Genomic DNA, 120,000 nt, shown 5'->3' with positions numbered 1-120,000 from the left:
TGCCAGGGAGCGTGCCAGCGTTACCTGCGGCCTTGGGCGTTGAGTCTGAGGAGCAGTAGCCATCGTCGCGGGGCAGCAGCGGCGAGGCGGTGGGAGTGTTGTGTGGCGCCAGGCGGGTGGCGACGCGGCCGCCGCCCACCAGCCGCACCTCCGTGAGAGCTCCTGCTGGGGGGGTCACGCCCTCACCGGCTGGCTGCCCCGCGGGGCTGGGCGGGGCTTGGGGCGGCGGGCCTGGGGAGGACGCTGCCTCTGGGGCCGCCGGCGGGGGGCTGCTGGTGCCGCTCGAGGACATGGTGGTGGTGGCGGCGGAGGCGGCGCGGGGGGCGGCCACATACAGGGCGCGGCGGAGGGCACGCCCGCCACCTGCTGCGGCGGCGGCCTCACTCTGCGGGGCGCGGCGCGGTGGGCGAGGGGCGTGGGGCGGAGCGGCGGGCGGCGCGGCACCAAGGCTGCCGCGGGCGGGCGCGCTGATGGCGACCGTCGGTCATGGACGTGGGCGAAGGAGTGTGGCGGGTAGCGGCGGCGCCTCAGCCTAGTGACGGCACGCCCCGCCCCGCCCCGCCCCGCCCCGCCCACCGCCGCCTGCCACCCCGTCACGCCTTACCCTACATTCCCGCCCCTCCCAAGGCGACAAGACACACACGAGCGGTGCGCCGCGCCGCGCCGCCTGGCCCGCCCTGTCCTGCCTGTCTTGTCCTTTAACTCCTGTCGCAGGGAACAGCGCCTCGGCGGCCAGTCCCACGCCCTGCCCGGCCGCGCCGCCCAGCACACGGCCGCCCCGCGGCGCGCCACACCACGGCCGCTGAGCAAGGCGGTGACGGCGGCGGCGTGACGCACATGGCAGCTCGGCGGCACCGCGTGGCGCCCACGGGAGGCCCAGGCAAGCCAGGCCGCCGCCGCCGCCGCCGCCGCCGCTATCCGAGTATCGTGTTCGTGCAGTCATCGTGCGGTGGGTCACTTGGCGGCGGTGGCCGTGACGGCCGTGACGCAGCCGCGGCCGGGGCATCCCGCCGAGGCCTGCCCTGCCGCGGGGGGAGGCGGTGCTGAATTTCACGCCACACCCTCTCCCCCTCCCCCTCCCCCCCCCTGCCCTGTCGCGGCGCAACACGCCTCCCGCAGACCAACTGACCCAAAACTGAACCAGGTCACCGGATTATAATGAAAAAAGTCAGGGGTTGCACCACTGACTCAGGAAGTGTGGGGATAAGGCGGGGCGCTGGGCGGGGCAGGCGGGGCGGGGCGGGGCCCTTCACACACACATGAGGGAAGGAGAAGGGAATCTGGCGCGCCTTATGAAGGATGGAGGAACGTTTATCACAAAATTCCAAAACTTCTGGACCTTGGGCCGGGTGTTCGTGGCGGAGGAATTCCAATAAGACTCTGATTCCCGCTGTATTCCAGACGAGCCATTCCAACATGCCCGACCACCCCCCCTTCATCACGCCACCCCTTAATGCCCTAGGTCAGCACCCTCGCCCCCCCCCCTCCTCCACCCAACACTAGCAGCGCGGCTCAAATATTCCCTCGTCGCTGACTCAAGAATAAGCCGCTTTTAATCTGAGCATCTTTTTATCTCCGTGGCGGAGGGAGGAGTAGCTGGTTCCCGCGCGCTGAATGGCGGGCCTGTGCTCACGGTGCCTTCTTTGCCTCGGCCCGCGCCTGCTGGCTCTCTCTCGCGCCACGGAACTCGCGGCCTCACAGCTTGGCACTCCAAGGTTCAGTTCCTCATCTCGCCGCGTTTTTGCCCGGCCCGCATGGCTTTCCCTGCACGTAGAGGCGGGAATGTGAGGGAAGGTTGGTTCGACGGCGGCAGGCACCCGTCCAGCCATTTTACACGAGCTAACCTAAGCACCAGCGCCACTTCCTACACTTCCTGCACCTTCGTTTTTCTCACCCCTGCATTGAGAAGCGGGGATGCGAAGGGCTAGTTGGTTCGTCGACAGTCAGCCAGTTTGCCACCACCACCATCACCGTTTTTGTCGCCCCTGCATCGCCTTCCTTGCATGACGAAACGGGGATGCGAAGCGAAGGTTGGCTCGTCGATAGTCAGTCAGTTTGCCACCACCATCACCACCACCACCACCTCCACCATAACCAACACCATCACCAACATCACAATACTTCTAGCACCTTTGTTTTGTCACCCCTGCATGAAGAAATTGGGATGCAATGAGAAGGGTGGCTATTCGACAGGCAGCCAGTTTGCCACAACAACTACCACCACCATCACCACCACCGTTACCAACACCCCTACACTTCCTGCATCTTAGTTTTAGCCTCCCCTACATCGCCTTCCTTGCACGTATAGAAGCAGGAATGACGGAAATCGATCGAGGCTGGTTCATCGACAGCCATGCGTGCAGCCATTCAGCCAGTTCGCCATCTTACAAGAACCACCACCACCACCACCGACATCGCCATTCCAACATTCGTTCTTTCTTCTCTTTTCCCTTTTTCCGGGACACGTGAGATCGCCCCGATGCCGCGGCCGGAGATATTTTGATTGTGGAAGTTTTGTTCTAATCAGTCCCCACCGGAATGCTAAGGACTCCGCGACTCTTGAGTTAATAGAAGTGATATCGTTGGGTCATGCCGGTATATAGGACGAGGCGCCACCACGGACACTAGTTCTTAAACGTATCAACGCCTCAGCTCGCCTGGTTGAAAAGCCTCTCTTAGAAGTTGCTGGGATTTTCATGGCCTGCTTTGCAATCCTATTGTGATAGCTTTACACAACTTCCGTACACTGAACGGAAAAATCAATAATTAAAACCCGGTTAATCTTCTCTGTAAGGTAAAGTTGAGGGCAGACGCTACAGCTGCGTTTGGCCGCGGTGCTCATCTCCGTCGAACTGACCCATGAGCCTGTGATGGGAAGAATTCATTACCCCGGGACACAGGGTTTACATTCCCCAGGAAGTGGTAGCATACTGGGCCCACATTCACCGCGTGAACGGACGACGCGGGTTCGAATCCCCACGCTACCACTCGGATTTTTCAGTCACCGCCGAGTGGCTTAAAACTACCCACATGCTGTCCTGAAGACCACCCATCAACCCGGACTCTAGAGGAAGCCGTCCAAGCGAATCAAGAACGAGTTCCGGGGGGCAGCATGAGCCAATGCAAGATGGCGCCACTATAAACACTCGCCTGCGCCAGAACGGGCTGGGCCGACCATCAGGCCCCACCTGGAAGAAGCCTTGGGCCGACCATCAGGCCCCACCAGGAAGATGCCTACCGGCGCAACAGGCAGCGACGTAAAAAAAAAAAAAAGAAAAAAAAATCCAGAAAGGGAGGATGAACAGCTGGGTGAGCCGCACGCCGACTGCCCGGGCCGGGTTTAGAACCCTGACCCGCGGATTCACAGCTAGGCACGCTAACCACTAGGCCACGGAGGCGTCTTCTCTGTGGTCTTGGAAAAACAGTCGTAATGGGAGCCAGATATGTTTTAAAATATGAACCCAAGTATTCAAGATGTGGGTTCAGAAGGAAGTGACAATATGAAAATATGATGCCACATGAGAGAGAGAGAGAGAGAGAGAGAGAGAGAGAGAGAGAGAGAGAGAGAGAGAGAGAGAGAGAGAGAGGAAAAGAGAACATGAGCTATATAATCTCCACGGCCGTGACACCATTTGACCGTTCTGCGCATGCCGTCAGCCACATTCAATGAGTCCCTGGCCATAATTCACGGCTGACGACTCCTTTGAATTTGGAAATGCCACCAACAGTCTTCCCTGAGCCGTGCAGCAGGTCATATCACAGGAGCTCTGAATGTGTTAAATGCTTTCGGTTTCTTCAGAGAGCGGTTGTAAAAATAAACCACTCACACCACCCACACAGCTCTTCTGGACCGAGTGGAGGTAAGGCTCTTCGTCTCATCAGCTCTCCTCCTCATACTGATAGTCTTCTACCTCTTAAATTCCGCCGCGATGTTGCCTCTCTTTCTATCTTCTATCGATATTTCCACGCTGACTGCTCTTCTGAACTTGCTAACTGCATGCCTCCCCCCCTCCCGCGGCCCCGCTGCACACGACTTTCTACTCATGCTCATCCCTATACTGTCCAAACCCCTTATACAAGAGTTAACCAGCATCTTCACTCTTTCATCCCTCACGCTGGTAAACTCTGGAACAATCTTCCTTCATCTGTATTTCCTCCTGCCTACGACTTGAACTCTTTCAAGAGGAGGGTATCAGGACACCTCTCCTCCCGAATCTGACCTTGCTTTTGGCCACCTCTTCTGATTCTTTTATGGGAGCAGCGATTAGCGGGCTTTTTTTATTATTGTTTTTTTTGTGCCCCTGAGCTGCCTCCTTTGTTGTAAAAAAAAAAAAAAAATGAGGGGACCCTGAGTTAGAAATATCGATTTTATATATATTTTTTTTAAATCCGTTTCCTCGTTCTTGCCTGTATACAGAGCAGGGTTGGGTCCAAGTACTATAATTATGTACTTGTACTTGACCTTTTTTTTTTTTTTTTTTTTTTTTTACGTTGTTGCCTATTGCGCCGGTAGGCATCTTCCCGGTGGGGCCTGATGGTCGGCCCAAGGCTTCTTCCAGGTGGGGCCTGATGGTCGGCCCAGCCCGTTCTGGCGCAGGCGAGTGTTTATAGTGGCGCCATCTTGCGTTGGCTCATGCTGCCCCCCGGAACTCGTTCTTGATTCGCTTGGACGGCTTCCTCTAGAGTCCGGGTTGATGGGTGGTCTTCAGGACAGCATGTGGGTAGTTTTAAGCCACTCGGCGGTGACTGAAAAATCCGAGTGGTAGCGTGAGGATTCGAACCCGCACCCTTGGTCTTAAGTACAGATTTTCATGTACTTGTACTTGAAGTTTAAAAATTCAATTGTACTCGTACTTGTACTTAGACCCAAAGTACTTGAAAAATACCAAGTAGCTACATTCAAGTACAAACAGGTACATTGTATTTTAATCAAAAGTTATATACTGTATATAGATTCTAGTGAACTTTGTGATGATACTATTGGGTAAATACGCACATTGAGTGTTATGATATTGTATTGTAATATTATTATGTCTCATTAATGTGTAAATACGAAAACTACTAATTTTCGTGCTTTACGAACCTGTGACAGGAACTTTTTATCACATAAAGTACTTGTACTTAATAATAATAATAATAATAATAATAATAATAATAATAATAATAATAATAATAATAATAATAATAATAATAATAATAATAATAATAATAATAATAGTAATAATAATAATAATGATAATAATAATAATCGGTTTATTTCGGAGATGGCACATATTAAGATTACAAAGTGTACAAATATGAAAGGGGTGTGGGGGTAGGTAATTTGCAGTAACGGAGGGAAAGTTGTGATGATGTTTGAAGGGTGAGGAGGTGATGGAGTGCGGTGTGGTAGAGTGGATGAGCGATGGAAGGTAATCCTCTTCTGGAAGGCGAGTAGGTGTTAATCCGAGGTCATCCCCAGGTCAAAATGTTGGGTCAGGTAGCAGCAGGTGGCCTGAGAGCAGGTAGAGGCGGTATCGGTGGTCACTCAGAAAGGGGCTTATAGGTGGAGCGCTAATCCAATACAGGTGGCGAGACAGATGTGAAGACTCGCTTCTGCTCCTGGGAACAGACTGCACAACCTCGGTGGTGAGCAGCCTGCACATTACCCCCACCTGAGTGACGAAGCCTCCACTGCACTACACCTAACCAGACTTCAACAGCAGGATGTGGGGGTGGTGAGCCTGGGGAGACCTTGGGGCGTCAGCAGGGACTTGATGGAAGCCCGCGGCGGCGACACACTCGGCGATCTGTGTCCTCCCGGTATACCACACACGCACTCCACTCACTCTGTCAGACTGTCACCATGATTTCACTTAATGTCACAAAAATAACTTGCTAGGTAGTGTTTCTTAAAGTAGGTTTCTTGATGAAAGGGGAGACGGGGATGAAGGGGAAGGGGAGAGGCCAACAGGCTGGCCCCGGGCTACTCCTTTCGGAGCGCCATGACCCACGTCCGACCTAGGTCAGGACTGGGTCACAAGAGAGACTTGGACTTTTAAGTACGCAGCAAAGTGATTGTACTTGTACTTGAAAAATATCCAGGTACTTGGACTTGGACTGAAGTACAGTCGCCTGTATTTGGACCCAACCCTGATACAGAGGACTGGGCTAAGGGAAAACCTGTAAACTGTTTGTGGTGAAAACTGTTTCCTCACAGGTCAAACTTCCCTTTCCAACTCACCCGCGTGCGCAACGACCACCATTATTGATGATTTCTCGAAACGCAAATTATCTAATAACACAGTACTACCTCTTCATGACCTGTCAACTTACTTCAAAATGGATTGTTCTATTCAAAAGAGTAATGGAAAAAGGAATTCCTATTGATTGAAAATAACTTACAAACATTTTTTTTCTATAATGAAAAAAATGAAGAAATTTTGTACCTAAAAAAAATCAGAAAACAAATATATTGGAATAAATATCATAAAGGAATCAACAAATCCCGCGGGTAAAATTTAGCAGAGTGGTTACTTTATTTCTGCAATTGATGGGAAAGGTGTCTAAAGAACTATAGTCTATGGAACCTAACTTGAGCCTTTAGGCACGGCTCCCCTGAGCCGCGCTCCTGCCACATCACCCCATCACTCTCCTCAGAGGAGCTCGCTACCCCCCCCCCCCCCCTCTCTCTCTCTCTCTCTCTCTCTCTCTCTCTCTCTCTCTCTCTCTCTCTCTCTATATATATATATATATATATATATATATATATATATATATATATATATATATATATATATATATATATATATATATATATATATATATATATATATATATATATATATATTTACAGTAGAGGAAGCAGTTCAAGGGCAAAAAAAGAAAAGAAAAGAAAAGTGATGAAAAAAAAGCCCGCTACTCACTACTCCTACAGTCAAGAGGAGTGGCCGAAAGAAAGGTCAATTTCGGGAGGAGAGGTGTCCTGATACCCTCCTCTTGAAAGAGTTCAAGTCGTAGGCAGGAAGAAATACAGATGAAGGAAGATTGTTCCAGAGTTTACCAGCGTGAGGGATGAAAGAGTGAAAATGCTGGTTAACTCGTGCGTAAGGGATTTGAACAGTAAAGGGATGAGCTTGAGTAGAAAGTCGTGTATGGCGAGGCCGCGGAAGGGGGGAGGCATGTCAGTCAGCGTGAAAATATCGATAGAAGATAGAAAGAGAGGCAACATGGCGGCGGAATTTAAGAGGTAGAAGACTATCAGTAAGAGAAGGAGAGCTGATGAGACGAAGAGCCTTAGACTCCACTCTGTCCAGGAGAGCTGTGTGAGTGGAGCCCCCCCACACGTGAGATGCATACTCTATACGAGGGCGGACAAGGCCCCTGTATATGGATAGCAACTGTGCGGGGGAGAAGAACTGGCGGAGACGATACAGAACGCCCAACCTCGAGGAAGCTGATTTAGTGAGAGAGGAGATGTGAAGTTTCCAGTTAAGATTTTGAGTTAAGGATAGACCGAGGATGTTTAGTGTTGAAGAAGGTGACAGTTGAGTGTTGTCAAAGAATAAGGGATAGGTGTTTGGAAGATTGTGTCGAGTTGATAGGTGGAGAAATTGAGTTTTTGAGGCATTGAAGGACACGAGGTTCCTTTTACCCTAATCGGAAATGACAGCAAGATCTGAGGTTAAGCGCTCTGCAGCCTCCAGTCTGGAGTCATGTAATTCCTGTTGAGAGGGTCTTCTGTTGAAAGAAGTTGAATAATGCAGAGTGGAGTCGTCAGCGTATGAATGGATAGGACAGTTTGTTATGGAAAGATCATTGATGAATAACAGGAAGAGTGTATGTGATAGGACAGAGCCCTGTGGAACACCACTGTTTATAGGTTTAGGGGAAGAGCCAAAGAGCAGTGACCGTCTATCACAGCGGAGATAGAACGGCCGAAAAGGAAACTGGAGATAAAGGATAGAAACCGTAGGAGGGCAGTTTAAAAAGCAAAGACTTGTGCCAGACTTTATCGAAAGCTTTCGATATGTCTAGCGCAACTGAGAGAGTTTCACCGAAACGGCTAAGAGAGGATGACAAAGAATCAGTTAAGAGAGCAAGAAGATCGCCAGTAGAACGCCCCTTGCGCAACCCATACTGGCGATCAAATAGAAAGATAGAAGTGGAAAGATGCTTTTGAGTCTTCCGGTTAAGGATTGATTTAAAAGATTTAGATAGACATGAAAGTAAAGCTATAGGGCGGTAGTTTGAGGGATTGGAACGGTCACCCTTCTTAGGCACAGGCTGTATGAAGGCGTACTTCCAGCAGGAAGGAAAAGTAGATGTTGATAGGCAGAGACGAAAGAGTTTGACCAGGCAGGGTGTCAGCACGGATGCACAGTTTTTAAAAACAATAGGAGGCACTCCATCAGGTCCATAAGCCTTCTGAGAGTTGAGGCCAGAGAGCGCATAGAAAACATCATTCTTAAGAATCTTAATAACAGGCATAAAGGAGTCAGAGGGGGGATGAGTAGGAGGAATATGCCCAGAATCGTCCAGAGTGGAGTTGTTACAGAAAGTTTGAGCGAAGAGTTCAGCCTTAGAGATAGATGAGACGGCGGTGCTGCCGTCAGGGTTAAGAAGAGGAGGAAAAGATGAAGAAGTGAAGTTAGAGGAGATATTTTTGGCTAGATGCCAGAAGTCACGGGAAGAATTAGAAAAAGCAAGGTTTTGACATTTGCTATGAATGAAAGAGGTTTTGGTAAGTCGAAGAATAGATTTGGCACGATTCCGGGCGGAAATGTAAAGATCATGGTTAGCGGGAGTTCGAAGGCTCTGGTACCTTTTGTGAACTGCCTCTGTATCTTTGACAGCACCAGAACAAGCGTGATTAAACCAAGGCTTTTTACCATGAGGAGTAGAGAAAGTACGTGGAATGTATGCCTCCATTCCAGAGACAATCACCTTTGTGATGCGCTGGGCACACACAGAGGGATTTCTATCCTGGAAGCAATAATCATACAACGAGAAATCGGAAAAGTATATCCTCAGGTGGTTTCACCCTAAGTCTATATATACCAAGTCAAGTCACTCTGCTTCAAAACTGCGACCGGTACGCGCAGGAGGCGGTTTTGGGGCGGAGCAGCGGGATGACGTCATTTGGAGCCAAAATATAAAAATACCCGCCAGTTCAGGGGTGACTAAAGTTGGGGCCGTATGTGCACTCTGGATGTGCATTCTCGCCTTCTTCCACAGCGCGTTCAGGCAAGCCACTGACGAAAAAATGTCTTTTTATTGTGCTATTGCGTGACTGTAATTTCAATGACTACAAACGGCGGTGTGGGGTGTGAAGGAGGGCATGTTGAAGTTTGATTTAAATTAGTACGCCTTTCCTCATTTTCTCTAAATCCCTGTTTCTACATTCTCTAGTTTGGCTCCAAGCAGTGTCACGCATAAACCACGCCTCGGCCGTGTCTCCTCTCACAAACCTGCGTATGACTTGACTTGGTGTATATAGACTTAGGTCCCACCGAGCTGAAGCAAAATGCCAGAAGCATCGCCTCTTCGGTGGGTCCAGAGGATGTACAGGAGCGATAGGACAGGATACAGAAATAAAGTTGTGATCGGAAGAGCCCAACGGAGAGAAGTTGTAGGCTTGTTCACCAGGCTGGTCAGTGAAAGAGGATGAAAGCTAAAGCTGGTGGTGAACATTGAAATCTCCTAGGATAGAGATTTCAGCGAAGGGAGAGTGGGTCAAGATGTGCTCCACTTTAGAGTTCAAATAGTCAAAGAATTTTACATAGTTAGTAGAGCTAGGTGAGAGATAAACAGCACAGATGTATTTACTATTTAGTAATGGAATGACAATGAAGTCTTAGCCAGATGGTGGAAATTCAGAAGATTCAAGGTCGTGGGCACGAGAGCAAGTGATGTCGTTGCGTACGTAGGCGCAACATCCAGCTTTGGATTGAAACTTAGGATAGATAGTAGGAGGGAACAGAGTAGAGATTGCTGTCAGTAGCCTCAGAAATCTGTGTTTCGGTGAGGAAGAGAAGGTGAGGTTTAGAGGAGGAGAGATGGTGCTCCACAGAATGAAAATTAGAACGAAGACCGCGAATGTTGCAGAAATTGATAAGAAAGAGGTTCGAGGAGTTATCAAGACACCTCTCAAGTCGGCAGCCGGAAAGGGAGTCCTCCCTGGGGGAATTTGTGGTCCGCCCCCTCCCCCAAGGCGGGGACTCCGAGGCGGTGTTATGGTATGCCATTTTGGATTTCAAATATTGGAAAAGGGTGTGTATGTTGTGTGAATGTAGTGTGGTGTGGAAAGAGGGAGGCTCTGTCTCTAGAGAGCATGCTGAACTACTCTCTGGTGTTGATGAGACAATAGGGAATATATATACATATATATATATATATATATATATATATATATATATATATATATATATATATATATATATATATATATATATATATATATATATATATATATATATATATATATATATATATATATATATATATATATATATATATATATATATATATATATATATATATATATATATATATATATATATATATATATATATATATATATATATATATATATATATATATATATATATATATATATATATATATATATATATATATATATATATATATATATATATATATATATATATATATATATATATATATATATATATATATATATATGTGTGTGTGTGTGTGTGTGTGTGTGTGTGTGTGTGTGTGTGTGTGTGTGTGTGTGCACTCTCCACAAAAAATTCTCGAACGCTTTAAGCACCATGCATTCTGAGATACACGGACGAAAAGTTTGAGACACCTCTCCTTGTGTAGAACGGCCTGAACGCGTGGGTGGTAGCCCTGTGTACACATGCTCTGTGTGAAGGAGCGATTTGCCAATGCCTCAGTATTACATGCGCACTGGTAAGCCTTGTTGCTTGATCTCGATGAAATTAATGTCTAATTTAACCGTAGTATAATTATATATAATCATTGGTTGCGGCGATAATTTCTCGTCACAAGGGTGTTTTTTCGTCTGTAGATTTACTTAATTCAAATTTAGTACCACCGAGTGAATAATTTTGTAACCCATTCCGCTTCAGAACTATCAGTCAGTTTAAATGCTGCGGGTGACGTCACAGTCCTATTCAAGTGAGGGAATGATAATTTCAGGTGGTAGTTTGAGTATATTTGGCAGTAAATGTATAAAAATAAAATGTCTACCAAAATTAATAGTAAACCACATACTGGGAGAGCTTGGTTAAGCATACGATATATGGGAGGGAGGTATTTATTTAATAATTTGTGTATGCACCCCATGCGAACATTACACTGTTAAGTCTGCTTCGAGGCTTCGAGGCGTGTCACTAGTGGTGCCTGTTTCTACATATCTGCTGGCCCATAGTGATACGGTAGAGATGGACACATCAATCCGCCGTGCTGTTTGGCGATAACTGAGGCCTTCAGTGTGAAGGATAATAATGACTTTGCGCCGGTCTTGTGGGGTCTCCGCGGAGACTAACGTGAGCATGACTTTCTGCGACCATCAGATCAACACAGGATCGAAACGTATCATATACAGTAATGGATTCAGATGCGTCATCATAATCAGGGGTAGGCTACCAACCATTCCGGGGCGACTAGCCACGATCGATTCATTTTCACATCCATCGTGCCCAGGTGTTCGAGAACTTTTTGTGGAGAGTGTACAGCCATGGCTGATAGTCCATGAGCAGGTGGTGGGGCAAGCCACAGCCAATACTAGGCAGAGCGTTCGAACAAGTTGACGTTCTACACGAGTTGTTAGTAGTTTTGTATGTAGGTCTTGGAATCGCAAGTAATGCATCACCAAATGTTTTGGCTCGTTGTATTTGATGTTATAATTACAAGAGATAGCTGTGTGTATGGAATACCTATGATATGTAATGAGTAAGATTAATAATAACCGATATTACGGCATGTGACGGCTCCAGTATAAATGGTGAGGTGCAAATATGTGTGTATGTGTGTGTGTGTATGTGTGAGTGTGTGTGTGTGTGTGTTACAACTATGCTCATGTTTTTTTTTCTGATTTCTTATTAATGTTATCCAGGTTTCATGAAAAGTGGATATGTAATGTTGACCGATAAACTTTGCCATTCTAGATTTACAAACTTTTGGATGCCAATAATTACGGTGAAGTGAGTAACATGTCACGCATACGGTATTGTAATCTTTATTAAGGTCATAAAGCATTACATAGTAGAGTTTCCTATGTAAACTTCAACAGATTATTGATATATAAGTGCAGGATAAGGGAATAGGGCAGCACCCCAGCCTCATGGGGTATAGCATAAATCTGGATATACAGACAGGTAACGACTTGCCTCGTGATCGTATAGTCACATGTTCAATCCCGGCCAACAGCGCTATTTCGTGGGGGAAGGTAACACTCTCCTTTTACCCTAGTGGTGCGTTATGTCCTTTCCTAATATTTAATCTATCCCCCCTCAGCGTCAATCACCTGCTGGAGACTTGAGGGAAGAGTCTACTAGCTTTGAACACATGTCGGGTGTTCGTCTGATATTCTCCCAGACATCATAGGAATGCCTGGTTATCTCTGCTTTGGTCTTCTCTGCTACCTCCCACTCACGCTTCATAATGCCCCATATATTTTCTATTGGATTGATATCACAGCCCTTAGAGGGCCAGTCAAGGAGGTGAATTTCTGTCAAACGTCATTACCTCGGCAACTACTTTGTTAAAGATAAAATTCACCAAAGGACACTCAAAACGACTGTTAGGTGATTTGGAGGTTTTAATGGTAAGTAATGGTTTCGCTAGATCATGCTAAGTTGGTTCAAACTTTGTTTTACACCTTTTGTGTTGGTAATGATAATGGCTGTAATACAGGATATACGATAAGGTCATGCATGTTCAGTCAATCGTGTGCTCTTACATTATTATCCAACACATGAGCGTTGACCTTTTTTATACCTCCGCCAGAGCCTGTAACAAAACAGTATTTTAACTCCATCTTCACAATACAGCATAAATGGTTCCCACACCTAACATATTATATATAACTACAAACAACAAGGAGCAGCCACGTTGAGAGGGGTGAGGATAATCAACTTCTTCGAATGCTCTGCACAGTATTGGTTGTGGCTTGCCCCACCACCTGCTCATGGACTATCAGACATGGCTGTACATATATATATATATATATATATATATATATATATATATATATATAAATATATATATATATATACATATATATATATATATATATATATATATATACTAGTGATGTATCGGATATCCGCCTCCGCGGAGCCTCCGCAGTGAAAATAATATCCGCATTACAACCCGCCCCGCGTTTTCAGACAACAAAAGTTACTCTGGCTGGAGTAGGTAGGAAGACACCTACCGAAGGGGCGCAAGCCACTCCCGGTGAGGTATATATGGGAAGTGAGGAGGGTGCTGAAGCCTTTCAAAGACCATTCCCATTACCTCACTAACCGTTTCCCTATTGTCTCATCTACACCAGAGAGTAGTTCAGCATGCTCTCTAAAGACAGATCCTCTCTCTTGCTACACCACACTACATTCACACAACACTCACACCTTTTCCCAAAATTTAAAATTAAAAATGGCGTTCAACAACTGTGACTCGGAGTTCCCGCCTGGGGGGGGGGGGACCATAAATTCCCCCAGGGAGGACTCCCCTTGTGGCTGCCGACTTGAGAGGTGCCTTGATAACTCCTCGAGCCTTACTCTTCTCAATTTCTGCAACATTCGCGGTCTTCGTTCTAATTTTCTTTCTGTGGAACACCATCTCTCCTCCTCTAAACCTCACCTTCTCTTCCTCACCGAAACACAGATTTCTGAGGCTACTGACAACAATCTCTATTCTGTTCCCTCCTACTATCTCTATCCTAAATTTCAATCCAAAGCTGGATGTTGCGTCTACGTGCGCAACGACATCACTTGTTCTCGTGCCCACGACCTTGACTCTTCTGAATTGCCCACCATCTGGCAAAGACTTCATTGTCATTCTATCACTAAATACATCTGTGCTGTTTATCTCTCACCTAACACTACTGACTATGTAAAATTCTTTAATTATATGAACTCTAAAGCGGAGCATTTCTTGACCCACTCTCCCTTCGCTGAAATCTCCATCTTGGGAGATTTTAATGTTCACTACCAGCTTTGGCTTTTATCCTCTTTCACTGACCAGCCTGGTGAACAAGCCTACAGCTTTGCTCTCCTCAGTGACCTAGAGCAGTTGGTTCAGCTCCCTACACGTATCCCCGACCGTCTTGGAGACAGGCCCAACATACTAGACCTCTTCCTTACCTCTAACCCTTCTGCTTACTCTGTCAAACTGTTCTCTCCGTTGGGCTCCTCTGATCACAACCTTATTTCTGTATCCTGTCCTATCACTCCTGTATATCCTCTGGACCCACCGAGGAGGCGATGCTTCTGGCATTTTGCTTCAGCTCGGTGGGACGACCTGAGGATGTACTTTTCCGATTTCCCGTGGAATGATTACTGCTTCCAGGAGAGAGACCCTTCTGTGTGTGCCCAGCGCATCACAGAGGTGATTGTCTCTGGAATGGAGGCACACATTCCACGTACTTTCTCTACTCCTCATGCTAAAAAGCCTTGGTTTAATCATGCTTGTTCTCGTGCTATTAAAGATAGAGAGGCAGCTCACAAAAGGTACCAGAGCCTTCGCGCTCCTGCTAACCATCATCTTTACAGGCCTAAACGTAACATGTTAACTGGGTGGGCGACTACCCACCTACAAAAATAAATTGCCCAGCCACTAAATTAATTTCGCCCAAAAGGTAAAAAATATAGGAAAATCTGGGGGAAATGACTAACTTTTTTTTTTGGAGGGGGGATTGCATCATTTTACTACATATAGCTACCTTGGCATTACGCTGCCTTATGCACGAATCTCACTCGCTACACCCGCACCCACCCACCCACCCACACACACACACACACACACACACACAGTCACACACACACACACACACACACACACACACACACACACACACACACACACACAGTCACACACACACACACACACACACACACACACACACACACACACACACACACACACACACACACACACACACACACACACACACACACACACACACACACACACACACACACACACACACGTATACGTATGCATATATACATACATACATAGTATAATTATAATGTGTGTGCATGTTTCACAAGAAAAGTGATTATTTTTTACTATGTCCAGATTATGAATTTCTGACTTCTGAGTGTTCAGACGGTGTTTACAATTGGACAAGTAAAGACGTACGTGTGACTTGCTAGCTAGTGCCCTTGATTTTCGTCAGTCAGCTCGCTATATAGCCTACAGTCTACTACAAATTATTACAAGCCTTGTCACTTGTGTAATAACCCTGCTAATTCATAGGTGTTGATTGTGGGGGGGACGGGGGAACATGTCCCTCTCACTTTTCAATCATGAAGCTGAAATAAATGTATATTATACACGTATGATCTTTAATATGCGATGACTAACTCCGTAATTTAAAAAAATGTCCAGTGCCCACCCACTAAAAAATTCTTAGGTTTAGCCCTGCATCTTTATATTTCTGCCCGGAATCATGCCAAATCTATTCTCCGACTTACCAAAAACTCCTTCATTAATTGAAAATGACAAAACCTTGCTTTCTCTAATTCTTCCCGTGACTTCTGGCATCTAGCCAAAAATATCTTCTCAACTTTCATTTCTTCTTCTTTCCCTCCTCTCCTTAACCCTGACGGCAGCACCGCCGTCTCATCTATCTCTGAGGCTGAACTCTTCACTCAAACTTTCTGTAACTCCACTCTGGATGATTCTAGGCATATTCCTCCTACTCATCCCCCCTCTGACTCCTTCATGCCTGTTATTAAGATTCTTAAAAATGATGTTTTCTATGCCCTCTCTGGTCTCAACTCTCAGAAGGCTTATGGACCTGATAGAGTGCCTCCTATTGTCCTTAAAAACTGTGCTTCCGCCTGGTCAGACTCTTTCGTCTCTGCCTATCAACATCTATCTTTCCTTTCTGCTGGAAGTACGCCTTCGTACAGCCTGTGCCTAAGAAGGGTGACCGTTCCAATCCCTCAAACTACCGCCCTATAGCTTTACTTTCCTGTCTATCTAAAGCTTTTGAGTCAATCCTTAACCGGAAGATTCAAAAGCACCTTTCCACTTCTAACCTTCTATCTGATCGCCAGTATGGGTTCCGTAAGGGGCGTTCTACTGGCGATCTTCTTGCTCTCTTAACTGACTCTTGGTCATCCTCTCTTAGCCGTTTCGGTGTAACTTTCTCTGTTGCGCTAGACATATCGAAAGCCTTCGATAGAGCCTGGCACAAGTCTTTGCTTTCTAAACTGCCCTCTTTCGGATTCTATCCCTCTCTCTGTTCCTTTATCTCCAGTTTCCTTTCCGGCCGTTCTATCTCGGCGGTGGTAGATGATAGATGGTCACTGTTCTTCCCCTAAACCTATCAACAGTGATGTTCCACAGGGCTCTGTCCTATCACCCACTCTCTTCCTGTTATTCATCAATGATCTTCTTTCCATAACAAACTGTCCTGTTCACTCATACGCCGACGACTCCACTCTGCATTATTCAACTTCTTTCAGTAGAAGATCATCACAGCAGGTAGTACATGACTCCAGACAGGAGGCTTCAGAACGCTTAACCTCAGACCTTGCTATCATTTCCGATTGGGGTAGAAGGAACCTCGTGTCCTTCAATGCCTCAAAAACCCAATTTCTCCACCTATCAACTCGACACAATCTTCCAAACACCTATCCCCTATTCTTCGACAACACTCAGCTGTCACCTTCTTCAACACTAAACATCCTCGGTCTATCCTTAACTCAAAATCTTAACTGGAAACTTCACATCTCCTCTCTCACTAAATCAGCTTCCTCGAGGTTGGGCGTTCTGTACCGTCTCTGCCAGTTCTTCTCCCCCGCACAGTTGCTATCCATATACAGGGGCCTTGTCCGCCCTCGTATGGAGTATGCATCTCACGTGTGGGGGGGCTCCACTCACACAGATCTTCTGGACAGAGTGGAGTCTAAGGCTCTTCGTTTCATCAGCTCTCCTCCTCTTACTGATAGTCTTCTACCTCTTAAATTCCGTCGCGATGTTGCCTCTCTTTCTATCTTCTATCGATATTTTCACGCTGACTGCTCTTCTTGACTTGCTAACTGCATGCCTCCCCCCTTCCCGCGGCCTCGCCACACTCGACTTTCTGATTAAGCTCATCCCTATACTGTCCAAACCCCTTTTGCAAGAGTTAACCAGCATCTTCACTCTTTCATCCCTCACGCTGGTAAACTCCGGAACGATCTTCCCTCATCTGTATTTCCTCCTGCCTACGACTTGAACTCTTTCAAGAGGAGGGTATCAGGACACCTCTCCTCCCGAAATTGATTTCTCTTTTTGGCCACTCTACTCTATTCAGGAGCAGTAAGTAGCGGGCTTTTTTTTTTTTTTCATTATTGCATTCTCTTTTTTTTACGCCCTTGCACTGTCTCCTCTGCTGTGATGAAAAAAAAAAAATAACAGTAATAAAAATCATCCTCCGCCTCCGCGTTTTCAGACAACAAAAGTTCCGCATCATTATTCGCTCTGCGTTTTCAGACAACAAAAGTTCCGCATCATCATCCCCTCCGCGTTTTCAGACAACAAAAGTTCCGCATCATCATCCCCTCCGCGTTTTCAGACAACAAAAGTTCCGCATCATCATCCCCTCCGCGTTTTCAGACAACAAAAGTTCCGCATCATCATCCCCTCCGCGTTTTCAGACAACAAAAGTTCCGCATCATCATCCCCTCCGCGTTTTCAGACAACAAAAGTTCCGCATCATTATTCGCTCTGCGTTTTCAGACAACAAAAGTTCCGCATCATCATCCCCTCCGCGTTTTCAGACAACAAAAGTTCCGCATCATCATCCCCTCCGCGTTTTCAGACAACAAAAGTTCCGCATCATCATCCCCTCTGCGTTTTCAGACAACAAAAGTTCCGCATCATCATCCCCTCCGCGTTTTCAGACAACAAAAGTTCCGCATCATCATCCCCTCTGCGTTTTCAGACAACAAAAGTTCCGCATCATCATCCCCTCCGCGTTTTCAGACAACAAAAGTTCCGCATCATCATCCCCTCCGCGTTTTCAGACAACAAAAGTTCCGCATCATCATCCCCTCCGCGTTTTCAGACAACAAAAGTTCCGCATCATCATCCGCTCCGCGTTTTCAGACAACAAAAGTTCCGCATCATCATCCCCTCTGCGTTTTCAGACAACAAAAGTTCCGCATCATCATCCGCTCCGCGTTTTCAGACAACAAAAGTTCCGCATCATTATTCGCTCTGCGTTTTCAGACAACAAAAGTTCCGCATCATCATCCGCTCCGCATTTTCAGACAACAAAAGTTCCGCATCATCATCCCCTCCGCGTTTTCAGACAACAAAAGTTCCGCATCATCATCCCCTCCGCGTTTTCAGACAACAAAAGTTCCGCATCATCATCCCCTCCGCGTTTTCTGATAATAAAAGCTCCGCATAACTGTCCGCCTCTGCATCTGAGAACCGCGGAGGCTGCGGTTGCTCTACACATCCAATAATTCCCCTTTCTCTTTTTGTCATGATGCCTTTTCTCTGGATTTCTTTTCATCCATGTCTCTCCTCTCCGTTCCTCTCACCTACCAGTCCCTATCCCCCCCCTCCTCTCTCTCTCTCTCTCTCTCTCTCTCTCTCTCTCTCTCTCTCTCTCTCTCTCTCTCTCTCTCGCTACATGTGCTTTGTTATATATATAACAAATATTATGGGCTTATCTGGAGTTCTTAATTAAAGCCAATATTTGTATGACTAATGTAGTACTTTGTACTATGTGTTAAAAAATACAAATCCACGTCCGCATCCGCAACCGCGGAGATAGAGGTAATAATAATCCGCATTTGTGTCCGCATCCGCAAAAAAATAATATGTTAACCTCCGCAGATTTATCCATAACCGCATTTTATGAAAAATAGATAACCGGCTCCGCCTCCGCCACCGCGGAGCTCCAAAACTTGGCATCCGATTCATCGTCAACACATACATACGTATATATATATATATATATATATATATATATATATATATATATATATATATATATATATATATATATATATACAGTACCCTCTCGAGTTTCGCGTTATCCGAGTTTCGCGATCCTCGAGTTCCCCTGTTAGTCCTAAATTCTTACCATCCCGACTTTCGCGCATTATCACCCCGAGTTTCGCGCTGTTTTGACATGTACGGGTCACGTCTACTTACCATCGGTGTCACGCACGCTACCTTAAAAGGTAGTATCACACTGGACGTTTTCCTCCAAACATTGTGGCAATGGCAAGAGAGAGAGAGAGAGAGAGAGAGAGAGAGAGAGAGAGAGAGAGAGAGAGAGAGAGAGAGAGAGAGAGAGAGAGAGAGAGAGAGAGAGAGAGACTTATTAAACGATGAAGCCAGAGTTGGGGAGTTGGAGGGGGGATGTGAGGAACTCCTGTCCATGTAGAGTCTCAATATACGTAACTTGGAAAAAGGAAGAAAACCGGAAGAGAAAAACGGGTCGCCCCGAAGCCTCAGTTGAATGCGGCTGCCTTACGACTGGCTGACAGTTTCGAAAACACGCTTGTGATTCGCTGAGAGTCCGATGACGCCATCGCCGACGCTCACCCCATCAGCGGCCTCACTGCCCCAAGGCGGCGTCACACTAGCCGCTTTCGTCCAACGGTCCAACCGCTGGGGCCACGGGCAACGCCCGCACGCCCAAATGGGAGCGAGTCCACGGCTATCCACAAGCTGGTTTCACACTGGGCCCCCCTCTTCCCAGCTAGGGCAACCGGCAACTCCAAGCCTTCCGGGGGTGCGTCACACACGGCCAAGGTTGGCTACCCGCATCCACATCCACAACGCAAACAAAGCACCCGTCCTGCATGAACATGGCGTCATCTGCCAAAGCAAGGGCTGACGCGGCCCGTGCTTCCACCACCCAAGTTATGGACTTGTTGCTGCAGCCGAATGGAAGGAAGAAGCAGCTGTAAGTGTGGCACGCCTGCAGCTCCCCCATGCCAGTTCCCATCGTCACCACTGCGCGCGCGCGGCCAACCCACCTATCTTGACTCAACCACACAAACACATGGATCGAATAACAACAAACACACACACACACACACACACACACCAGACTCACCAGAAACCACTGCAGATGTTTCTGACAAACAGAAACGATTTCACCATTTCCTGAGTGTGCCAGAACGTATTTGGTGAGTGGCTCACATGAACCAAACCCAACTGTTGGCAAGAAGAGAGCAGTCGTCTTTAACACTGCTCTCTTCTTGCCATTGGGTATGTTTGGTTTGTATGAACCACACACCAAATAAGTTCCAACACACTCTAGGAAACGGCGAAGCCACTTCTGTTTGTGAGAAACCCCCACCATGGTTCATGATGAGTTTGGTGCGCGCGCACGCGCGTGTGTGTGTCTTTGCTGTTACTCGATCCACGTGTTTATGTGGTCGGAGTCTAAATGGGTAGGCCGGCCTCGCATGCGCAATATGGTGACAATGAGAACTGGCACGGAGGAACCACAGGCACGCCACACCTACAACAGCTTCCTCCTTCCACCCAACCGCAGCAACATGTCCACAACCTGGGCAATGGCAGCACAAGTCGCAACAGCCCCACTCTAACAGACGACGCCATGTACGTCGATACAGAGCAAGTGCCCTGCCCACGTTGTGGATGTGGACACGGCCAACCGACCCCGGCCGCGTGCGACGCACACTCGAAAAAGTTGGAATAGCCGGTTGCCCAAGCTGCCGCCAACGCGGTAGGAAGAAAAAGGCCCGGTGTGACACCAGGCCACGGATAACCGACAACTCGCTCCCGGATGGGCGCACGGGCGCCGCCAGCAGCCACAACGGTTAGAGGAAAACGGCCAGTGTGACACCGCCCCAAGGCAGCGAGGCCGCTGACCGGGTGAGCGCCGGCGACGACGTCACCGGACCCCCAGCGAATCACAAGCGTGCCCTTAGAGCAGGGGCGTAGCCAGGGGGGAGCCACACGGGCCATTGCCCCCCCCAGTTGACTTACAAACTTACTGAAGGACTGCATCAATAAGTCTGAATACACACAATCTCTTTAAGAAACAGCTCACCACTTTATGTGAAACACGATTCGTTGAGAGGCACACAGCTATAATCACCTTGAAAAGCTTACTCCCATATGTGATGCAAGCTCTAAACAAAATGAAAAGCTGGCACTCAAGTGATGCCAGGAAGACAGCTAATCTTCTGGAAAATTCCATTTTTAAATCTGAATTTATTGTCTCTGCTAATTCTTGAGAAAGTGTCAGCTCTTATATTACCTGCAACTCGTTCTCTTCAGAAAGTAGAGTGTGACCTCGTGGAAGCAATGTCTAATATTACTGATCTCTTAAACTGCCTGAAAAGTATTAGGAATGACGAAGAATTTTCAAGCTTGTTTGCTGATGCCAAAGAAGTTACTGAAAGTATCGGTGAAGAGTTGATCAAACCCAGTACAGCTTCACGATCAATGTACCGTCCAACAGCTGGTACCTGTAATTCAACGCCTGAAGAGTATTACAGAGTCAATAATTACTATCCGACTCTTGACTCTGTAATTGCGGATATTGAACATCGGTTTGGTGAACGCCAACAACGAGCAGTCAAGATTGGTTGGCTAATCCCAAGTATCTTATGTTCATCATCGCTGAGCTTGGAAGAACAGTGGGAGCAACTCCAGTCAGCATTGGATTTGTACACTGCCTTATTCCCAGACCCCAGAGTTATTATCAAAAGTGAATTCAAGCTGTGGAGAGATTAAATGGGAGAAAGTGCAAAGTAATGAATGACCAACTACTGCTTTATCTGCTCTAAACAAGTGTAGTACTTTCTTCCCAAATATACATTTGCTTCTTCAGCTTTTAGCCACATTGCCAATCACCTCTGCAGAGGCTGAGCGTATGTTTTCAAAACTTGAGCGAACTCTAACGGCAATACGCTCAACACTCTAACGGCAATACGCTCAACGATGGAGGAGAATCGCTTGGAGGCTTCTTCTTCTAGTGCACAGAACAGACACTCCTACAGTAGAAGATGTGATCCAACGATTTGCCCAATCTTCAGCTTGCCGTCTATGTTAAAATATAATGTGCTTCTTATTCTAATTTTATGTTCACCTTTTTAGGTTCTTATTTTTCTGTTTTGAGGAAAGGAAGACTGATTAAAAAATAATGTGATTATTTTATGGTATTATTTCCATGAAGCATTTCATCCCATTTGATAAAACATGCATTTTTTAGGATATTATATTAAAAATGATACTCTCTTTAATGCCTCAGAATATACTCACAAAAAATTTTCAGTTGATTTTTTTTTAATTCCTTACCTATAAGGGGTCACTGACCTTTACATTAAAATATGGCCCCCCAAAAACTAAAATCCTGGCTATGCCACTGCCTCAGAGCTCCCCTAATCGTAAGGCTTCATCTGCAGCTCCAAAACGACCCGCTCCCCCCTCCCACCCTCCAAGGTACGTATTTTGAGATAACAACAGAGTAAAGGAGGAAAAAAAAAAAGTTAGTTTCCCCACGGGTCGGAACAAATAAGCTCTTTTTCAGTGTTTTCAATACCTCGAGTTTCGTTATCCATGAGTTTAGCGCTATACCTTCGGAAAGAAGCAAGCGCGAAGCTCGGGAGGGTAATGTATACATTATATATATATATATATATATATATATATATATATATATATATATATATATATATATATATATATATATATATATACACACACTACATACTGTTATGCCGCCCCCCACAACACACCAACACTGGGCAGGCAGGCAGCGTGCTGAAAACACAGGGTCGTGAATCCAGAACAGCTAGGAGGGCGCCAGACACTGATAGCCCCACACCTGTCATATGCCTTTTCAATGTCTATAAATATCAGGTACAGCTCTTTTCCTTGCTTCTTATTTCTGTTTATTATTTCCTTAAGAACCAACACATTTTCCAGCCCTCCTCTTCCTTCTCTGAATCCACTGTTCTTCTCCCCACGCTTTGGATTCCTCTGCCCACATTTTCAGCTTTTCATTCAAGATTTTTCCAAATATCTTTGCCATGATGTTCATGACTGAAATGGGCCTATAGTTTTCTATTTCCTCCTTAGGTTTCCCTCCTCCTTTGTGAATCAGTGTTACTCTGCTTCTTTTCCAGTCTTGTGGGATCTCACCCTCCTCCAGTAATTGGAACATTTCATGCTCTTGCTCTTGCTGTACAGGTGACCCGTTGGAGAGTCAGGCCTTCGTATCGGCACAACCTGTAAAAATAAAAGCAAAACAAACAGTATCCATTACAAATCTTCCAATTCCCTATTTCTTGCACACCACATCTTTTCCAGAAAACTCTTCATGGCTTCTATAATTCTATCATTTGCTTCAGCACTCAGTCCCAGCAGCAGCAGCATCCATTCCCTCTCTGTCCTTGCAATCCTCCCATTCACATCCCAGCCCATCTCACTCAGTGCCACCCTCATCATCTCCGTCCTTTCTCTCCGGTACCTCCCACACACCAGTATCACATGCACGACAGTTTCATCCACATCCCTGTCACACATCTGACACACTTTGCTGCGGGACTCAGACCACCTGTAATTTCTTGCATTCACATTCATACACTGCGCTCGAGCTTGGAAGAGATCACCACCCAGGCTTCCATCATACCAGCTGATCGACACACTGCGGGGCTTCCTTTTCCCTGTACCACTCCAAAGTAGTCTTTCGCTCCATCACATGCTTCCACCTCCACAGACCGTCACCTTTCACTGTACGTACTGTCTATCTCTTTCTTCCACTTTCTCACATTCCATTCTAGACCCTCACTATTTCTGTCAATCACCTTCCATTCAAAGAAACGCCTCCCTTCCTCTCTGCTCATCCACCTGACTCGCATACCACTGTCACCAACCATTCTCATGCAGTTTTTAATCCATTTGCTCTCATGCACACTCCACAAGTAAACCTTCCGTGCCAGTCTCGCGTTATCCATTCGTTCCAATCTGACTTTGTATCTAAGGGTAGCCTTCCTAAATCTTTCCCTAAAGGTACTCCACCCCATATCACCCCTCAATGCTTCCACCGCTGCATACCTTGGTGCATTCAAAGCTAACCTACCGATCCTATTTTTCATAGTATTTTGCCCTACTTCCAATTTTTCCATTGCCATTGTGTGTGTCTTGCTGTCATAACCGCCCTCCCTTAGTACTGTCTATGGAAATCATTGTGAAAGAGACACAGCTACAAGGATTGAAACAATCGTTCACCTCAGGTCCAGACATCGAAGCTGATGAGGGAAGCTGTGGCCCTTATGGCCAAAATTATTGAATGTGATCTCTCCCACAGGGCTCTAGCTGTTATTACAGATTCGCAATGAATATTTCACAGTCTCATCAAGGCCACAGTCTAATAGACTGGACGTGTTACAAGAGTTTAGATGATCAGAAGTTAGCTTTTGGTGAGCCATACCTGTATTTGTAAAACTCTATAATCACACCCAACTCACTAAAAGTTAACATATTATTATTTTTATATTGCATTGGTAATGACCACTCTGGTAACCGTTTCCATTATTATTACTCGTATCTGAGATTTTAAAATGCGGGGATATGTTATTATTTCAGCAGTGCATGATAGCTTAGGTTACTATTTGTTCATGTGAAGGCTGGGTTATTAGTCCATCTTTATTTTATTTAATAACCTAAACCTATTTTGACCCTCAAGTAAAATGAAACACGTTTACATGGCCTTAGTATTTTACTGTATTATTTTTCAATCAACAATAAGTAGTCCTATTTAAATTAAATTAAATTAAATGTTATTGAACTCATTGATAACTGTGTGTGTGTGTGTGTGCGTGCGTTAACACAATAAAGAGAGCAGCACGGCGAGTAATGGAATCAGTGCCCCTTCCACTCCCACATAAGTACTTTACACTAATTTTCTCGCCATATGCTAAAGTTAACTGCTAGCAGGTAACGGAAAGGAAGCAAAGTGCCTTTGCATTAATGGAGCTTGGGTAGTGTGTCAGCCACGTGGCCCATGACAAGTATATCAAGGCTCATGACGTTCAGGAGGCAGCGTCCCTCCCTGCAGGGAAGGGTCAGGCGATGAAGGGATACGTAGGTAAGAGAAAGATTTCTCCAACTCTTGCTAATAATGTTTTACAGCGATAAGTATTGTTAAATCCATCCATCACAGCAGCAACACTCAAAGAGAAGCACCCAGACTTGTGTGAAGTCTCTCAGTACCCTCTGAGCGCTGCCGCCCCTCAAGGTCGTCAGCAGCCCGCCGTGACGCGCATATATCACAGGCTATGTGGGTTACTGAGTGCCTATACTGAGACAGTGGCTGATCGTAAGGCTAATAATAATCTCCTGTCACCTTACGGCACATTCCAACGGCTAGTGACTAAATTATGGTAAAGTATAAGGGCGTAATGGTGGGTTGGCGACACCTGTTGGTGCAGACACAAACTGTCTCTTATTTACTTTCCCACAGCTTGCTGGCTGCTGGCTCCCAGCTGGCTGTTAGGGGAAGGTGTGCAGGTCTGACACAAGTGTGCTCAGTTTCATTGGACGACCCGTATGGCTGTGAAACAGAAATACAAAAGAGAGCGTGTGCAAGTGTTTGAAAAGCGCGGCGAAAACAGGGCCAATAATGGCGTCCAAGTCTTAGGTTGTCGGGACTCTCTCTATCAAGGGACTCTAGCTATGAGAGCTGTAGTTGCCGTAGCAGTGGCCTCGGGATTTGTAGTTTAAAGTTCCGTTTATTTCTGGCTGAAGCAAGTCTTAAACCAGGGCCCAAAAAAAGGGGCCACGTGTCACGCCTGCGGAAACTTTTATTGCCAGGAATAGTACTGAGAATCAGGGAGGTATAATTTATATCAAAACCCAAATAATACACCCGATATGTTGTGGAACTGCATCCACACTTGATACCCAATACTCACATCCACATCGATCACCATATATATATATATATATATATATATATATATATATATATATATATATATATATATATATATATATATATATATATATATATATTCCTGACAGCCAGTTTTTAATGCACACGTACAAACGTTCTCCCACGATCCGCAGTACCAACTACTTAATTCACTCTTAAATGAAACGTACCCAGGGAAATTCACAGGAAGAAGTTTTCATCTCAATAAGAAAATTAAATGACATCATACTTAAATAACAAATAACTTAATTTATTAATATTCCATGATATCCTTACGTTACTTGCTTAATTTTCTGTGGTCTACCTAGAGAAAAAGCTGTGGATTCCAACCATCAAAGACAAAATCACCTCTGTACAGCTTACGTTCCTTAATGGACCGTATTGGCTATACAGGCAGCGCCTCACGTGGCCACTCAGTGAACTGTCAAATCAGTACTTTCCATAGAACTCAAGTTATGTACTACCTAGTCTCCTACTCGATTTCCTGACTCTACTATTTGACATGGAGAAAAATTGAAATCGGGTAGGAGTGAAGTGTGTGCAATCATCAGGTTGGGGCGACAGCGGCATCGTGGCCGTGTACCCGAGACAACCTCAGACGCACTCTAGTCTATAACTTGAACTCTATGGAAAATTCAGCTTGGAGTTGAGTGACCACATGTGGCGCTGCCTGTATAGTCAATACGGTCCATTGGTGTCCAGCCTGATGAAGCTGCGAGCATTTTCTGGGCGGGACTTAGCAGCTTCTAAATCCGTCAAACGCCGCCATTCCTTCCTCACGCTAGGATCGATGAACGTCCTTCTTAATATAGATGCGCTCGAAGCCCGCACTTGTGTTTTTCAGTCGCCTAGCGCTCTCCAGGATGCTCGAGCGGTCCTTCTCCCGGAGTGTGAGCAGGACGGAGCGGCTCCCGCGCGTTGGTACGCAGCATGCAGCGACTTTGGCCCATATCATGATCTAAGTAAGTAAGGTCGACCGACGGGCGGCCCAAAATTCGTTCCATTCCGCGCATCCTCCCCTCCATCCTAGTGACGTAACACAGGGTATAAAAACAGTAGAGCGAGGCAGCAAGCTGGCAACTCCATCAGTCACACTCACACCGCCATGTTCTCCGCTCGCTGTCTTTTAACTGCTCTCGCTCCCGCCACATTCTCTCTCTCTCTCTCTCTCTCTCTCTCTCTGTATATGTGTTTGTGTGTATACAGTGTACACACACACACACATACACACACTGAGAGAGAGAGAGAGAGAGAGAGAGAGAGAGAGAGAGAGAGAGAGAGAGAGATATACACTTCCTCCTTTGAAAATAACTTAGTTACCGCTGAAATGTGAAAGAGAACGGGAGAAGTACCGCGCCTGAGAGACTCCCTTCTCGTGACGTCGTCGACGAGGTGCGCATCGGTCGACCTTACCTTCTTAGACCATGGCCCATATCTTGTTGAGTTTCTCCTGGTCTGTGGTCGCACCTTCCATTGCCTCGATCGTTTTCATCAGGCACACCCATGATGACGATATTAGCCTCTCGCTCTCTGCGATCCAAGTACTCAAAGAACTTTTGCTGCTTGGCCAATATTTTTTCTTGTTTACCGATGCGATCCTTCAGTTCAGCGTAATTTTTGTTGACGAGGCTGTCGGGAAACAATTGCTGCCTTGAGTGCTAGCATTTCTTCCATTACTTCTTCCAGTCTTCGGCTTATTTTCTGTAATTCATTGTCGCCGTTCTTCGATGCCAGTATGTTGTCGATCAACTCTTCCTTATTAATCTTGGCCAAGTGGTCACGCTGTAGTTTACGTAGGTCAGATAACTGCTATGGGGACGGCTCAGTGCGCATGCGCAGAAAACGGCGGCGAGGTCGAGGGTCTGGTTTAAGACAGGGCCCAAGGAATACGTATTCCTTGGGCCGTGCTCCGAGGTAAATAAAATCGTCATCATTGCTAAGAGCTCGTCTCTCTTTCATATCCAGTGTAGGTTTACCTACACAGTGAAACTCTTAGCATTAACGAGTTTACTGCACTTTGACAATTAAGGTCCTTTAACAGACACAGGTGACAGAGAAATGGGTGGCAGGTCTTGACTTTTCCTTCTTTATTTCTACACAGCCGAACACTCACAAACAATGGTCAACAAGAACTGACTTATCCACGCGACTTGTAAACAGAACACTCGGTACAAACATCACTAACAGGGGTAACAAGCAAAGAATGGCTCTGTTTACAAGTCGCGTGGATAAGCCAGTCCTTGTCGACCATTTTTTGTGAGCGTTGTTAGGCTGTGTAGAAATACAAACATCACTAACAGGGGTAACAAGCGATTCATTCACTCCTCCAGTCCTCTCACAGAAGAGGGCGGATCAGGCCAACACACTGCACATACTTCAGTGTTTGTATGTATTACAGAAGCGGTTCCCAAACTTTTCAGGCCACGTACCACCTTCCAGGATATGACCGAGTCGACGCACTCCCCTCCTACTGCCACCACCATTTTTGCTACCGTTTACTATATAATTATAGTCTATCGAATCAAACTTGAGCCTTTAGGCACGGCTCCCCTGAGCCGCGCTCTGCCATATCATAGGGATGGGCAAGTACCGTTAATTTGAGTACCGGTAGTACCGGTACCGAAAACTCAGGTACCGATAGTACCGGTACCGGTACCCGAAGGAGTATTTTTTTTATCTTAATGACTTCTGATGAAATTCCCAAATAAATTTCCTGTAAAGAAAACTCTCTCTCTCTCTCTCTCTCTCTCTCTCTGAATGAAGTGAATATTTATTTTTTCGATAAAAAAAAATAGCATGTATAGTTATTATGGATGTACTCGATCATAGTCTAATAACAATAACAATATTTATTAGCAACCTAAAAAAGAAAAAGAATCGGACATCAAGAATTATCCAGTAACTCCAATAAATAAATCAAATAATAAAATAATGGAAACGGGAGCTGTGATGGAAACGGAAAGCAGGACAAAATGGTGGGAACTTGGGGAGACGGTCAGCGAGGCAGTGACTCAGCGTCTCCACACAGGGCCCATACCACATGGAGGCGGGCGAGCGCCAAGCGTCACTAAGATCCAAACGGTACCGGTACTAGCGGCAATACTCAATGCCGAGTGATCATGAGGCTTCGCAGCACCAGGTACCGGTACCGGGTGCCGCAAAGAATCGATTCTTCGCGGCACCCGGTTCCGGTACCTGGTGCCGCGAAGCCTCATGATCACTCGGGTCAAGGCAAGTATACTATACTTACCTTGACTCGGGTGCCGGGAAGCGTCATGATCACGCGGCACTGAGCATTGCCGCTAGTACCGGTACCGTTTGGATCTTAGTGACGCTCGGCGCTCGCCCGCCTCCATGTGGTATCACGCGGTATGGGCCCTGTTTGGAGACGCTGAGTCACTGCCCCGCTGATCGTCTCCCCAAGTTCCCACCATTTTGTCCTGCTTTCCGTTTCCATTATTTTATTATTTTATTTATTTATTGGAGTTACTGGATAATTCTTGATGTCCGATTCTTTTTCTTTTTAAGGTTGCTAATAAATATTGTTATTGTTATTAGACTATGATCGAGTACCCATATCACCGAGATATCCACTCACTGAGTGGTGATCTCTCTCTCTCTCTCTCTCTCTGAATGAAGTGAATATTTATTTTTTCGATAAAAAAATAGCATGTATAGTTATTATGTATGTACTCGATCATAGTCTAATAAAAATAACAATATTTATTAGCAACCTAAAAAAAAAATTAAAAAAATCGGACATGAAGAATTATCAATAAATCAAATAAATAAATCCGAGCAATCTGGTACCGTTACCGAGCAATCTGGTGCCGGTACCGTACCGTTTAGCTGGTACCGTTAGCACCGGTACTGGTACCGGTACCTGCCCACCCCTACCACATCACCCCATCACTCTCCTCCAGAGGAGCTCGCTACCCCCCCATCCCTCTTTCTCTCTCTTATTTATACGTTATATTTAACATCTTTTGCTAGGCTGTGCAGGACGTGAGAGTGAGACCTACGTGAGTCTTCCGTGGTGGCGGGAAGGTGAATGGTGCGGCACCATTGCATGAGCCACGTTGCCAAGTGAAATGGAAGGTTTACACAGTCGTTGTCTTTCCCTCAAATCCCAAGCCCTTCATAACACCATGCAGTCATAGTATGAATATATATATTCCATAAATAGATAACGTACAGACTAAAGGCCTGGTCAAACGAGCGTTTATTTCGGCAATTTTATCATCGATCTCGAGAATTTTGCCATCGGCGGACTGGCAGGTCCAAAACACGGTTTGTGTTTTCGATATGGAGGAAAAACGAACATGTGCGTCTTGTATTCCCGATATACTGAGAACGCTTCACCTTTTCCTCCTCCCCCTCTAATCCCCCTAATCCTTTTCCTATTCCACCTCTCTCTCTCTCTCTCTCTCTCTCTCTCTCTCTCTCTCTCTCTCTTCTTTTCAATGGACTTTATACACCTTTACGGCCGAATCCCACACAACACGAATGACGATGACTTGCACTTTTATTCCGAATCGAGGCGAATCCCTAGATAATCGCCCGTAACAGATAGCCGCACTATCGATGCACGACCATTGGTTGATAGCTGCTCAATAGTTGCCCAAATCACACGAATGTCGCCCGATGAAACGTGCAATTTTCCGGCTGATTCTGGGAATTTATTCGAATGTTACACGAATTTCACATGACTGTCACACGAGCAATGCCCGTTAAGTATGATAAAAGTCCGATTGAGGTCAAATGTCGGACGATAACAGGACGAAATACAACGATAATAGGAGGAATCCAACCGATCGTTGCACGAATTAGACGAATGTTCCTCAACGTACTTGACCATAGCCCGACTAGCACGACCTAGAAATCCACCCTATAAAATAGTGGTGACGCCCCTGGACGCTTCACAAAACATCTGAGAGACCCACCTATGGCCACTACCACCAACTCCTCCAGAAGCTGCAGGCAACAGATGTGCAAACCTACAAATACCACCTGCGCATGGACAAACCACTCTTCAATGAGATTCTTGAACGTATCGCCCCCGTACTCATCAAGCAGGACACAAACTGGCTTCGTTTTTATATGCGGGACCGTGCGGCGTTGCCACATCGCACGATACATTGGGCAGCATTCGAGTGGATTGTATTGCATTTGACTAATTCTGGCGACAATCTGGGTGCGCACGGCGGGCATTCGAGTAGACCGGGGGATGTTCGTCTATTATTCGTTCTATTTTGGAAATGGGTCTCCATCCCAAAATCGTGTGACTTGGACAATTGTCTGACAATGTTCGAGTAACTGGGGCAATCATCAGCAAACTATCGCCCAAAGGAGGCAGGTAGTTCGTCTCGGCGGACGATAGTTCGGGCGTTTGTTGGGGAGCATTCGACCAACTATCGAGTGTTTGTCGAGTGATTCTGGCTGTTATTGGGCTATAGCCATGCAGGGATTGAGTAGCATACCGAAATATCGACCTACTATTGGGCAATGATCGGCGGTGGCCGAAGTGATAGCGTACTGGACCCACATTCGCCGCGTGATGGACGACACGCGTTCCTCACGCCTCACTACCCCTGATTTTTCAGTTCACCGCGACCGCCGAACTAACCCCTACCCACATGCTGTCCCACCCACACCCATCGACTCTAGAGGAAGCCGAGCGCGAAATCAGAACGAGTTCTGGGGACAGCATGACATGCCAAAGCCAATGCAAGATGGCACCACTCCTGCGCGCTAGAACGCTGGCTGAACCATCATCACCCCTGAAGAAAGCCGGAAGCCCCAGGCCCCGACCATCAGGAAGATGCCTAGTACCGGGCGCAATAAAAAAAAATAAAAAAAAATAAAAAAAAATAAAAAATAAAAAAACACGTAATTCTGGCTACATTCGAGTGAGCCCAAAATGGCCGATCATTCCGAATCACACAATCATTGCCCGATAATAACCCAAACGTTGGTCGAATGTTGCACAAATAAAATTTAACTTTTTTTTTCCCCAAATGGCCCCGACATTCAGGAAAAAATTAGTGCATGCAATAAATTTTGCCGATACATGGGCCAACTCAGCCCAATGCCCCAGTAGCCGCCCGAGCGTCCCAGAATACCCAGAATGCGCCAGGAATGTTAACTCGAATGCTGCGGAATGCCTCAAAATTTGAATTTTTTTGCAAGTCATGCTCGATTGGGGGACCATCGGGGCCATTCGTGTTGTGTGGGATTTGGGCTTTACTTTGGAACTTTTTTTTTTTTGTGTGTGTGAGAGAGAGAGAGAGAGAGAGAGAGAGAGAGAGAGAGAGAGAGAGAGAGAGAGAGAGAGAGAGAGAGAGAGAGAGAGACCCCCACCACACATACATACACAGTTGCTGTCCATATACAGGGGCCTTGTCCGCCCTCGTATGGAGTATGCATCTCATGTGTGGGGGGGGCTCCATTCACACAGCTCTTCTGGACAGAGTGGAGGCGAAGGCTCTTCGTCTCATCAACTCTCCTCCTCATACTGATAGTCTTCTACCTCTTGAATTCCGCCGCAATGTTGCCTCTCTTTCTATCTTCTATCGATATTTCCACGCTGACTGCTCTTCTGAACTTGCTAACTGTATGCCTCCCCCCCTCCCGCGGCCCCGCTGCACTCGACTTTCTACTCATGCTCATCCCTATACTGTCCAAACCCCTTATGCAAGAGTTAACCAGCATCTTCACTCTTTCATCCCTCACGCTGGTAAACTCTGGAACAATCTTCCTTCATCTGTATTTCCTCCTGCCTACGACTTGAACTCTTTCAAGAGGAGGGTATCAGGACATCTCTCCTCTCGTATTTGACCTTGCTTTTGGCCACCTCTTTTGTTTCCTTTTTAGGAGCAGCGAGTAGCGGGCTTTTTTTATTATTGTTTTCTTTTTTTGTGTGCCCTTGAGCTGCCTCCTTTGTTGTAAAAAAAAATATAAAAAAAATAAATAAAAAAATAAAGAAACAGACAAACACACATACAACTACACCCCTTCAAAGAATCCCAGATCAACAAAAGTGCAGCTGGTGGCAAGACATCAAAGAACATTTAACTGCCTTGCTAATCTCTTAATTGCCTTTACCTGCTACCGCTCTACATATATGCCTAAACGCGCCCTGTTTCGATAAGCATCATGTGACCACACTGGAGGTAAAATCACCAGCGTGAAAAAGTGCCAGCGTCAAAAATTGCCAATATTAATACTCATGTGACCCGGCCTTAACAGTGAAACAGATCGCCATGCGCAGGTCATCACTAGATGTGTAAACAATGGGAGGTTCCCCGGGCCAAGCCACAGGGCTCAAGTTAGAGTCGATGGACTATAGTAATTGAATGGATCACGTTATCATTACGTTTATACAGCTTACATGTTTACTGATTTTAATAATTAACACAATGATATCACTCATATCAGTTGTTTATAACATATGATTCTCATATCTTAGGAATATAAGTAAGAAATGATGGCAATTATAAAGAGGAGTTTTGTTAAAAAAGAGATTATGTTACTGATAATATGCCAGCGCTTACCTGTTAGTAATTACTGGGATGAATGAGCCTGCATTTCAGCACACATGTCATCAAAGTTGGAAACAATTGAAGAAAGTTTGATTCTCAGATCTTTCTCAGCATCCATCCTTTGGCGATACTTTGTCTTCACAGCTGTGAGTGAAGAAAAGCCAGCCTCTCACAGGTATGTTGTGGCAAAGGGCATCAATACTCTCAATGCTCGCTTGGATAAGTCAGCATAATCTTCCATCATTTGTGCCCAAAAATCCACAAGTGGTTTTTGTTTGAATTGTATTTGCAGTTCTCCATCACATGACAGCTCCAGTAGCTGTTCCTGTTCCTTTAGTGACAGATGTGTGATAGGGAAAAAAGCTTCGAATGGGTTGCATATCCAGGTACATGATGGGTCCCTGGAAGGAAATCTACTGGCTTGTCTTTCAAGTTGTTATGTTTAGTTTGCAGATGGCGATGTAAATAAGAGGCCTTGAGACAGCTGTTAGCTAGAACTTCACTACAAAGAACACATTGTGGACTTATTTTTTCAGCATCACTATTCCATGTAAACCCCAAAGCATATGATATAGCTTTCATCATATTTGAGTTTTTTACTTTTCTTTTCACACTCGTCAGCTGTCTTTCTGACTCAGTAGGTCTTGCTGTTCATTCTGCCCCTTCACTCCACCCTGTCCCTCTGCATCAATCTGCTGTTTCATATCATATTGTTCCACCCTGTGTCTTTTTCCCTGTGCTTCTCTCCAGCCCTCTTCATCAGTAACATCAGTGGCACTCGCCCCACCTTCACCAGACAATATGGTCAAGGCTTGCTTTTCAGGATTTTTCTTTCCCAATATTTTCCTGTTTTCAACCAGATATCCATATCCGGTATTTGAACGAACTTGTAATCTTAACACCTTCCCTCTATGAATGCAACTGACAGACTACTAGGCCCGTTAAGACAGTTCCGAGGCTAGGGCAACTGATTAGGTATTGGACGCGTCAAGTCCGGGTACAGTAGTAGGTACACACACACACACACACACATATATAAGAAACAGTAAAGACTCTGAAATTCTGCAAGAAGACCTAAACAAGATTTGGAAATGGAGTATGAAATGGGAGATGAAATTCAATGTGAAGAAATGTCATGTTATGGAAATGGGAAAAGGTGAAGCACGACCAAAATGGACATATAAAATGGGGGATGGTGAAATATTAAAGAAAGTACATGAAGAGAGAGATCTGGGAGTAATAATGCAAGATAATAATCAGACAGAAAGTCAAATAAATCGGATATTCAGTGATACGTATAACATGGTGAGAAATATAAGAACAACATTCCACTACATGGATAAGGATATGATGAAAAAATTAATTACCACTATGATCAGACCAAAATTGGAATATGCGGAGGCAGTGTGGTCTCCCCATAAGAAGAAACACATAAACTAGAAAGAATACGAAGGAGCCCAACAAACATGGTTCCAGAGCTGGAGGGATTAACATATGAGGAAAGACTTAAGGAAATGGACTTACTAACACTAGAACAAAGAAGAGAAAGGGGAGACCTAATACAAATCTATAAATTATTGAACAAAATAGATGAAGTAGACAATGAGGAGCTACTACTAACAATGAATTACCACCAGGAACACAAAAGGACATAGTAAAAAACTGAGGAAGGGAAGATGCTTGAGACATAAAGAAATATAGCTTCCCGCAAAGAAATATAGAGGTTTGGAACAGACTAAGTGAGGATGTAGTATCAGCGAGGAGTGTGCAAAGTTTTAAAGAAAAGTTGGATAAATGCAGATACAGAGACGGGACCACACGAGCGTAAAGCCCAGGCCCTGTAAAACTATAACTAGGTAAATACACACAAACATACACACACAACCAGATGACAACACTGACTGCATGATAGTATCTTATAACGAGACAAATGGTAGCAATAGACATGTCATTTAGCAATAAGCATTACATGAGGACACTATGGTTGTAAATAGCAATATTATAAAAAGCTACGTGGCATCATGTCTGAGTGGGTGATGGAGAGGAGTGGGAGGTGGGAAGCAGCAAGCAACTGACTATGTCTTCTCTCTCGCCCAGGCAGGATGCCACATAGCATATTACACTTTTTTTTTTATGTGCCAGTCTATAGCACCAGTAACTATTTACAACCATAGTGTCCTCATGTAATGCTTATCAATAAATGACACATCTATTACTACCATTTCTCTCATTATAAGACTTAGGGAATAATGTCACATTTTCACTTGTATCATCCAAGATTTGAGGAGTACGGTACGGTATTAAAATTTGATCAGTTCTTTTAAATTTCGTCCATTAGTTATGAGTTTTGAGGACAAAGTATATAGGCTCCGAGTGATAACTATCAGAATTGAACGAAAATCCACCATTAAAGATTTTTCTTACATACCCCCAGGGGTGCGCGCACCAAAGTTTGGGAACCGTTGTATTAGAGATCTAGAGGTGCATGTGTGTGTGTGTGTGTGTGTGTGTGTTAACCAACCATTCAATCATATATTGTTAAATTGTTTGTGAAATTAGGTAAGCGTATGTGTGTGTTTGGAAATTCCTAACCATAAACACTAACTCCACGTGCATTTATCATCATCATCCTACCAACACCACAATTCTGGCATAACACAATGGGAATGACGATAATGATGATGACAGTCAGAGACAACCACCTGAGCTCCAAGTTAGTGACACTTCTCAGCCATCAGATTCTGTTTGATCAAAAGGTTCAAGTCACTCTTCCATCAGTGTAAGAGGGGTGTGATGCTACACACAGCAATAACAAGACCAGATAGAAAGGTTTAAGTTCACAACAAGATAGAAAGGTTTAATTTAAGGGCAAGATCATAAGGCTCAAGTCAGCGCAAGAGGACGCACTACACCACACTACACTGCACCACCTCCATACAGACTTACATGTCACTGCAATACTTGAGAGTCTTTGGCATGGCACTGTGTCTATGATAACCCAGCCAGCCCAATAGACAGTATGTACACTGGTGGCTGGCGGCTGTAACTCTACTCCCCAATGGCTGCAGGGTTACTGATGCCGGTGGGGGCACTCTGCAGCATCGCCCGGTGTGCCTTCATCTCTTTCAGCTTCTCGCGCCTGAAGAACCTTTTCTGTGAGGAGGGGAGACTGTGTTAGTATGTGTGTTTGTTACGACTGATGCAGTTAGACCTAAAAATTCTGCATGGCCAGGGGAGACTCTGTTTATATATTAGTTACGATGCAGCAGACCCTGAAAAATTTGGCTTGGAGAGGGGAGATTTTGTTAATGTATCTTTGGAAAACTAAAGACACTAACCCAATCTTTGTATAATTAAAGACACTATCCCAATCTTTGCAAAACTAGACACTATCCCAATCTTTCCATAATATAGAGGCTGTCCCAATCTTTACATAATATAGAGGCTGTCCCAATCTTTATATAATATAGACTGCCCCAATCTTTACATAATATAGAGTCTGTCCCAATCTTTACAATATATAGGCCCTATCATAACCTTGTTCATCCCTAGCTGCGTAAGAAAAAATGCTGCTGATTGGCTCATGGTGGGCGGAGTGTCTGAGGTCTCCTCCACTCAACAACTCACGTAGGTTCATAAACTATTCATATTTCTTTGCATGGGTTACCTGTTACACGAGAAGCAAATTTTGTTGACATTGAATCAAGCAGTGATTGTATAACTGCAATACAATTTCCAAAACTAGATGGGACAATAAATAAGAAATTACGGTGAGTAAAACTGAGAAAATATAATTTAATGTTTATACCACTTATTACAAAGCCTTCACTGCCTCCTCGTATATTGCACTCTTTTCAAGAGAAGAAAGCACCATCTAATGCAAGAGGATTTTTTGCAAGAAAAAAAGTTTTCTTTTAAAGTTATTCCATAATTAATACAAATAACAATGACAAGTAATGAAGTGGTATAAACATAAAATGTTACATACTGAACTTGTCACCCTAATTTTTTTTTTTTCCCTATCTAGTTTTGGAAACCGTGTGACAGTTGTACAATCACTGCATAATCCAATGATGTCTACAATACTTGCAGTGGTGGGTACTACTAGCCAAAAAGCAAGCTTTGCTAACTGGTAATTCACTAACTAAAAAGTTAGCTTCGCTTACGCTAAACCGCTAAACTGATAAAGAAATTAGTAGAAGCTAACGCTAGGCTAGCTGCTAATCGCTAACTTTTTATATGGATTTAGCCTTGGTTTATTATTATGGCCTTAAAACCCTTAAAAACAGACCTAGTGACATAGAGCTTTCCAGAAAGGGATAGCATACCAAAATAAGATGATGATAAAGATGTACACAAATAAATAATAAAGATGTACACAAATAAAAATTTACCCAAAAGTGGAAGCCCTGAAATTATTGTGCCATGTGGCTCAACTGGTGCTGTCTGCCCACAACAGACAAGAACAAACCTGTAAAAAAATTTTAGTGGACTTAAAAGTTAGTGATGGATTAACTACATTTTGCGGAAGCTAATTGGTCCATTGTTTCATGTTAGCAAAAATGCTAATCAGCTAACGAAAAAGCCCTGAATACTTGTCTCTCATGCAACAGGTGACACATGCAAAGAAATATGAACAGTTTCTGAACCTACGTGAGTTGTGGGTGGAGGAGACCTCAGACACTCCACCCGCCAACAACTGGAACCTGTGAGTTAACTGCTCTCAAACTTACGTGAAGAATGTTGGGAAACTGTACTGCCCTGGCAACTCAGAGCCAGTCCTGGTGGGAACAGAGGGCCCCTGACCATCGCAGCCCCTCCACAATGGCCGACCTTCCAAAACACAAGACATGTTTTGAAGCTCGTTTTAACACTTCTGAGGCAGGGCAGTACAATGGCCACAGATGTGCTGGAAGCCCATGCATCTGTGGTACTCTTGAGTGAAGCACACCACTGCGAGGTATTGATTCTTCTGCCACAGCAATTGTTTATAAATACACATTCCAGCTATTTTAGTGTTATGTGACATTCTCCTGCCCCACATCTCGCAGAGGAGCAAGTAATTCACTGTATATGTGAGACTCAACCAGGCTCTAGGCCAGTGGTTCTTAACCTGGGTTCGACCGAACCCCAGGGGTTTGGCAAGCCAGTCTCAAGGGTTCGGCGAAGACCCTCTCGAAAGACATTGCAACTGAATTTCAAGCAAATTTTCTTAATTATTCTTTATGGATTAAAATGGAATCAATTTTTTTTGTATTATTCAAAATTAATATACTCTTGAATTTTTAAGCAGTTTTTCTTCCACTTGTATGTTTGTTTGTTTGTTTTGTTATATATATATACTTGAGAGGTTCGGCAACTGTGTGAAGGTTTCCGTTAGGGTTCGGCGCCTCTGAAAAGGTTAAGAACCACTGCTCTAGGTCAAAGTGCAGCTGCCAGAGCTGTGGAAAGTCACCCATTAGTTTTTCCTTCTTCTTCTTATTGTGCCTCCTCTCCTTTAATTAATCACTTCACAGGCAAACCTTTCTTCTTTATCTTACATGATCACTTTTACCTCTCCTTCACTTGCCTTTCCCTCAGCTGCTGCTAACAACCTGGTCAATATAACTACTGTAGGCAGACACACTTCTGAAGTGGATCTTCATGTGCCTGGCAATGTCACTTTTTGTCTTAAAGAGCTTTCCACAAACATCACACTTGAACTCTCTAAGGCCATAGTGCCTGAAGACGTGTTCATTGAGCTTCTGCTTCACGCTGAATCTCTTCCCGCACTCTTCACACTCATGATCTTTTACACCGGTGTGTGTAAGGGTGTGTGTATCAAGCTGTCCCTTCTGAATGAATTTTTTCCCGCATTCCTCACACTCATAGTTCTTTACACCAGTGTGTGTAAGGGTGTGTGTATCAAGGGTACTCTTGTGGCTGAATTTTTTCAAACATTCCTTACACTCATAGTTCTTTACACCAGTGTGTGTAAGGGTGTGTGTATCAAGGGTACTCTTATGGCTGAATTTTTTCAAACATTCCTTACATTCATAGTTCTTCACACCAGTGTGTGTAAGGGTGTGTGAATCAAGGTGACCTTTCCGGCTGAATTGTTTGCCACATTCCTTACATTCATAGTTCTTTACACCAGTGTGTGTAAGGGTGTGTGTAACAAGGGTACTCTTATGGCTGAATTTTTTCCCACATTCCTTACACTCGTACTTCTTTACACCAGTGTGTGTAAGGAGGTGTGTATCAAGGTGACTCTTCAAGCTGAATTTTTTCAAACATTCCTCACATTCATAGTTCTTTACACCAGTGTGTGTAAGGGTGTGTCTATCAAGGTAACTTTTCCGAATAAATTTTTTTCCACATTCCTGACATTCATAATCCTTTACACCAGTGTGTGTAAGAGTGTGTCTATCAAGGGTAATCTTCCGGTTGAATTTTTTTCCACATTCCTTACATTCATAGATCTTTACACCAGTGTGCGTAAGGGTGTGTGTATCAAGGGTACTCTTCCGGTTGAATTTTTTCCCACATTCCTTACACATAAAGTTCTTTACACCAGTGTGTGTAAAGGTGTGTGTATCAAGGTGACTCTTCAGGCTGAATTTTTTCCCACATTCCTTACATTCATAGTTCTTTACACCAGTGTGTGTAAGGGTATGCGTATCAAGGGTACTCTTCTGGGTGAATTTTTTCCCACATTCCTCACATTCATAGTTCTTTACACCAGTGTGTGTAAGGGTGTGATATCTGAGGCCCGGCCTTGAGGTGAATCCTTTTCCACACTCCAGACATACAAACTTCCTCTCTCCTTTGTTGCTGGAGTTGCCAGCAGCAAGTTGCTTCACCTGATGACCAGTGAGCCCACTGCCTCCCGCAGCAGTCTGCTCCTGCTTGACCTGGCCACTCATGCTGCTGTCCAAGGAAGGCACAGGTGAGGCGGCCCCAACCTTTGTGGCGGATGAATGTGTTGCTGTTGTCCTTGTTTTTTCCTTGTTCTCTTTTCCTTCACACAAAGAGGCGTAGTGGGCGGCCTGTCTTGCTGCGGAAGGCACAGGTGAGGCAGCCCCAACCTTTGTGGCAGCCTTGGAGTGTGCTGGTGTTGTCCTTGTTCTTTTTTCCTCCACACACAACGTAGTCGCAGTCGTCGCGGCAGTAATGGGGACAGTTTGGGGATATATATTTTTCTTGTTTTAGGGGGCTGGTTAGGACATGGGACCACGACCTCTTCTTCGGGAATGTTTTATGGGCTGGCTGACTCTACTGATATATTCTTCACAGCAGCAGCCTCGGCGTGTGTTGTTGTTGTTGTCCTGGCAGTGTTTTGGGGGCTGGCTGCCTCTATAATTGTAAATTTCACAGCAGCAGCCTCGGCGTGTGTTGTTGTTGTTGTCCTGGCAGTGTTTTGGGGGCTGGCTGCCTCTATAATTGTAAATTTCACAGCAGCAGCCTCGGCGTGTGTTGTTGTTGTTGTCCTGGCAGTGTTTTGGGGGCTGGCTGCCTCTATAGTTGTAAACTTCGCAGCAGCAGCCTCGGCGTGTGTTGTTGTTGTTGTCCTGGCAGTGTTTTGGGGGCTGGCTGCCTCTATAGTTGTAAACTTCGCAGCGGCAGCCTCGGCGTGTGTTGTTGTTGTTGTCCTGGCAGTGTTTTGGGGGCTGGCTGCCTCTATAGTTGTAAACTTCGCAGCAGCAGCCTCGGCGTGTGTTGTTGTTGTTGTCCTGGCAGTGTTTTGGGGGCTGGCTGCCTCTATAGTTGTAAACTTCGCAGCGGCAGCCTCGGCGTGTGTTGTTGTTGTTGTCCTGGCAGTGTTTTGGGGGCTGGCTGCCTCTATAATTGTAAATTTCACAGCAGCAGCCTCGGCGTGTGTTGTTGTTGTTGTCCTGGCATTGTTTTGGGGGCTTGCTGCCTCTATAGTTGTAAACTTCGCATCAGCAGCCTCGGCGTGTGCAGTTGTTGTTGTCCTGGCAGTGTTTTGGGGGCTGGCTGCCTCTATAGTTGTAAACTTCGCAGCGGCAGCCTCGGCGTGTGTTGTTGTTGTTGTCCTGGCAGTGTTTTGGGGGCTGGCTGTCTCAACTGATAAATCCTTCGCGACGGCGGCCTCTATGCGTGTTGTTGTCTTCTTCTTCTTCTTCGTGGGTGTTTTATGGGGCTAGTTAGGCGCCTCTAGAGCCCCGTCAGTGGTAGTTGTTATCAGGTTTATTATGTTGGCCGTCCTGTCACCAGGGTCTTGTCTCTTGCTCTTGCTGTACAGGTGACCCGTTGGAGAGTCAGGCCTTCGTATCGGCACAACCTGTAAAAATAAAACAACACAAACAGTATCCATTACAAATCTTCCAATTCCCTATTTCTTGCACACCACATCTTTTCCAGAAAACTCTTCATGGCTTCTATAATTCTATCATTTGCTTCAGCACTCAGTCCCAGCAGCAGCAGCATCCATTCCCTCTCTGTCCTTGCAATCCTCCCATTCACATCCCAGCCCATCTCACTCAGTGCCACCCTCATCATCTCCGTCCTCTCCCTCCGGTACCTCCCACACACCAGTATCACATGCACGACAGTTTCATCCACATCCCTGTCACACATCTGACACACTTTGCTGTACCACTCCAAAGTAGTCTTTCGCTCCATCACATATGCTTCCACCTCCACAGACCGTCACCTTTCACTGTACTGTCTATCTCTTTCTTCCACTTTCTCACATTCCATTCTAGACCCTCACTATTTCTGTCAATCACCTTCCATTCAAAGAAACGCCTCCCTTCCTCTCTGCTCATCCACCTGACTCGCATACCACTGTCACCAACCATTCTCATGCAGTTTTTAATCCATTTGCTCTCATGCACACTCCACAAGAGATTTTCTATTCTCTTTTTTTCTATTACTCTCTCGGTCCCACACGTCCTCTGCGTGTATCGAAACACACGAGAAATTAATCACAACAAGGAGAGGGTATTCCCCGGCTGCCTGGGATTGAACACGCGACCAGCGTGGCGGGAGAGCCTCCTTACCGAGTCGGCCAAGAGGAGGTACCCCCGGGCGATGGGTTATGGGAGGAGGTTTTTCAGGCCGTCGCCGCACTACACGGCATTCCCCCCTATGTAGATTAATTTCTGTGTGTTGAGACCTTTAGACAGTGACCCATTTTGGTGCACAATTTCACAATGTCCCCGTAGATACATACCTCCAACTCTCCCATTTTCTATTATCCTCGGATACCTACCTGTTACCCCTTCGGGGAAACTCAACAGAACCGCAGGATAGGATGCCCACCGCTATGACACCAGTTTAATGACGAAATTTTCTATTCTCTTTTTTCTATTACTCTCTCGGTCCCACACGTCCTCTGCGTGTATCGAAACACACGAGAAATTAATCACAACAAGGAGAGGGTATTCCCCGGCTGCCTGGGCTTGAACCCGCGACCAGCGTGACGGGAGAGCCACTCCTTACCGAGTCGGCCAAAGAGGTACCCCACTGGCTAACTGGGTTATGGGAGGCTCGTTCATCAGGCCGTCGCCGCACTACATCGCGTCATCCATTCGTTCCAATCTGACTTTGTATCTAAGGGTAGCTTTCCTAAATCTTTCCCTAAAGGTACTCCACCCCATATCACCCCTCAATGCTTCCACCGCTGCCATACCTTGGTGCATTCAAAGCTAACCTACCGATCGATCCTTTTGCCCTACTTCCAATTTATCCATTTCCAATTCACTCCATGTAATCACCTCCATCCCATACATCACACTCGGCACTGCTACACTCTTCCACACCTCTCTTAGCACATCATACTTACATGCTCTCATTCTTGCCGCACTTCCCAGACGGCCCACCCATTGATTTACTATGCTAATCTCATTCTTTGTCCTTTCACATCCGCTCGAACTCATCCATACACCCAGGTACTTGTATGCATCTGTTTGCCCTAGCTCTGTGTCTCCTAGCCTCCAGGTCCTATTTCTCTCATCTTCTGCCCCATTCACAACCATTATATCTGAGCTTTCTCACTACTATATTTTACTCCAAAATCACTCCCATACTCATTCACCACATCTAATAGTTCCTGCAGTTCCTCCGCTGACTCACTCATGACTACCACATCATCTGCATACAGAAGCACACTTACCCTGTCTTCTCCCACTTTTACTCCTGCATTCTTTCTCCTCATCCTGGCTGCCAACTCCTCAGTATACAGACTGAAGAGAGTTGGAGACAAGATGCAGCCCTGCCTAACACCTCTTTCACTCCTCACCCACTCGCTCTAATGCTCCTAACCTATACCTGGCTCTCGTATCCACATACATACTCCTAATGATGCGCACTATCTTATCACTCAAACCTACTTTCTCCAGTACCTTGCACATTACCTCCCTGTTTACTCTATCATACGCTTTCTCAATATCAAGAAACCCAAGATACAACGGACTTCCATTCTTCCTTTTCCTCTCTATCATCTCATTTACCACATATTGTCCTCTGCCCTCCTGTCTGTGCGAAAACCATTCTGCTCCTCACCCAGCACTCTCTCTCTTTTTCAATCCACTTACACAGCCTTTCATTCAACACAGAACAGAAAATCTTTCCCACCGTATTTGCCAGGGCTATCGGCCTATAATTCTTCAGCTCTTTCTTATTCTTATGTCCTCCCTTGTGTATCAGAGTCACTCTGCATTCGTTCCATTCCCGAGGCACTCTCTCATTCTCCCATACACAGTTGAACAGCTAAGTCATCCTGTCTATCACCACCTCACCTCCATTCTTATACAATTCATACGGGATCTCATCCAGCCCTGCTGCCTTGCAATTCTTCTGCTTCTTCAAACATACCTCGACTTCCTCTCTGCTAATTACCAACTGTAGTTTTACCATTCCGCTACACCAGCCTCAAAAACGCTACATTGGACCCCAAACCTCTAGATATTTTGAACACATTTCCACATCAACGGATCTTATCTGCTGGTTGACTATAGAGCCATGTACACAAAGTAACACGAATTTTAACGGATAATATTACCGAGAGGGTAGCTCCAAAATAGGGCCTTAATTGAGGCGTTCTGGCCCTTGAAAAAGAATGCCAGATTATCTGGAAAGCATAATTTGGTACAGAAAAGTGGGTCTAATATAAAAAAAAATTGCTTATCCCAGTGTAATTCAAAACAAAGTTATGAATATTGAGAACATTAATCTTAAATAATCTTTGACACAGATCGATGCGGTATTATGATAAATGAAATTATGAAACTTCGGTTGCACAGTAGCCTGAATCTACGACGTGTTGTTTATTATCAGTTTATAGGCACTTAATTGATACACTAAAGCAATTAATAAATCACGAACACAGGCTTTACTTGTTCATTATGTATTTACAGGTACCTTGGAGGAAGATTTATAAGACTTGACATTCCAAACCAAAACAAACCTTTTTCTTCTTTTGACCTGTATCGCTTAATTTTCATCGGCTCATCACCATCACTTCTTCTGCCCTCTCTGCCTCTCGTAGTTGCTACATTCTACCATTAGGTGTTCCACTGTTTCTTTCTCCCCAGTGTCCTAGATAGCTACAGCCCTTTGTGTTGGTAAGTCTTCGTGAGAGTGAGTTCGGCCCCTCAGCGCGGCTCCTTTCGGTACTGTGCGGGTTTCGGCTTTTTAAATATCTTTTTACCACGAGTTCTACTGACTATATTCTGTTCAACACTTTCCAGATTAAACATTAGTCTTCGTGGAATCTATTAGAAAAATGGTTCAAGCTATACATGCGGCAGGAGATTTAAAAAAATGAGAGAATGGTGTAAGCTTAGGTGTGAGTATTTAGCTTGTAATAACTGAATGGTAGAGTGTTTCTCACCACTTCACCTGAAAAATGTTAGCATAAACACTTGGGATCAATGTCTTGTAGACTATATAGTCACAGTGCATCATGATTTATCACGTGAGAGATTTTAAAGTGTGCGAGTACTCATAGTTTCAACAGGAGTTGAAACACAGGAGGTGGTTTGGGCCTGGGCCGCACGGGGTTGGTGAAGCACAGCATTAACACGGAAAATAGTGCGCCCATCCAGACCCCGCCCCAACGTGTCGCGCCGGCCAGGCGAGAGGAAGTGCAGCGCGCCGTAGGCGAGCGGGCGGCGCAGGGGGTGATTGAGCTGACAGACAGTCCCTGGTCCTCAACTGCTGTAGTCCGGGATGAGAAGGACGGCACGCAGCGCTTCTGTGTGGACTGCCGGGCGCTGAGGGACGAGACTGCCGGGCGCTGAGGGACGAGACTGTCGAGGACTCTCACCCCCTGCCGTGGACTGACGACGAGGGCCTTGGAGTTCGGGGCCTTCTTGACGACGACCAGAGGCCGCCCCGCCCTGCCATGACCTCCGGGGCCGGATGGCGAAGGTGAAGATGAAGGCAGCGTCGAGGAAGGCGAGCCCGGAGGGTCTCCATGGCTCGCGCGGGGGCCGTGGCGAGAAGGGGCATAGTCGGTTCCCGGGGGAGCGAAGGACGCGTTCCCTTGACCGGTTGAGCCCCGACGCGTCTCCCGCCCCCGAACCCCGCCTTGTGTAAGCTGCCACCGCCAGACCAGCACGTTGCCAGTGGGAGGATTAGCGGATGTAGCCACGTCGCGCGTGACAGTGGACACCGGGGATGAGGAGTCCTCGGCGCGGCCTGACACGGGATAGTGTGTTCTGCTCGAGGGGCCAGTGGAGGCTCGTATCGGCGTGGGCAGCGCTGTGAAGCGCCGGCCGGTGGACGTCGCCGATCGAGACGAACCGTGCTTGCTGGGCCTCGACTATCTGACGTCTCTCTCTCTCTCTCTCTCTCTCTCTCTCTCAATGTGTGTGTGTGTGTGTGTGTGTGTGTGTATACCTATGTGTGTGTGTGTGTGTGTGTGTGTGTGTGTGTGTGTGTGTATACCTATGTATGTGTGTGTGTGTGTGTGTGTGTGTGTGTGTATACGTGTGTATACCTATGTGTGTGTGTGTGTGTGTGTATACCTGTGTGTGTGTGTATATATACCTATGTGTGTGTGTGTGTGTGTTTGAGTGTGTGTGTGTGTGTGTGTGTATATATATATATATATATATATATATATATATATATATATATATATATATATATATATATATATATATATATATATATATATATATATATATATATATATGTGTGTGTGTGTGCATACCTATGTGTGTGTGTGTGTGTGTGTGTGTGTGTGTGTGTGTGTGTGTGTGTGTGTGTGTGTGTGTGTGTGTATGTGTGTATTTACCTAGTTGTATTTACCTAGTTGTAGTTTTACAGGGCCTGGGCATTATGCTCGTGTGGTCCCGTCTCCGTGTCTGCATTTATCCAACTTATCTTTAAAGCTTTGCACACTCCTCGCTGATACTGTATCCTCGCTCAGACTGTTCCAAACCTCTACATTTCTTTGCGGGAAGCTATACTTCTTTGTGTCTCTCAAGCATCTCCCCTTTCTCAATTTTTTACTGTGTCCTCTTGTATTTCTGCTTATGTTTCCTTCTGTTAGTAGCAGTTCTTCATTATCTACTTCATCTATTTTGTTTAATAATTTATAAATTTGGATTAGGTCTCCCCTTTCTCTTCTTTGTTCCAGTGTTGTTAAGTTCATTTCCTTTAATCTTTCCTCGTATATTAATCCCTCCAACTCTGGGACCATTTTTGATGCCATCCTCTGTATTCTTTCTAGTTTCTTTATATGCTTCTTCTTATGGGGGGACCACACTACCTCTGCATATTCTAATTTTGGTCTAATCATGGTAGTGATTAGCCTTCTCATCATGTCCTTGTCCATGTAGCTAAATGCTACTCCAATATTTCTCACCAAGTTATATGTGTCTCTAAAGATGTGTGTGTGTGTGTGTGTGTGTGTGTGTGTATGTATACCTATGTGTGTGTGTGTGTGTGTCGGGTTATGATGAAAATCGACCTCTCGTTTACCTGCGGATTAGCGCGGTCAGTGTACCCTTGACCCAGCCTTAAAAATGGCAACATAGGAGAACAGAGCTGCCACATTTTGTGGTATTTATACAAAGTCATTGTTATCATTCCACTAGAGCAATATTCAAAGTTCTCTATACATCCTTATTAGAATTTTATATAAATGCACTTTTATGAAGTTTCATTTAGAAGTAATCTAATAATAAGACAATAATTGTTGCTAGTACATCTGACAACGCATCATCAGGGAAATTCCCTTTCGGCGCCCCACCAGAACGGACTCGACATTTTGGGAAGACTGTAGCTGCTTCTCTAAGGGGGGGATAGTGTTACACCAGGGGGTATATATTTTCATGTGTATTTGTGTTATTTGTGTGGGGGGTGCTAGTTTGGGGCGCGGAGGGCTGGTGATGGCCGGCGGCGTGGGGTGAATCGCGGCGGCCCTGCCGGGGAGCGGCCGGCCGCCAGTGTTGCCACCTTAGCGCCTTTGGCGCTAAATATAGTACTTTTTCAAGTGATATAGAGCCGAAATTTTTTATTTAGCTCCATAGCGCTTTTTTAGCGCTTTATTTTTGTAGTTAGCGCCATTTTTAGCGCCATATATGACTCATATGAGTACGAGCGTTGCTCTCTGAAGTGTACTATTTTTTGGTGTGTACCATGTCATGTTGTCAGTATCCCAAACACTTAATGTATGCATTTCCTATAAACAATGGTGATTTAATTACCAAATATTAATAATTTTATAGGTATGTAATGCTTTATTCTATCAATATAAGAGCAATCAAAGAAATCATGACAGGTACGGGACCTGTCAGCCGCTCGTCAGATTCGTGTCCAAGTGATACAGTTGCCTGTGTCACTGGTATTCCAGTCTGAAATATGCTAGTTAAATTAAATAATATGTAGATACCTTTTTCATTGATACTTTTATCCTTTGTAATTTCGCAGACGAAGCTTCACATTTCTGGATATTTATTTTGTAATAAGCTTGAAATAATGACACACTTTTTCATGACATGGCAAATGGTGCGACGGACTGACGGTGGTGTCTGGACCAGCTGCGCATAAAATATTAGATGAAAGGACAAGCAGTCTGTGCTGGCAAAGAGATACAGAGAGAGAGAGAGAGAGAGAGAGAGAGAGAGAGAGAGAGAGAGAGAGAGAGAGAGAGAGAGAGAGAGAGAGTTCCGCGCGTGACCCCGGAGAGAGAGGTCGCACTGCTCCTGCTGCCCCCCGGGCAAGTGCAAGTCAGGATAAGCCCGGCGGCGTTCCGAGGCGCCTTGGGTGTAGTGGACCACGACCCCCTCCCCGCTTATCTCCTCGATCTCCAGCTGCATGTCGGACCCGTCACCCTTGTGCAGTGGCGTAGCGAGGGGAGGGGGGGGCTGGGGGGATATATTGTTACGCCAGGGGGTATATTTTCATGTGTATTTGTGTTATTAGTGTGGGGGGTGCTAATTTGGGGCGCGGAGGGCTGGTGATGGCCGGCGGCGTGGGGTGCATCGCGGCGGCCCGCCCGGGGAGCGGCCGGCAGCGCCGGAAACAGAGAGCCGTGCTGCGATAGACGAGAGACGTGCGCGCTGCTTGTGTGTGCCCTGCCCGCTCCTGTGTGTGCCTTGTGCTGTGTCTGTGCCCCTCTGAGTACTGGGAGTTACTGTACCTTGTAAACCAGCGTTCTGTACGTGTTGGAGCTGTTCAGTAAAATAGAAAACCCGCTCTGTGAGACTCTTTGCCCTGCCTTGCTTTCCTCGTGTGTTGGCGGCCCTGGGGAGTGTACGTGGGCTCGTGGTGTGTCTTGCTGTTCTGAGGTGTTCACGGCCCATGTATGGTGGTGCTTGGAGTGTGATGTGACAATATGTTCCAGACGCAATACTTCTGGGGCGCCAAATTAAAGAAGATCAACCATGGTTTTTGTTCCACATCCTGGTAACACAATTATATAAACCATGTGTGGCTGAAACTCGTCAAAAAACTTTAAAATTACAAAAATACAGTATTGTGTAGCAAAAGCAGCTAACATCTTAATAGGTAGGCGGTGGCTGAGTGGTTAGCGTGCGGACCCCGCATTCACCTCACCATGGACAACGTCGGTTCGAATCCCTACGTTACCACCTGAAATTTTTCAGTCACCGCCGAATGGCCAAAGACTACCCACATGCTGTCCTGAAATCCACCCATCAACCCGGACTCTAGAAGATACCGTCCATGGAAGTGAATGAAGAATGAGTTCCGGGGAGCAGCATGAGCCAAGCATAACTGGCGCCATTATAAAAAAAAATGCCTGCGCCATGAGGGGCTTGGGCCGACCACCAGGCCGAAGAAAATAGCCTACCGGCGCTATAGAGGCCGAGATGTTAAAAAGAAGGCGTTATATATTGAATGATCAAAATCATGAACACATCCGCATCTGTGAGGATGTCATAATTTGATATCCGTATCCTCATTTAAGTAGAAACTGATATCCGCATCCGCACCCGCAAAATATGTAAATATGACATCCGCATACACATCCGCATCCGTGGATCTCAAAAATCTGACAGCCGATACATGCATGACTAGTCTAGATATCTATAGATATCGGTCTAGATAAACTATCTAGACAGATATCGGTCAACGTAGATAGTTTATCTTTCTAGACCGTGGCCCCAACCCTTGGAGGAAAACGCGGATTATAAAATCACTCATGGGAAAACCCAAAAAGGAGAAGTAATAAAAGAGCGTAAACCTAATAAGGAGAAGTGATAAACAAACAACTCCACTTAAATCTCAATTATATTGAAAATAAAGAAACTAGTATGATTATATTAGCAATTTTATAGATGATTAGGAGAGGTTAAAATCACCCGGGGAAGGAGCGTAAACCCAATAAAAAGGAGTGATATAGACCAGACCCCACTGGAACCCAAATCAATATCCACATGCTTCAATCGATATAACTGCTAAAAAATCATATACGAGAGGAGACAGAGTTAGATTCACCGTTGGAGTTGTTTAGGTACGCGAAGGGCAGCAGCGTCAGGCAGGTAAGAGTCACTACGTCTTTATTTATTTTCCTTGATTTCCCTTAATTTAGAGCGTGTTTAGACTTGATATTATGTCGGTGGCGTCTTCCCTACCCTGAGAACCTTATGCATTACTAAAGAAGCCGGGGGATGCTGTGGATGCGGGAAAAGAAGGGAAATAAAAAAAAGGCGGGAGGGAAGAACAATGAAGAAGGGTCTTGTTGGAGGGTACCGGTCACTCCGGCACTCCACCCTAGTTACTCCGGCCCTCCACCCTAGTTACTCCGGCCCTCCACCCTAGTCGGTTTTTATGATGGTCATTATAGCTGGTATAGTAGTACCACCTCTGGAAGTCATCTGAGGTGCTGGCTGGAAGGGGGAATTCATTTTCCTGCGTGCTGCCATGTCACCCACAAAACAAACTGTTTCGTATTTACCACTCCTGAATGAACGTAAAATACTCTGTAAAGATAGAATTATTTAACAAGGCTACGTTATGTTTTTAATTTTTTTTTTTTTTTTAAATATGAATCTGGATCTGGATCTGGGTCTTAATGCGCAGGGCACCTGTATAGGTGCATAACATGCACATTTGTGTTGGCTGTTGGGGGGACGGGGGAGCCGAGTGTGCAGGGGAGGGAAGTAAATCAAGTGTAATTATTAGTGTTGGTGTGTTGTGAACGATGATACTATATAAACACCACTACACTTGACAACGTTGCTTTACGACGGTGCTTTTTTAACAGCGAGGTCGGAAGTCAGGGTACAGTCGGAGCACTTATTCGTGAAACCTCCCGTTGGATGTCACAAGACAATTAGTCTTCTCAGATGCAGCTAAAAACGTCATGCCAGTCGTCACACCAATAGCGTGCTGCCTTCTCATGACCTGACCTGAGTGGGTGGTTGACATTACTGCTCTGCCCACCCATCCACACACACACACACATACACACACACACTCAAAAGAGTCTTGTTAGTTGGTGATTTTAACTGTAAGGAGGTAAATTGGGAGATATTTAAAAGTGGAGGTAGTGAAACAGCATGGGGGGAAAGATTTTTAAGATTGTCGATGGAAAACTTGATGATGCAATGGGTGAAGGAAAACACGAGATACAGAAGTGATGACAAACCGGCGAGACTGGACCTGATGATAACAAAAGGAATGCACTTGATGAGAATGAATTAAGGTATGGGTACCCCCTGGGAAAGAGTGATCATGTGATAATAAGAGATGGAAACAGAGGAGGAAGGAAGTGAGGGGGATGAATCATATAAAAAAAACAGGTTAAACTATAGAAAGGCAGACATGGAAAACCTCAGGAAATACTATGGAGAGCTAGACTGGGATGAGTTAAAGAGAACAAGAGAGGTGCAAGAAAAGTATGATATTTTCATGGAGGCGTATAAATCAGGAATTATGAAAATTCAATATGTACCAGAATAGAAACCTAAAGAAAAAGGAAAGAAGGATTGGTTTAATGCAAGATGTGCTAAGGCAAAAGAAAAAAAAGAGACAAAGCGTGGAAGAGATTGAAAAGAAATAAAAACCAAAGGAATAAAGAAGATTTTAAGATAGCGAGAAATGAATATGTGAAAATAAGGAGAGAAGAAGAGAAAGGATATGAAAAGGATATTGTCGAAAAGTGAAAGGAACAACCAAAACTGTTTTATAGATTCATAAATGGAAAAATCAAACCAGGGGAAATACTAGAAAGATTGAGCGATGGATCTGGATCTGGACGAATAATGCGCAGGGCACCCATACAGGTGCATAACACGCATATTTGTGTTTGCTGCTGGGGGGACGGGGGAGTATGATAATCGAAGATCCTAAAGACATGACAAAGCTACTAAACAAAAAGTTTCAGCAAGTTTTTACAAAAGAATCAAAGTTCAACGAACCACAAGAAAACAAAATAAATGTTCATATGGAAGAAGTCATAGTAATTAAAGAGGAGATACTTAAAATGATGGGGGAGCTGGAAGAGAGGAAAGCAGTAGGACTGGATGGAGTCTCAGGTTATATATTGAAAGAATGCAGAAATCAGCTGGTTGGACCAGTAGTTTATGATATCATAAAATGCTCAATAACAAATGGTAAAGTAACAAAGGAGTGGCGGAGGGCTGAAGTGGTCCCTATATACAAAAGTGGTAAAAAGGAAGAACCCCTGAACTACAGACCTGTATCATTGACCAGTGTTGTATGTAAAATATGTGAGACAGTGATAAAGAAATAATGGACATGATTTCTATAAGAGCATAATATAATCACAAGTAAACAATATGGCTTTAGAAAAGGGCACTCATGTGTAACAAACTTACTGAGCATTTACTCAAGAGTGACAGACAAAATACAGGAGAGGGACAGATGGGTTGATTGCGTTTACTTGGACCTGAAGAAGGCGTTTGACAAAGTTTCACATACAAGATTACTATGGAAGGTGGAGAATAAAGGAGGATTGAAAGGGAAAATGAAGAACTGGATGGAAAGCTACCTAAGGGAAAGAGAGATGAGAACAGTGGTAAAGGACATGAAATCTGAATGGAGAATTGTAGATAGTGGAGTGCCCCAAGGATCGGTATTGGCACCAATACTACTACAAAACAGACAGAGAATCTTTACAAAAATTTAAAGAGGAATTGGAGAGGAGGTGATAAATTATAAAAGATTTCGAAGGAAGAAGAAAAAAGCTGCTAACTGTGTTCTTAAAGGTAAATACAGGAGAAAGAATATAGGAGTCCAAGAAAGGGAAGAAGAACCAGTGTGGTTCACTGAAGAGATGGGTGAGTGAGTGGTCGTGGTTGTGATCGGATATGTTGCATCCTGCACCACACGGAAAGTGCTTTGTCGACATGGCTGTCAGGGCCAAGGGTGTGAGGGATTTGTGTTACGTTTGTGAGGATTTCACAGGCGAGAAGTGGAATGGATGCTGTTTGTGCCCTAAATGGTGTTATGTGAACTTGTGAAGTGTGCTCATTTGTCTGGAATTAAGCAGGATAATATACCTAAAATTAATTGGATTTGCACCCCATGCCTCCATAAAGCTTCTCTGGCTACCTAAATTGTGGAGAAATTGGATGAATTCAAGCAAGAATTATCTAAAGAAATATCTGTGGTTAAAGATGAGGTTGAATCAAGGGCTGAGAAGGTGCAAGAGGAGCTGGGATCAGTTGCTGATGCAGTTCACGCAGACAAAGCAAATCTTAGTTGGGCTGAGGTGGTGAAGAGAGGCAGGAAAGTGAAGAAGAATCTCCTAGTTGTAAAAGCTTCTACCAAGGAAAAGAAGGCATGAAGGGTGAAGGCTCCCAGGCATTGAATGACATTCAAATAACTGATTCAAGATTTACAAATGGAGGTAATATTTTCATGAACTTTGATAATGAGAACACAAGGGCTAAGGCTGCTCAAAAATTGGACTCAATGACTTTGTTATTTGTTGTAGTTTTTTATGAATCAATAAAAAAAAAATTCATAGGACCGTTTATGGACATGGAATAAAGTGCGCATAAACAATTTATTACTTAGCTCATATTCCCACCTCCGTAACTAAAAACTTTGTGAGTCAACTTTTCAAGGTAGATGCATTCATAATAGCAGAATTTTATCAGGATTCTTATGCTTCCTTCAAATTTTCAATGCGACAATTAGCACCATGAAGTTTTTGCGGGAAATTGAAAAAAGTGCCTTTTTCATTTGTTTTTGCCTTTTTTTCATTAGAAACTTACCGACGTCTTGTTCAGTGGCATCACTTTTCCCACAAAGTGGGAAATGGTTTCTTCTTCACTCATTGCTGCTTCCATTGTCTGAGAACAGGCGTGAGTAATGTTCCTCATGTTTCAAGGGTCTCCGTGCCACTATGTAGTTTAAAAAATCTGCTACTGCCTGTGAAGAGAATAAAATAAAAATTATTCTCAATCAAATCACTGTATTGCACTATATAACTCTATTTTCACTATTATGTGGTCGGCTGTACTTCCACGACCTAGACCACAAAAGGTTTAAAGCCCACAGCAGCGAGACGTCTGATCTGAGTGATGAGTGAGGGAGACAAAAACTGCCCTTGTTTATGCCTCGCACTCAAAGCCACGCCAGTGGAGAGGGTTGCTAATTAGTTAATTTGGAAGAGAGTGAGGAAACATGCTCAACCAAAAAAAGACGCCAGTGGCGTGAATATAACTATTTAAAAATAATATTTTTGTTCAAATGGACGCCAATGATGTGAAAGTGCACTTTGGCCCTGGAAATGTATACACGCCATTGGCATCCAAGTGTGCGAGAGGGTTAATACTAAGATTTGGAAAATTCACTTGTCGCCACCGTTCCTGCTGCTCGTTGATTGGTTGCTGCATTATGACATCATGTCTGGGGTAGGGCCAAGGCTGCACCACTCGCATTTGTACCTACCACAATTTTTTTTCCTTCCTCAAGAATATATTTTCACGTTGCATGATCTGATTTATTGATTTCATATGTTTTTATACATATATCAATAGTATGGGTACCATGATTTTATTTTAGAAAATTACGAAGTTGAATATAATGATAGTTATATATAGTTATACCACCAGCAATATCATTGCACTGTACATTAAATAATGGCATTATAATTTCATGAATAGACGATACATATCTGTATTTTTAAACTCTTGCCCTGTTGTTTCTCACCTAACAATTAGGCTACACTGCAATGTCATAAAAATGCCAGAACATAGCCTGTTATATAAGCTTATGAAGTTAATGTAGCAGTGCACTCAGACTTCTTAAGCTACTTAACAATATTGTGCAATGTCAAGCAATCTGCAGATGATCAGTGTAGCCTCCCGCAACATTGAGTTTGGAGTGAAGAACATTAACCCTCGAGCTCACCATAAGTTTCAATAAGTTTTCTTTTCCGCGCTCTTTTCAAGCATCGGGTCTCTTGGTGGTCAAGGCAGTTTTTTTTTTTGCGATCCGAAAATTTTTGTTTCAGCTACTCTCTTCCCCCAAACCTGCATTTATCATTATACATAATACATCAATGGCTTCCTTATTTATTGTAGTTTTTCATGAATCAATAAAGAAACAATAATAGTAATTCATAGGACCATTTATGGACATGGAATAAAGTGCGCATGAACAATTTTTCTACTTAGGTCATGTTCCCACCTCCATAACTAAAAACTTTGTGTGTCAACTTTCAAGGTGGGTAGATGTATTATAATAGCAGAATTTTATCAGGATTCTTATGGTTCCTTCAAATCTCCAATTGGACAATTAGCACCATGAAATATTTGCAGAAAAGTAAAAATATTGACGGAAGTACGACTCCTGTCCTGTCCTGTCCTCCACGCTGTCCTATTCCGTGCCTTCATTTCCTTCTGAATCCAAGTCTTTTTCACTCTCATCACTTTCTCTCGCAAAGTGGGGAATGCTTTCCGTTTCACTCTCACCACTACTTTTACTGTCTGAGTACAAGAGTGGGTAACATTCCTCAGGCTTCAGGGGCCTCCGTGCCATTACGTATTTACCTCCTTTCATAATTCACAAAATATAATATTCTACTGCCTGTAAAGAGGATAGAATATAAATTACACCCAAACAAATCACTATTGCACTATATAACACTATTATCACTGTTATGTGGTGGGCCGCATGGGCGCGCAGAAGCCCACAAGTTTAAAGCCCACAGCAGCGAGACGTGCAGATTGACTGATGAGAGAGTGACCGGAAACTGTCTTTGTTTTCTCAACCGCGCTCAAATCTGTGCACACGGAGAGTGTTGCCAATTAGTCATTTCAGAGAGGGTGAGGAAACTTACCCTCAAACAAAAAATGACGCGATTGGAGTGAATATAATTATTTAAAAGTAATTTTTTGTTCAAACTGACGCCAATGGCACTTTGGCCCTAAAAAAATTTTACACTCCATTGGCGTCATGGTGTATGAGAGGGTTAATACAGTAGGCTCGCCTAGTATGCAACTATATGGGTGACACATGAGCTCGCATAGTAGGAATTTGCGCAGTAGCAATACATCTTATCGGAAAAAATGGTATATGGGTCGCACTCCCCTGACTGACTGGCCTTTTTTGTAACACTGCCTCCCTCGCCAAGCGCTGCATAGCCACACCCTCACCACAAGACACCAAGAAGGCGCTCGTACTTATATACTCATGTACTATATGTGGCATAAACCGGACATAATGCCGTACAAAATCTTGGAATGACTGACTGGCAACGAGTTGCAGAGGATTAGGTTGTGGTGGTGAGGCATGGAGGGCAGCGGGGCAGGCAAAAGGAAGTGTGAGGTGCGCCATGTGCTGTCCACAGTGCCTTTACACCATAGCTGGGCACGATAACAGAAAACCTTATTCCCGATAACCGATAACTGATAATGAAAAACCTTAACGGCGATAACCGATATTCGTTAACTAGAGACACAAATATAGGCGATAACCGATAACCGATACCCGATATAAATCCACAATTCCGATACTAGCTAGCGATAAGTCCAATTGGCGAAAACAATACTATATTGATATTTCAGATAGAACAACATTGATGAATTCAAATTTTCATTATCTGTATTTTAGGAAACTTACAAAACCTTAAAACCACACGTTGACACGTACATATGGACGGTAATACTAGAAATGCCTGAACCGGTGTTGTGTTATTTGGTGTCTCCGCCGTCAAAAATTGTTTACAAACACTGGTCTCTCGTGAACGGTGCATGCTCAGACCAGCAAGCGTATAGCTGTACAGTCTCACAAAGCTTTTAAACCGTAATTAAGGGTTGCTGGAAGACTGAATCAGACATATAGTACCACTACCACCATCCTCACTGTTTCTAGAACGACACTGTACGAGTTGTATTTATATGTACAGAGTGTACGTCGTTCTAGAAACAGCGAGGATGGTTGTACAGTATGTTTGATTCAGCTTTCCAGCAACTTTTAATGTGTTAAGACACATGCGCAGTTCACGAGAGACCAGTGTTTGTAAACAAAAGCGCCAGCATTTGACGATGGGACACCAACTAACACAACACCGGGTGCCTTCAGTATCATGGCATGGTCACAAACGAATATGGAATATCAAATTTGAGGCAGTGAATAATCATTTTTGGGGCAAAGTTGAATGATTTTTCTATGATTTATTGATTTTTGAGTAGCATAAAAAAATAACCAAGTGTTTTAATTTTCATGATCTAAGTATGAAATCTCATCACCGAAGATATTTCATACCCCGAAGTTTTTTCATACAACACCGGGCCACGCATGCGCAGTAAGGAGACAACGTTTTTTTTCTGAGGCGGAAAAAAAGTAGCGATTATCGCTAGTTTGGTTACAAAAGTAACGAAGATACCGATATATATTTAAATAAGTAGCGGATGGGCGATAATCCGATTTTGTTATCAGCGATAAAGTATCGCGATAACTTATCGCGATAACGCCCAGCTATGCTTTACACATGCTATTGTGCTTACTCTACATTTTCACCACTTGTTTTTTTATTTTTCTGTTTTGTTTTGTCTGACTGGAGTGTTGGTGTAGCGTGGTGATGGCGGCGAGTCGGCACCACTTGTAAACAAAAAAAAGTATGAGTTGCGCCATGCACATTTCACAGTGCCCTTCCACATGTTGTTGTGTTTATTCTACATTTTCATTGCTTGATTCTCTTTCTTTCTGTTTTGTTTTGTCTGACTGATAAGAGTGTCAGCGGGGTGTGGTTGTGGGGGTTAGGCAGCATGGGTGTGGTAAAGCTTGTAAACTTCCACAGTGCCCTTCCACGTGTTAATGTGTTTGTTCTACAGTTTCTTCACTTGTTTCTATTTCCTTCTGTTTTGTTTTGACTGAGTGACTGGAGTACTGGCGTGTTGTGGTGGTGGCGATGAGGCAGCACGGGCGGCAAAGATTGTAAACAGACAAATTAAGAGGTGTGCCATGCGCATTCCATAGTTCCCTTACACATGTTGCTCTGTTTATACTACATTTTCATCGCTTATTTCTGTTTTTGTGTCGTGTTTTGTTTGACTGACTGGAGTGTTGGCGTGGGTGTGGAATTTGGTAGATCCTTCACTCCTTGCCTCCACCTCGTGTGCTATGGGTTCAATTCAAGCACTTTGAGTTTGTGGGTTTATACTTTCAGGTGCTTGCGTAGTAGGAGTTTCATGTAGTGTGAAGACGCGTTGTAACCGTGCCTGATGTGAATCGTGTGTACTACAGTGTAAATATACCCACACTGTGTTGTTTACTTAGTAATATTCAATCTGAATTAAATTACTTATGCATAAGGAAATAACAAAAAAATATAACAAATATATTTTTAAATATATTGAGTTGGTTTTATGCAATACAAATGTATATTCTTGAGGAAGGCACTCCCAGACGTGACGTCATAACGCAGCAACCAATCAACGAGCAGCGGAAGCGGCGGCGACAAGTGAATTATATTAAAACAGCTTGTAATCCACCATCAGAGCTTTTTGGGTGTTTGCTGCTATTGTATATTTCCCTCACACCAATGTAGATTTATACATGCTATTTGATATTTTTTATTATTAACCCTCTTGTGCACGATGAAGCGTTTCGCGTCATCGAGGGTAAAAGGTCCTGGCGCACGATGACGCAAAACGTGTCATAAAAGTTAAAAAAATTGATTACAAATTAAGTTTTTGGTGAAAGTGCGTCAAATTTGGGAGCGTCATTTGTTGGGATAAGTTTCTTAATGGCAACATATGGCAACCTTTTTAAGGAGCGTAGATGAGGAGCGTCAATCTGTAGATTATTTTTTAAAAATACAGTTTTCTTGGTGTAACTCGGGAACTAATAGGCATATTATGATTTTGAGGATACCATAAGAATCCCCACTAAATTTCGCTTCGAAACATATATTCGGGTAAAAAAAGTTGGCCCACAAAATTTCGAGCTAGTGAGTGGGGAAGAGTTGTTACTTAGGATTTATTGTCTACAATACTCTATACGGAGATTTGAAACGAGTTTGTATTGTTTATTTTCCTCTATTTTTTATTTGTGCATGTTCTAGTACAAGTCTTTATGAAGCCATTGATACCAAATTTATTGGGGTACGATATATCTGTGAGGGTAAAATATGTCCGGGAATATAGAGTATCACGGCGGCAAAAAAAGGCCAGTCGGGCCTGAGAAATGTATGGTGAGTGGAACAGAAACTTATTGGAAACTTACAGTGCACGAGAGGGTTAAACAGGAAAGAAAAAAATTGAGGAAGAAGAGAACTTTCTCCCAGGCATAGAGCATTCACATACATTTTGTAGACAGGCTATAGTTTACTGGTTGGCACAATGACTGGCTGAATGGATGATGGCTTATTGACTGACTGACTGTGACGGATTGGCTGACTAACAGACTGGCTGGCTGACGGCCTTGTTGATAGACTGAGCATTGAGTCAGTACCTTTCACCCTAAGAGGTCCTCAAGCCTTGTGATGGTGAGAGTTGAGAAGTCAACACCAGAAGGAAGGACAACTTTGTACAATCAACATGTGTGAAATTTTTCTAAGCACTGAAAGCATAGAACAGAAAGACACTTGGACAGACACCCTCTGACGACACCAAGCGAGACAGGTAAGAGCACCTTCACAGGCTGGTGTTGTTTCTTCTGATTCTTCATATCTTGGATTTTGCTCGGTGTGTGAAAGTTTACTTCTTGGTGGATGACAGTTTCTTATCCTACAAGAGGTGTACTGGTAACCACCTGCCCACCACAGCTCACCTTCCTAAAGCACTTAGCAACTAGCCTGCAGGGGAGGGCTGACAGGTGGGCAAGCAGTGTGTCAGTGACCTGGGGCAGCATCAGGGGCCAGGCTCACAGCCCCAGCCACATCCCCCCCAGCCACGTGTTGTCCATTTGACCGGTGTGGCCAGGGGGGTTGGTTCTACTGTCAAGAGTTGGCTGGCCCGCTGCACTTACCTGCTGTGTTTTCTCCAACAGAGGGAAGTGCTGCTGGTGGCTTTGTTTCTGTTTGCAAAGGATGCAGACTCTTCCCAGAACCCAAGGCTTCCCACCAAGATTTTGTTGACATTCTGTCTGCCATCTCTGACATTAATCCAAGTTTATGTGGGAATGAGGTGCAAGTCATCTGTGGCACGACACATCATGAGTGAGACACAAGTGTCTCCTGTTAGTTGCTGTTTGCAGCCACACTGAGGGCTGCCACCTCAGCATTATTGCAGGCAGGGGCCATGCTCATCTTTGGTATAAACTGCCACTGTCGTGGGTGCCTGTAAGCTGACGTGGGGCAATAGGAGAGGTGTGTTTGGTGTTACGTGTTTGTGTGTTTGTACATCCTTGACTACCCTGAGTTGGTGAGGGCAACATTGTGTGGCTGGGTGTGGGTGCGGGGAGGCAGCCTTCACATGCCTGTTGGCAGCAGCAATGTGGAGCAGTCTGGGGAGGTGTGTGTGGGGAGTGTGGTCACAGCTGTGGGAGGATGAGAAGGTGTAAGAAGGGGTGAAGGAGGAGAAGAAGTGGGGATGTGTCCAAAATTTTCCTGTGAGTGTATGGGGGGTGAGGCTGAGGGCATCACACACACCTCAGTGTTGTATGGAGGTGCAGAGCTGCCGAAAGTGTGATGTGATGCTGCTTCCACACCAAACCCTTGGTAGGTATGCCTTGCACCAAGAGGGAGTCAACCTTTAGCTTGTGAATAATAAGTTGCCTTTGAAATGTACTTGTTTTGTCAGGCTACCTTTCTGCCTCACGATTGCTGTCCCAGCAGGAGACAAGACTGCTGCACTGAAAGCAGCTGCCTTCACTGCTGCTGTTCTGCTACTACCTCCCGCAGCTCAGCACCTCAGAGGCTGCACGTTGGGCTCAGCTGCTGCGCCGCGCCCCAGCAGCATGGAGTGTTTGGGGGGAGAGGGATGGGGGTGCGTTGCCGTTCTTTATAAGATGTGCAGATGAGAGATGACCAGCAGGATACAAGAGCTGCAGCAGCATCCCATACTGTGGAGAGTTCTTAGGACCACTCAGGGAGACAGGACATGGCAGCTGTGGCAGCTGAAGAATGTGATGGTGCCACAGCACAACACCTTTGGCTGCACACATGGCACTGCTGTTGTGCACCAAAGCCTACCCTTTAAAAGTAGAGATCAGCTGATATTGACAGTGACTGGAATTGGTACAACTTTCTAATTGGTTTGTGGGCTGGTGACATTCTGTGGCTGCTGCAGCAGCTGTGGCTGTGGGGGACAGTCTGTGGGCCTGTACGTGTAGGGTCTGATGGGGACAGCAGAGGTAAGGGAGGGAGCCCTTTAAGAATGGCTGCTGTTCAGAAGCAGACACAAAGTTCTGAGAGTTAGTTGATGCTTTATCCTCATGCTCCTTGGTAAGTATTTGCAGCAGGTATCAGTAGTGCATGAGGCAGAGACTGGGACGCGTGAGGGTGCGCCGGGCCTCACAACACAGCCAGGCCAAGGGAGGCACAGCTCTACCTGTTGGGGGCTGCCTGCACCTGTGGCATGATGTAAGCACTTGTAGCCTGTGTCCTGGCTCACTGGCTCACTTGTTGGGTGAGGGACCAGCTGGCTCCCAAGGCTGTGAGGGAAACCACAACTTAGAAAACACCAGCTGCTGTGGCCCCAATGGACCCGCTGGTCATGGAAGTGTGTGTGTGTGTGTGTGTGTGTGTGTGTGTGTGTGTGTGTGTAAGGAGTATTGGTTAAGTTCACCCAGAGTTCCTTCCCCCAAGCTAAGGTGTCAGCCTGCAGTGGAGGGCTCACTGCAGTTGTGGCCAAGACAGCTGCAACGGCCTTCTACTCTGCGTGTGGTGGTGTGGCCTGCCACTGCTGCTACTGCCTGCTGCTGTTATACCTGCTGCCACATCTGCTCACTGCCTGCTGCAGTGTGTTGGTTGTTGCTGCTGATCTTAACCTGCTGGACTCACGCTTTCCACATTCTTCAGAGTGTCACATGAGGCAGTGGTCTGGCTGGCCTGTCATGCGAGGAATCACTGCACTTCACCTCTTTTCAATACTTCCTCAAGGAAAGTTGTTGCTGCTGCTGCTACTGTCAAAGGAGGCCGTCCCTACGGCACTGCTGTTGCCACACCCGCTGCTGCTACTACTGCTGCTGCCACTGGTGCTGCTAATGCTCCTGCTGCTGGCCACTGGCTGTCTGGGGTGATGAGTGTGCCTGCCGCCGGTGCTGTGGCTGGTGATGCACCAGGCCAGGCTTGCTTGGTCCTCTCCCTGCCTCATGTCCTAAGCTTCACCCCTCACCCAAGTGTCCTGTGAGCTTCCCTTCCCCCAACACCCCACACACTGCTCCCCCTAGACAGCCCCAGACACACACAGCTTGGCCGCTGCACTGGACGCCTCATTACGTGCTGGCATCCGTCCCAGACCCTCCACATTGTGCACCTGTAGGTCAGTGTTTAGCTGCTGACTGCGTCCAGCGAGCCGGCAGCTGTAGAGTAGTGGTGGTGCTGCCAGGCCATCCCCTGAGTGTTAGCGGACCAGCAGGAAATGAGAGGACTCATCCACAGCTCCCCTGCAACCCTCTCCCCTCCATCCTCCCTACCCCTCCTCCCCCACAGCCTTCCCTCCTCTCCCTAATCAGTGGTGGCGGGGCGGGGCTGTGACATTTCAGGTTGCGGCTGCAGCGGCGGCAGGCCAGGCCAACAGGGAGGGCTGGTGTGCGTATGTGGCAACAGGCCCAGGGTGGCAGGGCAGGGCGTGGCGGTGATGGTGGCTAAGTGGTGCTCTCTGCTTGCAGCGCCATGGCCACTAAGCAGGCGGCCAAGGCAGGCGGCAGCGGGGAGCAGAAGAAGGCTGCTGGCGGCCCCCAGCAGGAGGCCAAAGAGAAGGAGGCAGCCAAGGTATCCATTAAGGAGGGAAAGACCAGCCCCAAGCCGGGCAGCAAGGACCCCCCTAAAGACAGCAAGGACTCCATCAAGAAGCCCGCTCGTGATGACAAGAAGGATGGGGGGCAGGGTGGTGGCAGCGGGCAGGAGCGTGGCCGCAGCGGCCGCCCCGACGACCAGCGGGGCCGAGACCGTGGCCGGCGCAACAGCAGGGACCGCCGCGACAAAGAGGAGCGGGAGGTCTGCCGGAACTTCCTCCACAACCGCTGCGACCGCGGCTCCCTCTGCAAGTACTACCACCCCAGGTCGTCCAGCCGGCCCCGCCCCGGCCTGGACGACTCCGATCACCGCCGCGGCTCGCCCACACGCGGCCCCGGCAGCGGCAGCGGCCAGATCGTCTGCAGGGACTTTATCCGCAACATGTGCACGCGGGGGACGGAGTGTCGCTTTTACCACCCGCCCTCAGACAGCAGCGGCAAAAAACGCCAAGGCAGCTGGCTCACCTTCTGCCACGACTTCCGCAACGGACACTGTTTGCGCAATGACTGCAGGTTAGTAGCCGGTGACACACACACACACACACTTCATCTCTGTGACTGCCATTCGTGCCTTCTTCCTGTTCTTCACAGTGTCACAAACAATACAGTCTGTTTGCATTTTACACTTACTTGATCTACCCCTTGAACCCTGCCACCTGAACAAGTGACAACACTAACAGTACTCAGGCACACTAAGTACTGTGGTTCTGCCTCATGACACCTCATGGCACTCTTATTACGAGACATTTTACAAGCAGGGCAAAACACAAAGCAGTCAGCCATAACACTTTCCTTAGAGGTGTCAGCATCATCACGGGCAGCCTGCTCTTAGCTCTGCCTAACATGTTGTATGCCGGCTGTCTCGGCACCTTGTTGAAGTGTCCCAACTGTTGAGGCTGTTATCCAATTGACTGCTTGTGTTTCTAGAAGTACTGTCCCTTGCTGGGTGTTGACATGCTTCATACAAGGATGCTGAGCTCAGTTCACGTGGGATTATATTTACATAACCTTTCCACAAACTGAAACTTTAGTTAAATAGTAAAATGTGAACAGACAACCTTTCCCCTTTCACTGAGTCCACCTTTCCATGAACTCAAGCTTTGGCTAAATGTGAACAACCTTCCATCACTCAGAGACTACCATTCCACGAACACAAACGTTGGTAAAATGTGAACAGACAACTTTCCTCCACTCACTGACTCCATCTTTCCACAAACTCAAACCTTGGTAAAGTGTGAACAGACTGAACCTTCCATGACACCGTGACTCACCAACACCATGACACCTGTTCTGTGTGCCCTGCTGTGCTGCTGTGAGGTGCTGTGACTGCCCAACACACCTGCTTCCCTCTCTCCCCAGCACTTCCCTCAAACACATTATTTGGAGGTGCTTCTGTTCATTCATTTGCAGTGTTTTGACCATGATCCTGAGGGTGCTGTTGTTTGTGTTCTCAAGAGCAGACTAGTGAGGAAGCTCTCTTTACACATTTTGGCTATTGATGTATACGGCTGATGTTGTGTTTCAGAAGATCTATTTTAGTCTATGTAGTTTTAAAAGACTGATGTGATTGGGTCTTATGCTGAGCCATGTACTCTCTGCAGTCTCTTTATGTTGACCAGCTGCTAAAGTTCAGTCAAGGGGAGTGCAATGAAGGTTCTTGATAGGCTTGTTTGCTGCCACTTCTACTACTGTGGTGAAGGCTTTTAGATGAACTGGTGGTGATGTGTTTAGGTCTTATGCTGAGCCTTGTCTTCTGTGCAATCTCACCCTGTTGACCAGCTGCTGAAGTCCTTGTTTGTTGTCATGTTTCCTTGCCTTTTAGCTACTGTGGTGAAGGCTTCTAGATGAACTGGTGGTGATATCTAGATGAACTGGTGGTGATGTGATAGGGTCTTATATGCCTTGTCTTGCCTTTCAACTATTTTGGTGAAGGCTTCTAGATGAACTGGTGGTGGTGCAAATAGGTCTTGTGCTGGGGGAGGTCTTTTCTGCAGTTTTATCATGCTTACTGGCTGCTGAAGTTCTGTCGAAGGGAGTGGAAGGAGGGTTCTATGTAAGCTATTGTTCGTTGTTATGCTTCCTGGCCTTTCATCTACTGTGGTGAAGGCTTCCAGATGAACTGGTGGTGGTGGTGGAGTGTTGGGTCTTGCACGAGGGTAGTGTAAGTCTGTATTGCCCTCTGTTGTCATATTTCCTGGCCTAAGTACTGTGGTAAAGCCTTATAGATAAACTGATGGTGGTGGTGGTGGAGTAGTGGAGTCTTGTGGAAGGGGAGTGGAAGTCTGCAGCGCCCACTGTTGGCACCTCTCCTGGCATCTTAAAGGTAAAGTAAAGTACTGTGGTAAAGGCTTTTAGATGGACTGCTTGTGGTGGTGGAGTGGTGGGGTTGGAAGGACAAGGAAAGGAAGGTGGTTTCATTTAGTTCTCTATAGGAGTTGGTGTCACGCAGGTTTCCACAAGGACAAGAAAAAGATGCTGGTGCCCATTAGGACTCCAGGAAGACAAGGAAAAGAAGTTGGTTTTCTTTAGCTCTACAAAAGATGACACCAATCAGGTTTCTAGAACAAGGAAAGGACGCTATATTCATTTTGGTCTCTTCAGAAGCTGGTGTCATTCAGGTCTCTCGGGCAAAGAAAATAAAGCTCTTTTTCTTTAGGTCATCAGAAGCTGGTGTCATTCAGGTCTCTGGCAAAGAAAATGAAGCTGTTTTTCTTTAGGTCATCAGAAGCTGGTGTCATTCAGGTCTCTGGCAAAGAAAATAAAGCTGTTTTTCTTTAGGTCTTCAGAAGATGGTGTCATTCAGGTCTCTGGCAAAGAAAATGAAGCTGTTTTTCTTTAGGTCTTCAGAAGCTGGTGTCATTCAGGTCTCTGGCAAAGAAAATGAAGCTGTTTTTCTTTAGGTCTTCAGAAGATGGTGTCATTCAGGTCTCTGGCAAAGAAAATGAAGCTGTTTTTCTTTAGGTCTTCAGAAGCTGGTGTCATTCAGGTCTCTCGGGCAAAGAAAAGGAAGCTGTTTTTCTTTAGGTCTTCAGAAGCTGGTGTCATTCAGGTCTCTCGGGCAAAGAAAATGAAGCTGTTTTTCTTTAGGTCTTCAGAAGCTGGTGTCATTCAGGTCTCTAGGGCAAAGAAAATGAAGCTGTTCTTCTTTAGGTCTTCAGAAGATGGTGTCATTCAGGTCTCTGGCAAAGAAAATGAAGCTGTTTTTCTTTAGGTCTTCAGAAGATGGTGTCATTCAGGTCTCTGGCAAAGAAAATGAAGCTGTTTTTCTTTAGGTCTTCAGAAGCTGGTGTCATTCAGGTCTCTCGGGCAAAGAAAATAAAGCTGTTTTTCTTTAGGTCTGTACAGAAGATGGTTTCATTTGGGTCAAGGGCAAGGAAGGGCGTGGTCTTGTCTTGAGGTTTAATGTGTGTGGGGTTTAATTCAGGCCTCAGCAAACACAGAGAGGCGGTGTATACAGTGCCTTGTTGTTCTTGGTGGGGAGACAAAAGTGTTCAGCCTTGCATCCTGTGGCATTGTGTTTTGTTTGTTAATCGGCAAGAACAGTCGGTGTGATTGCTGTCAATTTCTCGGCCAAGACGTGGAGGCAGTGTAGTAGTTTTGGTTCCTTGTTATTTTAGGAAGACAAAAGTGTTCGTCCTTGCATTATGTGGGGTTGTGTTTCTTTCATTTCTCGGCAAAGACAGAGACAGTGTGAGTTTTGTTGTGTTCATTTCTCGGCCAAGACATGGAGGCAGTGTAGTAGTTTTGGTTCCTTGTTATTTTAGGAAGACAAAAGTGTTCGTCCTTGCATTCTGTGGTGTTGTGTTTCTTTCATTTCTCGGCAAAGACAGAGACAGTGTGAGTTTTGTTGTGTTCATTTCTCGGCCAAGGCATGGAGGCACTGTAGTAGTTTTGGTTCCTTGTTATTTTAGGAAGGCAAAAGTGTTCGTCCTTGCATTCTGTGGTGTTGTGTTTCTTTCATTTCTCGGCAAAGACAGAGACAGTGTGAGTTTTGTTGTGTTCATTTCTCGGCAAGGACATGGAGGCAGTGTAATTTTGTTTGGCGTCATGTTCTTCGAGGCAACGCTGTGATTTTTGTTCTTAAAGGCACTTTTTTATGTTCTCTCGCAAGGGCTGACACACAAGGAGGTTCTCTTCTGCTCTACATCTTAACTATTGACATGAACAGCTTTAACTTAATTTCTGACTGTCATAGCTACCCATTCACCCATTCATCCACTCCACAATCCACTCTCTCTACAGTTACACCCACACAGCCATTACTTTCTCCATCAAACTTGCAGCATCTCTTTGCAAGCATTGGGTACATTTTTGAAGGTGTGTGAAAAGATGGTGATGACTCCTAGATATTTGATGCTGCATTGCTGTCTTTGTTGGTGGTTGTCTTTATTGTTTTGCCTGTTCCTTGGAAAGATAAATTTGTACCTGTGTGTGTGTGTGTGTGTGTGTGTGTGTGTGTGTGTGTGTGTGTGTGTGTGTGTGTGTGTGTGTGTGTGTGTGTTTACCTAGTTGTAGTTTTACAGGGCCTGGGCTTACACTCGTGTGGTCCCGTCTCTGTATCTGTATTTGTCCAACTTTTCCTTAAAGTTTTGCACACTCTTCGCCGATACTACATCCTCACTTAGTCTGTTTCAAACCTCTATATTTCTTTGTGTGTGTGTGTGTGTGTGTGTGTATCTGTGTGTGGAACAGCACTAATTACTGCCAGACACGTGATGCTGTATTGCTGATCTTATTGAGGGGCATCTATGCTGTGGTGGCTGTTCCTTTGGTTAAAGAAATGGACTTGGGGAGGTCATAATTATACACAGAACTGATAACAGACGAATAACCAAGTGGTGGCACAGGAATTGAAGGAGTTGTGAGGAACAGAGAACTAAGTGGAGAGGTGGAGTTGGAGCTTTTGCTGGGGCTAGACGGAGTACACTAACAACACCAGACGGAGCGGTGGAGGACAGGCTGCTAGCGGGTGAGGATTATGATGATGGTGATGATTTAGATGATTTGTGAGACAGCTTTGTCTATTTGTCTGGCTGTAGATCATTTAATCATTGTGGTGGTAAAGTAATGCAGTCCTAATGGTTATCTTCCTTAGCATGAGGCCCCACGGCTAGAGTTTTAATAGTAGTGAAGTGGGCAGCATGATGAGAGAGGTTTGTTTACTCCCTTGGTTTTGCAGGAGCAGCAGTATGTTGTGGCCTTGTTGTGTCTACTCTTACCACAACAAAACTTTGTAGCCGTGTAGAGTAAGTTGGAGGAAGGCAGTGCTTGTGCAGTCTTGTGTTTCAGCTGGTTTGTTAGTGCTCAGTTTTTTGGTCCAAGTCAATCATGGTCTATTCCGGTGTTTTTGTTGTGGTGGTGCTCTGTGGGTGCCTCATCACCTGTTTGGTCATCCCTTTGGTGCTTGCTGGCAGAGGAATGGCAGGCAGCAGGTGGAGAGAGGAAAAAGTTGTAGTCGTGTGTGGTTTATTAGCAGTTGTACATGCCGGCTCCTCCTAGCTGGCAGCTTCCAGCTGCTGGATTGCAGGTGGTGGATGCTGATCCACCCATCAACAAAACCCCACACTCTCTTGATGAGGTCAGAGAGGCTATTGTAAGGTTGAGGGAATGAGAATTATGGGATATTGCTGGAACAGCTTTGTGTCAAACCAATGATTTACTCAGTGAAACTGATTCAAGGCCTGTTACCTGCATGGTCCGTGAGTGGTAACTCTGGGCATGTGGCGCACTCCCCAGAAGCCAACCCTGCCCACTGGGTTGTTTCTGTAAGAGACAACCCTGAGTGGAGAAGGCTGAGGGGGATGCCCACAGAGTTCGTGGCTTGAGCAAGTTGATGGATCCCCCCACAAGGTACTTAGGATGAGAAGGCGGCCGGCATGGAGACTTGCCTGGAAGAACCCAGTGTTTGGCATCGTAGGGGAGGGGGTGAGGTGATGCACCCCCTGGTGTGTGCCCCCATTGACTGATTGGTTGTGGGTACCAGAGGAGGAGGAGGAGGTGGAGGCAGTGTTGTAGAGGCTGATATCAATACGTCACTTTATATTCATTGCTGTGGTTGCTGCTTGGTAGCGTGCGCAAAGGCTGGTGAGTGCTTGCAAACTTACCCACCTACTGCTGTGGCCAAGGAAGGCAAGACCTGCCTCTCCCAGCCATTTCCCAGGACCATGTGTCATGGGGGAGACTGCAACCTTTCCCTTGCCTTCTCTAGGAGTCCTGTAGGAGCCTCTGTAAGTGTAGCATCCTCCTGAAGGGTGTTAGTGACCTTTACTGTGTGTCTGTACATTTAAGGAGTTGTGTGAAATGTGTGATAATTTAAGGAACATTACAAGCCTGACTTCATCCTGTTTAAACACAAATACAAGTAGGTGTGAACACACACACACACACCCCACACACACACACCACAATGCACTCCTTCTGCCTTGATCTCCTCCTTCCCTTCCTCCTCCTCCTCCTCCTCCTCCTCCTCCTCCTCCTCCTTCTCTCCCAGGCTTCAGTAAATACACAAATTGGTGAACAGAATGGGTAAGAACACACAAGACATTCCTCCTACCCACTCCTGTTCCTCCTCCTCCTCCTCCTCCTCCTCCTCCTCCTCCCTAACCTCAGTGTCCTCCTTGCAGGTTCTTCCACATTACGAGGGACGATGAGGAGTCATACCGGGCCACGGGTGAGATCCCGCTGCATATTGTGGACCAGGCAGTGCGGAAGGCCATGGTGCTGGACGCGGCACTCACCGGCACGCGGCCCACTTGCAAGGTTGGCACTCTCTTGTGGCTCACCTGCTTGGCTCTCCTCAGCAGGTTACCAGAGGGGGATAATCCATAGCAGGGTGCCAGTGTTTCATGACATCTATAGTAACATCTTCATCTGTAACAAGACATCCCTAATAATGTGACATAACACATCCATAACAAAATCCATAGCAATCTAAGAACAACAAACATAACACATCCATAGCAACATGACAGTAATATCCATAATATCCATAACATTGCAATAGAATCTGATATCCATAACAGCAACATGATGTCTTTAACAATCTATCATGACATCCATAGCAACATAAGCTAACAACACATCCATGACAGTTCAACATAGCAACATGGATAACAACATTTACAGCAAGTACTTAATGTCAAAAGTTTACTACCTGTAAGAATGACACTCTGAATTTAGTGTTAACATGGCTGGACAGTGACAGGCAGCCAGAATGAGTTAATGGGGAGCCAGCGGATAACATATTGAGTGTGGGTGTACCATCTGTCACTCACTCCCTTAGGAATGGCACAGTAGCAGGGTCACAGCTTAGGAATTTATGTAATGCTTTCTTTCATGTTTATGAAAGCACAAGGCAGTCTGAGTTGAACAAAATACTAATAGATCAGTCATAAGAGGAGAGTAAAGCAGTGTGTGTATGTGTGTGTGTGTGTGTGTGTGTGTGTGTGTAGGCTGATCCATCCCCGGCCTTGCAGGAGTTCTTGCGAGGGCTCTGCAACATGCAGAACTGTCGCTTCCGCCACCTGAACCAGCGGGAGTATGAAGATGAAGTGTTCCACGCCCTACAGGAGGAGTTTGAGAACCTCCTGGGCCCCCCTGACCGCCAGCCATCCTCACCCCAGAGAGGCAACCCCTACCCTGCCCCTCCCATGGGGGGCTTCCATGACCCCCCGCACAAGTACGGCACCTCCCCGGCAGAGTTCAGGGAGGATATGATACCCCCGGAGGAACTGCGTGGGCCGCTGCTGCCCCCACTCTCAGAGTACGAGTCGGACCCCAAACGGCCGAGGTACTTCTCTGGCGACGGCATCTTCCCTCCGGAGGAATACAGGGATGGGGGGGAGCCCCCCAGGAAGTGGGAGGAGCGGATGGACTATGAGCCAGCGGAGCGTGGCGAGGCCAACCCCCGGGACGCCTACCGCCTCATGCAGGAGGTCTACGCCCTCAGGAATGAGAACACTGAGATCCGCCGCAACGCAGAGCGGGAGATCACAGAGCTGAAGGAGGAGGTACGGCGGGTGGCCGAGGAGAACGTCGGGCTGCGGCACGAGGCAGCCAAGGTGCGGGCCCAGGCCACGGAGGAAACCATGGCGCAGAAGGCGGCGCTGGACAAGCTGACAATGGCCAACAACACTCTGCTGGAGGACCTGCGCAAGGCCGAGGAGACGGCGCGGCACATGGAGCTGGAGGGCCGGGAGAAGCTGAAGGCGCTGGACACCAAGCAGAAGACGGCCTCCGTGGAGCTGGACCGCAAGATGGACATGATGCAGAAGGACGCCGCACAGATGCGAGACGCCCTGGCCAAGGCCGCCAACGCCCAGAAGAAGGCCGAGGACGAGAAGGCCAAGCTGCTGGCTGAATTGGACGATCTGAGGGCGAAGATGCGTGGCGGTGGCCCCCCCCAGCCGTCCTCCCTCAGGAAGGATCACCACCACCATCACCACCACTCCCAGCAGCAGCACAACAGCAGTGGCGGCTACGCCACCAAGGGCGCCTTCCCCAGGGACATGGTGAGCACAGGGACTCACCCCACCCTTGTCATCACCCCCCAGCACCATACACCCCCTCAACCTGCCACTTCACCATCACCACCACCACCACCACCACAGCCTGTCACTTCACTACCATATCACAGCTTGTCACCACCACCACCACCACCACCATCACATCCTCTCACTTTATCTCATCACAGCCTGTCACTTCATCTCATCACCACCCTCTCACTCCTGCTCCTCTTCTCTCCCACAGCCTTGCACTTTGAAGTTACACTGATAATGATAATAATGATGAGGTAATAGTGTGTGTGTTCCTGTTAGTGCATGACAACCTAAGTTCCTCTGTTGTCCTGTCAGATGAAGGAGCGTGGCGGTGATGTCAGTGGCGGCGGCTTCCCTGAGCTGCTGCACGGTGAGCGCCGCGGCCTGGACAGCCGTGACCAGGACATGCGCAGCCTGGGCATGCGTGGCTCAGACAGGTACTCCCCAGACGCCTGGAGCGCCGCCGACAAGAACGGCCGCACACAGTATGGCAGCGGTGGCGGTGCCAGCCCCGGCTATGGCATGCGGGGCGGCACGTCCGACGGGGACCATTCCCGAGGCTGGCATGGGTCTGCCCCACCCCAGGACACCTGGTCTAAGGGCTCTGGGGGGTCCCTGATGGGGGAGTACCAGGGGGAAGAGCGCGTCAGGGGGCCGACACAGAGCGCCTCGATGATGCGCGGGGCAGCCTACACCTCCCCTGGCACCAACAGCGGGGTCGGCCTGCTCAACCTGCCCATGGATGGCGGTGACTACGCCAAGCCTCCGCCCCGCACACCCCAGGCCGGCCAGGTGGGGCTGGAGGGCCAGTATGCCGGCGGCCAGTCCATGATGCACTTTGAGGAGCGGGATTACAGTCTGTCCGGCTACGACACTGACAGCCGGGCGGCCCAGTATGGCGGTGGTGGTGGCGGCCATCAGCAGCGGACCACGGGAAATTGGCAGCAGGGGGGTGGTGAGGGGGGGCGGGGGAGAGGGGGCATGGGGCAGGGGTGGAGGAGGGGCAAGCCTTTCTGAGGGGTGGGGTGTTTCAGGACAGGACTGAGGGGGGGGGGGGTTGTTAGGGGGTAGGGTCACTGTAGTCACTGCCAGGCACCTTGTCCTCAGAGTCTCACCCTTCCCCTGGCAGTGTTCCTTAGCAGGGATTGGCTTTGTCTTGGCAGGGTAGCACTGGACAAGCCTTGGAGGTGAAGAGGCAGGGGACGGCTTTTTGAACCCCAGAGCCACAGCGGGGTGTCGGTAAGGGCGGTCATTTGTAAACCCCAAGCCAAAACCCAAAATGTCTCGCCTTGTCAACCAAATCCGACGCCCTGTTTGGTCATTCCTACACAAGAGGACAGGAGAGTGAGTGGGAGAGGACAGACAGACAAAGAGAAAGAAAAAGAAACAAGAATAATTGACAGGGACAGACACACAGCAAAAGGAGAGAAATAACTAAGTGAGAGAGACAAAGACAAAGGGGAAGATAGACAGAGAGAGACTTTATACAAATAGACAGGAAATACAGATGGAGAGAAAAAGAACAATCTCAGACAGACACAGAAAAGGGAGACAGAGGGAAAGAAAGGCACAGACAAGACATTATATAGATGGACAGACACCCAGAGAAAGAATAAGGCTCACAAAGAAAAAAAGAGACAGATGGAGAATATGGAGACGAAGCAAATGAGAGACAGACAAAGAAGAGAGGAAACAGATATGGACAGACACTAAACAGATGGCCACAGAAGATAGACAGACACAGAAAAGGGAGACAGAGGAAAAGAATAAGGCACATGAAGAAAAGAGACAGATGGAGAATATGGAGATGAAACAAATGAGAGATAGACAAAGAAGAGAGGAAACAGATATGGACAGACACTAAACAGATGGCCACGGAAGATAGACAGACACAGAAAAGGGAGACAGAGGAAAAGAATAAGGCACACGAAGGAAAAACAGACAGATGGAGAATATGGAAACGAAACAAATGAGAGACAGACAAAGAAGAGAGGAAACAGAGATAAGGACAGACACAGAAAGACCGACAGACATGGAGGAAATGGCTCTTATTACTTATCTTTGGTCCTGAGCTGCCTCCTACTGTCGAAAAAAATTGATTATGGCGATTAATAAAATATAATTCGATGACATTTGTAAATAAGAGGTTGGAGTTGATGCGTCAGTGCTGCCTCAGAGGAAGGGGGGGAAGGGGGCAGGGGAGGCTTAAGGGAAAGGGTTCAAGTTCTGTTTACCATTAAGTTCTGAGGCCATGGGTTAAGGGGGAAGGGGGGGAGGTGACCATTTTGACCTTGTGTGATGTTCTGGCTGTCAAGTTTTTTTTTTTTTTTTTTTTTTTTTCCATATTTAAGGTTTTGATTTACGATTCTTGGTCAGGGCAGGATGTAAAGAGGGTAGGGTATAGTGGTGACCTTCTTTGACCCTTTGTGACCTTAACCTGATTAGCATACGGAGGGTGTTTTATTAATGTGAAGGTAGAGGGAGTGTGAGGTGACCTTGCTTGACCCCTTGTGACCTTGCTCTGGGTAACAAAAGGATTTTTTTTATTATGAAGGTGCAGGGAGTGAGGTGACCTTGTTTGACCTTATGTGATCTCACCCTGCCTGTTTATTTTTATTCTTTTTTTTACAAAACTAGGCAGGGTGTAAGGGATGAGAGGTAACTTTGTTTGACCTTATATGACCTCACCCTACCTGTCAGAACTTTTTTTAAGGTATATGGCTGGGCAAGGTATAGGGGTGAGTGACCTTATGTGACCTCACACTGTCTTATAATGAACTTTCATTATTAAAATATAAAAATAGACAGGCTGTAGGAGTTGAGAGGTGACCTGGTTTGACCTAATGTGACCTTACCTGTTTTTTTTTTAAGGTATAAAGCTAGGTAGGTTGTAGGGGCTGAGAGGTGACTTTGTTTGACCTAATGTTACCTTACCCTGTCAACTTTTTATCATGAAGGCTAGGGAGAGTAAAAGGTGACCTAATGTGACCTCACCATGTCAACTTTTTATCATGAAGGTATAAGGCTAGGGAGGGTGAGAGGTGACCCTGTTTGACCTTAGATAACCCTTTCCTGGATGCCATACGATTTTTATTATTACTGTTTAGGTTATACGAGGCTTGAATCGGGTTAGATCAAAGTACATGTAATGACTCCTGAGGCTGAGATGAGGTCTGGGAGGTAAAACTGAGGCTAAATCATTATTGTCATCATTTTTACCATTATTATTATTAGGAGGGGTCCCGGTGGCATTGTGGGTAGGATAGTCGGTTCGCAGCCAAAATAGTCGCGAATTCCATCCCTTCTCACCGCAGTTTTTTTTTTTTTATTATTATTATTATTATTATTATTATTATTATTTTTGCTTTTTTTACAGATAAAGAAACAGCTCAAGGGCAACAAAAAAAGGCGTAAAAAAAAAAAAATGCCCACCAATCGCTGTTCCCACAAAGACAAAAGTAATGAGCGGCCAAAAGCGAGGTCAATTTCGGGAGGAGAGGAGGTGTCTTGATACACTCCTCATTCTCTTGTAACTCTGGCCAAGGTGTGTGTTCTTGTCTACCCAGTGCAGGGGGGAGCTGTATTGTAGGAGGAAAACTGGAATGAGAGGAAATAGGGATGGATGACGAGGTAGAAAAGACAGTGGGAGAAGTGGATGAAGGGGTGAGGTTAGTAAATAAGAGTGGAGGACTGTATGAAAGAAAGAGAGAGGAGGGAAGGAGGAAAATAAGTGTGAGCAGGAAGAGTTGGATGAAAGGGTAGAAGAGAAAAGGTGGTTGGAGAAGTGGATGAAGGGGGTGAGGTTAGTAAATAAGAGTGGAGGCAGGAGGGAGGACTGTATGAAAGAGAGGAGGGAAGGAGGAAAATGAGTGTGAGGAGGAAGAGTCGGATGAAAGGGTAGAAGAGAAAAGGTGGTTGGAGAAGTGGATGAAGGGGGTGAGGTTAGTAAATAAGAGTGGAGGAAAGGGGTGGGGGCTGTATTAAGAGGAAAATGAGCAGGTAGGGATGGATGAAGGGGTAGAAAATGTGGTTGGAGAAGTGGATGAAGGGGGTGAGGTTAGTAAATAAGAGTGGAGGAAAGGTGGAGGGGCTGTATTAAGAGGAAAATAAGCAGGTAGGGATGGATGAAGGGGTAGAAAATGTTGGAGAAGTGGATGAAGGGAGTGAGGTTAGTAAATAAGAGTGGAGGAGAGAGGTATTGTTTGACCACCTATTATTTATTATCTATTATTATTATTAGGGTGGAAATATGTGACTTATGAGCAGGGGAAGGGAAGTGGAATGATAATCGATCCTGTTGACCCTGTGTAACCTTGCTCTGGCAGTCACAAGAAGTATGATTATTGTTATTTTGTATTTTTATTTTTGTATTTATTTGTGGGTCCTGTGTGGGAGGTGGGCAGGCCTGTGATAGGGAAATATAAGTGTAACAAATATTAGACTTTGTTGGAGGATGTGTGTTATTTTTATTTTATTTGAGATGTCTTTCTCTTTTTATTTTGTGTTGAAAGCTGGCCTGTGATCATTTTGTACCCATTTCAATCTGCATTCTTTTCTTTTTGTATCTGTTTGTATGTACCACGTCCAAGTAAAGTACATAAGGAAGTAAGCTGGATTGTCATTACTATCATTATTAACCCTTTCATTGCTAAACGCTCACAGCGAGCGTTAGGCATATTTGCTGGTGGTGCTAAATGCTCGCTGCAAGCTCCACCCGCACTCAAATCTCCCGCGTATGAAAGTGTTCCAACACTAATTCTCACAACACAGGATTGCCAATTGAGTGGGTTCTTCACTAAATTTGGTGGAAAATCATATCAGCCCAGCACGGCAAATCTACGGACGAGTAACTGGTGGATGTTCTTGCCCAATATAGCGACATTTTTGCATAGCTTCGCCTATCACCTGACTGATTTTTTGACCAAATAGTTGTAAATATTGCAGATGGCAATACTCCCTTGCCAGAATCTGAAGGAGAAATGTCCGCAGTTCTCTCAATATGGCTGATCATCCCGCACGCACTGACGTAAGTGTTATTCAACACTCCCTGAACGTGCATGTACGTTCACAAGAGGCATACATAACCGACTCCTATAGATCTGGACCTTCTCTTTCCAATGGTGTTTTTGGTTTTTAGCTGTGATGAATAGTTTTTGAGATACAGAGGTTAAAAGAGACCCCCCCTTGGGCTGCCTGACTGCGCCTGAGGGGATAGTCGCGTCCCGTCCCGCGCACAAGAAAATGGTTATTAAGGGGCTATTGCACTGGGCAAATTTTCCGTGGATCTTCTGTCAAACCATGATTTCCACTAGCATGGTTTTCATTTGTTTCTTGTTATTGCTGTTGCTGATGATGGTGAGCAATACCGTCGTCCTTCGGTGAAATCTACCATAGCTTTGGAAGATCGTAGACACGTCAGAAAACCATGGAAAATATGAGAACCATGCCAGCGGAAATCGTGGTTTGACTGAAGATCCACGAAAAATTTGCCCAGTGTAATAACCCCTTTATTGTTGATGACTAAGACCTTGCCAACAGCTGTATTTTCTTACCTTATTACAAAGAATAAGGAACTGACATTGGCAGGTCTTATGGGTAGATGCCACTGATGACAGATGGACAACTAAAGTAACAGAGTAACAGTAAAGTTTGAGGCATATGCTACATTTGTGCATGGCGTGGCCTTGGTCCTCATCTTTGTCGCATTGGCCTTTTTATCTGTGGTAGGAGCGAGTCCATTACCCCGGGACATGGTCAATGTGACATCCGGGTTTCCACAGTTTACCTTCACCAGATTTCCCCAGGTACCCATTAATCAACCACCCTGAAATGGAGGATGAACACCTGGGTAAGTTGCACGCCGACTGCCCGGGGCGGGATTCGAACCGGGGCCCATTAATTCATAGCTATGCATGCTTGCCACTGCACCACGGACATGCTGAAATAAGCAGTGGCAACCTGGATATTATGGAAGTCATGGCAGACAGAGGACATCGTGTGGAGAGGTGAAGTTAGAGCATTTGGGGGAGCAAGATGCAACACACTGATATCAAAGGTGGAGGACATGGGACACTTCTAAGCTGCAGTGGAATCCGTTCATTCCATTCCGGATAACGGTAGTAGAGAAAAATGTTGACGTTAATACTATCGCTACCATTATTTTTATCACCATGTTTTTCGTTCGTCTGTATCTCCTTATCTTGCTTCCTTAATTTTCTCCCCCTCCTCCCTAACTTTTCATGCAGCCCTGCTTCTCTCTACCTCTGCACGTCTCCCCTTCATTTAGCTGCTAGCTGCTCTTTTCTTCCTTTTTCTTCCTTCCTCCCATCCTTTACTTTTTCTTACTTTTAAAAGATGTTGGTTCGTTTATATTCAACCCTGCCTCTCTCTGCCTCTGCACGTCTCCCCTTCATTTAGCTGCCTTTTCCCCTTCCTTTTCCATCCTTCCTCCTTCCCTTTACTCTTTCTTGCTCTCATAAGATGTTGGTTCGTCTATATTTCCTTATCTTGCTTCCCTAATGTTCTCCCCCTCCTCCCTAACCTTTCATACAACCCTGCTTTTCTCTGCCCCTGCACGTCTCCCCCTCATTCAGCTGCCCTTTTCCCCTTCCTTTTCCATCCTTCCTCCTACCCTCTTTTCTTTCTTGCTCTTAAAAGATGTTGGTTCGTTTATATATCCTTATCTTGCTTCCCTAATGTTCCAACCCTGACTCTCTCTACCTAAGCACGTCTCCCCTTTATTTAGCTGCCCTTTTCTTCCTTTTCCTCTTCCTTTTCCATTCTTCCTCCTACCCTTTACTCTTTCTTGCCTTTAAAAGATGTTGGTTCGTTTATATTTCCTTATCTTGCTTCCCTAATCTTCCTCCCTCCTCCTTAACCTTTCATGCAACCCTGCCTCTCTCTGCCTCTGCACGTCTCCCCTTCCGCACGTCTTCCCTTCATTTAGCTGCCCTTTTCTTCCTTTTCCATCCTTCTTTCTACCCTTTTCTCTTTATTGTTTTAATAATAATATGTTGGTATGAACTGTTTAGCGCCCCGTTGAAAAGTGTGCAGTGTTTACATCGTGATGGCGGGGGGCGGGGCGGACGCGCTCGCTTGCATTCCTCCTGCAGCACTAAATAAAGTAAGTGCCTGACCTAACAACCTCCCTAAAACACTGGAGAAGAAGAAATAAAGTAAGTCTGTGCCACGGCCTTCACATGAGGTGACACGAGAGCGGACTGATATTATTAACGCTCTCCTGATATCTCGTCTCTATGATCAACCTTTTTCTTCTTTTGACCTGTATCGCTTCTTAGGTCCTCCTCCTCTCGGTTCTCTCTTCTTATTCACACACTTTCCTTTTCCCGCTCTTCTCTCTAGCCCGAGGTGTTGTTTTGGACAGTCTGCTCCCCGTGTTGAATTAATGACTGTGGCTTATTATTAGTATATTATTTTATTATTCATCTTCTTTTCTCCTTCTCCTTTTTCTTCTATTTCTTCATATTCTTCTTTTCCATCTTCTTTCTTCATCTTCTTGTTCTTCATCTTTTTCTTCTTTTTCTTCTCATGTTCCTCTTCTCCGTCTTCTTTTCTCCTTCTTCTTCTTCTCTTGTTCTTCCTTCTCTTCTTCTTTTGTCTTTTTTCTTCTTTTTCCTTTTTCTTCTTGTTCCTTTTCTTTAATTTTTTTCTTCATCTTTAATTAATCCTCTACTCCATCATCTTCCTCTTCTTCTTTTTCTTCTTCTTCTACTGTATCACACACACACACACACACACTGTAGTGATTATAATGTCACTTGTCACACCCCTATAATTATTATCATCAGTTGCTTCTTATTTTTTATTTATTATTATGAGGTTGGATGTTCAATAATTGTTTTCCAACTGTCTCGTAACCTTAATGATTATAACAGTACTTTTCACACCCATATAACCATCATCAGTTTCTTGCTATTTTTTTTACCAGTATGTATTTATTTTCTTTTATGAGGTTAGGTATACAATGTCTTTCAAATGCTTCTTAACCGTAATGATTGCTTAATTTAATGATTGTAAATTTGCCTTAGTAATTGTATAAGGAGTGGGGCTCTAAATGATAAGGGCAGGTTAGGATAGGTTCTCTCTGCCTCTCTCACAAGGCCCTCATCTCTTATCAAGCATGTAAAATAATAATGATGATAGTAGTAGTAGTAGTAGTAGTTGTAGTAGTAGTAGTTGTAGTAGTAGTAGTAGTAGTAGTAGTAGTAGTAGTAGTAATTTTCTTTCACTCTGAGACAATTAATAAAAGAGGAATACAGAAAGAAACCTAATAGAGCTCAGTTTCTCTTATCAAGCATGTAAAATAATAATAACAATGATAGTAGTAGTAGTAGTAATAGTAGTAGTGTTAGTAGTAGTAATAGTATTTTTCCTTCACTCTGAGACAATTAATAAAAGAGGAATACAGAAAGAAACCTTATGTAGCTCAGTTTCTCTTATCAAGCATGTAAAATAAATAATAATGATAGTAGTAGTGTTAGTAGTAGTAGTAGTATTTTTCCTTCACTCTGAGACAATTAATAAAAGAGGAATACAGAAACAAACCTAATGTAGCTCAGTTTCTCCTTACTAACCCCCAGAGCAGCTTGTTCCTCCTCAACGCATTTCCTCTACCCCCACCCCCACCCCACCCCACCACCACCACCACAGCTTGTAATGCCCTCCACGCCCTCATCTTCGTCTTAATTCTTTTTTTTTACCCTCATCACTTTATATCGCTGAAAAAAAAAGATCCTCCTCCTCCTCGATCTTCCCTCCTGCTATTTCTCTTTTTCCATTTGGCACATTTTTCACTCTTCTGGCATTTTTCTTTTCAATTGCATATTTTCCTTTGTCTTTTTTCAGTGTCTTTTTTCTTTTGATATTTGCTTTTTTTGCCATTTTTTTCTTTTTATGCCATTTTTATTTGATTTACCATTTACCATTTTATTGTCTTTTGCCATTTTTTTCATTTTCTCCTGACATTTTCTTTCTTAAATTGCATTACTACCACTACAACTACCACTATTACTACTACTACCACCACTACTACTACTACCACTATTACTACTACTACTACCACAACTATTACTACTATTACTACTACTACTACCATATACTTCATCACCTCCACAGTTTGTCTACCATGTCATCGATGGGCTGTGTGGGGCGTCATCAGCCGTCCCGCAGCACCCCAGCTTTAAGAACTGTCCCCTGGAGAAGTTCGATCAGGCCCGGCAGGAGGTGGAGTCCTTAGCCCGGGACCTCGCCACCGATAGGCTCACCCAAGAGGAGGTAAGTGTGCGGACTGGGTGACTGGGCGACTGACTTTGGGTTTTGTTTTTATTGTAGTGATTGTGGCGGTGGTTGTAGTTCTAGTAGTAGTAGTAGTAATAGTGGTGGTGGTTATGGTAGTAATAATAGTTGTAGTAGTAGTAGTAGTAGGCCTAATAGCAGTAGTTGTATGAGACTGAGAAGGAGTAGCAGTATAACAGTAGTAGTAGTAGTAGTTTTATTTAGTTACTTTAATGAATATTCTGATTGAAAATATAAATGTTTCTTCTTCATTACTTATTGGTCTCTCTCTCTCCCTCCCTCCCCCCCATCAGGCTGGTTCTCTGCTCTCCTCGCTGGGTCCTGAGGCAGCTGGAAGGGTGTGTGAAGCTGTGGGTGCGAGGAGGCAGGAGATACGTGAGGCTGTGGCGGGGGAGATGCTCAACAGGACCAGGAGACTCACAGACTTTGATTGGAATGTTAGGGTGAGTGTGTGTGTGTGTGTGTGTGTGTGTGTGTGTGGTTTCTTCATTTCAGTCTATGTTGCTCTCCCTTCTTCTGTCTTTTTTTTATCCTGATTGGCTTCTTTCTTTCCTTCCTGTGTGTGTGTGTGTGTGTGTGTGTGTCAATCTGTATTTATTTTCTGCCTCTCTGTTATCTTCTTTCTTCTCTCTCTCCTCTTATAATCTTTATATTGTCTGTGATTTAGTATTTCCCTTTGCCTCTTACAATATTGGTTTAGTTCTTGTTGGTAAGGGTGTGAAACATAGATTATATGTTTAGAAAAGATATTTTGTGTATCTTCAGGTTTTCAAGTGATGATTCTAAATATCGATGACCCGAGCAAGTTTGGTTTGAACAGTATTTTTTGTACTTGGAGACCCATAACCAGCGGTGCCAGATGGTCATGCTCAGGCTCCTACATTTGCCGATTTCCAACCCCAAACTGTCTCCTTCACCCTTTTAAGTGGTTTTATATAGATGTATCAATAAAATGGTTAAGTATTGGTGTTTCATGGCAATTGTTAGGCGTCAGAAACCGGTAAAAACGATGCTCTGAGTACGACAATCTGGCAACGTTGCCCATAACCTCAAGACTGAAGCTGCTAGGGTAATTATTTTGTATTAGGATGTCCATATTCCAAGCTCTTTCAAACAAAACTTCAGCCACTGTTACAGGTCTAATGGATTTTGAGTTTTGTTGCTCTAAAGTTGAAAGAGTCACATTTTGAGAAGAGTGCATTCAAAGTATTAGAAGTGATTTACAAACAAATATTTTTCACCATCTTCACCAACTTAGAAGTGTCTGATGAGGATATTTTACCCTGTGGAATATTTTTTAACACCTTGACTGTGGATTTCCTACAAGAAGACATCACCAAGCTACAGGAGTGGAGCAAAAAGTGGCTGCTATGATTCTATGAAGAAAAATGTAATGTCCTGCACCTTGGGAGGGGATATCCAGCATACCAATACCACATGGGAAACACTCCACTATCCACCACAGAGGCAGAGGAAGACCTGGGAGTATATGTTACCAGGCTACCAGTGAAAGCCAAATCCGTGCCAGTCACAGCGAACGGGTTAATAATCGTAGCACACTGGTAGCTTGATGATTGAAAATGTTGGGATGGTCAGATTTTCAACCTTATGAATGGGTCGCTCCTCTTGAACCATCTCTATTTTTACTTCTTTCTCTTTGTTTTCTCTCACTTCCATACCTTTCCTTCCTTCCCTCCAGGTGGCAGTGTTCTTATGCTTTCCCTTCCCTCCTCCAGATGTTTTCCCTCCTTTCCTCTAGATGGCAGTGTCCTTAACTCGTCCGCTGTGATTGGCGTGGATTTTGCCTTCACTGGTAGCCTGGTAACATATACTCCCAGGTCTTTCTCTGCCTCTGTGGGGGATAGTGGAGTGTTTCCCATGTGGTATTGGTATGCTGGATATCCCCTCCCAAGGTACATGAGTTTACATTTTTCTTCATTGAATTGTAGCAGCCACTTTTTGATCCATTCCTGTAGCTTGGTGATGTCTTGTAGGAAATCTGCAGTCAAGGGGTTAATTTTCTCCTCCTTTCCTCCAAATACTTTCCCGCCTTCCCTCCAGCAATGTCCGTATGTTTCCCTCCCTTCCTCCAGGTGGCAGTGTCCAGCAGCAAAGTCCTGAGCCTCAACCAGCCACTGCTCTCCCTCCGCCTCCACTCAGCATCACAGGGGAAGGAGATGCCGGACAAAATGCTGGAGATGACAACTGCTGAAGTGGACTCTCTGTTAGGGACGCTGAGAGAGGCACAGGCCACTCTAGCTAGCCTTCAGAAGTAACAGTAGTAGTAGTAGTAGTAGTAGTAGTAGTAGTAGAATTAGAAGTTGGAAGTCAGAGATATATTTATGACAGGGAAGGAAAGTTGATGAATAAGCCACAATGTAGGTCTCTCCTTATATCATGTGTCCTTATATCTTTGTTAATCCTTGTGTCTATGAATCCTTATATATCTTTGTTTATCCTTGTGTATGTGTCCCTATATCCTTGCTTATGAATCCTTATAATTATGTCCTACTGTATGTGTCCTTATATGGTTGTGTGTATGGGACAGTACAAAAGAATGCAATGAATGGCTGTCATGTGATTTATATGTTAATTCTTTGCCGTGGTTGAAATATTTGCATTGTTGACCCATGTGATCTCTCAGGGGGAACTGATCGATTATTTTGTGATGCCAATAAACTGATCACTCATAGCCATTTCTGTTATTCATATATGTTTCTTTACGCACTGTTTCTGCATTGAATTCTACCTTGCGTTACCTCATTATGCTGTTATCAAATGTGTTTATGAATAGGACCTGGAAAGAGTGCTCAGAAGGGAAAGACTCCGATGGTTTGGACATTTGAAGAGAGCAGGGGAGGATACAGTGCTGGGAGTTTTGAAGAGATTGGGGTTGGAAGGAAGGAGACCAGTTGGTAGACGTAGGAAAACATGGAGAAGGTGTGTTCAGGAAGACTTGGCATTGATGGGATTGAATGAGCATCGGGCAGAAGACAGAGTAGAATGGAGGAGAGCCATAAAGCGTCCAACCGCTCAGGGAGAGTGAAAACGCTAAGTCTATATATACCAAGTCAAGTCACTCTGCTTCAAAACCGCGACCGGTACGCGCAGGAGGCTGTTTTGGGGCGGAGCAGCGGGATGACGTCACTTGGAGCTATAAAAAAAAATACCCGCCAGTTCAGGGGTGACTAAAATTGGGGCCGTATGTGCACTCTGGATGTGCATTCTCGCCTCCTTTTACAGCGCGTTCAGGCAAGCCACTGACGAAAAAATGTCTTTTTTTATTGTGCTATTGCGTGACTGCATAGCTGGGCGTTATCGCGATAAGTTATCGCGATACTTTTTCGCTGATAACAAAATCCGGTTATCGGCCATCCGCTACTTATTTAAATATATATCGGTATCTTCGTTACTTTTGTTACCAAACTAGCGATAATCGCTACTTTTTTCCGCCTCAGAAAAATAAAAAAAACGTCGTCTCCTCCCTACTGCGCATGCGTGGCCCGGGCGCCTGGTGTTGTATGAAAAAATTTTGGGGTATGAAATATCTTCGGTGAAAAGATTTCATACTTATATCATCAACATTAAAACACAAGGCTATTTTTTTTGTTACACTCAAAAATCAATATGTCAAAGAGAAAAATCATTCAACTTTGCCCCAAAAATGATTATTCACTGCCTCAAATTTAATTTTCCATATTCGTTTGTGAGCATGCCATGGTATTGTAATGCCGGACGTGTTACTTGGGTTCCGTGTCGCCGTCACTAGACTCCGTGGGAGGGAGATATGTAAACACTTTGCACAGTTTCTGTAGTTTAATATTCTTCCTTAGTAGTACACTTCACTCGGACTCTTCACTTACCACTAGCTTACTATGACTGGGACTGGGACTCTCTCGCCCTCTTCTCCTATATATATCCAGAACAGTACAGTCTAGAATGTTACAGTATATTTTAGATCATACAAGAACATGTAGCAAAAATATATGCGAGTTGGCAACACTTCCCGCCTGGCGCCTGGCCGCGCCCCGCGGGGCGCGGACGAGGCTTTGCTCCCCGCCCCCCTGCTCCTTCCTCCCGGAGCCTTCTAGAGGCCCATAGACGCCGGGGGAAGCTTCCAGCACAGCAGTATTGAAGGCACCCGGTGTTGTGTTATTTGGTGTCCCGTCGTCAAAAGCTGGCGTTTTTGTTTACAAACACTGGTCTCTCGTGAACTGCGCATGCTCAGACCAGTAAGAGTAGACCTGTACAGTCTCACAAAGCTTTTTAACACATTAAGAGTTGCTGGAAGGCTGAAACAGACAAATAGTACCACCATCCTTGCTGTTTCTAGAACGACACTCCGTACATATAAATACAACTCGTACAGAGTGTCGTTCTAGAAACAGCGAGGATGGTGGTACTGTATGTCTGATTCAGCCTTTCAGCAACTCTTAATGTGTTAAAAAACTTTGTGAGACTGTACAGGTCTACGCTTACTGGTCTGAGCATGCGCAGTTCACGAGAGTGTTTGTAAACTTTTGACGCTGGGGACGCCAAATAACACAACACCGGTTCAAGCGTTTCTAGTATTACCGTCCATATAGGTACGTGTCAATGTGTGGTTTTCAGGTTTTGTAAGGTTTCTAAAATACAGATAATGAAAATTTGAATTCATCTATGTTTTTTTATTTGAAATATCAATATAGTATCGTTTTCGCCTATCGGACTTATCGCTAGCTAGTATCGGAATTGTGGATTTATATCGGGTATCGGTTATCGGTTATCGCCTATATTTGTGTCTCCAGTTAACGAATATCTGTTATCACCGATAAGGTTTTCCATTATCAGTTATCGGTTATCGGGAATAAGGTTTTCTGTTATCGTGCCCAGCTATACGTGACTGTAACGAGGCTGCAGCCTCCCTAGGCTCCGGGCATTCAGGGGGCTCCCGATGATTAGAAAATCAATCAATAAATAATAAAGAAAGAAATAGAAATGTGTAGTAAAATACAATAATTAAAATAGTCTTAGAAAGCACGTTGATATAGGTGAAGGCAGTCGGATCATAATACAACTCAAATGTCGGCTGGATTTCATGACTTTATACATGCAATTTTTCATACGTGTGCCTTCTCTATAAGTATTTTCAGTCATCTCAAACAAGTGCTTGTCCGATATTTGATTATACACAGAGAAACTAATCAGGAGGACATGTTGATGAGACGGTGACACAGTTGACTAAAACGGGTCTGTGACACGTCAAATTATACACATACGCGGCTGTCTAGGCGTCTGAGAGGCTCAGTCAGGCTGAATCAGCCTCGGTTATGTAATTAACGCAGGAAGCAGCATCAGCTGAACCTGACTTGTGAACTGTCATTGGTACTTAAGAGTTCGGTCTCCTTAGCTCCATAACATTATACTGAGTTTGTTATGGAAATGTATGCAATAATTATGTAAAAAAAATCATACAGACATGAGGCTAAGCTTATAAAATAAATTGATGCCATTGATTTCATGTATACGTTGACTAGGTCCCTCGTACACCTTGGATGAATATGTATAAACTATACAGTAAAATGTTCTTTTTTATTATCTACTATAATGGTCAAGTTTGTAATCAAATTTATCTCTTAATTTATGATAACAATGAAAAAATATGATACTGTATAACAACAATTCAATCCTTTCAATATAAATTAAACAACACCTGCCTATACCTACATGACGGTAATTACTATTGTTCGTTTTGAAACATGCAGTACAACAACAAGTTATGATAAATATATACATATATATGAAAAGGGCCTTAACCTGAACTATTCTCGGGCCCCGCACCCGGGGAAAGGAATAAGGAAAGAAAAAAAATATTATCATTATTATTATTATAGCAACACCAGAAAGTGGCATTATCAAAAGCAATAGTGGTTACTACTATTATGATAACCATTATCTACCTACTATTACTATCACCATTAGATTTAGAGGGAAAGGACCCGAAAAATTTCCTAGCGCATTTCACACCTCAGTCTAGCGCTTTTGATCCTACACATTTGGCAACACTGCTCTCTAGCCCTCCCGCCGCAGACATGGCCGTCGGAAAGAACAAGGGACTCAATAAATCGGGCAAGAAGGGGTCGAAGAAGAAGGTGTAAGTACATGAGACGCCATTAATCTTATACATGAACCTCTATTCTATTATTATGGCGCCCGTGAAGCTTCCTACCGAGGGTGATGCGGGAGATAATGGATAAAATTGGACGTGTGCGCGGGCGGCGAGGAGGCTGGCATGGCGCGGGGCGGGAATGTGATGAATATTATGGCTGGCAGGGGAAGGCTAAGGAACATTATGGCTGGCAGGGGAAGGCTAAGGAACATTATGGCTGGCAGGGGAAGGCTAAGGAACATTATGGCTGGCAGGGGAAGGCTAAGGAACATTATGGCTGGCAGGGGAAGGCTAAGGAACATTATGGCTGGCAGGGGAAGGCTAAGGAACATTATGGCTGGCAGGGGAAGGCTAAGGAACATTATGGCTGGCAAAGGAAGGCTAAGGAACATTATGGCTGGCAGGGGAAGGCTAAGGAACATTATGGCTGGCAGGGTGTTGAGGAAAGAGGCTCGTAGGGTAATGTTGTGGTCTTGAGTGTTTGGGGTCAGGCTAAGGAACACTGGCTGGCAGGGGAAGGCTAAGGAACATTATGGCTGGCAGAGGGAGGCTAAGGAATATTATGGCTGGCAGGGGAAGGCTAAGGAATATTATGGCTGGCAGGGGAAGGCTAAGGAACATTATGGCTGGCAGAGGAAGGCTAAGGAATATTATGGCTGGCAGAGGAAGGCTAAGGAATATTATGGCTGGCAGGGGAAGGCTAAGGAACATTATGGTTGGCAGGGGCGGGAGTGATCGTAATGGCTGGCAGGGTGTTGAGGAAGGAGGCTTGTAGGGTAATGTTGTGGTCTTGAGTGTTTGGGGTCAGGCTAAGGAACACTATGGCTGGCAGGGGAAGGCTAAGGAACATTATGGCTGGCAGGGGCAGGAGTGATCGTAATGGCTGGCAGGGTGTTGAGGAAGGAGGCTCGTTGGGTAATGTGATCTTGAGTGTTTGGGGTCAGGGTAAGGAACACTATGGCTGGCAGGGGAAGGCTTAGGAACATTATGGCTGGCAGGGGCAGGAGTGATGGTAATGGTTGGCAGGGTGTTGAGGAAGGAGGCTCGTTGGGTAATGTGGTCTTGAGTGTTTGGGGTCAGGGTAAGGAACACTATGGCTGGCAGGGGAAGGCTTAGGAACATTATGGCTGGCAGGGGCAGGAGTGATCGTAATGGCTGGCAGGGTGTTGAGGAAGGAGGCTCGTAGGGTAATGTTTTGGTCTTGAGTTTTTTGGGTCTTGTACTTCGCCCTTGAGCTGCGTGTTTCTGTCATTGTAAATTTAAATACGAATGTAGTTTTTGGTGACCTTGTTTTCCTTCTTTTGACCTGTAACGCTTTGTATCGCTTCTTAGGTCCTGAACACTTCTATACTTCACAACACACTTATACACTTCATCCTGAACTGAGGTGTTTTTCTGCTCTTTTCCTCCCCTGACTGCTTTTCTATGCCCTTTTGTTAGTTTCCACTATTATACTTCTTTTCACTCCACTTTCATTGGTCAGTTCTTGTGCTCCACCTGCAATGTGATTTGGCCATGTGTAGGGAAGGGTCAATGTTGTCAAGCTCCGCCTCCTCAAAATACCCCACACGCCTTCATGTTATGGCTAAAGGGAAAAAAATACATGCACTTTAACCACAATATGATGGTGCACATGATTTGGAACTAACTTCTAAACTCAACTGCTGCGCCTCAGACCCCAGCCGCTGCCTCGACTGTCCTGCTCATTGCTGTGCTGCCATGTATCATAATTGATTTCATAATTCCTATTTTGTGTAGCGTCATGATTCATAACCCAATAAGTCAGTCAATCCTTCCCAGTAGCAGGTGTGGCCAAATCAAGGGTGCATGTGGCCTCTTGGCATGTCCATATACCCCAGTGGTCCCTGATTGTGAACCCTACCTCTGTGTTCATTGGGGTAAAATGGAGTACATATAGTGGTCATTAGGGTTTTTATAAACACATTGAATGTTCATGTCGAAGCCCCCCTCGTTAGCTGTTAGGTCGTAAAGTTCGGTTGGGATAGTTTAAATATGTTCCCCCACCCTAAACCCTCTGCGAGCTATTTTGCAGCTGTGGCGGCGGATGATGAAATTGCATTTAGTCACTTTTTAGTAGTTTCCGAAGAAGAAAACTATCTCTAAATGAAAAAGCACAATATTTAGGCCCGAAATAAATAGCCAGTGTATCAAATTTTGAGATGGGCAACTCTGAACATTTACCAAATTTACATTGTGGCACATTTTGGGGTACATAGGGGTAAAAAGCTGTGCTGCCCCCTCCAAGTGTTGCCGGGTTTAGGACGTGGTTCAAGGGTTTTCCATGTGTATAATAGGCATTAACTTTTCCATAGTCTCTGCAGGGAGTGTAATCACAGTGTTAAGTCCTTCAGTAACCTTGATTTCTTGTTGTGGTCAGCTTCTGAGTGAAAGGTTTGTGAAAGAAAATATTAAGTCATAGAGTTAAGTAGCTAAGGGGTTTGTTTCAAGGGTGCAGGTGGGGCTAACTGAATGCTGATTGGACCTTTTGCTTATGCACTAATAAGTAGACCAGTCAGCAGTTATTAATGGCCAGATTGGATTTAAGTAGATGGATATTCATGCCTTGCTCTGCTGCACTGGCAGTGGAGCCGTGCCTTAAACCTCATCAACGGTAAACGGTAATTAAGAGTGACAGTAAAAGAGCAAATAGGCTGAAATTGAGGTGCTAACATGACAGGGCTACTCAACTGGTGGCCTGCAGTCCAAATCTGGACTTTTTAAATGTTATAGCTGGACTTCAGGCTCCAGGAGTAGAAAAATCTAATTAAATTACCTGAAGGTCCTGGCGATGGATTCTTGCAAGTGTATTTCCTTGACTTAGGCCGGGTTCCCACTATTCCATTTTCACGTTTCCGTCAAGATTAATGACGTTGATGTGATGCTGATGACTTTGATTGCACTTCTAGATTCGGTTACTGTAATGACTGCTTGTAATTACGTTTGTTTCTGAGGCTATTCATTCATTTGTTGTTATTAGCTTCTTATGAACTAAACGGCAACATGAGTGATGCTGATGACTGACTGCACTTCCAAATTCGGTTACTGTGATGACTGCTTGTAATTAGGTTTGTTCGTGAAGCTATTTTGTCATATATATTCAGTCTCTTGGCTTCCTCTAACTAAATGGCGGCAGTAGTTGTTTGGGTGACGCATAATGGATGTTATGAGTAAACTTTTGGGTGCGGTTTCCTGTGAGTGATGGCAGGGTGACTACACCTATATTTTGGTTTAATGTCTGTAAAGTAGCTCTTTTGAAGTATGTATTGTTACTATAGTCAAACCGTTTCAAATAGTCCGTTTGGGCGTTCGATTCCGCGGGTCCTTGCCTCCCCTCTGGTCTGTCCTAACACAGGGAAGAAAGTAGTGATAAACAGAGCAAGGAATAATCCACAGAACATCCCTGTCAACCCCCCCATCTCCGTCATCAGGCGCGGGCGAGGGAAGAGTTCCTGTCTTCGGGGGGTGCGAGCCTCGTGTTCCCCTTCCAAGGCAGTGAAGCGGACCTCATTTAACCTAACCTACTCTAGGCTATTAGGTTCACCGCACCTTAACACTGGCCCGTGCTGTGTCCGGCAGTTAAGTCCTCCGGGGCGATCACTAATGGCATGGCACACTATGGGTCTGTGCATTGAGAGGGGGGGGAGAACAACAGCACCGGCCACACAGATATTACTAAGATTCCTTGTTCTGTACAATGGAATTGCTTGGCATGCTGACAATAGATTCATTAGAGGTAGGCTAAAGATTAAGAGATGAAGATGTGCAATGGACAGTTTGGGTCTGGGCAAGTTAGGTCACGCGTTGCAGCAGGTCCCCTCGTGCCATTCTTCTCTTGTTAGCTCTCTCTTGGATGAGATGAAAGCAAACTTCATAATAGTATAGCAGCAGCATCAGTAGTAGTAGTAGCAGTAATGGTAGTGGTAGTAGAAGTGATGGCAGCAGAAGTAAAAGCTGTCTTTCTTCATTTAAGCGTTTGACAAAGTTCCTCACCAACGACTATTGCTTAAATTATAGGCTCACGGAGTAGAGGGTAAAGTTTTGAACTGGGTCACGGTGTGGCTTAGCAATAGGAAACAGAGTTGATATTTGCCTTTTTTTTTTTTTTGCCATTTTTTTTTTTGCCATTTTTTTTCTTTTTATGCCATTTTTATTTGATTTACCATTTACCTTTTTATTGTCTTTAGCCATTTTTTAAATTTTCTCCTGACATTTTCTTTCTTAAATTGCATTACTACTACTACTACTACTACTACTACTACTACTACTACCACTACAACTACCACTATTACTACTACTACCACTACTACTACTACTACCACTATTACTACTACTACCACCACTACTACTACTACTACTTCTACTACTACTACCATATACTTCATCACCTCCACAGTTTGTCCACCATGTCATCGATGGGCTGTGTGGGGCGTCATCAGCCGTCCCGCAGCACCCCAGCTTTAAGGACTGTCCCCCGGAGAAGTTCGATCAGGCCCGGCAGGAGGTGGAGTCCTTAGCCCGGGACCTCGCCACCGATAGGCTCACCCAAGAGGAGGTAAGTGTGCGGACTGGGTGACTGGGCGACTGACTTTGGGTTTCTTTTTTATTATAGTGATTGTGGTGGTGGTTGTAGTTCTAGTAGTAGTAGTAGTAATAGTGGTGGTGGTTATGGTAGTAATAATAGTTGTAGTAGTAGTAGTAGTAGTAGTAGTAGTAGTAGTAGTAGTAGGCCTAATAGCAGTAGTTGTATGAGACTGAGAAGGAGTAGCAGTATAACAGTAGTAGTAGTAGTAGTTTTATTTAGTTACTTTAATGAATATTCTGATTGAAAATATAAATGTTTCTTCTTCATTACTTATTGGTCTCTCTCTCTCCCTCCCTCCCCTCCATCAGGCTGGTTCTCTGCTCTCCTCGCTGGGTCCTGAGGCAGCTGGAAGGGTGTGTGAAGCTGTGGGTGCAAGGAGGCGGGAGATACGTGAGGCTGTGGCGGGGGAGATGCTCAACAGGACCAGGAGACTCACAGACTTTGATTGGAATGTTAGGGTGAGTGTGTGTGTGTGTGTGTGTGTGGTTTCTTCATTTCAGTCTATGTTGCTCTCCCTTCTTCTGTCTTTTTTTTTATCCTGATTGGCTTCTTTCTTTCCTTTCTGTGTGTGTGTGTGTGTGTGTGTCAATCTGTATTTATTTTCTGCCTCTCTGTTATCTTCTTTCTCTCTCCTCTTATAATCTGTATATTGTCTGTGATTTAGTGTTTCCTTTTGCCTCTTACAATATTGGTTTAGTTCTTGTTGGCAAGGGTGTGAAACATGGATTATATGTTTAGAAGAGATATTTTGTGTATCTTCAGGTTTTCAAGTGATGATTCTAAATATCGATGACTTTTTAAATGTTATAGCTGGACTTCAGGCTCCAGGAGTAGAAAAATCTAATTAAATTACCTGAAGGTCCTGGCGATGGATTCTTGCAAGTGTATTTCCTTGACTTAGGCCGGGTTCCCACTATTCCATTTTCACGTTTCCGTCAAGATTAATGACGTTTATGTGATGCTGATGACTTTGATTGCACTTCTAGATTCGGTTACTGTAATGACTGCTTGTAATTACGTTTGTTTCTGAGGCTATTCATTCATTTGTTGTTATTAGCTTCTTATGAACTAAACGGCAACATGAGTGATGCTGATGACTGACTGCACTTCTAAATTCGGTTACTGTGATGACTGCTTGTAATTAGGTTTGTTCGTGAAGCTGTTTTGTCATATATATTCAGTCTTTTGGTTTCCTCTAACTAAATGGCGGCAGTAGTTATTTGGGTGACGCATAATGGATGTTATGAGTAAACTTTTGGGTGCGGTTTCCTGTGAGTGATGGCAGGGTGACTACACCTATATTTTGGTTTAACGTCTGTAAAGTAGCTCTTTTGAAGTATGTATTGTTACTATAGTCAAACCGTTTCAAATAGTCCGTTTGGGCGTTCGATTCCGCGGGTCCTTGCCTCCCCTCTGCTCTGTCCTAACACAGGGAAGAAAGTAGTGATAAACAGAGCAAGGAATAATCCACAGAACATCCCTGTCAACCCCCCCATCTCCGTCATCAGGCGCGGGCGAGGGAAGAGTTCCTGTCTTCGGGGGGTGCGAGCCTCGTGTTCCCCTTCCAAGGCAGTGAAGCGGACCTCATTTAACCTAACCTAGTCTAGGCTATTAGGTTCACCGAGCCTTAACACTGGCCCGTGCTGTGTCCGGCAGTTAAGTCCTCCGGGGCGATCACTAATGGCATGGCACACTATGGGTCTGTGCATTGAGAGGGGGGGGAGAACAACAGCACCGGCCACACAGATATTACTAAGATTCCTTGTTCTGTACAATGGAATTGCTTGGCATGCTGACAATAGATTCATTAGAGGTAGGCTAAAGATTAAGAGATGAAGATGTGCAATGGACAGTTTGGGTCTGGGCAAGTTAGGTCACGCGTTGCAGCAGGTCCCCTCGTGCCATTCTTCTCTTGTTAGCTCTCTCTTGGATGAGATGAAAGCAAACTTCATAATAGTATAGCAGCAGCATCAGTAGTAGTAGTAGCAGTAATGGTAGTGGTAGTAGAAGTGATGGCAGCAGAAGTAAAAGCTGTCTTTCTTCATTTAAGCGTTTGACAAAGTTCCTCACCAACGACTATTGCTTAAATTATAGGCTCACGGAGTAGAGGGTAAAGTTTTGAACTGGGTCACGGTGTGGCTTAGCAATAGGAAACAAAGAGCGCAAATCAATGGTTAAAGATCTGACTGGGGATGTGTTATGAGAGGTATTACGACTTGCTAACGAGGGCGCCCCCTCGTTAGCAGGTCGTAAATTTCGGTTGGAATAGTTTAAATATGCTCCCCCACTCAAATACCCCAAGTTCACGCAGGTCCCCCAAGATCGTTGGGGGAAGGGGGTTAATTCAGCTTCTTTACTTTTTTTTTTTTTTTTTTTTTTTTTTTTTTTGCTCTGATATATGGATGTGTATTATTGTATTCTGGAGGCGCGGAGTCAATATCCACAATCACCTTGTATACTGGGAATACGAGCCTGTGAAGCAGATTCAAAATCCGGTCAGTAAGGATTCACGTGTTCGAACAGCTCGGGCCAGAGGTTCGAGAGCCTGCACTTCCTGCACAAGCCGCAGTAGTGTTAAAGGCTCGGTGTTGGATGGATCCCGGCTAGTCGGTGGTTTTACTTGTGTCAGTGATAAACAATGAAGATACACTGTGTTTGGTGCCACGGACTCTACTTGGAGGACAGAAACCTTGCGATGAGGTGACAACCTACTAGTGAGAGGGCATGAGTGTGGTGGAGGCGGTTTATGTGAGCACAGATGGCCGCCGGTGCCACACCAGATGGTGAGGTGAGCATCGTTTGGTGGGTTCACTACTCTTCTCTCCCATAACAAGCTTGGGGATCCACTGAGTGCGTGGTTTTCGTATGGGAAACACTAAATTCGTTGCAAACGCTTATTTTAGTGGTGGTGGGAGGAAAAATTCCCTAGATCTAGGGAGTTTCTATCCCCCCCCACACACACACACTAAAAAAATACGCGAATGTGACGGATTTCGTGTGGCGGGGGAGGTGCTCAACAGGACCAGGAGACTCACAGACTTTGATTGGAATGTTAGGGTGAGTGTGTGTGTGTGTGTGTGTGTGGTTTCTTCATTTCAGTCTATGTTGCTCTCCCTTCTGTCTTTTTTTTTTATCCTGATTGGCTTCTTTCTTTCCTTCCTGTGTGTGTGTGTGTGTGTGTGTGTGTGTGTGTGTGTCAATCTGTATTTATTTTCTGCCTCTCTGTTATCTTCTTTCTTCTCTCTCTCCTCTTATAATCTGTATATTGTCTGTGATTTAGTATTTCCCTTTGCCTCTTACAATATTGGTTTAGTTCTTGTTGGTAAGGGTGTGAAAAATAGATTATATGTTTAGAAAAGATATTTTGTGTATCTTCAGGTTTTCAAGTGATGATTCTAAATATCGATGACCCGAGCAAGTTTGGTTTGAACCGTATTTTTTGTACTTGGAGACCCATAACCAGCGTTGCCAGATGTCATGCTCAGGCTCCTACATTTGCCGATTTCCAACCCCAAACTGTCTCCTTCACCCTTTTAAGTGGTTTTATATAGATGTATCAATAAAATGGTTAAGTATTGGTGTTTCATGGCAATAGTTAGGCGTCAGAAACCGGTAAAAACGATGCTCTGAGTACGACAATCTGGCAACGTTGCCCATAACCTCAAGACTGAAGCTGCTAGGGTAATTATTTTCTATTATGATGTCCATATTCCAAGCTCTTTCAAACAAAACTTCAGCCACTGTTACAGGTCTAGTGGATTTTGAGTTTTGTTGCTCTAAAGTTGAAAGAGTCACATTTTGAGAAGAGTGCATTCAAAGTATTAGAAGTGATTTACAAACAAATATTTTTCACCATCTTCACCAACTTAGAAGTGTCTGATGAGGATATTTTACCCTGTGGAATATTTTTTAACACCTTGACTGTGGATTTCCTACAAGAAGACATCACCAAGCTACAGGAGTGGAGCAAAAAGTGGCTGCTAGGATTCTATGAAGAAAAATGTAAAGTCCTGCACCTTGGGAGGGGATATCCAGCATACCAATACCACATGGGAAACACTCCACTATCCACCACAGAGGCAGAGGAAGACCTGGGAGTATATGTTACCAGGCTACCAGTGAAAGCCAAATCCGTGCCAGTCACAGCGGACGGGTTAATAATCGTAGCACACTGGTAGCTTGATGAGTGAAAATGTTGGGATGGTCAGATTTTCAACCTTATGAATGGGTCGCTCCCCTTGAACCATCTCTATTTTTACTTCTTTCTCTTTGTTCTCTCTCACTTCCATACCTTTCCTTCCTTCCCTCCAGGTGGCAGTGTTCTTATGCTTTCCCTCCTTTCCTCTAGATGGCAGTGTCCTTAACTCATCCGCTGTGATTGGCGTGGATTTTGCCTTCACTGGTAGCCTGGTAACATATACTCCCAGGTCTTTCTCTGCCTCTGTGGGGGATAGTGGAGTGTTTCCCATGTGGTATTGGTATGCTGGATATCCCCTCCCAAGGTGCATGACTTTACATTTTTCTTCATTGAATTGTAGCAGCCACTTTTTGATCCATTTCTGTTGCTTGGTGATGTTTTGCAGGAAATCTGCAGTCAAGGGGTTAATTTTCTCCTCCTTTCCTCCAAATACTTTCCCGCCTTCCCTCCAGCAATGTCCGTATGTTTCCCTCCCTTCTTTCAGGTGGCAGTGTCCAGCAGCAAGGTCCTGAGCCTCAACCAGCTGCTTCTCTCCCTCCGCCTCCACTCAGCATCACAGGAGAAGGAGATGCCAGACAAGATGCTGGAGATGACAGCCACTGAAGTGGACTCTCTGTTAGGGATGCTGAGAGAGGCACAGGCCACTCTAGCTAGCCTTCAGAAGTAGCAGTAGTAGTAGTAGCGGTAGTAGTAGTAGTAGTAGTAGTAGTAGTAGTAGTAGTAGTAGTAGTAGTAGTAGAATTAGAAGTTGGAAGTCAGAGATATATTTATGACAGGGAAGGAAAGTTGATGAATAAGCCACAATGTAGGTCTCTCCTTATATCTTTGTTAATCCTTGTGTGTATGAATCCTTATATATCTTTGTTTATCCTTGTGTATGTGTCCCTATATCCTTGCTTATGAATCCTTAAATTATGTCCTACTGTATGCGTCCTTATATGGTTGTGTGTATGGGACAGTACAAAAGAATGCAATGAATGGCTGTCATGTGATTTATATGTTAATTCTTTGCCGTGGTTGAAATATTTGCATTGTTGACCCATGTGATCTCTCAGGGGGAACTGATCGATTATTTTGTGATGCCAATAAACTGATCACTCGTAGCCATTTCTGTTATTCATATATGTTTCTTTACTCCCTGTTTCTGCATTGAATTCTACCTTGCGTTACCTCATTATGCTGTTATCAAATGTATTTATGAATAGGACCTGAAAAGAGTGCTCAGAAGGGAAAGACTCCGATGGTTTGGACATTTGAAGAGAGCAGGGGAGGATACAGTGCTGGGAGTTTTGAAGAGATTGGGGTTGGAAGGAAGGAGACCAGTTGGTAGACGTAGGAAAACATGGAGAAGGTGTGTTCAGGAAGACTTGGCATTGATGGGATTGAATGAGCATCGGGCAGAAGACAGAGTAGAACGGAGGAGAGCCATAGAGCGTCCAACCGCTCGGGGAGAGTGAAAATGCTAAGTCTATATATACCAAGTCGTCACTCTGCTTCAAAACTGCGACCGGTACGCGCAGGAGGCTGTTTTGGGGCGGAGCAGCGGGATGACGTCACTTGGAGCTATTAAAAAAAAATACCCGCCAGTTCAGGGGTGACAAAAATTGGGGCCGTATGGGCACTCTGGATGTGCATTCTCGCCTCCTTTCACAGCGCGTTCAGGCAAGCCACTGACGAAAAAATGTCTTTCTATTGTGCTATTGCGTGACTGCATAGCTGGGCGTTATCGCGCTAAGTTATCGCTGATAACGAAATCGGGTTATCGGCCGTCCGCTACTTATTTAAATATATATTGGTATCTTCGTTACTTTTGTTAACAAACTAGCGATAATCGCTACTTTTTTTCGCCTCAGAAAAGAGAAAAAAAAACGTCTCCCTATTACGCATGCGTAGCCCGGGCGCCTGGTGTTTGAAAAAATTTTGGGGTATGAAATATCTTCGGTGAAGAGATTTCATCCTTATATCATCAACATTAAAACACAAGGTTATTTTTTTGTTACACTCAAAAATCAATATATCAGAGAGAAAAATCATTTAATTCTGCCCCAAAAATGATTATTCACTGCCTCAAATTTGATATTCCATATTCGTTTGTGAGCATGCCATGGTATTGAAGGCACCCGGTGTTGTGTTATTGGGTGTCCCGTCGTCAAAAGCTGGCGCTTTTGTTTACAAACACTGGTCTCTCGTGAGCTGCGCATGTTCAGACCAGTAAGCGTAGCCCTGTACAGTCTCACAAGGCATTTTAACACATTAAGAGTTGCTGGAAGGCTGAATCAGACATACAGTACCACCATCCTCGCTGTTTCTAGAACGACACTCTGTACATATAAATACAACTCGTACAGTGTCGTTCTAGAAACAGCGAGGATGGTGGTACTGTATGTCTGATTCAGCCTTTCAGCAACTCTTAATTACGGTTCAAAAGCTTTGTGAGACTGTACAGGTCTACGCTTGCTGGTCTGAGCATGCTCAGTTCACGAGAGACCAGTGTTTGTAAACAATAGCGCCAGCTTTTGACGGTTAGGACGCCAAATAACACAACACCGGTTCAAGCGTTTCTAGTATTACCGTCCATAGGTATGTGTCAATGTGTGGTTTTCAGGTTTTGTAAGGTTTCTAAAATACAGATAATGAAAATTTTAATTCATCTTTGTTTTTTTATTTGAAATATCAATATAGTATCGTTTTCGCCTATCGGACTTACCGCTAGCTAGTATCGGAATTGTGGATTTATATCGGGTATCGGTTATCTGTTATCACCGATAAGGTTTTCCATTATCAGTTATCGGTTATCGGGAATAAGGTTTTCTGTTATCGTGCCCAGCTATGCGTGACTGTAATTTCAATGCCTACAAACGGCGGTGTGGGGTGTGAGGGAGGGCATGTTGAAGTGATTGATTTAAATTAGTCCACCTTTCCTTGTTTTCTCTAAATCCCTGTTTCTACATTCTCTAGTTTGGCTCCAAGCAGTGTCACGCATAAACCTCGCCTCGGCCGTGTCACCTCCCACAAACCTGCACATGACTTGACTTGGTGTATATAGACTTAGTGAAAACGGGCGTTAAACGAAATGATGATGATTATTATTGAAGTGTATTTTAATATCAGAGGGCAGCTTAAATTAGACAGTTCTAAGACAAAATAAAGGAAGGAAGAGGGTATTGAGATGATTATAGACATGTGGAGGAGGGGAGTTGCTCGGTATATCAGGAGAGGGATGCTGGAGGTGGGGATATAAGGCAAGATCAGTGGCGTACCGAGGGGGGGGGCCATGCCCCCCCCCCTTTTCCAAAGAAAAATAATAATGTATAAATAAATGTTACAGGAAAATAATAGGAATATGTATATTAGTATTACGACTACGAATATGTGTGTGTGTGTGTGTGGAGTTGAGAGCTCAGTGGCACCGAGTGACCGAGTTATTTCCCCTTTGGTTTTGTTTTGCGTTAATGATAGGATATTAAGGTGTGCTCTGAGTGAATAAAAGTAAGGTGTTAAATGATGGGTTCATAAAATTGTGTGTAGAGTGCGACGTCGATCAAGCTGTCAATTGAAAGCGGCTGAATGGATGTTTGTAGCGGGAGCGGGGAGACAGGAAGAAGAGGAATACGAGATTGGGATGGCTCTGGCAGAGAGAGAGAGCACGAAAGTCGTAAGTGTGCCTTCTCTCCTTCTTGCCTCTCAGATTTACTTGATTTTAGGTGTAAGGTGCTGTCAAAGTGATTGGAGGACTATATAATTATACTGTAGAGGCACCAAGTGAACTTGTCTGGTGACAGTGGTGAGTATGTAATGTGCTTCTGTATTATGACATGGAGAGTGGCAGGCGACGCGAGACGCGTATGGGACCTGTAAGGTCGACCTTTGCCGCTATATTACCACCTTTAATGACCTTTTTGTGCTTGATAGTGGACAGTGTAGAGTGGCCGAGTGACTATTGTATGTTCAGCACTTGAACAATGGAGCTGCTGAGTTGAATAAGAGCAAGTGATCTATTTTGAGAAACATTCATTGACGACGTAGGCTCACGTGGCCGTAGCCTATTCATGTTATCCGTATAATATTTTCTGACCACAAATTCCACATTTCTGAAAATTATGATTGATAGACTTTATTTTCTGTTTATGTAGTATTCTTTTACTATAGCGTGTGTCATTTCTTGAATTCACCCAGGCTTGGGATTTGTGCCTTTCCATTCTTTACATATTTCCTCCTTGGTCACAACACGCCAGAAAACGCTTCACGTACGTACTCTATCTGGTGTAAGAAAGTCACCACTGACTCGGCTGATGCCCCGGATAATTCAGTTAATCAGGTGGGTAAATAATGAAATAATGGTTTAGAATAATTATCTAATGCAAAACACGTTAGGTGAAGAATCAGCAGCCAAGCCTAATCTAAAGCAATAAGTGACCCAGGTTTTCTCATGAGTTTTGAAGTGCTCACCTCAGTTCTAATTAAGTGTCACTAAACCCTTGCCAGAAAGCTGCAGGGGTCACAACAAGAACTGATGGGTGCTCTTGGAAGTGTAGCTACACAGAGCTGCATTGATGCATTTCAGTTCTATCGTGATGGAAATAAGTTCAACCAACTTTTTGCCCAAGCTGAGGAAAGGTCCGGAGATATCATCCAGAAGCCTTGAACAATCAGTGGTCATCAGAAACATAATTAAGGCTAACCCTTCAACAGCAACTCCATAGGAGTACTATGGAAGAGCTATTTTTCTCCCATTTTCGGACTCTGTTATAGCACAACTCAGGGAAAGGTTTGCATCTTAACACATTAGGAGTTTGTTATTGGGAAATCTTGTTCCCTCTCTTTCAGTTGATACTGATTTTAGTGAACTGAAGGAGGCAGTTGAATTTTATGGAAAATTTCTTGATGGAGATGCAGATCTCGTTGAAGATGAATATCTATGGGGGCAAATTAAGTTATTGGAAGCGTCGTGAATCTCATGAGAGGTTAAAGCAAGTTGTTGAGACATTGGCATGTACCAAAAAATTGGGCACATATTTAAAATTTTCCACCTTATTGCAATTTTTTCAACCCTACCTGTTAGCACTTCCACCAATGAGCGATCCTTTAGTGCCCTTAAATTGCTTAAAATATACCTTAGGAACGCAATGAGTGAAAGTCGTTTAAATGGACTGGCCCTACTTTGTCTATTGTGACACAAATCATGATCATGAAGTCCTTGATGAATTTGCACGTAAGAACAGACGCATAAATTTGAGGTAAACCAGTTTCACTGTATTGTTGTTAACAGTAACTAATCTAATTCATCTAGTTAATTTTTATTTTATATTCATAAAATACCTGACCCAGTTTCCATGTATCTTGTAAAAATATGTATTACAGCAGCAGCCTGTATAAACGAAGATTATACATGTTATATGAATATAACATTTTTTTCCCTTGCCAGTATATTACTTTTTTATCAGAACATAAAGTTTTAAAGTTAGCATTGTTGTTTCGAGGGTAAATTTTTGCAGTCCAAATTATAGAAATGAACAAGATTTTAAAAGTAATATTCGCTCAAGTAACATAAAATTAGTACTTTTAAGATTATTTAAATCTCCCAGATTTATGCTGTACTTATATCCTACCAACAAACTTCTAAAATGTACAATGTATGTATATGTATGTATCAATGCATGTATGTATAAAAAAAAAAAAAATTTACCCTAGCGATCTAACCCGAATCCTCAAGCTGTATGGGATCCCTGCGCTTGCAATAAAACTGGAAGCATAAAAAAAAAAAAAAAAAAAAAATATATATATATATATATATATATATATATATATATATATATATATATATATATATATATATATATGTATATATATATTAGCCACCCCCTTTTCAATTTTCTGGGTACGCCACTGGGCAAGATAGAGGCCAAAGGGAATATCATATGCAAAGAAATGAAAGAGCAGCAGTAGTGAGAATATTTTAGTGTACCCTCAAAACGGCCGTAAATAGTTTTCTATAATATATATCCATATAGTATAAAAAAAAAAAACACCCATATTCCTTCTTCTTTCCACCTAAAAACACTTATATAAGACCACAAAGAAAGCAGTAAAACCTAAAAGAGCCATAAAAATCATATAAGTTTTCTGTACGGTAATACATATCCAAATAGTACAAAATCACCCATCTCCCTCTTCTTTCCATTTAAAAGCGCGTATATAAAACCACAAAGAAAGCCGTAAAACCAAAAATCGAGGCAAAGGAGAATTTAAAAGGGGAGTGAGGTCAGCTGATGAGAACCCAGCGTTGCCAGATTGTCGTACTCACCACATTGTATTTATCGTTTTTAATCTTCAAACTCTCGTACCTACACAAATTACGATAGAAAATTAAAGTTAGGGTTAAAACAGTTATTTATTGATGTTTTCGTGTATTTTGGGCTGTTTTATCGGTCAAAATAACTATGAAAATGCGAGGCGACGAATACGATAATTTCCCAAGGCTGAAAGAAGTTGCCAGATTGTCGTGCTCAGCCTCCTATGTTTGCCGATTTCCGACCCCAAAACTGCCTCCTCGACCCCAATAACTGCCTTTAAATATAGTCATCACTAAAATGGTTAAATATTGGTGATTTTTGGCAATAACTACGGCTCAGAACCCGGTAAATACGAGGCTCTGAGTACGATAACTTGTCAAGTGTGGGAGAACCATCGTCCCAGTCATCACAAGCTCGGCCTCTAGCCCTCCCGCCGCAGACATGGCCGTCGGAAAGAACAAGGGACTCAACAAATCGGGCAAGAAGGGGTCGAAGAAGAAGGTGTAAGTACATGAGACGCCATTAATCTTATACATGAACCTCTATTCTATTATTATGGCGCCCGTGAAGCTTCCTGCCGAGGGTGATGCGGGAGATAATGGGGGATAAATATGGACGTGTGTGCGGGCGGCGAGGAGGCTGGTAGGGCGCGGGGTGGTGATGCGGCAGGGATGAATATTATGGTTGGCAGGGGAAGGCTAAGGAACATTATGGCTGGCAGGGGCGGGAGTGATCGTAATGGCTGGCAGGGTGTTGAGGAAAGAGGCTCGTAGGGTAATGTGGTCTTGAGTGTTTGGGGTCAGGCTAAGGAACACTGGCTGGCAAGGGAAGGCTAAGGAACATTATGGCTGGCAGAGGAAGGCTAAGGAATATTATGGCTGGCAGGGGAAGGCTAAGGAACACTATGGCTGGCAGGGGCGGGAGTGATCGTAATGGCTGGCAGGGTGTTGACGAAGGAGGCTCGTTGGGTAATGTGGTCTTGAATGTTTGGGGTCACGCTAAGGAACACTATGGCTGGCAGGGGAAGGCTTAGGAACACTATGGCTGGCAGGGGCAGGAGTGATCGTAATGGCTGGCAGGGTGTTGACGAAGGAGGCGCGTTGGGTAATGTGGTCTTGAATGTTTGGGGTCACGCTAAGGAACACTATGGCTGGCAGGGGAAGGCTAAGGAACACTATGGCTGGCAGGGGCAGGAGTGATCGTAATGGCTGGCAGGGTGTTGAGGAAGGAAGCTCGTTGGGTAATGTGATCTTGAGTGTTTGGGGTCAGGCTAAGGAACACTATGGCTGGCAGGGGAAGGCTAAGGAACATTATGGCTGGCAGGTGCAGGAGTGATGGTAATGGTTGGCAGGGTGTTGAGGAAGGAGGCTCGTTGGGTAATGTGGTCTTGAGTGTTTGGGGTCAGGGTAAGGAACACTATGGGTGGCAGGGGAAGGCTTAGGAACATTATGGCTGGCAGGGGCAGGAGTGATCGTAATGGCTGGCAGGGTGTTGAGGAAGGATACCCCACACGCCTTCATGTTATGGCTAAAGGGGAAAAAATACATGCACTTTAACCACAATATGATGGTGCACATGATTTGGAACTAACTTCAAAACTCAACTGCTGCACCCCAGCCGCTGCCTCGACTGTCCTGCTCATTGCTGTGCTGCCATGTATCATAATTGATTTCATAATTCCTATTTTGTGTAGCGTCATGATTCATAACCCAATAAATCAGTCAATCCTTCCCAGTAGCAGGTGTGGCCAAAACAAGGGTGCATGTGGCCTCTTGGCATGTCCATATACCCCAGTGGTCCCTGATTGTGAACCCTACCTCTGTGTTCATTGGGGTAAAATGGAGTACATATAGTGGTCATTAGGGTTTTTATAAACACATTGAATGTTCATGTCGAAGCCCCCCTCGTTAGCTGTTAGGTCGTAAAGTTCGGTTGGGATAGTTTAATTATGTTCCCCCACCCTAAACCCTCTGCGAGCTATTTTGCAGCTGTGGCGGCGGATGATGAAATTGCAATTAGTCACTTTTTAGTAGTTTCCGAAGAAAAAAACTCTTAATGAAAAAGCACAATATTTAGGCCCGAAATAAATAGCCAGTGTATCAAATTTTGAGATGGGCAACTCTGAACATTTACCAAATTTACATTGTGGCACATTTTGGGGTACATAGGGGTAAAAAGCTGTGCTGCCCCCTCCAAGTGTTGCCGGGTTTAGGACGTGCTTCAAGGGTTTTCCATGTGTATAATAGGCATTAACTTTTCCATAGTCTCTGCAGGGAGTGTAATCACAGTGTTAAGTCCTTCAGTAACCTTGATTTCTTGTTGTGGTCAGCTTCTGAGTGAAAGGTTTGTGAAAGAAAATATTAAGTCATAGAGTTAAGTAGCTAAGGGGTTTGTTTCAAGGGTGCAGGTGGGGCTAACTGGATGCTGATTGGACCTTTTGTTTATATATATATATATATATTTTTTTTTTTATTTATTTTATTTTTTATTTTTTTTACGTCGCCTGTTGCGCCGGTAGGCATCTTCCTGGTGGGGCCTGATGGTCGGCCCAAGGCTTCTTCCAGGTGGGGCCTGATGGTCGGTCCAGCCCGTTCTGGCGTAGGCGAGTGTTTATAGTGGCGCCATCTTGCATTGGCTCATGCTGCCCCCTGGAACTCGGGCTTCCTCTAGAGTCCGGGTTGATGGGTGGTCTTCAGGACAGCATGTGGGTAGTTTTAACCCTGCATCCGATTCGTAGCATATTCATGGTCATTTCAGCCAGTGTGTTTTATTTCTTCTCGGTATAGTACTCGGATATGGGAAGAGTGAAGAGGTTAAGCCACTCGGCGGTGACTGAAAAATCCGGTGGTAGCGTGGGGATTCGAACCCGGTGAATGTGAGGCTACCAGTTTAATAATGCACTAATATGTAGACCAGTCAGCAGTTATTAATGGCCAGATTGGATTTGAGTAGATGGATATTCATGCCTTGCTCTGCTGCACTGGCAGTGGAGCCGTGCCTTAAACCTCATCAACGGTAAACGGTAATTAAGAGTGACAGTAAAAGAGCAAATAGGCTGAAATTGAGGTGCTAACATGACAGGGCTACTCAACTGGTGGCCTGCAGTCCAAATCTGGACTTTTTAAATGTTATAGCTGGACTTCAGGCTCCAGGAGTAGAAAAATCTAATTAAATTACCTGAAGGTCCTGGCGATGGATTCTTGCAAGTGTATTTCCTTGACTTAGGCCGGGTTCCCACTATTCCATTTTCACGTTTCCGTCAAGATTAATGACGTTGATGTGATGCTGATGACTTTGATTGCACTTCTAGATTTGGTTACTGTAATGACTGCTTGTAATTACATTTGTTTCTGAGGCTATTCATTCATTTGTTGTTATTAGCTTCTTATGAACTAAACGGCAACATGAGTGATGCTGATGACTGACTGCACTTCCAAATTCGGTTACTGTGATGACTGCTTGTAATTAGGTTTGTTCGTGAAGCTGTTTTGTCATATATATTCAGTCTCTTGGCTTCCTCTAACTAAATGGCGGCAGTAGTTGTTTGGGTGACGCATAATGGATGTTATGAGTAAACTTTTGGGTGCGGTTTCCTGTGAGTGATGGCAGGGTGACTACACCTATATTTTGGTTTAACGTCTGTAAAGTAGCTCTTTTGAAGTATGTATTGTTACTATAGTCAAACCGTTTCAAATAGTCCGTTTGGGCGTTCGATTCCGCGGGTCCTTGCCTCCCCTCTGCTCTGTCCTAACACAGGGAAGAAAGTAGTGATAAACAGAGCAAGGAATAATCCACAGAACATTCCTGTCAACCCCCCATCTCCGTCATCAGGCGCGGGCGAGGGAAGAGTTCCTGTCTTCGGGGGGTGCGAGCCTCGTGTTCCCCTTCCAAGGCAGTGAAGCGGACCTCATTTAACCTAACCTAGTCTAGGCTATTAGGTTCACCGCGCCTTAACACTGGCCCGTGCTGTGTCCGGCAGTTAAGTCCTCCGGGGCGATCACTAATGGCATGGCACACTATGGGTCTGTGCATTGAGAGGGGGGGGAGAACAACAGCACCGGCCACACAGATATTACTAAGATTCCTTGTTCTGTACAATGGAATTGCTTGGCATGCTGACAATAGATTCATTAGAGGTAGGCTAAAGCTTAAGAGATGAAGATGTGCAATGGACAGTTTGGGTGTGGGCAAGTTAGGTCACGCGTTGCAGCAGGTCCCCTCGTGCCATTCTTCTTTTGTTAGCTCTCTCTTCGATGAGATGAAAGCAAACTTCATAATAGTATAGCAGCAGCATCAGTAGTAGTAGTAGTAGCAGTAATGGTAGTGGTAGTAGAAGTGATGGCAGCAGAAGTAAAAGCTGTCTTTCTTCATTTAAGCGTTTGACAAAGTTCCTCACCAACGACTATTGCTTAAATTACAGGCTCACGGAGTAGAGGGTAAAGTTTTGAACTGGGTCACGGTGTGGCTTAGCAATAGGAAACAAAGAGTGCAAATCAATGGTTAAAGATCTGACTGGGGATGTGTTAGGAGTGGGGTCCCACAAGGTTCGGTATTAGGTCCACTTTTGTTTATTATTTATATCAATGACTTAGATACAGGAATTAGTAGTGATGTCAGAAAGTTTGCAGATGATACCAAGATCGGTAGAGTAATTGAGTCGGATCAGGACACTAGTATTCTCCAGGATGAACTAAACAGATTGTATGACTGGGCGGATAAATGGCAGATGAAGTTCAATGTAGGGAAGTGCAGTATTCTGAGTGTAGGTAGGAGCAACCCTTCACATAACTATTGCTTAAATGACACTCTCATAAGCAGGTCTGGGTGCAGAAGGATTTAGGGGTCTTAGTGAGCTCTGACCTCCATCCAAGGGCACAATGCATTCAAGCTAAAAATTGAGCAAATAGGGTACTGGGATTCATTTCAAGGAGCGTGAGCAACAGAAGCGCCGAAGTCTTCCTCAAACTTTATTTAGCATTAGTTAGACCTCATCTTGACTATGTGGTTCATTTCTGGTCACCTTACTATAGAATGGATATCAAAATGTTAGAATCGGTGCAGAGGAGGATGTCTAAGATGATTCAGGGGTTGAGAAACTTGCCATACGAGGAAAGACTCACAGTTAAACTTGCATTCTCTAGAAAGGCGAAGGGTGCGTGGAGACATGATCGAGGTTTATAAATGGATGAAGGGCTTTAATAAGGGGGATATTCATAAGGTTTTGTTGGTAAGACAACTGGGTAGGACATGTCGTAATGGGTTTCAACTGGATAAATTCAGATTCAACAAGGACATAGGCAAAAATTGGTTTACTAACAGAGTGATGGATGAATGGAATAGGCTTAGCAGTCATGTGGTGAGTGCCAATACAATTGTCACATTCAAAAATAGATTAGATAAATTCATGGACAGCGATATTATAGTCCGGCAAATCTTAAGTGGCGGCTCTGACGTAGACAGCCCGCTAGACCCTGTTGCCACGTCTCTAACTGACCTCGCACACTGTGCCTCTCACACCCTTCTCTCTCTCTCTCTCTCTCTCTCTCTCTCTCTCTCTGTCTGTCTGTCTGTGTATGTGTGCGTGCGCGCGAGAAAAGTGGGGGTGTACTCTCATTCGGGGAGTATGGTGCATGACAATGCATAATAATAATAAGAATATTAATAATAAACCTCTTTAAAAAATCGCACCAAGACTCTTTACCCCTTCTTAGCGACCACTCCTTCCCCACTCCCTGGCCATCCCCAGCGGAACCTCACCATTCACCTGCATATGACTCACATCGGAATTTGCTTGACGATCCTGGCATTCCATATCATATATAGGTACAGTCTCCATATTTTATTATAATTATGCCATATGGGTGACATTGTATGGCAGATGGCAGACACACACTAAAAAATGGCAGAAAGCGATAATTAAAGCAGGCAGAGCAACTGGCAACTGCGGTGTGTTGGGTTGAGAGGAGTATGATTCAGACTTGAGCTGACAACACCGCGGTGGCAACGCTGCCAAGTGTTGTACAAATTTCTTTGTATTCACTCACAGATAGATAATCAATCGTAAAAAATATATTTGTTTTTATACTAGAGTGAGAAAGAGAGAGACACGGGGAGAGAGAGAGAGAAGGGTGTGAGAGGCACGGTACGCAAGGTCAGTTGGAGACATAGCACCAGTGTCTAGCGGGCTGTCTACGTCAGAGCCGCCACTTAAGATTTGCCGGACTATAGGTGGGGTTAGATACACGGGAACTTAGGTTCAAAGGAGCTGCCTTGTACAGGCCTACTGGCCTCATGCAGACTCCTACGCCCTTATGTTCAGTTGGTAGCCGTACTCTATAGTCTGTTTACTCTCATGATTGACTGCAACACTTGCTCTGTGGTAAGCTGATCTTTGCCTGTGAGTCAACTTCTCACCAGTGGGTTAGGTCAGGTTACAACTGTTTGATGTGATTTATTATTGAGTTCTTGGGTGAGTTGGGAAAAGGTAGTGTTTCTGCCAAACAACTTCATTGCCACAAGGCTGTGTTTTAGGTTCTTTAGGGAACAAGATATATATTTCACTTATTATTTGATGCTTTTTTAAAAGACGATAAAATGAATTTCTGTGCCACCCTCACGTCATTTTTCCAATAAAAAAAATTACACTAATTAAAGGTTTGCACAGAAGAAAAAATGTATTTAACGACTGGGTTTGGGCTCAACTTTCACATACTTTTTCTTCAGATTAAAATAGTGTGGAAATATCATTGGAATATTATACAGCCATGTGTCAGAAGATTCTGTTACCTAGTCATCATACTCGTGTACTCAGTAAGTTCATTCATGCTTCCTCCGTGATGAGACTTTCAACCTGACACAGTAAGCTTGCAGATTTTTATTAAGTTGCTGCTTGTCATTTGAAGATACTCATAATCTAACCCAGCTACAAGAGGTTATGTGGACAGTAATGAGACTAACAATGGTTGCTTACTTATTGTTGTACTCTTGTTTGCAGGATTGACCCGTTCACCCGCAAGGACTGGTATGATGTCAAGTCCCCGGCACTCTTCTTCAACAGGAACGTGGGCAAGACCCTCGTCAACCGCACGCAAGGAACCAGTAAGTGCACACTGGGGTTTTGGTAGTGGCCACTGCTGAGGCAATACATCCCCAGCACTGCAGAAGGGGTGGTAGGAAGTAGTAGGTGTAGTGGTAGAGTAGTAGATTAGGATTTGTGTCGTTTCCTACCTTACGAAGTGTGCCTGTATTTATATCTTACTGACCTAACCACCTGGAAAACCATAGTATTTAGTCTAGATCAAAACAAGTGGCAGAGTACTAACAGTTTAGGTTTGGTATCATTTCCAACCTTGTGAAGTGCTCCTGTTATTATGTATATCCTCTACTAATCTTCAAACCTTTTGGAAAATCATAGGAAACATTCTAGATCAAAACAAGTGGCAGAGTACTAATAGGTGCCGTGTACAACTCGTCAAGTTCAAATTCAGGCCGAGCTCCGGAGGACCAGTAAAACAAACCGCTCTTCTTCTGACCTGTTCCACTTTGTATTGCTTCCTCCTCCTTTTGTGGCATGCTGTGGTGTGGCCACTGCCCTTAGCGTTCTCATATTATTTTCTCTCCTTTCACTTCCCTATCTTGTCCACAGCTGGGGGTGTAGAATGACTTATTGGGGAACTTGTTCCGTTTATTGCCGCACCCCAGCATACCACAAAAGGAGGAGGAAGCAATACTTAGTAATAATAGTTTCATTTTACTCCATAGCATATAACAAAGGAATGGAGAGCAGAGATATAAAGCTCAACTCAACAAAATTATCTTAAATCTTAAGTAATTATTTACATCCTTTACTCAAGTATGAATATATATAAATACCTTCCAAGCACAAACTGTACAACAGAAGGCTTGCTCAATAATTGTGACATGTTTGGTATTGAAGGAGCGCTGCCCTGGTAAACAGTGTCTGCTCCTCTCTATTCCTCTTTAAGAAAGGAGTAAGACAATGAATTTATCCAAGTCTTCCTCATAAGCAAAAGCAAAAGACAAAAAATTAAGAATAGGGTCACTTGATTATAATTATCATCTTACTCAAGCAAAAAGTAAAGAAGTAAAAAAAAAGTCAAGATCATTCTTTTCCTCTTCAGCAACAACAACAACAACAAAAAAAGGTTAAAAAGATCTAAAGGAATTCTATTCTAATCTTTCTCAGAAACAATAAATAGTAAAAAATGAGAGAGAGAGAGAGAGACCTATCTTACCATCCTTCCTCCTCTTCCCCCTCACAGAGATTGCCTCCGAGGGCCTGAAGGGGCGTGTGTTTGAGGTGTCGCTGGCTGACCTCCAGAACGAGTCTGATGCTGAGAGGAGTTTCAGGAAGTTCCGTCTCATCGCCGAGGAGGTTCAGGGCAAGAATGTGCTGTGCAACTTCCACGGCTTCAACCTCACCACTGACAAACTGCGCTCCATGGTCAAGAAGTGGCAGGTGAGAGAATGGGACAGAAGTGGGGGGTAATGTTTTCTATGTGTTTCATTTCCTTTTCTTCTTTTAAACTGACACTAGAATGAAATACAACAATTCTTTATCACCTCTTCATATGTTCTTTATCAGGATGTTGTTCCTTGCTGTAAGTTCATTTTATCTTCTATCTTCTGTGCTTTTATTATCTACCATATATATGTATAAGGAAGGAAGGAAGAAAGAAAGAGAATAGAGACAGCAGGATGGATGTAAGGGAGGCAGGGAAGGGAGGCCACATCCTTGAGCCGAGGGGGTGGTGAGTAATGCACTCACTAGCCAGCCACTTGGCAACTCAAAGGAAGAGGAACTCCACACACATGATATATATAGGCCTAACTTATCAAGCCCCCTCCTCCCTTTGTGTGTGTGTGTGTGTGAGATAAAGATATGTCTGCAAATGTTCTTACAGCAGAATTTCTTCTTCGTTACTGTATAATTTTGTTCCCCACATTGTTTTCTCTAAAACCATCCATGTCCCAGAAAACGTATCCCTGCTATGGCATACAAAAATTAAACGGGACTTATATACACGTTTCCCGTATGTTACACGTAGCAAGCAGGACGTATAGACACGTCCACCGGATGGGAGCGGTTGGCAACCAGGACTTAAATATATGTCCCCTGGACTGAAAGGGTTAATACAGCTATTTTTACAATGTGAAACAAAAATGCGTTTACAATTAACACTTTAGTCATCCATGGATATTAGTTCTTTCGAACATATATCACAGAAAACGTCAGCTGGCCAGGCCGCTACAGCAGAATACCCCCAGACTAATCTGCTCCGGTCCGCCCCACAGTCGCCGAGCAGTCACGTCAGGCAGCACCCTGCTCCATCAATATTGTTCCCGTGTAATAGCCGCTTTAACCATTACCACCAAGGTACCCGGCACACAGGTGACTGGCGCACCGCGGTGTTGTTGTATTTTGTGTCCACGACGCGGCACACGTGGTGCGTCTTCTTGTGACCTGTACAATTTTATCGCTTCACTTGTCCTCCTCCTATCTTATGCTTATTCACACTTTCCTTTTCCATTGCATCTCACTATTTATTATTTAAATCAATCGAAATTTGTACCTTCAGCTTATACCGCGCAGGGGTAACTTTTTTCTGAGTGAAAAAAGTGCGGTTTATATGCCGCAAAATATGGTATATTTAATTCTGGGGACATTGTGAAATATTCTGTTAAACGGAGGTGTTTTGGTTGTTGGTTTCGTACTAGTAACAATAACCCCTAGGCCTACTACCAAAACCTAACCATCGGGGTATAAGACGCAGGGTGATTTTTCGAATCTTCTTTTTTGAAAGAGTGCGTCTTATATGGCGGGAAATACGGTATATACAGCCATCCCTTAACTTTTGCTCAAAGGCCAATACAACGGAGATGAGCATTGAGGCCACACATAGCTGTAGCATGTGCCCCTAACTTACCTTTAACATTTACCTTAACTTTTGTGGGGTTACTTAACATCCATGAACATTTACTGCCCCTTTTAAAACCACTCCTAAAGCCTCCATTTTCTTATACATCTAAATGAATGCCCTTTGTGAATCTGTAGAAACATCATAGTGGGCACAAAAGCTGTAAGAATAAAGTTAAAACTAGCACAATACAGGGTCATCTATGTCATTGTCACTGCTGTCTACTACAACTGGTGTTAGTGAAGAGGTTGAAGGTTGAGCTGATTCAATGGCTGTGGGAGAGCTTTCCTTTGCCGACTGAAGAGCACGGTGATGGAGAGTAGATTTTTTTATCGTTTTGTAGGGGGGAAAAATATCATCCAAGACAAACATTGCGGGCTTCCTCGTGAATAATCAAAACTACAAATGTTAACCTGTCCGCTGTGATTGGCACAGATTTTGCTTTCACTGGTAGCCTGGTAACATATAGTCCCAGGTCTTTCTCTGCCTCTGTGGTGGATAGTGCAGTGTTTCCCATGTGGTATTGGTATGTTGTATATTCCCCCCAAGGTGCATGACTTAACATTTTTCTTCATTGAATTGTAGCAGCCACTTTTTTTGTTCCATCCTGTAGCTTGGTGATGTCTTCTTGTAGGAAATCCAGTCAAGGGGTTAAGGGGCAACTGTTTCTTGTTTCTGGTTCCTCTTAAACTAACCTAACCCTTGTTCCCCAGACTTGCATCGAGGCCAACGCTGATGTTAAGACCACCGACGGCTACATCCTGCGCGTCTTCTGCATCGGCTTCACGGAGAAGGTGTCAAGCCAGACCCGCAAGACAGCCTACGCCCAGCACACACAGGTCAAGAACATCCGCAAGAAGATGGTGGACATCATCACCCGTGCAGTTAACTCCAGTGAGCTGAAGGAGGTAGTGAACAAGCTCATCCCCGACTCCATGGCTGATGATATCCGCAAGGCCTGCAACCTCATCTACCCCCTTAAGGAAGTCCACATCCGCAAGGTGGGTGTTTACTACTTATGAGACTTGCCATCCAAAGGAGTGAACTCTTTTGTTGTTGAGTTTTATTGCTGTCTGTCATGTGTCATGATATTTGTTTTCAGTAAATTCATATACTCATCTGAGACCTTATCTAACAAGTGAGCTCTTTTTGTGTTGAATATTTGTAAAGGTTGCTGCCTGCCATGTGCTTGAAGATACCCATAACCTTCGACCTTTTACCCTACTTATAAGAGAGATGTATTGGTAGCTGGAAGTAAAGAGCAGTTTCACCCACTCATGACAAGCCAGTGTCAGTATCCACAGTAACTTAAAATCTGGTAAATATATACTTTTAATGCCAGAGCTGTCCAGGTTTATAAATATTTAAAAGTTTAGCATTACATTGTAGGGTAAAGAAAGCTTTACACTCTAAAAGGTTGTTAATATCTTAGCTTTGTTTGTCCATACATTAGCTGTATGGAAAGCAAAAGTTAATGAATTCATTGGCACAGCACTGACAACATTTATCTAATTTTAAATCCTGTCTCGTGTGTGCTGTCCTACAGTTTCCTGCTTCCTGTTCCCAGTCTTCTATCTCACCTCTTCCCTCCACCTTCTCTTGCTCCAGCTTTTAAAACGGCTAAACTTAAACACTTTATTTACCTCCCACTCCCTCCCGCCTCCCTTCATTACAACATACTAATATTGGCTTACACAGTCATCTTCATTAAATTAGCATGTTTCCGCATCACATTTAAGTCGTTCAGGATCTAAACTGTCGGCTCTAAAAAAAATGTGATCAAACACTTTTTCAAGACTGACTCCATTGGAAGAATTGTTCAGTTAGGTTTATAGACAGCAAGAGTTATGTGACAGTGTTGGACCTGTTTGATAACTGCGATGCCACTCTTCACTTCTCCACAAGACACAGGACACTTGAACCCATTTCAGGCTCAATCACTCTTGGCTGTGGTGGCAGTGCTTGTTATCCTGTGATTCTAAGAGGACACATTTATGGTTCAATATCGTGAGGCAGTGGTTCCCAATATTCTTGCACTGGCGAACCTTTTCCCAAAATCTTGAAATGTGACCCCCAGATATGAGGAGTTTGTTTCACACATTTTTCAATCCCTAACTTTCACCCACAACCAGTCCTGACATGCCCCAAAAGACACCTTAATATTCCCTCTCAATACACACCAGAAGAAGTATAGAGCACCAGCAGAAGAAAAGCACAGAATCTCAAAATGATAGGCTCTAAAAATCATTGCCCCAAGTCATTTGTTTCTACCAAGGCATTGTGACCCCCAGCCAGTCCTTCGCGATTCATTAGTCGGGAACCCTGGCTATAAGTAAGGTGTTAGCTGTCAGGTGCTTGTGGGTAAATGGCTACTTATTCCCATCCTTATTTGCCTCTCACATCAACCATTTCCAAAGGCCGAAAAGGAGATTGATTAGGTTCTCATCAGTGTGTTTTCATGTTCATGGTGCAGAAGTCTCATAAAACTACCCATGGAAATACCAACACAACCTCTACATACAAATGCTATACTAAATGTTGTGTAAGCCCTGAAATGTCTGAGAATATGAACCTTACTCACACCCCATTTCTTCTACACCCACAGGTCAAGGTGTTGAAGAAGCCTCGTTTTGACCTGGGCAAGCTGCTGGAGATGCACGGCGAGAGCGGCAAGTCCACCACCGCTACCGGGGAGGACGTGGGCGCCAAGGTGGACCGCCCAGACAACTACGAGCCCCCTGTGCAGTCCAAGGTCTAAAATAAAGTTTGTGATCGAATGTGTTGAACAGAGACTTTGCTTTCCACCTTGACTGTGAGGAAATGGGCGGTCGTGTTTGTCTTTATTTTTGGTGTGTTGTCATTTATCTGTCTACTCTCATGATGCTGTTTTTATTCATTCATTTATAGTATGTCGTCATTTGTCTTTTCTCTCATGCCCATTCTTGTAGGTGGGGGTGGCCTTTAGTTCCTCCTACCCATGTACGCCATCTTGGCATACCCAGTCCCTCATTATTCTATCCTATTTTGTGTATTCAACCAGCCTCTCTTCATTCATGCATTTCCCATCACACATGTACTCATCCATCATTCCCCATCAAACTTCCATCATTCCATATCAAACTAAGGCCCTGTCTATGCTATCAAGCATTGTTCCACAGGCAAACACTTATAAATTCTGGCTCTGGATGGAGGGTAATGACATCTTAAGCGGGGAAGCATATGTATACCATTGAAATGCACATCCTTGTCCACACCGTCAAGGAGTGATTGGCGGGGTTTGTCTGTATCCCGGGTCTGAGTTTGTGGGATGTACGTTCAGGCACCAGAATCCCAATGTCACTGCCCGATAGTGTGGAGCCTGCTGGGAACTGCTCCATCTGTTTACACTGCTTGAGAAATAAAAGAAATACTCACAGGGAGCATTGCCCTCCAGTCACCGATGGATACTGTGGATGAGGCCTAATCCATCACTTCACATGTAACTTTCTCATCCATCATACCACACTTAACTCATTCATCATTCCCCAAACAAACTCATCCATCACTCCATCAAACTCATCCATCACTCCATCAAACTCAACCATCACCCCAACAAACTCATCCATCATTCCCCAACAAACTCACCCATCATTCCCCAACAAATTCATCCATCACTCCCCAACAAACTCATCCATCATTCCCCAACAAACTCATCCATCATTCCCCAACAAACTCATCCATCATTCCCCAACAAACTCATCCATCATTCCCAACAAACTCATCCATCATTCCCCAACAAACTCGAGTTATCCATCATTCCCCAACAAACTCATCCATCACTCCATCAAACTCATCCATCACCCCAACAAACTCATCCATCATTCCCCAACAAACTCATCCATCACTCCCCAACAAACTCATCCATCATTCCCCAACAAACTCATCCATCACTCCCCAACAAACTCATCCATCATTCCCCAACAAACTCATCCATCATTCCCCAACAAAATCATCCATCATTCCCCAACAAAATCATCCATCATTCCCCAACAAACTCATCCATCATTCCCCAACAAACTCATCCATCACTCCCCAACAAACTCATCCATCACTCCCCAACAAACTTATCCATCACTCCATCAAACTCATCTGTCATTCCCAAACTTCCTATCTTCATCCACCTTCATCCTGACACACTCCATCCCCCACATTCTCTTCTCTTTACCAGCCTGTTCTAACCCATTCACCTTTCCAAATCATCCACCATTCCACATCTATCTTACTACCTTTCATCCACCTTCATTCTTCCACACTCCATTGCCTCATCTCTTATTCTGTCCTGTTCACTCATCAAACTCGATCATTTTTCCCCATCAGTCTTACTCATCTTTTCATCCACTCTCATCCTTGCTCACTCCAACCCTCAGATTATTCTCTCTCTTCTTACATACTCCTCATTCTTCTCTCCCTCCCATCCCTTATTCTCCCAGCCTGTTTTCATCCCCTTCACTCATCAACCTCTCTCCTCGGCCCATTCCCCTTCATCCACCCTTTCACCAGCCAATAAAAGGACCTGAATGTGTGGGTAGGAACTTGATAGGCTTTTCTGCTCCAGGGAAATAGTAAAATAGGCTGTTACTCTTCAGGGGTATAGTAAAACATCCTTAATTAACCCGGTACCAGCAACGGGACAAATTTTTGACCTGACAAAGCCCCAAAAATAGAGGATGCATAAACTGATCACAAATGCATTGATATATATTATATGATGATTTGTGAGTGATGATTTTTTCTCATTAATCGTTTAGAGGAGCCTTTAAGAAACGATCCCTGCAGCTACTGGGTTAATAGTAATGGAATACAGGACAGAGGGGCCGCAAAGTAAAGTGGATGCAGAGTAATGTGTAAAGAATAAGGGACTTCAGGTGGATGGAACAACGTGAGAAAGAGTAAATAGCTCAGTTGTTTACAGCATTGGGCTGCCAGGCATCGCGGCGTGACAGGCGGAGGCGTGGTCTGGATATCTAAACCGTGGGCGGAAGTTTGAGCTCAGGCCGGGATTTTTCCGCTGACAAGGAGTGGTAACTGTCCCCCCTTGAGCAATGGGGATGTGGTGTGTGAAGCGGCTAAGGCCCTGACAGTACTCAGAGTCAGAGCTCGACTATAATGAGCTTGCTCTTGTCAGGAGGGTACTTGCTGGAGATTGCGAGTCCAGCTCGTGATCAGGCCGTGGTGAATTGCACGCGCACACAGGCAAAGGAAGGGAGGGAACTGCTCCATCTTTCAGTACTCTCCGTCTCTTATGAGGCCTCACACACACGAGGTCACCGGTGACTGCCCCAATATGAAAGGGCCGGGTAACTGCAAGCAACCAGTGACCACCACCAACTCCTGAAGGTCCCTCTCATGATTGTCAGTTTCAAGAATGGCGTCAAACGAGGAGCTTCCCTTTGATTTGCTGGCCAAGAAAAAGAAGAGACGCCCTAAAAGGAGAAGAATGTATGTCCATGATATTCTTTATCAAGGATGGACAGGGCTTTGCATCACACTTTACAGTGATTTATGTACCGACAAGAAGAGTTTCTTTTTAATTTCTTTCGTACGAGTAAATCTTCGTTTGAAAAACTCGGCCTCATCATCGGCGACATCACATCACACACACACACACACACGCATATATATATATATATATATATATATATATATATATATATATATATATATATATATATATATATATATATATATATATATATATATATATATATATATATATATATATATATAATATGCTTTCAGCGACCACACCCTTGCCAGTCATCCCCAGCAGTACAGACCCTATTTATCAACACCATATTTCATCATACCTGGACTTCCACTGGACGCAAGTGGCGGCCATCGGCGGCTTCGCATGAAAGCCCCCATTGGAAACAATGCTTCACACTGAGTGGCGGTCACCAGCCACACGAGCGAGCCACCGTCAAACCCGGTGACGCCACAACCGTAGTGGCCTCGTATGAAAGGCGCCTTTGAAAAGTATGGGAGGTAACTGGTGACGGCCACCGGTGGCCTCGTGTGACGGAGGCTTCAGGCGTTTCCATTCCGAGGAGGCGGGCTCCTGTCATCCTCGTAAGCACTGTCAGGAAAGTGCACTGAACATATCACTGCGTTGTCAGTATTTATTTTTTCAGCAAGACCACACACATGAATAGATTTCTTTTTGATCTCTTCATTTCTGGGAAACCGAAAGTACCGAATGCCTTAGCCTACTGCTTTCACTTTTGTTAAAACATACACTGCACAGTTATTTGGCATGTTTCCAAAACTAGAGAAATGCCAATAATGAGTTATTCACAATAAAACGTTTATGTGATGTCAACTCGGCGGAAATACTGTGACTTATAGTGTTGGGTGGATCCTGTGAGGGCCCAAGGTCGCGAGTGGGTCAGCTGACGTTGATCTGACCTGCCTAGGCTGGCTCCACCCACACGGACAGCTCCCACGCTTCAGGAGACCTCCCCTTCATAGATCTTGGAGAATTAATGAGAGGAAAGGCGGATGGATGAAAGCTGGACATCAGTGAGTTTGAAAGATTGATGACTTCATTAGTTTAACCGTAAAGGAGGCAGCCCAATAATTATTAAAAAAAAGGTCCGCTGGCACTGTCCCTGCAAATAGTTGATAGAGTGGCCGAAAGAGCGATAAAAATCTTGAAAGCGTTCAAGTCGAAGGGAGAAGGAAATACAGACGAAGGAAGACTAGAGAAGCATAGGGATGAGCAGGAGTGTGGGGCGGGGCCGCTGAAGGTGTGGAGGCAGGGGGGGGCATGGAGTCTCGCGGTTTGAAGCCACTAAACTGTCAGTCGGCCATATTGTTCAAGCCGGGGAGGAGTGGCCACATGGATGTACCTCCATGAGCGGCCGGCCAGACCACGAATCCGCGTGTGACATTTCATGAGGGTTCGTGTGGCAGACTGGCAGTAGGCTACATGCTTGCCGCTTACAATTCTATAACTTGTATTTGTAAAGGAGACCGCACATCTTGGTGATGAACTATCCTCACCGCATTTCTTGGTGATCATGAATACATTACCGCGCTTCTTGGATATCATGTACAGTACTTTCTTACCTGTTACAGTATATTTACAGTAATAAATTACAGAATTATTTTTATTTCATACGCCTGCATGTTCAAGTGCTGGAAAACAGTAAGAAGAGAACATAAAAACATTTCGGTACTCCATTGATGCGGTACTCTAACTCTAAGGGCAAGTGCCCTCCATGTTAGGCGCGCTCCACCCTCGTATTCGTACCTCAAGGCCGATTTGACCGCCGAGACCACGAAAACTGGCTTCACTAACCAGTACAACGCGCTCGGCGCTGTGGGCCTCTCCACCCTTAATAGAGGCATGTGTGGAGGCACATGGAGAGAGCAAGTTCAGAAGAACAGTCATCATGAAAATAATGATAGAAGATGAAAAAGCGAGGTAACATTGGGGCTTAAAAGACAGCA

General features: G+C 44.8%; 4 protein-coding genes and 1 long non-coding RNA gene across 19 annotated transcripts in view; 4 read left to right on the top strand and 1 right to left on the bottom strand.

The window, feature by feature from the left end:
• Nucleotides 1-992, bottom strand: part of LOC126999270 (sodium-dependent dopamine transporter-like) — a 59,014-nt gene extending 58,022 nt beyond the window's left edge. Inside the window, exon 1 of one of the 2 annotated variants that reach the window (XM_050861667.1) lies at nucleotides 1-992. This exon is cut by the window's left edge and continues 51 nt beyond it. In XM_050861667.1, the coding sequence (XP_050717624.1) occupies nucleotides 1-292 (292 nt within the window). In that variant the 5' untranslated portion in view covers nucleotides 293-992. The other variant, XM_050861668.1, reaches the window with a different exon arrangement.
• A 49,555-nt stretch (nucleotides 993-50,547) lies between these two features.
• Nucleotides 50,548-76,623, top strand: LOC126999267 (uncharacterized). 12 transcript variants are annotated; one of them, XR_007753180.1, is made up of 6 exons: nucleotides 50,548-50,636; nucleotides 63,352-63,990; nucleotides 70,101-70,236; nucleotides 70,953-71,987; nucleotides 72,330-76,070; nucleotides 76,183-76,623. XR_007753180.1 is itself a non-coding variant. In XM_050861664.1 (4 exons), exons 1-4 carry the CDS (start codon nucleotides 63,356-63,358, stop codon nucleotides 73,029-73,031), a joined length of 2,508 nt encoding a protein of 835 aa, XP_050717621.1. In that variant the 5' UTR covers nucleotides 58,152-63,355; the 3' UTR covers nucleotides 73,032-76,623. The 12 variants fall into 12 exon arrangements, 1 of the variants encoding a protein (XP_050717621.1); XR_007753182.1 differs by lacking the exon at nucleotides 50,548-50,636 and having other exon boundaries at nucleotides 58,152-63,990; nucleotides 72,330-74,672; nucleotides 74,919-76,070; XR_007753183.1 differs by lacking the exon at nucleotides 50,548-50,636 and having other exon boundaries at nucleotides 58,152-63,990; nucleotides 72,330-75,562; nucleotides 75,593-76,070.
• On the top strand, nucleotides 65,381-69,631 carry LOC126999268 (uncharacterized). 2 transcript variants are annotated; one of them, XR_007753191.1, is made up of 3 exons: nucleotides 65,381-66,255; nucleotides 66,439-66,564; nucleotides 66,689-69,631. It is a non-coding gene; the product is annotated as an uncharacterized LOC126999268 (long non-coding RNA). The 2 variants fall into 2 exon arrangements; XR_007753190.1 differs by having other exon boundaries at nucleotides 66,628-69,631.
• A 2,004-nt stretch (nucleotides 76,624-78,627) lies between the features above and the next one.
• LOC126999265 (COMM domain-containing protein 8-like) lies at nucleotides 78,628-97,394 on the top strand. The gene is made up of 6 exons (XM_050861661.1): nucleotides 78,628-79,137; nucleotides 81,150-81,308; nucleotides 81,623-81,772; nucleotides 91,892-92,050; nucleotides 92,389-92,538; nucleotides 96,763-97,394. The coding sequence occupies exons 1-6, from the start codon at nucleotides 79,081-79,083 to the stop codon at nucleotides 96,943-96,945; spliced, it is 858 nt and encodes a 285-aa protein (XP_050717618.1). The 5' UTR covers nucleotides 78,628-79,080; the 3' UTR covers nucleotides 96,946-97,394.
• On the top strand, nucleotides 87,386-115,295 carry LOC126999266 (40S ribosomal protein S3a-like). 2 transcript variants are annotated; one of them, XM_050861663.1, is made up of 5 exons: nucleotides 87,386-87,462; nucleotides 109,566-109,669; nucleotides 110,854-111,050; nucleotides 113,223-113,510; nucleotides 115,115-115,295. In XM_050861663.1, exons 1-5 carry the CDS (start codon nucleotides 87,401-87,403, stop codon nucleotides 115,265-115,267), a joined length of 804 nt encoding a protein of 267 aa, XP_050717620.1. In that variant the 5' UTR covers nucleotides 87,386-87,400; the 3' UTR covers nucleotides 115,268-115,295. The 2 variants fall into 2 exon arrangements, with proteins under 2 accessions (XP_050717620.1, XP_050717619.1); XM_050861662.1 differs by lacking the exon at nucleotides 87,386-87,462 and adding an exon at nucleotides 102,918-103,074.
• The last annotated feature ends 4,705 nt before the right edge of the window (nucleotides 115,296-120,000 follow it).

Source organism: Eriocheir sinensis, chromosome 16, assembly GCF_024679095.1.
Source record: "Eriocheir sinensis breed Jianghai 21 chromosome 16, ASM2467909v1, whole genome shotgun sequence".
NCBI lineage: Eukaryota > Metazoa > Arthropoda > Malacostraca > Decapoda > Varunidae > Eriocheir > Eriocheir sinensis.
Note: the sequence above shows the minus strand (reverse complement) of the source record. Positions and strands in the feature narration are given on the sequence as shown.

What these genes read in the sequence shown, in the direction of transcription:
- LOC126999267 (XM_050861664.1), top strand. Translation starts at nt 63,356, where the DNA reads ATGGCCACTAAGCAGGCGGCCAAGGCAGGCGGCAGCGGGGAGCAGAAG. An exon ending in TGTTTGCGCAATGACTGCAG is followed by an intron (nt 63,991 to 70,100) that starts GTTAGTAGCCGG and finishes TCCTCCTTGCAG; the next exon opens with GTTCTTCCACATTACGAGGG. An exon ending in GCACGCGGCCCACTTGCAAG is followed by an intron (nt 70,237 to 70,952) that starts GTTGGCACTCTC and finishes CCGGCCTTGCAG; the next exon opens with GAGTTCTTGCGAGGGCTCTG.
- LOC126999265 (XM_050861661.1), top strand. Translation starts at nt 79,081, where the DNA reads ATGGCGGGGGGCGGGGCGGACGCGCTCGCTTGCATTCCTCCTGCAGCA. An exon ending in ATAGGCTCACCCAAGAGGAG is followed by an intron (nt 81,309 to 81,622) that starts GTAAGTGTGCGG and finishes CCCCCCCATCAG; the next exon opens with GCTGGTTCTCTGCTCTCCTC. An exon ending in ACTTTGATTGGAATGTTAGG is followed by an intron (nt 81,773 to 91,891) that starts GTGAGTGTGTGT and finishes TCACCTCCACAG; the next exon opens with TTTGTCCACCATGTCATCGA.
- LOC126999266 (XM_050861663.1), top strand. Translation starts at nt 87,401, where the DNA reads ATGGCCGTCGGAAAGAACAAGGGACTCAATAAATCGGGCAAGAAGGGG. An exon ending in CCATGGTCAAGAAGTGGCAG is followed by an intron (nt 111,051 to 113,222) that starts GTGAGAGAATGG and finishes CTTGTTCCCCAG; the next exon opens with ACTTGCATCGAGGCCAACGC. An exon ending in AGGAAGTCCACATCCGCAAG is followed by an intron (nt 113,511 to 115,114) that starts GTGGGTGTTTAC and finishes CTACACCCACAG; the next exon opens with GTCAAGGTGTTGAAGAAGCC.